Source organism: Phacochoerus africanus, chromosome 15 (assembly GCF_016906955.1).
Source record: "Phacochoerus africanus isolate WHEZ1 chromosome 15, ROS_Pafr_v1, whole genome shotgun sequence".
Classification (NCBI taxonomy): Eukaryota; Metazoa; Chordata; class Mammalia; order Artiodactyla; family Suidae; genus Phacochoerus; species Phacochoerus africanus.
The window spans coordinates 55,528,287-55,638,464 of NC_062558.1; the positions used below are offsets into that span (position 1 = coordinate 55,528,287).

At 42.6% G+C, this 110,178-nt stretch overlaps 2 protein-coding genes across 4 annotated transcripts; one reads left to right on the plus strand and one right to left on the minus strand.

The window, feature by feature from the left end:
- Positions 1 to 4,773: 4,773 nt before the first annotated feature.
- On the plus strand, positions 4,774 to 52,689 carry HEATR1 (HEAT repeat containing 1). The gene is made up of 45 exons (XM_047762306.1): positions 4,774 to 4,894; positions 5,114 to 5,288; positions 5,821 to 6,037; positions 6,783 to 6,924; positions 8,279 to 8,380; positions 9,070 to 9,210; positions 10,132 to 10,343; positions 10,500 to 10,633; positions 12,163 to 12,265; positions 13,176 to 13,286; positions 13,685 to 13,802; positions 15,632 to 15,739; positions 18,322 to 18,417; positions 18,859 to 18,947; positions 19,732 to 19,943; positions 20,266 to 20,387; positions 20,952 to 21,143; positions 23,210 to 23,393; positions 23,526 to 23,662; positions 24,413 to 24,605; positions 29,757 to 29,926; positions 30,337 to 30,495; positions 31,776 to 32,018; positions 32,270 to 32,401; positions 33,492 to 33,595; positions 33,764 to 33,907; positions 34,513 to 34,631; positions 34,724 to 34,845; positions 36,319 to 36,447; positions 38,456 to 38,686; positions 39,409 to 39,535; positions 40,797 to 40,957; positions 43,635 to 43,681; positions 43,790 to 43,913; positions 44,525 to 44,665; positions 45,157 to 45,446; positions 46,315 to 46,465; positions 47,265 to 47,423; positions 47,836 to 47,970; positions 48,096 to 48,200; positions 48,286 to 48,454; positions 49,126 to 49,280; positions 49,729 to 49,887; positions 51,398 to 51,506; positions 52,399 to 52,689. Exons 2-45 carry the CDS (start codon positions 5,147 to 5,149, stop codon positions 52,485 to 52,487), a joined length of 6,429 nt encoding a protein of 2,142 aa, XP_047618262.1. The 5' UTR covers positions 4,774 to 4,894; positions 5,114 to 5,146; the 3' UTR covers positions 52,488 to 52,689.
- A 1,491-nt stretch (positions 52,690 to 54,180) lies between these two features.
- LGALS8 (galectin 8) lies at positions 54,181 to 74,995 on the minus strand. 3 transcript variants are annotated; one of them, XM_047762307.1, is made up of 11 exons: positions 74,762 to 74,995; positions 72,258 to 72,407; positions 64,069 to 64,157; positions 62,886 to 63,096; positions 61,219 to 61,338; positions 60,565 to 60,621; positions 59,801 to 59,827; positions 59,563 to 59,679; positions 58,977 to 59,065; positions 58,099 to 58,264; positions 54,181 to 55,412 (listed from the first exon to the last, which is right to left on the minus strand). In XM_047762307.1, the coding sequence occupies exons 2-11, from the start codon at positions 72,300 to 72,302 to the stop codon at positions 55,263 to 55,265; spliced, it is 1,071 nt and encodes a 356-aa protein (XP_047618263.1). In that variant the 5' UTR covers positions 72,303 to 72,407; positions 74,762 to 74,995; the 3' UTR covers positions 54,181 to 55,262. The 3 variants fall into 3 exon arrangements, with proteins under 3 accessions (XP_047618263.1, XP_047618264.1, XP_047618265.1); XM_047762308.1 differs by lacking the exon at positions 74,762 to 74,995 and adding an exon at positions 74,097 to 74,332; XM_047762309.1 differs by lacking the exon at positions 59,563 to 59,679 and having other exon boundaries at positions 74,762 to 74,907.
- Positions 74,996 to 110,178: the final 35,183 nt, after the last annotated feature.

The following is a 110,178-nucleotide window of genomic DNA, read 5'->3' on the forward strand; positions in this document are numbered from 1 at the left end:
TCATTAAAAAATTTTTAAGTATAGTTGATTTAAAATGTTGTGCCAATTTCTGCTGTACATCAAAGTGACGCTTTTTTATATTATCTTCCATCATGGTCTATCTCAAGAGACTGGACATAGTTCCCTGTGCTGTACAGTAGGACCTCATTGCTTATTCATTCTAAATGTAATAGTTTGCACCTACTAACCCATTTTTGATCAGTTTTGCCAATAGAATACAATCTGTGGAAATCTGAACTCAACAACATAACTGGTAATATTGCTGAAATGAAGGCAAAATTTTATGGGCTAACTACATAGGAAATGTATTAGCTCTATACATCCTTGTTACTCATCCAAAATCATCAGCTTGGAGTTCCCATTGTGGCTCAGTGGAAACGAGTCTGACTAGCATCCATGAGGACACAGGTTTGATCCCTGGCCTCACTCAGTGCGTTAAGGATCTGGCATTGCCGTGAGCTGTGGTGTAGGTTGCAGACTCGGCTCGGATCCCGAATTGCTGTGGCTGTGGTGTAGGCCGGCAGCTACAGCTCCATTTCAACCCCTAGCCTGGAAGCCTCCATATGCTGTGGATGTGGCCCTAAAAAAGATTAAAAAAGGAGTTCCCGTCGTGGCGCAGTGGTTAACAAATCCGACTAGGAACCATGAGGTTGCGGGTTCGATTCCTGGCCTTGCTCAGTGGGTTAAGGATCTGGTGTTGCCGTGAGCTGTGGTGTAAGTTGCAGACGCGGCTCGGATCCTGCGTTGCTGTGGCTCTGGTGTAGGCTGGCAGCTACAGCTCCGATTAGACCCCAAGCCTGGGAACCTCCATATGCCAAGGGAGCGGCTCAAGAAATGGCAAGAAGACAAAAAAAAAAAAAAAAGATTAAAAAAAGTTTAAAAGAAAAAAAAAATCATCAGCCAATCAACATTGTACTCAGACAGGGGCAATAGTAATCAAATGTTGTCATCTTTTGTATTTTACTATCTCTCAGCCATATGAAAACATTTTTATTTCGTAATTATAATTGTTTACTTGTCAAAGTTGGGGTTTATAACATAGTCTAGGTAACAATGTGTTAGGTTGATTTATAACTTTTAAGTATTTAGATTGACAGGTGAGTCTCCATCTGTACTCTCATCCAGGCTTCAACAACTTAGAGGCAGGCTCCCTTCCATCCTATGTGAAGCCAATATTCTAATGAGGGGCTGCATAAGTAAGTAAATAAACAAATCAGATTGTTTCAGGGAGTTGTAAGTGCTGTGAAGAAAATACAAGCTTGGTATCACTGATGGGCAGAAAGAACCCTGTTGTGATTGGAGCAGTGTAAACATCAAGATCAATCTAATCTGGGTTATCTCCTCTTTATCAAAACTCATCATTCAGGAGTTCCCACTATAGCTCAGTGGATTAAAGATCTGGTATTGCCATACCTGTGGCTCTGATTTGATCCCTGGCCCATATGCAGCAAGTGCGGCCAAAAAAGAAAAAAGAAAAAAAAAAGACTCATCATTCAGGTCTTAGCTTAAATGTTGCCTCCTTAGAGAAACTTCTCCAACCACTCAAACTAACGATGGCCTCCCTCTGTTACCCCTAACACATGGCTTTGTATTATTGTCATCAGAACCCTTATGACATTAGCTGATGGTTTTCTGATTTATCTATTTATCTATCTGTTACTGTCTCTTCCTGGTGGAATTTAAGTTCCATAAGAGCAGAGAATTTACATGTCTTGTCTACCACCACCATATGCCTAGCCTGGTCTAAAGTACACAGGGACTGAATCAAAGTCTTCTCAATCTGGACTGAAAGGGAGTGGGGTGAGGGAGGGCAAACGTTCTTTTAAAAAGAACTAATTCATGGAGTTCCCTTGTGGCTTAGTAGGTTAAGGACCTGACGTTATCACTGCTGTGGTGAAGGTTCAGTCCCTGCTCTTCGAACTTCTGCATGCCATGGGCACAGCCAAAAACAAAAACAAACAAAACAACAACAACAACAAAAAACCCAACTCATTCATTCAGGTCACTCTTACAAATGGGGTAGAGTCCTTGCCATGAACAAACGTTGAAATAAGAGGCAGAATTCATTACTCTGCCATATGATACTCCCGCATCAGAAGAAAGTATAGTTAAAATAACATCTCTGAAAATAGTATTTACCCTTACATCAAGAAATATGTTATCACTATGGCTAAAATTTTGGATTTAAAGAATGAAAAATGGTAAAAGGCATGAAAAGGATTGCAGGGTTACAATGAACTATAAAGGATATTTTAAATTCAAATAACAACTGAGAAAGAAAGCTTGCTCTGGTCTTCTGCTAAATAATCAAATTGGGAGACAGGGTTATGATCACAAAAACTGAGGAGGTGATAATCAGAAAACAATCACAAATATATCCAAAGGATTCTCTTAAAATGGAGAAAAAGATCTACTTCAAGGGGAGTTCCTGTTGTGGCTCAGTGGAAACGAATCTGACTAGTATCTGTGAGGATGTGTTTTTGATCCCTGGCTTAGCCTAGTGGGTTGGGGATCTGGTGTTGCCGTGAGTTGTGGTGTAGATTACAGACGCAGCTTGGATCCCCGGTTGTTGTGGCATAGGCGTGCAGCTATAGCTCGGATTTGACCCCTAGCCTGGTAACTTCCATACGCCGTGAGTGCAGCCCAAAAGATATACTTTAAGATCACAACGTATTTCTTCAAACCAAAGCTTTTTTAAAAAACATTATTACACTTACAAATATCTGACTTGTTCTTCATACTTTCCTAATTTACTTCCAAAGTAAAATTCAGGAGTGTTCTTGTGACATAGTGAATTAAGGATCTGGTGTTGTCACTGCAGCTGCCCCGGTTGTTGCTGTGGCACAGGTTCAGTCCTTGGCCTAGGAATTTCCTCATGCCCGAGTGTGGCCAAAAACAAAACAAAACAAAGTAAAATTAAGCACGATATCACATACCCTTGGAACTGATATAAAGATAATTGAACCAAATACCATGGCACTTTTCTGTTTATTTTTACTTTGATAAAGTTTTTAAAAATATGAGGATTTGGGAGTTCCTGTTGTGGTGCAGTGGTAACGAACCCGACTAGAATCCATGAGGACTCGGGTTGCAACCCTGGCCCCACTCAGTGGGTTAAGAATCTAGCATTGCTCTGAGCTGTGGTGCAGGTTCTCAGACAGGCTAGGATCTGGTATTGCTGTTGGCACTGGCCAGCAGCTGAAGCTCCAATTCACCCTCTAGCCTGGGGACTTCCACGTGCCACAGGTGCAGCCTTAAAAATAAATAAATAAATAAATAAATAAATAAATAAATAAATAAATGCAGTTTTTTAAAAAATGAGGATTTTTTTAATGAGAAAAAACCAAATATGCCTTGTGGATAAAACAGACCTGCCTGATATTTATTTCTCACTACTTTCATTTCTCCCAAAGCTGACTGCTTTTATAAAGAACGAAAAAAATTCATTTGAGACATCTATTTGTAAGGATGAAAGAGGTACCACCGGAACTTAAAAACTCATGTTATTCTATGCAAGGCAGTCAACACCACATGTTGAAGATCATTAACAATCTGTAGAAATAACCAAAACGATTTTGTTCTTTGTTACAGCAAAGCAACAACAAAAGATAGTGTTTGTAAAAGGAAGAGATCTTCAGAAGTACAGAAGGGAGGCCCCCAGATTGCAACTATGTTTCCAACCATCGCCAAGTGAAGACGACTGACATCTTGTCATGGAAAAGCTCCACCTTCTAACAGAAAGGAAACCATCCAAAAAAAGATGGGTAGGACATCCAGTCTCAATCCTGCCTCTCTGCACCTTCTCAGAGAAGCCAGGGAGGCAGCACAGAGCGCTCTCTCCACAGACTGCAGTGTATCCATAGGGGACACTCTTTGGCAACATCGGCCTACAGTGACACCAAGACCAATGGTTGGTTACCTTGAGCAAGGAGTGGAGTGGGCATCACAGCAAAGGTGCAAAGCGATGGAAACTTCCTATGTCTGGAATGGGGAGAGGGAGAGAGAGATGCCTACTTACTCTTTTGTTATAAACTCATCAAATAGCTAAAGTTTGAGATTTAGTTCGTAAATGATATCCAGGGTCAGTGAAAACCAAAACAAAAAACAACAGAGCGTGGTCTTCAGGAATGCCAACTGGAGGGATGGGATGGCCCCAAGCTTCAGAACGGTTGTGCCCAGCATTTACAGGGCAGCTCGCACTGAGACCAGCTCCTATCAAGGAATTCTCAGCCTGTTTCCACCTTATTAGAGAAGGTAACAAACTGAGAAATGAGAATTCGGTGTAGCTCAAATGTAAGGATGAAAGATGTACACCGGCACTTAAAAAACTCGTGTTATTCTACACAAGGCAATCAACGCCACATGTTGGAGATCTGTAGAAATAACCGAAAAGATGTTTTTCTTTGTTAAAGCAAAGCCACAACAAAAGATATTGCTTGTAAAAGGAAGGGGCTCGCACGGATCTGTGAATTCGGTCTGTGAGTTCACAGCCCACAGTTTTAACCACTGCGCGATGCTGCTGGTCCTTAAAGCTGGATAAATATGTATTGAATGAATAATTCCTGCTATAGACCTTAAGGCTCACAAAAGCCCACCCAGAAACGGTAACTTCCAGCTACCAGCAGAGAATCGACCGCTACCCCACGGTAGGGTCGGGATTCCGAGCCCGAAGTCTGGCGCGGCGGGGGGGCGGAGTTTCGCCGCCGGGAGGTGGAGTCGACTTTTCTCAATTTGGCAAGCTTGTACCTCTTCTCTTGCCGTAGTGCCCGAAACCGGAAGCTCGCCTAAGGCGTGCTTTACATTTCCGGGCGAAAGCTGGATTTTTTTGGTACCATGTGGGAGCACTTGTGAAGATTCGCTTGGCTTCTAAATCCTACCCGAAGTTGAGCTCCAGGTGAGCAAGAGCTGTGGGTCTGGGCGGCATCTCGGGTTTTCGAGTCTCCGCGGATTCGGGGCTGAGACACGGGTGGCGCGGCCGCCGAGGTTGTACTTAAGCTGTTAACGCTGTTGCTGTCGTGTCCGCGACCGCGCTGCGTGCGGAGGAAAGTTGCTATTTGCGGTTAAGCCACCTTAAGATTTTGTGGACGCTTCTCACGGTGGTTATGTTTCTTAGCCTGCGTTTTTTAGAAGTCCTCTGGCGTGAAAGATGACGTCCTTAGCCCAGCAGCTCCAGAGACTAGCTCTCCCTCAAAGTGATCCCAGTCTCTTATCCAGAGATGAAGTTGCCTCTTTGTTGTTTGACCCCAAGGAAGCGGCCACCATCGACAGGGACACGGCCTTTGCCATTGGTGAGCTACCCTTTAAATTAAAAAAACTCTGGGAAGCGTGCGTCCTGGGTGTTGCTGTATTTTCTTGTTTTCTGACCTGCCCTCTTCCTTAGCGACTTCTAACTTGCTAACTTGACTTAATTTTATTAAAGGAAAGAAAATAACAGTCACTTGTTAAGATGTCTTAAGTGTGTCTATAGGCAGCGGTACTTGAATTCCACAGATAAGGAGTAGAGAGGAAGAACAGCTAAAAGGGGCTGGAGACAGTGGCTGGGAGTTAGGGGAGGTGTCTTCCCCGGATTAGTCAGGTTATAATATTGAAATTGTATTGAGGTAAAAAAGAAGGCCCCCTGCCAGGGGTACTTTCTATTTTCCTGATTCATGAGGATGGAACTTATTTTCTTTGTTGGAAACTGGAAACCTGTGTTTGGGACTGTATTACAGATTACATGTGCTAAAAGAATTCACATTTTTAGGGATAAGTAAAACAGTAAAAGAAGAGTAAGACGAGTTTGCTTGCAAAGGTTTGTTAATTTAACTGGCCTTTTCCTAGGATGCACTGGCCTGGAAGAGCTGCTTGGAATTGATCCTTCCTTTGAACAGTTTGAAGCACCGTTGTTCAGCCAGCTAGCAAAAACCTTGGAGCGCAGCGTTCAGACCAAAACAGTGAACAAACAGCTGGATGAAAACATTTCATTATTTCTTATTCACTTGTCCCCTTACTTCCTGCTGAAGCCAGCACAGAAGTGTCTGGAGTGGTTGATTCACAGGTAGCAAATGGAATTACAAAAGTAATTATGGGCTGCTAACATTGATCTCTTTTAAAAATCAAGTAGCGAGAACATTTATCAATTTAAAGTTGAAAAATTAGGTGTATCAGGAGGTTAACATGATTTGTATTGGGTGAGATAAGCATGCCCTTCTATTATTGAACTCATTTTTACCAATAGTGAAAAGTAGAACTATTAAAGGTCTTGGGTATGTAGTCTAACCTCATTAGTTCTAAGGAGTTCATGTCAGTTTGCCGTTCTAAATTGTCACTGCATATTTGGAGCAAAGGTTATTAGTAAAACTTTTCTCGCCAACATAACAACAACAACAACAAAAATGGTTTGGAAAGAGGATAATGGTATTATCTAAAATACCCCAACTTAAGAAAAATAGTAGTGGCTAATGTGTATTGAACATTTATACACCAGGCCTTCTGGTAAACACTTTGCATGTATTATCTTGGTGCTCACATCATTCAGTAGGGAGATGCTTCTGTTAGCCTGCCACAACAGGAATTCCTGATATTTTAAAATGCTACTACATAAGAATAGTATTGTTAGTACAGGGAGTATAGTACTCCCTGTTGAGTACTTTAATGCTTATTAAGTGCTCTATACAGTGCTTATGGTTATTTGGTTATTTTAAATGGGTTTAGTTCATTTCATTGATACACAGTTTGAACATGTAAGGAAAGACATGCTTTTAAGTTTTGTGTCACCTCTACCTGTTTGCTTTTTTCCCCAGGTTCCATATCCATCTTTATAATCAAGATAGCCTCATCGCTTGCGTTCTGCCATACCACGAGACAAGAATATTTGTGCGAGTTATACAGCTTCTAAAAATTAATAATTCAAAGCACAAATGGTTCTGGTTGTTGCCAGTTAAGGTATGATTGTTGAATGACACATATCTATAATCATTGCAATCCTTAATTAAAGATATAATTTGGAAAAAATCAAGTCATTAGTGCTCCTGAGAGTAGTCTAATATTATCTCCGTCATTTTTATTATCTTGGATTCTCACAAAACTCTGTTTTGACAGATGAGGACAGGCTCAGAGCATTAAGTTACTTGCCAAAGTAACTTAATGGATTTGAGTCCAGATCTGACCCTGAAGCTTGTCTTTCCACTGTGCCATGCTGTGTGGCATTTTAAATTTTGAAACTGGAAAGCTTCAAAAAGTTAGAGGTGAAGAAAAACAAAAAAATATTTACAAAAATTAAAAGAGTAGGGACAACTTGAAGGACTTCAGGAAATTATTCAAGTTGTACAGAAGATGTTGGGTATTAATTTACAGATGAATAGTAGAATGTTTGCCTTATGGGAAGGCTCTGGCTGGGATCAGATTGTATGAGTTTATAGTAAAACAACTGACTTGCATTGTCACTTTGTTTCCATCAATAGTAGAAGAAAGTAAATGTATGTTATTGGCAGGAATTTAACTGAAGGTTGAGTGCAGTGATCTGGGCTCAAGGGAAAACAAATGGGGATGAAACAGACTGGGACTTTGGAAGGAGTTAACTTTATGGGTGATGACAGTGAGGTCCATGATCAGAATTAGTTAAAAAAAAAAAAAGGCATGGGAATTTTTAATAAGAGTTTGAATGTAAAGCATTTGAACTAAAGAAAAGAGAAGGCCAACCTAAAATAAAGTATCTTAAAATAAATCTATTCGGTATTCACTCTGCTGATAATATCAAAATCATTTTTTCCCTGGTCTACACACAGATCCTGCTGTTCTTTAGACACAATTGTTTCAAGTACCCAAACCCACTTATCTATTAAAGTTCACATCAAATGACCCTTTTATTGATTTATTCCATGTTTATTGAGCACTTAACACATGCCATGTGCAGTGCTAGGCAGTAGGAAGAGTAGTATGAGTTGACTGGCTTCCTAGTCTATTTGTTTCTAGTGTTACTGTAAAGCAGTGACAAAACCATATCACACTGGCTCAAAAACCCAGTCTAATGGGTAGCGTTACTAAGAATATGGAGAATCCAGATTCAGATAACTATGCATAAAATGCAGCACATGATAAGTAAGCATTTTTCATCAGGTGCCACCACACTTATTGTTGGCCCTTCTCTTTTGAATTTCCACCTTATAACTATGAAGAGAGGCTGTATTTTGTATTTATGAACTAGCAGCATGAAGCTTTTTTTTGGTCATTACTTTAAAAAATAATCATGAGTTGATGAATGTCCTTAGTAATGGTTGGTTCTTTCCATCTATAATAGCAATCTGGAGTGCCCTTAGCTAAAGGAACTTTGGTTACCCACTGCTACAAAGATCTTGGATTCATGGATTTCATCTGTAGCCTGGTGACAAAATCTGTGAAGGTGAGTATGTGGTTTCATGAATGTATAATTTCATTGGAAGGTTGTTTCCTCTGAATAAAGAAAATACATGAAGGCCCTCTCTAATAACAGTGGGAATTTGAAGAAGTTCTTTTTATTAAATGATCTGCTGTTTTGGAGCATAAGCCATTTGGTCAGACTTTCTTCATCGGACCTGTTCTTTCTACAAAAATAAATTATTCTATTCTTTACCAAATTCTGATTACAGTAACTGTTTAAAATGAGACAATCTAAAAATGTTAGGAATATTGTTCATTCTTGTCATATTTAAATAAACCATTAAATTTGTTTATTTAATATTGCATATGACAGAAGTAAAATATCAGCCTGAAGCAGTTGAGGAGAACTGTAAATATTTTTATACTTTCATTTAATTGGCCTTCACTCTTCTCCCCCCAACCCCAGTCTCACCTGCGGCATATGGAAGTTCCCAGGCTAGGGATCGAATCAGATCAGAGGTGCATCTTCTGGCCTGCATTACAGGGATCCGAGCCAAGTCTGTGACCTATGCTGCAGCTTGTAGCAGTGCCGGATCTTAATCCACTGAACAGGACCAGGGATTGAACTTGCATCCTCACAGACACTCTGTCAGGTTCTTAACCCACTGAGCCACAATGGGAACTCCTGGCCTTTCACTCTTAAATGTATTCTGGTTATGATCTTTTTTCCAGGTTTTTGCTGAGCATCCTGGGAGTTCAGCTCAGTTGAGGGTGCTCTTAACTTTCTACGCTTCCACCATCGTGTCTGCCCTGGTGGCTGCTGAGAACATATCCGACAACATAGTCGCCAAGCTGTTTCCATACATTCAAAAGGTCAGCCTTACTCATGTGTATTTTGTACTTAGGAATATTTTGTAACCTAAGGGGACTTTTGTGCTTTCAAAAATTTCAGTTGGATATAAATGTTCTTACATTGACGGTTTATTTCAGGTGGTTGATGAAATTTAATTTTTAAGTGTATGACTTCTTTTGTCTGAAAAACTTAGCAGAATGGGATCTTAGGGCTCCTTAAGAATGAACGTTGGTTATTTGGCCCTGCCACCTTCTCCCAGATCTGTTTTCTTAGCAGTCATGTTACCTCAGTGGGAAGAGAACTGATTAGAAAATCTCTTCAAGGCAGAGGCTCTCTTATCATTCTTTCTTTCTTTTTTTGACTGCACCTGCAGCATTTGGAAGTTCCCAGGCCAGGGATAGAATCTGAACCAGAGCTGCAGCAGCGCCAGATCCTTAACCTGCTACGCTGTGGGAGCTCCCTCTCATCATTCTCTGTGCATTGACTTCTGCTTCTCTGTGTTTCTTCTCACCAAGCATCTCATGGCCTCCCACCTTCTTAGATTCCGCATGGCCATGGCGGGACTGCTTTCACTTCCCACCACTGTCCCAAAATTATTGTCTTTAGTCAGACATTGTTTCTGATTGAAGTCTCCCTCACACAGGTGGATGTTTGCAAATAAAAGAAGACTCCTTGGCTCCTGTTAGGATGTGTAGTTGGGAGACCTTCTGAGATCCCTTCTGTCATCTAAGAGACTTGTCTATTTCCATGTCCCCTCAGGAAAAGGAGTCAACAGCTTGATTTTTCACTTCCAAGGAGTGTTGACTCTCGGTGTGCATTAGGTTGTATTAACCTCTAATTTATGCCATTTCCAATTTGTCAAAGTAAAGTAGCATTTTTAAGTGGAATAAAGTAACATAGCTTATATGATTTTTTTTCCTCATATTTTAAAAAATATTTAGGGATTGAAATCATCTCTACCAGATTACAGAGCTGCAACGTACATGATAATATGTCAGATTTCTGTGAAAGTGACCATGGAAGATACCTTCGTTAATTCACTGGCTTCGCAGATCATCAAAACGTTGACCAGAATTCCCTCTTTGATTAAGGATGGATTGGGCTGCTTGATAGTGCTCCTGCAGCGACAGAAGCCAGAGAGCTTGGGGAAAAAGTATGTACGATTGAGTTGAGAAATGATCATGTTTAGAGGCAAATGAAATTATTTTGAATCATTTTTTTACTTAAGATAAATCTTACACTATTTGTGAAAATTGCCACTCATTGTCTAGCTTGTGAAATCAACATCTATGTCTTTGCTTCTTCAAAGGCCATTTCCTCACTTGTGTAAGGTTCCTGATCTTATTACACTGCTTCAGGGGATTTCTGAAATCTACGACATCAGTCCTCTTCTACGTTACATGCTTCCCCATCTGGTTGTCTCCATCATTAGTCATGTTACAGGTATATGGTTTTGCATTTTGTGTCCAGAAACTTGCTTTCTCAGACTTGATTCTCTTAAAATAGGAACGATATCCTTGTTAATATCTTTTAGATATTTAGAATTTCTGCTGTCCACTTGTTTTTGTACAATTTATCTATTTTTATAATGTGAGAAACATTTCAGGTGGGTAGCAGGTTGATTGAAGGGAGATCTTTGTTAATTGAATGACATATTATTATTATTACTATCATTATTATTTACTTTGTGTTCTTACATAGTCTCTACATGAAAAAAATTATGGAATTATTTTAAAATAATTAATGTTGGAGTTCCCATCGTGGCTCAGTGGTTAACAAACCTGAGGAGGATCCATAAGGACACGGGTTCGATCCCTGGCCTTGCTCAGGGGGTTAAGGATCTGGCGTTTCCGTGAGCTGTGGTGTAGGTTGCAGATGCAGCTCGGATCTTGAGTTGCTATGGTTGTGGCGTAGGCCAGCAGCTGCAGCTCCAATGAGACTCAGACTGGGAACCTCCATATGCCGTGGGTGCAGCCCTAAAAAAAAAAAAATAATAATAATAATAATAAAATAATTAATGTTACCAAGTAAAACTTTCCTTTGTGATTCTTTATAATAAATACCCAATTGTCGGTAAGTTTTTCTCCCTTGAGTCATTGAAAATATAAGATCAAGAATATCTCATACGTAAAAATCCAAATTTAAAAAAAGCCAAAAAGTTAATTAGAAAGTGGTTGTTTGCATTATGATTTTTACCCTTCAGTAAATACAAAAAGACAAGAAATATTTGGTCCTATTGCTTTTGGACTAAGAAAGATGTTTCTAGGAGTTTCCTGGTGGCTCAGCATGTTAAGGATCCAGTGTTGTCACTGCTATGACATGGGTTTGAGCCCTGGACTGAGAACTTAGGTATACCATGGGTGCAGCCAAAAAAAAAAAAAAAAACTGTTGTCTCTGAAGTTTAGCCAGTCTATTGGAAAATAAGGTTTGCTTAATTCAATCTCAGTTTAAACATGAGTTTCAGAAACATAACTAGCAGGAATGAAAGTACTTTTTCTTGTCTGATGGTGGTGAGTAATGAAGCTGGGGCTAACATCCCATTCATATATTTACGGGAAATCTAGAATAGAAAACGACAGCTCTTGGTTCAGGAAGGAAGCATTGAGATGAAAGTTTAGTCCATTATCAGAGATAGTTTATTGAGATGTAGGTTCAGGTCCCAACTTCACCACTTGTAATATAAGCTGAGGAAAGACTATATTCTTTTGGGCTTTCGCTTCATTGAGAGTGTTGATAGTCCTTCTCCAAAATACAGAGAATTTTGGGTAAAGGATAAATGAGGGTAATGTATTAAAAAATGGTTTGGAAAGATAGTTACTAAATAGTAAAGTACACTTGAAAATAGGTAAAAAGCTGGCTGTTGATACATGTTTTAAAGTTCTTGTAGAAGAGATTTTCTGTTATTAAACTATGTAGTAACTTAAGCATCCAAAGAAAGTTTTCCCCAGTTTTAATTTGTTGTCTCTGCTAAGGAGAAGAAACTGAAGAGATAGATGGTCAAATCTACCGGCAACTCTTGGAAGCCATACTTACAAATATATCCCTCAAGAACAACTTAGACCATTTGTTGGCGGGGTAAGCTGTTACTTCTGACACGCTTTTGATTTGTATTTATTTCTGTGGCTTAGTTTACTTTGCAGGGTTGGTTAACAGTTTTCCCATATCCCTTTATAATGTATTTTCTGCTTTGTCCGTGTCACTTTTTTCAGTTTTAACTTCTTGGTCAAATAGTTGTGGCAACAGAAATAGAAATTTTTCTCGTTTGTCTTTAGTGCTTACATGTGATCATGGAAAGTTAATGGTGAAGCTGAATTTGGGTTATACTACATGTAATTTGTGGTGGTTGAGAATTTCCTATTAATAAATGGACCGAAATGCCTCACACCAAACATCACAGTTGGTAATCAGTAGGTGTCAGTTAGGAACTTACGTTGAGGGCTGGCATGAGGTAAAGATAGTTTAGTCTCCCATTTTCCTTTTTTTGCTTGAAGGACAACTTGATACGGTGAAAGGAATATGGTGGTTGCAGTGAGTCATAGGTTTGAATCCTGCTCTCTCATCTTCAGGACAGTTAGAGTAGTAAGTTCTGAAGGTCTACCTGGACCTGGTTTTGCTGTGGTGCGTCATTGAGCAGGTACCTACCTGCTGGAGTGTGTCACTTGTGCCTTGTGCTCCCGCATTTGGCTTGTGTATTAAATGAGCTTAAACACGTGAAACCCTAGTGAGAGCTTGGCTCCATAACCTGTCTGGGGCTGAAAACCCTGCTCTGCTTTTTATGGTGCATTAGGGTCACTGAGTCTCAGGTCTTGTTGCTGTTCTCATTTGACCTCAAGTGAATTACAAGATTTCATCGCCCAAGTTTTTGTATCTGTAAAATTTCTACCTTGTAAGGGTCTAAGAGAGGTTATTATTTCTAAAGTACCTAGATAATGGGTATTCAGTAAATAGTAACTTGCGTGTGCTGATTTTTTTGTTTGTTTTGCAGCCTTCTTTTTGAAGAGTATATTTCATATAGTTCGCAGGAAGAGATCGATTCTAATAAAATATCTTTGCTTAATGAACAGTTTCTTCCATTTATCAGGCTTTTAGAAAGCAGGTAAGTTGTGTGTGTTTGTGCCCTTCTTAATGTGTACCTCTTGTCTTATAAAGAGATGATTCACAAATTGCAGTGTAATACAGTGATTGAATTGCAAAGAGACTGTTCTTCCCTTTAGGAAGGACAGTTACAGCGTTTAAATGTATTTGACATATAAAAGGAAATAGGGGTTTTGTGGGGCTAGGGAGAGTATAGGTTTTTGATATAGACTTTTTGTTGTTGAAATTGTCCTAGTGACAAACTTGATCAATATCATTTGGTTTTATACCTTCCATTTGTCACAATTTGAAATCTCAACCTCAGTAATTTAAAAAATTTTTGTCTTTTATACATGTATGATATGTGTGGTTGAAAAATTTATTAAGAATAATGAACTATGTAATTCTGTTTCATCCAAGATACCCCAAAACATTAGATGCTGTGTTAGAGGAACACCTAAAGGAAATTACAGACCTAAAAAAACAGGAGCTTTTCCACCAATTTATCTCTCTTTCTACAAGTGGGGGAAAGTATCAGGTAACTTGAATGTGATGCTTTTTTCAGAAAAATTGTTGTTTGGAAATTTTTATGTGTGATGTTCCTAGGCAACCACCAGAAGGCGGCCTAACAGTGTCCTAGTGTACATAGCTTCCTCCTTTATCTGCACTTTCCAGTGAGGCGCCCACAGCCACAGGTGGCTATTTAAGGCATTGATTAGAAAAGGGGAGTGGATTTTTGTTTCATGATTATGTTAGAACTTCAGAAGTTTTCTGGTGATTCACCTTAAGTCTTTATTACTGGAAGTTAGCCATATAAGTAGTTTTTAATACTTACCTTTGAAAATAAACATCATGAAAAGAAATATGGTTGTTTTGGCTTTTCTCTTCCATTTAACTAGACTTTCGTCTTTAATGGTATTTCATTTCCAAATCATAGGTTGATAGACTTCCTTTGTCTGATTACATAAGTAAACTATGTTGTCACTAATTCGACTGTTGTATCATTTTTTTCATTTTTTAGGGCTGCAAGTGTGGCACATGGAAGTTCCCAGGCTAGGGGTCGAATCATAGCTGCAGCTGCTGGCCTACACCGTAGCCATGCTGGGTACTTAACCCACTGAGCGAGGCCAGGGATCAAACTCGCATCCTCATGGATACTAGTTGGATTTGTTACCACTGAGCCACAGTGGGAACTCCCTGTCCTATCATTTAGATAAATTGCATTGTTTCAGTGATCAATTTTTTGGGTTTTTTTTTTTTTTTTCCTGGGCCACACCCGTGGCATATGGAGGTTCCAGGCTAGGGGTCCAATGGGAGCTGTAGCCACTGGCCTATGCCACAGACACAGCCACAGCCACACCAGATCTGAGCCTCATTTGCCACGTATACCACAGCTCACGGCAATGCTAGATCCTTAACCCACTGAGTGAGGCCAGGGATCAAACTGCGTCCTCATGGATACTAGTCAGATTCCTTTCTGCTGAGCCATGATGGAAACTCCCAGTGATCAATTTTTTTAAAAGAATTTTTATTGTAGTTGATTTACAGTGTTCTGTCAATTTCTGCTATAGAGCAAAGTGACCCAGTTATATACATATACATTCTTTTTTTCACATTATCCTCCATCAAGTTCCATCACAAGTAGATATAGTTCCCTGTGCTATACAGCAGGATCTCATTGCTTACCTACTCCAAATGCAATAGTTTGCATCCAGTTTTTTTATTTGTATTTCCATTAGGTGTGAATATAGTGATTTTTCTTAGGTGCTTTTCACCTTGGAATCAGATATACATAAAGAATACAAATTTACTTCATAGATTTACTTGCTTATTTATTTTTGTCTTTTTAGGGCTGTGCCTGCGACGTATGGAGGTTCCCAGGCTAGGGGTCGGAGCTGCAGCTGCTGGCCTACGCCACAGCCACAGCAATGCCAGATCCGAGCCGTGTCTGCAACCTACACCACAGCTCATGGCAACACCGGATCCTCAACCCACTGAGTGAGGCCAGGGATCGAACCCGCAACCTTATGGTTCCTAGTCAGATTCGTTTCTGCTTCACCACAACGGGAACTCATTACTTCACTAATTTAAATCTGCATGTAGACAAAACTATACATTAAATCACATTAAAAATACAATTTTTTTAATCTGTTGTAACTCATACTACAGTTACAATTTTTTTATTTGTTTTTTATCTGAGGCAAAGATTTTCCTTTACTTTGATTTACTTTTTTGCTTCTAATACTAGATAGTTGTTATTAAATATGTTGAAAAACTAGTGGTGATTTTCTCTGGTTTTTCTTCTTGACCATAAGCTGCTCAGATTTAGTGGTGATAACATTTGTTTATTGTAATGAATCCCTGTAGTTTTTAGCAGATTCTGATACTTCCTTGATGCTCAGTCTGAATCATCCACTTGCTCCTGTAAGACTTCTGGCTGTTAATCATCTAAGAAATATCATGGAAACATCAAAGGTTCGTGTCAAATAGCTTTCATTAGTGATGTTTTTATCCTTAAGATGAACAGTGTTAATTCTAGAAAAAAAAACCTTGAAGTTACTACCTAGAATCAGTATTGTTTAATTACAGAGATAAGCCTAATAACACATATGAGAGTACATTGGGCAAAGACTTGGGACCATATGTCAGAAGCTTTATATACCCTAATAAGAACTGTTTATGCAGATGTTTACTTTAGAGTTAGTTGAGAATTTTTCAAGCTGGAGTTTATAGGTTAACATACAGAGGTTCACCTGAGAGTTTTTTAGTTTTGCAATTTGAATTTGATAATCTCAAGTTTAACATGAGTGTACTTGGGGACATCTCAATGATAACTTTTGGAACCTGGTTCATGGTTTCAGTACCTGCCAGACAGATCTGTGTTTAAAATTTTGGTTCCTCCAACTAGTAAGTATAGAAGCTGACTTAATTTGTAAATAAAGCCTTTGTACCCAAAATGGTATTTTACAGATTTTGCAGTCATTCAAATAGAGCAGCATTTTCTGAACTTTAATGTTTTGCTATGTTAGCTTACCACTGATACTATTTTCTTAAAATTTTTCTTTAGCTGCTTTTAAATGGGCTCATTATTATTTGTCTAGCCCTTCTTAAGTCTGAATTGTGGTTGACTGACAATTAATTATATGAGTTTCAAGTATATACATAGTATTTCAGTGTTTTCAGGTATACTTCATACACAGTTATTACATAATGTTGATTCTGTCTCCTGTGCTGTACACTGTATCCTTGTAACTTAATTAATTTATATATAGTAGTTTATACTTCTTAATCCCCTTCACTTATTTTACATAGACTTTAAATCATGAGTTTGAAATGCTAATTGTATGTACATTTTACTGTAGTTACTACAATTAAAATAGGAATATTCATCTGTATAATATCTAGAATCATCTCATGTACTATTACCATTTGCATATTTGGACAATTTCTGGAGTAGAGAAAAGTGGTAGCCGAGTTCAGTTCTCCGTAGCATGTAGTATGAGCACACTGAATGCTGAAACTTGTGTCATGACAGTTAAAACCTAGATTTTAGTTTTTTTAATATTTGTTTTTTTAAATATTTAAAAAATATTTTTGTTTTATTCTTTTGTAGTTTTAAAGAGTTACTTAGTTTTTAAAATGTTTGGTGTACTCAAAATATTGCTTTATTTGATTCATTTCTGATCTGGTATGAATCCTGTCTCTGAAAAATTGCTAATAGGTTTGTCTTGATTTCTTTGATAATTAAACTCAGTGAATACTGTTTTTTGTTGTAATGAGAAGATTTCAGTGTGTAGAATTAAAAAGGGGTCCCTGGAATGTCCTAATAGTCTTGAAGCCATTCTCATCGTTCCTTCTTTTAATCATGTCCTTCCCCTGCCTCCTTCCTTCTCTGAATTTGCTAAGTTTTTTTAGTGAAGGACAATGATATGTTCAGTTTACAGGCTAAGCATTGTAATGCAATTGTCTTTCTTTGTATGCTTAGATTTCCTTTTCCCTTCTCCATCAAGGATAGGACATAAGGGTTTCTAGAATTCATATTCTATAATTTCAGATTGGGCTACTCTCATTGGCTTTTGAGGAAAATTTTGGCGTTTGATACATGAACCTTTGACTTCAGATTTGTAAATTCTCGGGATTTTACTTTTTGTCTCCCGACCTTCTGACCTATATATGTGTTTTTGTAGCATTTACTACCCCCCAGCCCCACCACCACCTGCAGGTAGAGATACATTCAATTTGGTTAGCAGTCTTTATTTTTCTTTTATTGTGCAGATTTTATGCTTTATATTCTTTTGTTACTTAAAAATAGGAACTGTTTTTGGCAGACTGTGTACTGTCATCATTGCATATCATCAACCTTGTTAAAAACCTGGAAAATTAATAGCTAACTTTTAACAGTGCTTTCTGTGTCTAAGGCACTGTTTTAAGCACTGGCATGTACTATTTAATCTTTAATAACCTTTTGAGATAGGTACTATTGTTAGCCTTATTTTATAGATGAGAATAGTGAGGTTGGAAAAGTTAAGTAACTTGTTCCAGGTCGCACTGCTAAAGTGGTAGAGCTCAGATTTAAACCTAGATGTTCTGGTCCTTTTTAGTCTGTGCACTCCCAGTATCTAGGTTCTCATTTTAACAAGATAAATTCCTTACTGCAAAAAAATTTGGATTATACATGTTTTATTATATTTTCATTGGAAACTGGGAAAAGTTTGTATTGAATAATTGTTCATCTAAAAAGGCCCTATAGGAGTTGTCTTGTGGCTCAACAGTTTAAAGATCTTGAGCTGTCACTGCTGTGGCTCGAGTTCAGTCCCTGGCCCGGGAAGTTCCACATACTGTAGCTATGGCCACCCGCCCCACCCCCAAAAGACCCTTTAGAGATTACCTAGTTTAATGCAAGTGCCTTATTTTTGAGTTTGCTTCCAGGGCAGCGGAGCCCATGTTACTTTACTGGAATTATGGAATACTCTTTGCAAAACCATGCTTCCTTTCTAAAGTAAAGTCTCAAGTGGTTTTAGCAACAACTAATTAATATTTTTTTTTCTATTGCTCAGGAGAATATTGATGAGTCTTTCATAAAAGAAGCTATTTTAACCCGATTAGGTGATGATAGTTTAGATGTTGTTTTGTCAGCTCTACATGCTTTTGAGGTGAGTAAGTTTGTTGTTCATTGAAATACATGTTTTCTTTGTAAATAATTTTCTTACCCTCCTCACATGAGTCTCTGCTCTAGGTGGGAATATATTAGAAATGATTCTTTCATTGGAAATTTGTTCTCTTGAGAGCACAGACTTCAGTCTAGTTGGGAAAGCTTATGGGAATAATTAGCTTGCACAATTTTATTTATTTGGAAGTGCCTTTAAAAATGAAAAGTGCTTTGTGAATTTTTGTTAACAGTAAATACCTAGAGATTATGGGAAATTGGCTTACGAATGCCACTCTTGAGAAATTGCTCTTATAAAACTTTTAAAGTATGCTAGGATTCTTGGGAGGTAAATTCTTTATAATTCACAATTTTTTGATGTTTGTTTAGCAAGCACCATATTTGAAGTAAGTTAAAAATTTACTTACGGGTTATTTTTTCTCTCTAGATTTTCAAACAGCACTTTAGTTCAGAAGTGACAGTTTCAAATCTTCTGAATCTCTTTCGAAGAGCAGAACTTTCAAATAATAGGGAATGGTATGTATTTATTTCTCCTTATACAAATAAGTTGATGAAATTCTTACATCAAGGTCACTTTTATTTGGGTTTATATGGATTCATTATACTCTTCTCTGTTTGAAATTTTTCTCAATACAGTGGAAAAAGTATATAATGTGTGATGTAATACTGAGATCGGGAGGTAGGATGGGAAAGAGCTTTGATTTTTTACTTTGTACAATTCTCTATGTTTAATCATTTTTTATAAGGATAATATATTACTTTAAAAACAAGTACAAATCTATTAATTAAAAAATAAGCTCAGAGGCACACGATACCTTCTGTAGTATTTGATGAGTTTTGTTACTTCATTTTTGGCACCTCAACTTTTTGTGTGGAAAAATGACCAAGCTCCTTAGAGGATAAGAGCTTGTCTTACAGGTTTTTAATATCCTGTTTAATTCTTAGCACATAGTATGTGTTCAGATAATATTTTTTGAACTTATGAGTGAATGTCTGATTTCTAGTGGAATTGAGACATATAGTGTGATATATGTTTTATATTATAGTTGTTAGCCTAATGCCATCTCAAAAAAAAAAAAAAGATTTGACAGACTTAAATTTTGTGCCAACTTTAAAATTTTGTGCCAACTAACTCAGTCATTAGCATGGATTTTAAGTGATGTCTTGGTGTTTCTGAATAATGTGTTTGACAAAGAGACCAGGATAATGTCAGTTGAGCTGGAAAAATGCAATGATGATTTTTCGCTCAACTGAAATCTCTGACGTGTCTTTCAACCAGGTATGCTTACGTATCTTTTAGGTTCAAGGTACTTGAGGTAGCAACAGACGTATTAATTAAAGAAGAGATATTGAGTGAAAATGACCAGTTGTCAAGTCAGGTGGTGGTGCATCTGCTGCCATTTATGGTCATTGACAATGATGATATGGAATCCGCTGAGATGAAAATGGCTGTATATTTATCAAAATCAGGAATTTGCTCTCTACACCCTATATTAAGAGGCTGGAAAGAAGGTAAGAAATTTAGTTGGTTTTTAGGAAAGGTGAACAGGTGACACTAGAATAAAATATCTGCAATTAAAAATTGTCTGTTATTTGAAATTGCTGTTGCATACCAGGAAAATTTATTTAAAATTTTTGCTAAGATGAAAAATATGTGATGAAAAGGAAGCTGACCCACTGGTGAATTCAGAATTCCATGAAAGGAAAAATAAGTAAACCTTGTAGGAAAATTGTAAAACTTTTGCCTGAATTCCTTACTCTGCATTATCTTAGGTAAGTGTTGGTGACATAAAGGGCCTTTTGATGTTTAAGTCATTTTTTTTTTTTTAAACAGCTCTTGAAAATGTGATTAAAAGCACCAAGCCAGGAGAACTCATTGGTGTAGCAAATCAGAAGATGATTGAGCTGCTGGCTGGCAATATAAATTCAGGGGGTCCCTCCTCAATGTTAAAGATGGTGGGTACGATGTTGAGATCCACTGTCTGGGATCTCACTTTTATTGGCTTCTCAGTGTTTGCTTTACCAGATTCTTTCCTTTTAGAAAAATAACTTTTCTATTCTTAAATACTTTGTTTTAAAAATGAATAGTGTTATTTAGATGGCAGATTGTTTGAAATCCTTAACATTTTCTATAATTTATTTCTTTATGGTTGTATATTGGACCAGTAGGAATATAATGTATATTTTTTAACCTTTTTTCCTCTCATAAAATATTAAAATCGTATTTTTTGTTAAAAATGACAAATAAAATCTAAGAGGGGAAAATTTTCTTTTGCCTTAGCCTTTTAAAGGCTTGAAAACATTTATCCATTTGGCAAGTGCAGTTACGTTCGTTATAATTTCTCAAATTATTTATTTTTATAATTTCTCAGAAATCAGTGCTTACTCCCTTTTTAAGGCTCTATTTATCATATCTCACTCTAAACATGAAACACATGATACCGAGATAAGCAGAGTTAGTGAAAATTGTTTTTATGCAAACCAAGAGCTACCAGTAATGGAGCATGTTTATTTTTCAAGGTGGATGATTTGATAAGCGTTGCAGAAAAGGAGTCCTTTAGCCTGAAGCAGAAACTGACTTTTCACATAATCGTGGCTGTGCTTGTCTCTTGCTGTTCATCTTTAAAAGAGACTCACTTTCCGTTTGCGACAAGAGTCTTCAGTTTGTTGCAGAAAAAAATAAAGAAGCTTGAAAGTGTCATTACTACACTGGTAAGGAGTGCAGAGTCTCTGAGAAGTGAATGTTGATCTGGCCTGTTCCTCACAGTGGAACCGAAAATCAGAGGCTGAGATGCCAAGTCTCTGGTTACCAGGGGTAAAATGCCAGGCAGGCATGGGTAGGAGTAGATGGGGATCAGGTGCTCTCTTCCTTCTGCAGGAAAGTTCACTGAATTGTGGAATTTCGGGTTTGTGAGTTTTGTGAATGATGGTTGACTCTCCCCTGTATCATCTTTATCAGGTCATTATCCAAGCTATACTTAAATTAGTCTAAACTACTCTAGTGATGGGGAATTCACTAGCTGTTAGTGCTTGAATAAAATATTGTTTCATTCTGTTGTTTAGTAGAGTAGGTCTTTTAAAAATTATTTTAATAGTACATTAGATTTGGACTTTGCTGGCCTGCTATTGTCTTTAAGAGTCTTGCCAGGGAACACGTTTCAGTTGTTGATATTTTTACCTAATATCACGTAATATCTATAACTTTGAGGTTATAGATGGTTTCTTTTATTATCTGCTATTTAATATTGTCTGTCTCTCTTTTTTTTTTTTGGTCTTTTTAGGGCCGCACCCGCAGCATTTGGAGGTTCCCAGGCAAGGGGTCTAAGCAGAGCTGTAGCCACTGGCCTACACCATAGCCATAGCAATGCTAGATCCGAGCTGCATCTGTGACCTACACCACAGCTCACAGCAATGCTGGATCCTTAACTCACTGATCAAGGCCAGGGATTGAACCCACAACCTCGTGGTTTCTAGTCAGATTCGTTTCCACTGTGCCACGATGGGAATTCCTTTTTTGTCTTTTTTTTGGAGGGGGGCTTCATTTTTATTTTGTTCTCCAAACTTCAGAGGGTTCCTTGACATAGGAGTTGCTCAGCAAATCACATCTTTTTCACATCCAGTTGTACACTCTGGATTCTATAAGTTCTGGATTTAGCCATAAATGGTAACACCTAAATTTATGTAAAATTTATGAGTGAATCTTCATGTTTAAAAAGTAGCCCTAATGGGCCCTTCTTAACTTATATTTCTTTGTGTCTCTTTGAAAGTATGATGACCTGAACTATATTTGTTCTCAGTGTTAAAGTGTGGACAAATTGAGTGTTTTATAAATATGTATAGATAACAGGTGGCTTTATATTTGATCCCATTCTATGAGTCAGGAGCATCTTTCCTGCTCTAAATAGCACACTGAGCTGGTGAAATCCCGCTCCAGAGACATGACCTTAAAAATCCAGCCTTGGGTTATTTTATTCTGCCCTCACCTGTACAGAATCTTGTTTGCTGTTTTCCCACACCATTTCTAATGCTTCCTTTGGGCATTTGTAGTGTAACTTCTAAGCACTGTAACAATTTTGCTTCTTGCTTAGAATCATCTGCAAGATTGGGGCTTTTACCTTCTTCAGATCAGTAGAAGAGTGAAATGAGAAAAGTCCCTTTAAAGGATCCCTTGTAGATACAACTCATCATTTTTCTGTTAGAAACATGCCTAGTTATTCCTGCCTTTTATTTAATAAAAGATAGTTTCTGTGAATAACATTTGTTTTTTGGTATAGTGTTTTATGAAAACATAGATAAAATGAAGCCATGGTTAATTTGTGTATTTTCTTGTGAATAGTGATGGTTAGACCTCTTTAAAAAATATATCACCAAAACTATTAATCCTCAGGAGTTCCCATTGTGGCACAGCAGAAACGAATCCAACTAGTATTTGTGAGGATATGGGTTCTATCCCTGGCCTCACTTAGTGGGTCGGGGCTCCAGCATTGCCGTGAGTTTTGCTGTAGGTCACAGACATGGCTCAGATCCCTTGTTGCTGTGGCTGTGGTGTGGGCCAGCAGCTGTAGCTCCAGTTCTACCCCTAGCCTGGGAACTTTCATATGCTGAGGGTGCGACTCTAAAAGGCAAAAAACAAAACCCCAAATCTTAATCCTCTCCCCACTCAGATACACGTATATTTTGCATATTACCCAGATGTTTATCTCTTACTGTCCACCTCTATAACCCATGTTCAGAACCTCTTTAAATTTGTGCTATTTTTGCTTCCTTTAACATTTCAGGATATCCCCTCGGAATGGCATTTTGAGCTGATGATGGACAGAGGGACACCATTGGAGCTGTGGACACATTACATAGAACAGCTAAAAACTGTCCAGAGGCTTGCCGTGGAGGACTCAGTTTTACTCGTGTTTGCACTGAAAAACTTTATTCACGCACTTAAGGCTCCTAAATCTTTTCCTAAAGGTAGGACCAGCTGGGAATCTTCTGCAGGTGATACTGTGGAAAACTGAATGATTGACCCCTGCCTGTTCTCTGACTGGGAGCTCCTAGCAGTGTGTTTACGCAGGTGTGTGCCCTGTATCCCCCGCCCCGTAGGTGACAGGTGGTGGAATCCTGAGCAGCTGCAGCAAGACAGCCGAGACTACCTGCGCTTGCTCCTTGGGCTCTTTGAGCTGATCCTCAGCGGTGCTGAAGCTGTACATTTTCGGGTTCTGATGAAGCTTTTTATAAAGGTACCAGGCTCATGTTTTTCAGGCCCACTCTTCCCTTTAAGAAGATACAGGTTATTTTAGTTAATGACATTTTTTCATGAAAATGAAAGAGTTTTTTAAACAGTCAAGAGTGTGTGATAATGAACATGGGGCCTGTAAGGCAATACTGAGTCCTGATACCCACCCATCAGTCACAGAGATTGACATTGCCTCCTGCCCACTTACTGAGCAGGTGGTAGGCCTGTTCACATGTTTAATAATCAGAATGGCCCAGTCTGATTGGCTGATGAGAAACTGAGGTTCAGAGAGGTGATTTAGGATAATCAAGGATCACTCAATGAGGAGATTTTGTCACCGCACCATGACTACCATGTTGCCAGGCCCAGCGGTCAGTTCTTTGCCCCTTCAACAACATTTGACACCATTGACGTTGCTCACTCCATCTCTAAAATACTTGGTGAGGCTTCCCCAACATCACTCTTGTCTTGGTTTTCTGCTTGGTGACCTCATCCTCCCCAATTGTTGTTAAGTGTGGTTGAGTGCAACATTGCAGTGAGTCCCCTGATTACCACTGATGATCCGTCCTCTGAACTCTTGTACATCCTTTCCTGTTAATTAAAATACCAAGCAGAGAATAATTTTAAGTGACTAGACAATGCAAAACATTGCAGTATGTTATTTGTATGTTATGCTAGTGGAAAGAGGATTTGGAACCAACCTATTTGAATAAAATTAAACTTTACTGTCTTTTTTTTTTTTTTTTTAATTTAGGTACATCTAGAAGATGTTTTCCATTTATTCAAGTTCTTTTCTGTTTTGTGGACCTATGGGTCCAGCCTTTCAAATCCACTTAACTTCAGTGTGACAACAGTGCTGCAGACCCAAGCTCTTTATGTGGGCTGTGCAATGCTCTCTTCGCAGAAGGCTCAGTGTAAACACCAGCTGGCATCCACATCTTCTCCAGGTACCCAAGTAGCGTTGTCCCTTCTATCATGATCGGCTGGTAATGCTTTCTCTATGTGTAGTGGATGAAGGTTGTACTTTGGAGAATTTCTTTTTGTAGTTTTTATTAGTATGTAGTGTACACTCTCTCTGTCTTTGTGTGTGTATTTCTGTATATATAGATTGTTTCTGGTTATTTCTGAGCATTACTTTTAAGTTCTAAATTCAATTGTAAAATCTCACCAAAACAAATAATAAAAATGGCAGGTGAGAAGTTCCCATTGTGGCCCAGCTGGATAAGAACCCGACATAGTCTCTGTAAGGATGTGGGTTCCATCTCTAGCCTTAATTAAGGAACTGGCATTGCCACAAACTGTGGCCTAGGTCACCCATGCAGCTTGGATCTGGCATTGCTGGGATTGCAGTGAAGGCCTCAGCTGCAGCTCCAATTTGACCCCTAGCCCGGGAACTTCCATATGCTGCAGGTGCTGCTGTGAAAAGGAAAAAATACAAAAATTTAAAAATTAAAATGGCAGCAGATCCTTAACCCACTAAGCCAGGCTAGGGATCAAACCCAGATTGGTTGTCAGGCTCTTAAGCTTCTGAGCCACAATGGGAATTCCTCAATTATTTGTTTTTTGAATAATAACAAGGCTCTCTTGGGAAGCCAGACCATCATAAAACAATTCAGTATTCAACTGATGAATTATAAAAGTCAGTCTCCATTCAAGCAACCCTCCTGGATTTATCTCTTTTATCAAATGTAAAGTCATTTTCAGGTTGGGTACTCACTAATGAAACATCCAAAAATAAAATTTATGGTTTTTTTTTTAAGTGAAATTGTAAGTTTTGGAAAAGATGAAAAATTTCATGAAGTCAGTGAATGTGATAATGAAAAATAGATTGATTTACAAAGCTGTTGACAAATGAGAGGTTCTGGCAGACTTAGACTCTATAGTGATTCAAAATGAAAAAGCTGATGAGAATGATCATTTAAGTATCAGAGGAATAAGAGTGGCCCATGGGAAATTTGAAGATGCTTTTAAGTGTTTTATTCTAAAATCACTCCTTATAAATGTTCTGTGAAAATAAAGTGAATGATCATACTTTTTTCTCAAAACAATTTCTCAATGTTTATCTTGTAGTAGTTCCTTAAAAGAGCGTGTAATTACAGTTGTTACCAAAATTTTGTTTTATATGAGATAGATATACAATTTCAAGTTTTACTTATGAAATAAAATCCCATGAATTTTCCACTACTTACTGTAAATTGCAGTCCCTGTTTCAGGTGGATTTACTTTTTTTTTTTTTTTTTGTCTTTTTGCTATTTCTTGGGCCGCTCCCACGGCATATGGAGGTTCCCAGGCTAGGGGTCTAATCAGAGCTGTAGCTGCCGGCCTACGCCAGAGCTACAGCAACACGGGATCCGAGCCGTGTCTGCAACCTACACCACAGCTCACAGCAACGCCGGATCGTTAACCCACTGAGCAAGTGCAGGGACCGAACCCTCGACCTCATGGTTCCTAGTCGGATTCGTTAACCACTGTGCCACGACGGGAACTCCTGGATTTACTTTTAAAAGAAAGTTTTTAAGTTTTTTGTTTTTTTGATGAGAACTTCCTGGGCATTCTTTAAACTTTTTCAATAGATACATTGTAAGCATCTTTATATTAATAAATATAGAATTTTATCTTTTCTTAAATGTCTGCAGAGTGAAATATTGTATGGAGATAGATACCATAATTTTTTTTTTTTTTTGTCTTTTTAGGGCTGCACCTACAGCAGATGGAAATTCCCAGGCTAGGGTTCTAATTGAAGCTACAGCTACCAGCCTACGCTGAAGCCACAGCAACACCAGATCTGAGCCACGTCTGAGACCTATACCACAGGTCACTGCAACGCCAGATCCCTAGCCACTGAGCGAGGCCAGGGATCAAACTCACACCCTCATGGGTACTAGTTGGGTTCGTTAACCACTGAGCCACAACGGGAACTCTGAGATACCAAAATTTTTTAACGTTGTGTGTAGTCTACTGCTAAACTTGAGGTTGTTTTCAAAAGAGTCATAACTAGTTTGATTTTCTAATTCAGCATGACATATCTAACCTTTGGCATCAAAGGCAGTGGCTTCTGAGGAAGATATGTCTCTTTGTCTGCAAATAGCAGGGCCAAAGGACCTATCTTTTCTTCTGGTTTGCACAAGACAGGTTCCCTTCCTACCCCTGCTGCCTTGCCTTCTGTCATTTCCCCCTCTTCTTAAAGTACTTCTGCATTTATGCTGCCTGGACATGTCACAGTACCCTCTGAAAACAGAGATGTGCTCTGTTCTACCTGGAAGCTCAAGGACTATATGCTAGGGTCCCCAGGGCTTCAAGTAGAGGGCCACTTGTTTGTCAGTCTTGTCCCAGGAGCTTTCCACTGCAAGTCTCTAGTGAGCCTCTAGCCATACCTCCTGAGGAGCCTAGGGAGTGTTGGCTGGTATTAGTTTTCATGTGTTTAGAAAACTATCATGCTATTCAAAAGAAAAGGGCTTTGCAATATTATAACATAATATATGAGTTTTTGTTAGTGGCTGGGAAATCTAGCCGCCATTTATTACTTTCTCTGCAAATACGTATTTCAGCTCAGGCTTGCATGTAGCAGATCTTAGCTAAATGAATAAGCATTTACCATTTGTAAGCTGGATGCTGCTCTTGGTTTGTTATCACTGCTGTTGGTTTGTTATCACTGTAGTAAGTTTATTGACATGTTTAAAAGCAAAACCTGCCATTGTGGCTCAGCAGGTTAACAACCCAACTACCCAACGAGTATCCATGAGGATGTGGGTTCGATCTCTGGCCACTCTCAGTGGGTTAAGGATCCAGCATCGCCACAAGCTGCAGCCTAGGTCACAGATGCAACTCAGATCTGGCGTTGCAGTGGCTGTGGCATAGGCCAGCAGCTGCAGCTCCCATTCAGCCCCTAGCCTGGGAACTTCCATATGCTGTGGGTGTGGCCCTAAAAAGACCAAAAAAAAAAAAGCAAAACGCAAGTATTTTTTTTTTTTCAACTTTTATGTAGAATCAGCTATTTTACATAATAAAAGTAGTTGCAAGGATAAAGTCACATAGAGTTTTTTAAATGGAGGGACATTCCTAAAAGCTGATTGCCGAAATAATGTAGTTTTGACTTACCTTGGGTTCTAATACCTTACTTGAACATGGTAACCATAGTAGTTAGATTTTGAATTTTTTTTGAATTTGGACTTTTCTGGAAGCTCTGCCCCACTAGGAATTTTTTTAGCAAATAGGTATCTTAGCCTGAAGCTGCCCTTTAGGCGAATTCAACTTTTCCTGTGCATTTTTTGCTGTATTTTATAAATGAATGTTTTGGAGACTAGGAAGGATTTCTAGCTTTCATATGACCTTCTTGGAAAGGTATGAAAACTTGTCATACTCTTTCTTAGCATTCCAGAAGTGATAAATGTGTTGAATGGATCATTGCTAGCAAGGTAAAAAAAAATCAGCCAAATTTACCTCGGTAAATACATGGAATAAAGCTTAAATAACTAATTACCATAAAAGGAATTTGGATGTCTCTTTATCCTGTCTTTTCAAAAAACCCTGAGTCAGTTGATTTCACAGGTACCAGGTCCTTGAAGATGGTTATTTCAATGTTGAAGAACTGGGCAGGGCATAGAACAAAGGAGAGCTTTGGATAGTTATACAGACATCCAAAATAAAATATCTGCTTCATTGTTTTACAAAATAAGTATTTCCGTAGGTGGAGTTACTTCCAACAACACAACATTGATTCAAAATAAGGAATTCTATTATATAACTGTTCATATCATTGTTAAAGAAGAAAACCCATATAATTATGTCCAAAGATCTGAGAAGGCATGATAACTCAGTAATTATTCCTAATCAAGTGACAGCAAAGTAGGGGTAACATGAAAATACTTCTCAAATCAAAAGCTAGGATTTGTGCGCATGATTGGGGAAAGAAAAGCACTCTGTTAAATTTATCACTTTTATTGAGCATGCTTATAGAAGTACTAGTTGGCAGAAATAGGTAAGATTCAAATTCTTACCTATGCAATGTAAGAATGATAAAGCTGACATCCCAGATCTGTGAGGTTCTTAAGGGGATTATTAAACAGGACGTCTGGCTAGGCATTTGGAAACATTTGGCTCCAGCCTCATTCTTTAGACAAAAATTTCACCTGAACTTAAGATTTCGTATTAAAAATACTTAGCTCTAATGTTGGAAGAAAACATGGAGTACATATGCTCTCTCTCTAAGTATAGCAGTGTAGATACTTTTTAAATTGATTTAAAGTGGAGAAGGCCTTTCTAAGCAGCGTATAAAACTGGAAGAAAAATTCTTATATAATGCTATAAAATTTCCACATCAAAAAGAAAGTGGAGTTCCCATTGTGGCTCAGTGGTAGCGAACCTGGCTGGTATCCATGAAGACATGGGTTTGATCCCTGGCCTTGCTCAGTGGGCTAAGGATCTGGCATTGCTGTGAGCTGTGGTGTAGGTCACAGATGTGGCTTGGATCCCATGTTGCTGTGGCTGTGGCATAGGCCAGCGGCTACAGCTCTGATTTGATCCCTACCTGGAAGCCTCCTTATGCCATGGGTGCAGCCCTAAAAAGACCAAAAAAGAACAAAAGAAAGTGAAAACAAATAGCAGTTGAGGGCAGAATATCTGCAAAGCATGATGCGCAAATGGGTTATTTCCTCTGCACCCTCATGCAAGGATGTATGTGCAGGGTGTTTGTTGCAGCAGCTTTAATGCCAAAAGACTAGCAACAATCCGAACTTTTACCTGTAAGGTGCTGGTTTTAGAAAATATAAGGAAAATACAATGAAGTATTTGTGTACAGTTTTAAAAGAATAAGTGCTTCTTAATATGGGAAACACTTGTGATATACATTGAAATGATACAGCAATTGGTGAGCAAGGTATGTATTCCATGGCCTCATTTGTGTTTTTCCAAAAGAATACACCAGTGTATGTCTAACACTTCTCTAGAATAGTAAACAAAGAATTGAACAGTGGTCTTTGGAGAGGGAACTCGAATTGGGAGGAAAACTTTTCATCATGTACCCTTTGGTGCTATTTAAACATTTTGTATTATTTCCATTTTTTAAATTGTTACTCACACATTTTTCCCATTGATTTTAGTGGTGACTTCTCTGCTCATTAATCTGGGAAGCCCCATAAAAGAAGTACGGCGGGCTGCCATTCACTGTCTCCAGGCCCTCAGCGGAGTGGCTTCCCAGTTCCATCTGGTGATAGATCACTTGGTTCCTAAAGCAGAGGAGATCACTTCAGATGCCACCTATGTGGTGCAGGTAAACCCTTCAGCAGAGAAGGCTGTGCATGTGCCTGCGTGGTCGCTCCAACAGTTCTCTCCTTTCTTGACATTCTGCTTTGTAGGGATTTTGATGGACTAAGGCATTGAATTTAGAACTTTTTTTATGTCCATATGTGCACATCTTTCTCCCCCCATTTAAAAAAGATCGCAACACCATGTTTCATTTCTGCAGTCTTTTCACTGGCTGAAAGGCCAGTGTGTACCTGTGGTAGGTAGTAAGCTACCTGATGGGTGGTGATGGCCTCTTCTCTTAGGATTTTCAAGGGTTTCAAGGAGAAATGAAGACTTGTGAGCAATATCATATCGTTTGGGAAAGAATCTTCCATAAGTACTATGTGTAACCTTTTTTTTTTTTTTTTTAATCTGGTTTTCTTTTTTGTGTCCTAGGATTTAGCTACTTTATTTGAGGAACTGCAGAGAGAAAAGAAACTGAAATCTCATCAGAAGTTGTCTGAAACTTTGAAAAACCTACTTTATTGTGTATATAGTTGCCCATCTTATATTGCAAAAGATTTGATGAAAGTACTTCGGGACGTCAGCAGTGAGGTATGTGCTGTTTAAGCGGACTGGACATTCTGGGTGCTGTTACTACGGATTGTTGTAACCGCTCAGTGTGAGCCAGACCTTGTGAGAGTGACGGAGTGACGTGTGTACACCCAGAGGTGAACATCTTAACTAACGTGGGAGGGGGAAGAGTTGAGATGGGGAAGAGTTGAGGATTCAAAAAGCAAATATTAGTGAGTTTTTTGTCATTTTAAAATTGTTTGCTCCCCCATCTAACCATTGTCTTGATTTTAAATGAATTTAAACATCACCCGGGGAAAAACACTGATGATGCCCTGCTGAAAAATGTTGATTTGTGTTTATTCGTCCAGTGAAAATCCTCCAGAAAATAATATGTTTGGACACAAAAGTCTGTGTACATTCCAAAATCATTTACTCATTTTTAAAATGTATGTGGCTATACATTTGGGGGGGCACAGGGAGCCAAAGATTTCATTATGTTGTCAAGGAGTCATGATACAAGAGGAAGAGGTTGTGAATCCCTTGTTTGTGCGTGCTGATAAGCAGAGAAAAACACCTCATCCTCGTGTTTGCAGTGGACTTGACCATTCTTGTATGGAGTGCAACTTGGAGAAGTGAAAGAGGGATGAAATAGAGTAGAAGCCATTTAATTATATTGTCCTGGTGGGAGTGCACAGATGGCCTTTATCAGCTCTGTGTCATCCCAGGTACAGTTTAAACTGGGAATCGACAATTCTGCTCTGTAAAGGAAAAAGTAGTAAATATTTTAAGTTCTGTGCAGCCAATTCAGCTCTGCCATTCTCTTGAGAAAGCAGCCTCAGACCATATGTAAACAAGTAAGTGTGCCTGTGTGTCAGTAAACCAAATTTACAAAAACAGATGGTCCCTGGGATTTAGCCTGCAGGCTGCATTTTGCTGGCTCCTGGTTTAATTATTAAAGACTTCACATACATAATTTGAATTCACATAAATTATACCCAGTTGGAAACAAACCAAATCTTGAGTTTAGTTTGTACTTTTGTTTTCAGAAAGTCTTGGGATGCTCACAGATTATTTCTCCTGTCATTCACTAAAGGATTTAGAGCTTTTGCCAGCTACCAGGCAGAACTGTCAGAGAGACCTGAGTGCCTTAGTTGGATTAATAGCTGTCCTTGTCTGATGTCTAAGAGATCATTATAATTGGGTTTTTTTTTCTTCCTAAGCTGCCAGACTTGCACCGTATCTTTGGATGTCTCGGTACAGCAAGCAAAAACTTGTATCAGTATGAATAACTATTTACTGATAAATTTTCCAAACTTTAGATGGTGCTTTCTCAGCTGCTGCCTATGATGGAACAACTATTAGAAAAGATCCAGAAGGAGCCCATAGCTGTCCTGAAAGATGAGGTCATTGCTCTGCATCTCACTCTGGGAAAATATAATGAACATTCAGCTTCCCTTTTACACAAGGATCCAAAGAGTCTAGATGTGTTTATAAAAGCCGTGCACACAACGAAGGAACTTTACACAGGAATGCCAACCACTCAGATTACAGCTCTCGAAAAGGTCAGTGATTTCTTTCAGAAGCTAAAGCATCTTCAAGCTTTTGGAAATCTGTAATGTTTTACTTGGAGAAGATAAAGTGGACTGGCCATGTTTTAAAGGACTATGATATATTTGACCCGTTTTGTAAACTGAATGACACGTGTGAGTCCTTTAAACTGGCACAATGGGAGAGCAGTCTCACACTAAGAATAAGATCATTTTTGGATTTCAAGTTTGTTCATTGATCTCAAATGCCTTTTTCCTGCCTCTAGATTACGAAGCCATTCTTTGCAGCTATATCAGATGAAAAGGTTCAGCAGAAGCTTTTGTGCATGTTGTTTGATTTACTGGTGAACTGTAAAAATTCATGCTGTGCTCAGACTGTCAGCAGTGTTTTTAAAGGGGTAAGTTGCAGGCTTTGTCGCTTGTTTATTTATTTATTTATTTGCTTTTTAGGGCCACACTCCAAGCATATGGAAGGTTTTAGGCTAGAGGTCAAAACAGAGCTGCAGCTGCCGGCCTACACCACAGCCACAGCAATGCGGGATCCAAGCTGAGTCTGCGACCTACACCACAGCTCACGACAGTGCCGGATCCCTGACCCACTGAGTGAGGCCAGGGATCCAATCCACATCTTCATGGATTCTAGTTGGATTTGTTTCCGCTGCTGCACAACAGGAACTCCCTTTGCCACTTGTTTATTAATGTTTCTTCTTGCCCATGTAACACCATATTTAAGCATCCTCCATGTTATAATTCCTCTAGGAAGTCACACATTCCCATTAGGCAGACTCATGGAAAAATAGGTCAGAGTTATGTGTCTTCACTATTTTTCCTGTACGAAGTAGTTGTAGTTTTGAATAGATCCCTGTGTGTTAGTTTGGACCTTTCTCATACTGGGGAGGATCTACCTCTTATGCAAGGAACAGGAATGGATGGTGACTTGATGTCCAGCTGGGTAGCAGACTATTCTACTTAATCTACACAATCGATTAATGACACACAGAATAGAATTGAGAAATGCTCATTGTTTTATGTGTATTGAAACCTACCTGTAGTTCAGAATAACCACTTAGTTACTCTGTGTTTTGCTTTGTTGTACTTCTTAGGAAAACACCTTCACAGAAATAGATGATAGTATAGTAAAGTTCCACTTGTCCAGATTCTGAAGCTCTCACAATGTTACATAATATACCTGGATTTCTAAATCAAGTGGAACAAACTAAGTCACAGAGCAGTGTGTATAATGTGCTCCTGTGTGTGTGTGTATGTGTGTAATCTTCATAGAGCTGTTGGTTTATGGAACATTTCCCAAAGAAAACATAAGAAATTATCAGTGGGATTTGCCTTTGGGCTTGGGTTGGGCTCTAGAGTCTTAAGGAAACGTAAAAGTGGGCAGAAATGTTTTCATTATATCTCTTTAGTCAGCGTTGACTGCTCTATAATTTTATCCCATGGAACTCTGTCTTCACCCATTCTTCCTTTGTGTTTCAGATTTCTGTTAACGCTGAGCAAATCAGAATAGAACTGGAGCCACCAGATAAAACCAAGTCCTTAGGCACGATTCAGCAAACACGAAGGCAGAAAATGCAGCAGAAGTAAGAGCCTCCTGTGTGGTGAAAACATTGTTGTCCTTTGGGTTTGAATGTGGTGGAGCTCTTGTGATTTTTTGATACCGTCACGTTGGCATAATCAGGTATACAGCAGTCTTTACTTAGCATTGGTAGTGTTTGCTTTTCTAACTTTTTGTCTGGTCTGTTTTTCAGAAAATCACAAGATCTAGAATCTGTTCAGGAAGTTGGAGTTTCTTACTGGCAAAGAGTAACCCTTATCCTAGAATTACTGCAGCACAAAAAGAAACTCAAAAGTCCTCAGATATTGATACCAACTCTTTTTAACCTGCTGTCAAGGTAATGACACTTGCCCTTGATCTGTAAGATTGTAGTTCTTGCCCATCTTATTTAACATTCTCTTTTCACATTCTCTCCTTGCTTATTAGCTGGTCTGTAAAATAAAGCAAATTGAATACTGTAGTTGAAAAATGTAAAGAATGGTTATAGAAGCCCATTGCCAAGGGCCCAAAACTACACTTCATCCTGATTTCATAGAACTGAAACATTCTCCCCTTATAGTCTGCTTTCCTTCTTCTCTTTCAATACCGTGTCCTGGGCCATCATTCCTTGTACTTAAGGCATTATATTTTGTGCATTATTAGATAGGAATAGTTTTATGCATTGAATTGTGGATGTGTGCTCTCATCTGAAAAGAAAGTAATTCTCTAGGTTGTCCTTTTAGAAGATGCAAAAGAGGTTGATGGAAAGGGTAATAGAAAGGATAAGTAATTCAACATTACCATCTACCTACATTAGAAGAATCAGAGTTAGAAATCTTGCGTTGTGTTTGTAGAGTGGATGCTTAGTATTTTACTGAGTGTCCTAGACAGTGGTCTTTAATGCAACACTGAGATCGTACAACTCTTTCACTTCTCATCATTTCTCTTCTGGGGATCCCAAAGGTGTTTAGAGCCTTTGCCACCGGAGCAGGGAAGTATGGAATACACCAAACAGTTAATTCTTAGTTGTTTGCTTAACATCTGCCAGAAGCTCTCTCCAGATGGCAGCAAGATACCAAAAGGTACGCGCTTTGCTGGAAGTGAAGGGGCAGGCTTATCTACTTTGAGCATGAAGGCACCTACCACTAGGGATTCTTCATTTCTCACCCTGCAGATATTCTTGATGAGGAGAAGTTTAACGTGGAGCTGATAGTCCAGTGCATCCGAGTTTCCGAGATGCCTCAGACCCATCACCATGCCCTTTTACTTTTGGGTACTGTTGCTGGAATATTTCCTGTGAGTGGTCATGTTTTAATTCTTCCATGGAAATGCATAGGCGTACACTTAGTTGAATTCAGTTGAATCCAATTGATTTTTAGATCTTACAGGCCTGGTGGCCCTCTCAGCCTGTGAACTGGTTGATTTTAAGCTTTGGTGCCCCTTTTTGTAAAGTGGAGAATAATAGTAACCTTCTTTATAGGATTGTTGGGGGAAGGTGATGCCTGGTGCAGTGTAACAATCCAGTAAGTGGCACAGTATTAGTGTCATTTGAAAAAAAATCCTTTGATCCTCAGATAATCCTCACACAGCTTTCAACCAGTGACTTAAGAACATTAATTTCATTATCAGCTACCTCAGTTGAAGAAATTGTGTTCCTTATAGAAACACATCATTTAAAGATGTTGAAAGAGAGTGAAATGATTTTCACATAGGGGATTTAGGTCAGCGGTTCTTCAGCCTTAATCTACTAAAATCGCATGTAGGTTTACTGTGTGTGGGATTTGTTTTTCTCCTTGGAATGGAGTCAGTAGCTCTCAAAGGGGTTGATAATCCAGAAATAATTCAGGGTCATTGATATTTTTCTTTTGTTTTTATTGAAATAGAGATCGTAGGCCATGAAATCCACCCATGTAGAGTATACACTCAGTGGTTTGAGTATATTTCCAGTTGTACACACATCATCACCATCTTGTGCTTCCAGAACATTTTCATCAACCCCAGGAAGGCGCCCTGAATCCATTAGCCTTCCCTCCTCATTCCCTTTACCACCAGCCTCCCGGTAACCATGAGTCTGCTTTCTCTAATCTGGACATTGCCCATAAGTGGAATCATGTAATAATGTGGCTTTTTCTGTGTCTCACTTTTTGCATTTTGCGTAGTGTTTTCAAGGGTTATCAGTTTTGAAGCTTGAATCAATATTCCATTTTTGGCTGAATAATGTACCATTGAATATACATACCACATTTATTTACCTGTTCATTAATTGATGGACATTTCAGTTGTCTCCATTTTTTTGGCTGTCATCAGTTATGCTGCTGTGAACCTTTGTATCTGAGGTTTTGTGTGAACATTTTTTTCAGTATTTTCAACAGGAGTGAAATTGATGGGTCGTATGTTACCTTTAACTTTCTGAGATGCTGTCAGACTATTTTCAAAGTGTCTGCACTGTTTTGTACCCGCCCAGCGGTGTCTGAGGGTTCTCATTTCTCCACTCCCTCACCGTTGTTACTACCTGTCTTTTTTATTATAGTCATTCGTAGTGGGTATGAAGTCCTGTCTTCTGACTTGGATTTTGCATTTCCCTAATAACTGGTGTTGATCATCTTTTCATGTGCTTGTTGACCATTTGTTTATTTTTGGAGAAAGGTCATTGCAAATCCTTTGCCCATTTTTAATTTGAGTTATTTCTTTTTATTGCTGAATGATACTGAATCACTAATAGGTGATGTGCTTAAAATGGAAAATATTGAAAAATGTGTTTTCTTTCAGGATAAAGTTCTACACAATATCATGTCTATTTTTACATTTATGGGAGCCAATGTGATGCGTCTAGATGACACCTACAGTTTTCAGGTTATTAGCAAGACAGTGAAAATGGTTATTCCAGCACTTATTCAGGTAATCTGTCTTTCTACCATCATTGGTGTTTGTTTGTTCATTTGTTTTTTTTAGGGCTGCGCCCACGGTATATGCATGGAAGTTCCCAGGCTAGAGGTCGAATTGGAGCTGCAACCGCTGGCCTACACCACAGCCACAGCAACGTGGGATCTGAGGCATGTCTACAACCTTCACCGTAGCTCGTGGCAATGCCGGATCATTTTTTTAATTTTTAAGATTTTGCAGGATTTCCTGCTGTGGCGCAACAGGATCAGCGGCATTTCTGTGGAGGCAGGATGCAGGTTTGATCCCCGCCTGGCACAGTGGGTTAAAGATAAGCATTGCCACAGCTGCAGTATAAGTTGTAATTGTGGCTCAGATCTGATCCCTGACCTTGGAGCTCCATGTGCCGAGGAGCAGCCAAAAAAGGAAAAAAAAAAAAAAAAGACTTCACGTAGCATGAAATTCCGGTAATGGTAAATAAGTGACATTAAAATCCTTTCTGAAATGCTCAGCTACTTGTGCCTTTTAAATTTTAAGGTGGTGAAGCTACAAACTAATCTTGGAAATAATGTCTTTTCCAAAATTTTATGAATATACCCAGCGGTTCTGCCCCGTACCACAAGGGTATATGCATACAAGTGCCTTAACGTTCCTCTGAGAAACTGAGGACATTGAGGCAGTTTGTTAAGACCCTCACGTAGGTCAACAAAGATAGAAGTTTTAGAGCTATGACTGCAATGGTGTTGTTAAGTAGTTCAGCCAACGTTTACCAAGCGTTCTCCAAGCTCAGTACGCAAAGAGATGAGTGAGACATGTCTCTGTCAGACTTGTCTCAAGAACAGAGCGAAGAATTTGCACTAAAGAGTAGCCTTGGAGATGAACAAGTGTGGTTATCCACTTGGTTTTTTGCTTACCTCCACTGTTGTTATTGTCTTTTCTTGCATTATTGACCATTTCACAGGCGGTCAGTTGACCACACCCAGCACCTTCTCCTTTAAATCTTGATGTAAGGAGAGTTCCCGATGTGGCGCAGCAGAAATGAATCCAACTAGGAACCATGAGGTTGTGGGTTCGGTCCCTGGCCTCACTCAGTGGGTTAAGGATCTGGCATTGCTGTGAGCTGTGGTATGGGTCGCAGACGCAGCTTGGATCACGCGTTGCTGTGGCTCTGGCGTAGGCCAGCAGCTATAGCTCCGATTAGACCCCTAGCCTGGGAAACTCCATATGCTGCAGGAGTGGCCCTAGAAAAGGCAAAAAAAAAAAAATCTTGGGTAAGGTTGGTGTTCTCTGTGCCCAATAAGTTAGCCAGTACAGGACATGCATACAAAAAGGAGATAAGGATATGCATTAACATGAGAGATGCCGAAGAGCAGAAATAGGGATCGTCCATGTGAGCCCAGATGTCCACCGAGTTTCCTAACAAGTGGATGTTGAACTGGTGTAGAGAGGATAGGATCTGCTCCCTGGAGCGGCAGGCGGTCGCCCCTGGCCGTGTGCACAGTGCGTGTGAGGGATGCCAAGGCTGAGGCCGAGGCAGGAGCAAGTAGGGAGGGCCTTGTTTGTGCAAGTGTTTATTTCTTCCTTCTTTCTTTCCCTCAGCAACTATCTTTTGAGCACCAATACCAGAGTAAAATGGTTTGGACTTTATTCTAAACGCAGCAGGGAGCTGTTATACCCTTCTCAAGGCAGAGCCCAAATCCTGCTTGACTTTTGTGGGACGGCCCAGGAGCACACTTGCTCTCAGTGCGCAACCATAGCACCTGTCGTTTAGTGCCTCTTGTTGTCTTTTCACATGTGCGTTGACTTGTAGAGGTGACTTGTCTCCTTTGGGGCAGGGCTCGTGTCCTCCACGTTGCATCCCCTCAGGCCCCGTGGTGCCCAGGCCGTAAGCCACAGTCGTGGAGCACTCACTGATGGGTCTTTGACAGCTTTGGGGGGCCCATCTCAAGGCTTTTCATGTCTCCTTAATGCTTGTCCTTGGAGGGTTATTAGCATCTGCTCACTGGTCCTGCTTGCTATCCTGCAGTCGGACAGAGGTGACTCTGTAGAAGTCACGAGAAACGTGGAGGACGTCGTGGTCAAAATCATTCACGTGTTTGTGGATGCGCTGCCGCATGTTCCCGAGCACAGGCGCCTGCCCATCCTTGCTCAGCTCGTGGACACACTGGGTGCAGAACGCTTCCTCTGGGTTCTCCTCGTCCTGCTCTTTGAACAGTACGTCACTAAGACAGTGCTGGCAGCTGCCTATGGAGAAAAGGTCAGAACATAGCGCAAGGCAACACGAAAGAAAACGGGTGATGATTTACAAGGGTTTTGCGTTAGTTTCCACTTCAGATGTGGGGCTTTGTGTGCATGAGCTGACAGCACCTGCTCAGAACTTCTTTTAAGGACATTTTTGGCATTCTGTGCAGCTGCTTTCAGAGCCGGAGCCCCTCTGAATACCCTCTGAAACAACAGGACTTCACCTGAGGGTGACCTGACTTTTCTTAGACACGAGGCTGTAGTCCGGCTGGGTGGGTCTGTTTTAAGCCCAGCAGAGTACGGCTGGGCAGTAATGAAACTGTGTCACATTCAAGGGGAAGAGAGGAGGGTCGATGTCATTGAAGTCAGGGAGATGCAGGTGACTCTTTTGAAGAGGGTAGAAATTACAGGTCCAGGGCTGCCTTTAAATGGCTTCTTAGAAATGGGACATAGGAACAGATCTAGAACCTACTCAAAGTAAAGCTGTATATGTTCAGTTCTATTGGGATCACACATCATAATGCGTTTGTTCCTAGAGTTATACCTTATAACCCTCATAAATTGATTTTTTTATGTAAGGAGCTCAGTAACTGATTCCTCTGGCCATACACACGACAACGAAAAATGATATGGAGTGACTCTGTGCTAAGAAGTATTTTTAAAATGTTTCCTTTATTTATACTTAGAAGTAACAAACATTTGAGAGGTATAGTTCATTACCTATTTCTCTTTACATAGGATGCCATTTTAGAGGCAGACACTGAATTTTGGATTTCAGTCTGTTGTGAATTCAGTGTCCAGCATCAGATACAAAGCTTGATGAATATCCTCGAGTACTTACTAAAGCTGCCGGAGGAGAAAGAAGGTCGGTATAAATCACGTGTTAGGGAAGTATCACGTAATCTGGAAGCTTCAGAGAAGCAGAAGATGCAGCTCACCCTCAGGACCATAGCATGTCTTGAGGATTTTTTTGTTTTTTAGAGTAAGTTAGTAATTTTTAATTTGAGTATATGGTTGTTACTTCTTCAAACCTTTATGGAAAATAGTAGGATTTCTGCTTGCCGTTTCACAAGTGCTGGTATGTTGGCTGTGGAGTGCCCCAGGTGTCTGGGGTGAAATATGGCAAAATGACAGCAAGTTAGTGGGACTTGACGAGCTATATCTAAGTTTCTCATGTAAATGCGTGTGAAGGAGTTCCCTGGTGGCTCAGCAGGTTAAGGATCCAGTATTGTCACTGCTGTGGTACAGGTTTGATCCCTGGCCTGAGAACTTCCACATGTCCCAGGCATGGCCCCCCCACAAAAGTGTGTCAAGACATTTATAAGGGAAAAAAAGGTACTACAGAAGTGGTAACTAAATACTAAAGTTTTACCATGTGAGTTCTTGAAAATTCAGTGATTATAGCACCAGTGGGGCTGGCTTAAGAAAGGCTGGACATTTTGAATGTTCTTATTTCTCTGTCCTTAGGAGCAGAGCAGCGAGGTACATTAGGAAGAAGTCTCTGAAGACTGCAGGGCCTGTTTTCTGGGGGGCCAGCCAATTGCCCTGTTGTCCCTTCATGGCCCAGGTTTGGGAGGATGTGCTTCGGACCAAGTCTTCATTTTGAGCCCCTCTCTAGGATGTTTTTTTCATGGGCCCCTAGCCAAGGGACCCCCAGCCCCTTTTATATCAGATACATTTGCATCTGGCATTCTCCAGTTTGGGGACCCACATCTTCAAATTTTAGAATTCTGTGTTGAAGGCGAGGGATGACCCTCCTTTGTGCTGTTGGAGCCACCAGAGTAAATGCCTCTGCAGCTTCAGAAACGGGGTGTGCAGCCAACTTAGACTCCTTCTCCCTCTTCCACTTGTTTGTCCTTAGTTACCTTGTTTTTTCTAGGTTTTAGTCTTACATACTGTATTCTCAGAGCTGTTACGCACTTTCTTGGTAATTATAACTTTTAGAAGAGGAAGAACTGGGTATAACAAATTATATGTATGTGTGTAACAATGTGTATTGTATATTATGTGTAACAGGTTAACACATTTCTCTCTAGAAATTGCATCCATTTACCATGTTCATTATATCTGTATCTCTGTGCTAAAGAAGATGAGTGAGGTCACTTGTTTTGTTGCTCTTTTTTCAGAAACCACTGCCAAAACAGTATCTAATAAGAGTGAATCACAAGAAGAAGTGCTTCAGGTCTTTAACATAGAGGCTCACACTAGCAAGCAGCTGCGGCATTTTAAATATTTGTCAGTGTCCTTCATGTCTCAGCTCCTGGCTTCCAATAATTTTATCAGAAAGGTGAATTCTTTAAATGTATTTATGATATGATTTTGCTTTTTCTGAAGCAGTTGGTATGTAGCTCATGACAACATGAGGCATGCCTCTAATAGAGAGCAGATAGTACAATTGACCTTAGAGTGAAGAGCTGTAGGGCATGATCTACTGAGACTATGTATGGAAACTCCATGGCTCAGTAGTTCCACTCTCCAGTGTATACACATGCAGAAGTGTATGAATGCATGTGCTACAGACGTGTACGGGAATGTTCACAGCAGCCCAGGACTGGTGACAACCCAAGTGTCCATCAGCAATGGAGTGGACAAAGCGTCTGCTGTCATAAATGGACGTCAGTGAGCCCCAGTGACAGCTGTCTGATGACCCATCAGCGTGACACAGAGGCAAAGAGGGCAAATACCAAAAAATGTCTCCTGCAGGCCCAGTTCTCTTTGGCTCTAGAAGTAATGGTAGTGTCTCTCTTTGGGAAGGAGAAACAGGGTAGTAGAGGGGGTCAAGCAGGCAGGGATTCTGAGGTGCTGATAAGAGGCTGTTCTGTACCCAGATGGAGCAGCTGGAACACATACAGTCTGTGTACCTTTGTGTTTGTGGGTTAAACTTGAAACAAGGAGATAAACAGGAAGAAGGATCACGCTCACAACCAGGAATACAAGAAGGGCCTGGCATTCGAGTATCTGTTATTTACCTGCCTTAATGCATGAACAGATCCAGAAGGGAAACATCATTGAAACATTTAGAGAAATGGGTCGGTGAAGCCAGTACTTGCTTGTGACCTAAGAAAAGTAGTCCTCAACTTTGTGAGACGAATGGACCTCCTCAGCCGGATGCGGACCCCTGTCAGGAGCCTGTAGTTGCCGGTACACTTGGGGATGAGACATTAGCCGGCTGCCTGTTCAAGTCTGAAACAAGTATAAACATCAGAAAAAGGATAATTGACAAACTGGTAGAACTAGTGGTTAGCTCAGCAAGCGCTCTTGATAGTGATCAGCACTGTCATTGCTGTTTCAAGCAAGCTCGCCAAGAACAGCAGTGGTGCGGGGGCTCGCAGGTGGGTCAGTGGGGGGCACACGTGCTGGACACGCCCGCCCCTGGGAAGGGCGCTGTGTGGCAGGAGGCATCCGAGGGCAGTGGGGAGAGAAAACCATCCACACTAGAGCAGGCTCCATTTGTTTTCCAAGTAGGAGGACTGGTCTCACATATACACAAGACAATTTTAGGTAGATTAAAAACCTCAGTGTGGAAAGGAGTACTTAGCACCTGAGAAGATCGAGTTGGCACACCATTGCAACCAGCGGGTGGAGAAGAATTTAAGAACTTCAGCAGAAGCCTCCATCAACAAAATGAAGAGAAAGCCGCAGACTAAGAGAAGGTTATTCATAAGTCAAAAAGTATCAGTTTCCATTAGAACAACTGGCAAAAAAATATGAATTCACTAAAGAGGACTCACACATGGCCAGTGCGGTAAGACAGCCTCCCTAGCAAAGAGGAAATGCAGGTTAAATGGGATGCTGCTGTGATACTCATCAAACTGGCAAACATTTTAAAGTTGTTAATACCAAGAAGTCCCAAGGCTGTGGGGACAGGTTATTTTTGTACAGTGACAGGTAGCATGAGTCAGTATGGCTGCTTTAGAAGTCCCTTGGCAGTGTCCAGTCAAGTTGAAATGCTTGTCTCCTGTGATCTGGCAGTTCCCTTTCTCTACAAAATGTGCCTAGATGCCCAAGGAGATATATTCTTTTTTAGCAGTATTACTATAAAGAAAAAAATGGCCATGAACTATCTACCCAGAGAGGTGGATGAGTAAATACATTGTGGTATATAGAGAAGAACACTGTGTAGTTAAATAAACTGGAACAACGTGAGTCACAACAGATCTCAGAAATCTAATTGGGAAAGCATGTTGCTGGCTGTTAGGTACTCTTTCTCTTATGTTTTAATGCGGTATAATTGATTTATAATGTTGTGTTAAATTCTGTTGATTCAATTATACGTGTATATTATACATTCTTTTTCATATTCTTTTCCAAGACAGTTTCTCTCGGGATATTAAATCTAGGTCCCTGTATTCTATAGTGGGACCTTGTTGTTTATCCATTCTGTATATACTGGTGTGCATCTGATGTACTCTTCCATAACATTTAACATCAGATGGAAGTTTGTGGGGCATGGCCGGGGAGGAGATGGGACGAGGGAGCAGTACAGAGGGGACCACAGCTGTACACTTAATGTTTAACATCTTCAGATCACTCTTGGCCTAAGGAAAGGTTAGCATTTCGTAAAATTAGTAGGTTAATGAGTGTTAACATTGGCTGTATTTTTCTGAATCTTTGTAGTACTTTACAGATATTATGACTATAGAATGTGACCAAAACAAATGAAAAGACTCATTAAATTAAGGGAAATGGAGTTACTCAGGTATGGTGGGAATGATCTGAACCTAACTAAATTGTAAAATCAGAAAACTCTGGTGGGGAGTTCCCTAGTGGCAGTGAGTTAAGGATCTGGCATTGTCACTGCTGTGGCGAGTTTCATCCCTGACCTGGAACTTCCACGTGCCAGGAGTGCAATCTGAAAAAAAGGGAGGGAGGAAAGAAAGACTGAGGAATTTGAGTTGAATAGTCAAATGTTATTTTATCATCAGCTTCTACACTGTTCTAATGATGCCTTCTTTAAAAATTAGGTTGTTGAAAGTGGCGGTCCTCAGGTTTTGACAGGCCTTGAACAGAGGTATGTTACTTTTTTTAAAAAAAATTTTCATTTGGAAATAACTTCAGACTCTTCATCCAAAAGCTGGAATTCTACACAAAATTCTCATAGGAGTCCCCTGTGTTTTAGGTTGCTGGAAACAGTTCTTGGCTACATCCATGCCGTAGCCCGGTCCATGGAGAAAAATGCTGACAAGCTAACTGGGAAGTTCTGGCGTGCACTCCTCAGTAAAGCTTATGACTTGCTGGATAAGGTGGGCTTTGTGTTTTATTACTGTTCTGTGTCACTGCGGAGCTATTTAACAAAGTTATACTTGAAGAGTAAACTTAGCTGTCATTTCTCTGAATAGAACGCAGCTCAGATTTTTCTTGGAAAAGAATCTCTTGATCACTAGAGATGGTTTTATCTGAAAAACAGTTGTTTCCCTACCAATCCTGAGAACATGTGCCTCGATAAATACGGTACCTTAAACATTCAGTCATGTACTGCTGTGTAAATAACGTGTGCCTCATTCAACTGGAATACCAGACAGATGCTGGGTAGGTGGAGTGTGTATGGTGGTCCTTGGTAAAATCACTGGCCAAGACATTAGGATCACTGTCGAAAATCCAGCTAAATTACTTAGCTGCGTGGCATCAAGCAGTTCACTTCCTGTTAGCATCCTTTGTTGTTGTTGTTTTGTTTTTAATAAGTGTGGTTAGTAATGCCCATCTGAAAGGTTAGTGTAAGAATTAAATAAGAAAGGGTGTGTGAAAAATGCCTCGCACTCAGAAGGTGTGCGGTGAATAGAAGTCGGTCTTGAGTGACCTTCCTTTTTTTTCTTTTTGCTTTTCCTTTTTTGTTAAATGTGAAAATGCTGTGTAGGTCAATGCCCTGCTGCCCACAGAAACATTCATCCCCGTGATTAGAGGGCTGCTGGAGAACCCACTGCCATCCGTGCGCCGCAAAGCTTTAGATCTTTTGAACAACAAGCTGCAGCAGAAAACTTCCTGGAAGAAGAAAATCGTAAGTGAAGACTGTCCAGCGGCCCCGTTTACCGTCTTCACTTTAACAAAGAGTTGTATTGAATGCCTTCAATTTAAACTCCAGTGGTACAATTGAAATAGTGTATTATCTGAATATAATGCTGATTGTGTATTTAAAATGCAGTGTTAATTCTGATAGGAGCATGTTATATGTGTTACAAGAGTTCTTAGAATGGAATTGCATCCAAAGGGAATTCTTGCTTAATACGGACTATGTGTGGCCTAAACTGCGGCACGATTCTAATCCTCTTTTACTCCAAATGGGTAGGGGCGCTTTATGTTAAGTCCAGAATTGGTTTCAAGCACATGCGTTCACCTACTGGTAAGTAAAGCAGGTGGAGAAACAGTCATTTGTGTACAGTCGTGCAGCTTAGGGGGTCCTCGTCTGATCTCAAGCAGGAAAAATGGAGAAAAGGACTAGCCTTTTGTCTGCAGCTTTAATTATTTGGGAATTTTGGCTGTCGTTTTCAGGTTTACCACTTCCTCGAACTGGTCCCAGTCCTTGTGGCCATGGTGAAGCATAAAAGAAAGACGTTAGAAGAGCACGCCATAAACAGACAGACAGCTTTGTACACCTTAAAACTGCTATGCAAGAATTTTGGTGCAGAAAATCCAGAGCCTTTTATCCCGGTGCTGACCACCGCAGTGAGGTTGATTGTTGCAGGAACAAAGGAGGAGAAGAATGTCTTGGGAAGCGCCCTACTGTGCGTGGCTGAGGTGGTCTCCACCCTGCAAGCACTGGCCATCCCCCAGCTGCCCAGGTATGCCGGGGCACCTGGTCCGGGAACACCACACGCGGTTTCTGGTGCCAGTGGAGAAGGAAAACCTTAGTGACTTTCTTTTCTCTCAGTAGATGTTTCATAAAAGTAGGTTTGTTAAAGATGTGATCTTCCAGCTGGAAAACGCGACATTCTCATTTACCTTTACGATGTGTGTTGTCCCCCAGTTTTTGCTCCCCTTCGACCAGTGTTCTAGGAAGCAGTAGATGATGACCCTGTTTTCGGGAGCCCATCCAGTCCGGCCAAATCTGCCTTGTGCTGGCCGCGTCCAGAAGTCAGACACTCCCAGCTCTCTCCTTGGTCCTGACGTTTGCTGGCTGTGCAGCTTGGGTGGGTTACGCAGCCTGTTAAAGCTTTGCCGTCTACTTCACAGGATTCCAAGGGGCAGGACTTTTTGCCTGACACAGCAAGTGTTGCATTGAAAGACATTATTATTTTCAAAGGCAACTTGTCGTGTCAGTACTGTTGGCACTGGGAGAGTTTTTGCCTCCGTCACAGAAAATGTGTAGCCGTTTTGTAGGCCGAGATATCGGATGTAATGGGCACAGTTTTTGTACTTTTTTTTTTCCTTTTTTTTCATGGCTGCACCCTTGGCTTATGGAAGTTCCCAGGATAGGGATCAAATTGGACCTGCATCTGCGACCTACAGCACAGCTCATGGCAACGCGAGATCCTTAACCCACCGAGTGAGACCAGGGATTAAATCCACATCCTCACAGAGATGACATTGAGTCCTTGACCCTCTGGCCTCAGTGGGAACTCCTGTTTGCATTTTTTCTTAATGACTTCTGCTCTGTTCTCCATCCTCTGAGTTTAAAGCTCCTCTGAAATGCTTGTCTCGTCTTTCTAGCCTGATGCCATCATTGCTGACGACCATGAAAAGCACCCGCGAGCTGGTCTCTGGTGAGGTCTACCTGCTCAGTGCCCTGGCGGCCCTGCAGAAGGTTGTTGAGACCCTGCCGCACTTCATCAGCCCCTACCTGGAAGGAGTCCTGTCACAGGTGAGCTGGTGACCACGACATGCCATTAGGGGTGGTGGAGGTAGGGGAAAGATTACAGGTTTAATCATTTATTTGCTCTCAAAGTTTTTATTTGGGCAGGAAATTGGTATTTCGGAAAAGCTGTGCTTGTTTTTGTAACTGTGTGCCTCTCCCTTCCACTCCCATTGTCCTGCCCGCTCATTAATATGGGCGTCACTTTGTCACTTTTTTGATTTTGCAGAATGTATTTTATTGCTTTTTCCTCCCTGTGAGCTCTTTGGATTTGGGTTAGTGGAGCTGCCTTTCATGGCTTCATGTAGAAACCACTGGGCCCTCTTTATTTTTAACATGAAGGTTTCTTAACTCTGGGCATCTTGCAGAGCAAAAGGCCTGTGTTGTGGTTCAGCGGTTCCTTGCAGCAGCTTGTAGCATGGATGCCTCAACCAATTTGCAGGCTCTCCAGCCAGGCCTTGAAAGTGGGCTTCTTACAGGAAAGGACCTCTGTGTCTGAGGAGCTTTCCAGGTTCTTCAGCAAAGAACTGACTCTCCTCGTGGTCCCTGAGCTCCTGTCCTCTAAGAACATCATTCTGAGGGCTTTGTGTCCCGCCTTCCTAACTCCCTTGTGGAAAGAAGCATCTGTCCATTTGTATCTGTAGACGTCTGGGTTAACTCTCTAAGAGGAACCTTTGTGAGGCTGAAGTGCACTGAGCTTTCCCAGTCACTGGCATTTGGACCGACTGCTCTGTCATCACCACGGCTTTCTGTGAGGATGTAGACAGGATTTGTGGTGGCCTTGACCGTTGTTTTTATATCCCTACAGGTGATTCAGCTGGAGAAAATCACTAGTGAGATAGGTCCTGCCTCCCAGGCTAATGTTCGTCTCACGTCTCTTAAAAAGACGCTAGCAACCACCCTCTCACCCCGAGTCTTACTGCCAGCCATCACCAAGACGTATAAGCAGATTGAGAAGAACTGGAAGGTTAGATTGTACTGGTTATTAGACTTTGGGGAAGGGAGATACAGTACTGAAATTTTAAATTTCCACTTAAAGAAGAATACGGTGAGAGTTTGTGTTGTGGCTCACCGGGAACCTGACTAGTGTCCATGAGGATGAGGGTTCGATCCCTGGCCTGGCTCAGTAGGTCAGGGATCTGGCATTGCCATGAGCTGTGGTGCAGATCACAGATGTGGCTCTGATCCCACGTTGAGCTGTGGCTGTGGCGTAGGCTGGCAGCTGTAGCTCCACTTTGACCCCTAGCCTGGGACTGTCCATATGCCGCAGGTGCGGCTCCAAAAAGCAAAAAAAGAAAAAAGAAAATGGTGTTCCATTGTACATACATTAATGAGCTCTAGGAATGTTAAAAACTGGCACATCTCTTGACTATTGTCAGAATCACATGGGCCCGTTTATGAGCGTCCTTCGAGAGCACGTTGGGGTGATGAAGAAGGAGGAGCTCGCCTCCCACCAGCCCCAGCTCACCGCCTTCTTCCTGGAGGCCCTGGACTTCCGTACCCAGCACGCGGAGGTAGGCCTGTCCTCACTCCCCAGTCCTAACGTTATCTATCACCTGTGTAACCTGCTGTGCTGGCCCGGGTTATTTAGAGCTAGCTGTCAGTGCTCTAGCTAATAAGCTAGCTCTTCTGTTTGTAGAGTGATCTGGAGGAAGTTGGAAGAACGGAAGATTATATCATCGACTGTCTCGTGGCCATGGTTGTAAAACTTTCTGAGGTCACATTCAGACCCCTGTTCTTCAAGGTAAGCTTTCTTCCTCCAAGTGGGCTTTATACTTACATGAGTTACAAGATGTGTAGACAGAGCTAATATGATTTTATCTTTCTAGCTGTTTGATTGGGCCACAACAGAGGATGCCCCGAAGGACAGGCTGTTGACATTTTACCACTTGGCAGATTGCATTGCTGAAAAGCTGAAAGGGCTTTTTACTCTGTTCGCTGGCCACTTGGTGAAGCCTTTTGCTGACACCTTGAACCAGGTGAACATCTCTAAAACAGGTAGGTGGCTGACCACATACGCTTGCCCTCCGTACCTTACCCAAGATAGAGTCAGTCTAGGGAGGGTCAATTTTTTACTTCATGGATGTCAGATGCCGAAGTGTTTAGTATTTTTTTTGTCCTTTTGTCTTTTTGTCTTTTAGGACCCACCGGTGGCAAATGGAGGTTCCCAGGCTAGGGGTTGAGTCGGAGCTGTAGCCGCCGGCCTACACCACAGCTCACAGCAACGCCAGATCCTTAACCCACTGAGCGAGGCCAAGGATCAGACCCATGTCATCATGGATGCTCGTCAGGTTTGTTAACCACTGAGCCACGACAGGAACTCCTGTTTAGCACATTATTAACTGACTCCAGGCATTCTTATGTTACTGGAAAGAAACTTTAAAATTAAGACTGGTTTATCCTTTAATGCTTATAAGCAGTCCACTTGCCACACTAATAATCTTAACTGAGAATCCAACTCATTCTCTTAACTGAGAATAACTCTGAAAGAAGGCACCTCCCAGGAGACTGTCCATTTTGTGTTGTACTTTCATCCCAATCGTGATTTCTAAGTCATTTTAGAAAAACTCCTGATTATAGTTCTTTTAATAGTGATTTGAACTTAAACATTGGAGATTAAATTGTGAGATTCAATTTTGTTTTGTTTCCATTTTTACTCTCCCCTACAGATGAAGCGTTTTTTGATTCTGAAAATGACCCTGAAAAGTGCTGCTTACTGCTGCAGTTTATTCTGAACTGTTTATATAAAATCTTCCTTTTTGACACCCAGCATTTTCTGAGTAAAGAGAGAGCAGAAGCCTTGATGATGCCCCTGGTGGATCAGGTAACTGAGGGTCCCACCTTCTGGCGGAAGAGGAGACGCCAGCAGTGCTGTGTGCCTGCAGGGTGTATGTCTCCAGACCTGAAGCTGGCTGGGGTTTTTCTTCCTTTCTGTGAAATTTTTATTTCAAAATTGATTTCTCATTCTTTATGGATATAACTTATCTTTGTAGTGGATTTATTCTTAAAAACTGGGCTCATTGAGAATGTCAGGGTTCAGCTGCCGTGGACCACCTCCTCCCTGCAGAGGGAGGGGGGTGATTCTTGAAGCTGGAAGATTCCGTTTGAATTCACAGAAGGTGGGAGATTTTCTCTGGGGAGAGTAGTAGAATAATCAGTACCTGATTTCTGAGCCCCTCCCATCAGGAAGTAGAGTCATATACTATGTGCCTGGAGTATTTTTTCAAACAGCAGTGTGACCCATTGCTCAGTCTTTGCCTCACTGTTAATAGCTGGAAAACAGGCTTGGAGGAGAAGAGAAGTTCCAGGAACGGGTGACCCAGCACCTGATCCCGTGCCTTGCACAGTTCTCAGTGGCAGTGGCTGATGACTCGCTTTGGAAACCGCTCAACTACCAGATTCTGCTGAAGACGAGAGACTCCTCACCCAAGGTCAGGGCCCACTGCTCACTTTCTGCCAGCACCAGGGGGTCGGGCTGTCAGCTGGGAAATCTGGTCTTCATTTAGGGGCCGTTTATAAACAGTGGCAGCCCCCCCCAGCCCCCTGGTGTGTTAGACATGAGTACTACTTTATAGAAATACTGAGGAGACATGAATCCCTCATGTTCCTGAAGCACATTTAAATGTTGGTGTGCCGCCAGAGACAAAAGCTTTCAGTCTGTCCAGAGTACAGTCCTTCCAGTTACCCCTGTTGTGACTTTAGGCTTTGGACTCCTAGGAAAACTAACACACACTGAGTGGGAGCAGCCAACGTCCATTAACAAGGGGAAGCGGGGGTTCCTGTCGTGGTGCAGCAGAAACGAATAGGAACCATGAGGTTGTAGGTTCGATCCCTGGCCTTGCTCAGTGGGTTAAGGATCCAGTGTTGCCAGGAGCTGTGGTGTAGGTCGCAGATGTGGCTCGGATCTGGTGTTGCTGTGGCTCTGTGTGTAGGCTGGCAGCTGTAGCTTTGATTAGACCCCCTAGCCTGGGAACCTCCATATGCCATGGGTGCAGCCCTAAAAAGCAAAAAAAAAAAAAAAAGGTGGGGGGAAGATGAGTGGAAGTTAAAACTCCAAACCTGAGTGTCAGTTTCAGTGAATCACCATTTCTCAAGCTAATTATCACATTAGAACACCAGTGGATAAAATAGACCAAAGCAGAATTTTATTAATAAATTTATTAGTTGAAATTCATATTTATTTACTAGGAAATGAGAACAATGAGCCTGTTTTGATGAACCCCCAGATTTTAAATTTGCAGGTTCTTACAAAATCGCAGCTTTAAATTTTTTTGCTTCAACAACGTCAAGAAAATCCTGATTGAACATAGGCAGTAAGAGACTCTGCTATATCCAAATATTCTTTAAATTACCCTAAACCAGAAAGAGGACTAGCATTAACTTTTGTTTCGAAGTGAATGACAGTACGGAACAGTTGCCTGCATTCTCTGTCACAGACAAGTCGTGTGACCAACATCCCAGTTTTTTTTAAATTCCTGAACTAGGACATTATGAGACGGCAAATGTTTTTAGTTAGTGCTGAAGTGAGAGTGTGGCAGAGCCGGCGCCTGGCCCTTCATGCAAGCACACTGGGGACCGAAGTCGGGGTTCTGAGGGCAGGAGATCTGCCTGCGGTGCTGGGGACATGCTCCCGCCAGGTCAGCGTTGTGGCCAGTTGGGCTGTCTGGGGCTCCAGTGCAGTCACATTTGATAACATATTTGGGTTTGTATGTGGCATTTTAAGGAAAATGTTATTAAAAGACATTCACATTAAAAGCTTGCAGTACTGGATCACAGTAAGAAACCTGTGTCTTTAAGATTAAAGTTGAATGGACAGGAAATGAAATACACAAATGTGAAATAACTTTAAAATGCAGAGCTTATCTCAAGGTCATAAAATACTAAATATAGCAGTACTAGGTTTTTTGTTAATCAGTTCTTTACCTTTTTTTATCCCTTCAGGTTCGATTTGCTGCTCTGATTACAGTGTTAGCACTGGCTGAAAAACTGAGAGAGAATTACATCGTCTTGTTACCAGAATCCATTCCTTTCTTAGCTGAATTGATGGAAGGTAATTCCTAAACTATTAATTAAAGCAGAATCCTGTGGCAGTGGGCTGAGTGAGTGTGCACATTTGTATGGGATGTGACTGGCTCCAGCCCTCTGCCCCCAGGCTGTGTTCCCGTTTGGAGTTGGGTGTGGGGAGGGTTAGAAATCAATTGCCTCTGCATTTGAGATTTGTTTACAGTGTAATCGACACTGTCATCACTTTTGTGGGGGTTTTTTTCTGACAGTGCCGCCAATATTCTTTTTCTTGAACCTCCTACATCTCTGAGTATTTTGGTCCCCATATGGAGGGTTACTGTGTCTGACCCTCGGTGCCCCTAAGGACACAGTCGGTAGCTCCCTGGTCATGAGCAGCATTTCCTCTGCTCTGGCTCTGTGGTGATCAGTCATCCACACAAGGCAGTTGCCACTATCCGTGTTTCGTAAAGGAAGAAAGTGGAGGCTTTAAAGGGACTAAGTAATCTGATAAAATGTGACGGGAAAGCTGGCATTTAGGTCCAGGTCTGTGCACTTCTGGTGCACATGGCACCACACGGCCCAAAAACAACAGGGCCACATGTTCGAGGGCCGGTGGCGGCGGGTAGACACTGTGCTCGTGTGAGCAGGTCACCGCTGACCCCAGAGCAGTGGGAGAGGGGCCGTGGGAAGCAGGCATTTGGAATGTCCACTTGTACACCCTCTTCTGGGGTCTGCCTCGGCTTCCCAAGTTTGAGCCTGTGAGGAGGGGATGGAGGCAGAAAGGAGGAACACAGAGGGATTTCCAGGAGGGCTTCTGCCTCAGCAGGTGCTTTGCTTTCCTCCTGACTGAGCAGCAGCCGGGGATGCAGGACAGGAGGAGCTGGGCTGAGGTCCCTGAGGCAGGAAGACTGACTCCCTTGCATCTGCTTCTTTCTTAGATGAGTGTGAAGAGGTGGAGCATCAGTGCCAGAAGACTATCCAGCAGCTGGAGGCTGTGCTGGGGGAGCCGCTCCAGGGCTACTTCTAAAACCTCACACTCTGTTGAGAGTTCAGGTTTATTTTTCCTTTTATTGCTGGGTGTTTTTAGGACCATGTTACTTTTGGTGCCTTAACACCTACTTGGACTTCTTCACAAAATCCCCACCTGGTTTATGCAGCCATGTGAGCCTCTCCTGCCGGTTGTATAGAATTACAAAAAGAGTAAACAATACATGGTATTTTTATACAGACTGCTGTGTTTGCCTTAACATTGACTACAGTCTTTTCTGACTGATGTTATTAATGTTATACCAATTGAGTTCAACACCCAAAGCTAACCCTCATTTAGCCTGTAAAGCCTCAACTCTCCTGGTAAAGGGATACTTTCTGGACATGGTGTCCAAGTCAGAGGTTTCACTCGGAGCAGCTCCAATGCCCGGTAAATGACAGTTACTCAGCAGGGATGCTTTCGACTGGAAAGCGGTTTGGATCCTCACTTTTCATTGTGGGCAGGTGACACTTCAGCCTTGATTTTTGTGTTGCGCCCACGGAGGGAAGAAGTTCTGGAAGGCATTACTGTGACTGTGATTGTCTCTCTCTCCTTCCTCCTTCAGTCCTTTAGGGGTGGAGGCAATAATAGGCTCTTGCTGAGACAACCACACCTGACTGATCCCACAAGTATAAAGGCCCAGACACACTAGGTGGTGAGAAGGATCCCTTCCAGGGTTAGAAATGTCCACATTTCTATCAGTAGTTAACTAAGAATTACTTGTATGAGAAAGAAAGTAAATAACAGGCTTTTTGTCAAAGCTTTGAAGTTCTATAATCTCTATGCCGTGCGCTGGTGAAGTTGGAAAGTGAGGGCTCAAATAAAATTAAACAAATCTGCCTTTATTTGTTTAAGGCATTTTATTTATTTTAAAATTTGAGGCATTTTAAGGACTGTCCCAGAGGTGCCCAATTTGAAAGCCCTTGATCTTATTTAATGTAGAAGTTTAAAGCAGAATTGTGAGAGAAGCAAAAGCTTGATGAGCAGTTTGGAGACAGAGCTTGTTAGGAATGCATATTTCTGAGTAATGTCTCAATAGGATTCACTAATAAAATGCAAATAACTTCTTTTCAAAAATAATCTTAAAAGATTTTGTATTTATCCTATCAAAAAATTGGTCTGACTTCTTAGTATCATCCATGTAAAATGAAAATGAAATTATGTTTAAGACTCAGAGGAAACAAGGTAAGTGGGGCTTTTGTTTTTTTCCTAAGATGGTCTACAGTTTCCACAGTCTGCTGGGCCCTCTGATGATCTTCTCTGAAGATGAAAAATAACCGTGGGGAATTCTAGACCCTTCTTGCCTTTTACAACCCTCCCAACATCCCCTCCTCTACCAATGGGGATGGTGGTTTGAGTTTTGTTTTGTTTTTGTTGTTTTTTTTAGTTTGGCAAGACTCAGCATAATAAATTAACATGAAAAGAATTGTTTTCTACACTGAGTACTGTTTAAAAGTAAGATTGGTAACAATATTTTTTGCAATATGGGGATACAAATAAACCTAGCCCAAAACTTAGGAAAATATTCCCAAATCCTGGCAGAATTCAGCCTAGCACACTTTAATACGATAAAATGATCTGACTGAGCTTCTGAAATTTCCTGTAACAAGATCTGACCTGTAAGAATTCTACAAAGAACTTCTGCCAACTCACTTCAAAGAATAATAGAAAAAAATCACAGAAATGCGACAACTTAACTTGCTGTTACAGGTTTGATTTTAATCACTTAAAACAGTGTTTTGATCTCAGTCCCTGAGGACGATGGACTCGTCTTTAGAAGAGCAGAGGCAGTGCTGGGTCGCATGCAGTCGACAGCAGCAGGCGTTTACGCTGCTTCTGCTTTGCTGGTCTCAGCTGGTATATTTTACCTTCTAATAGGGCCCGTTTTATAAAGTCATTAAATCTAATCTTGACATTGTTTTGTTACCCGCAAACATTCTACAAATTAAATTCATCCTGCATCTACCGTACTTTTTGTAGTGTATGTGCCGAACTTTGATTCAACCAACATTCTAAAGCAACCATTTACTGGTACAGAAACCAGTGGCCTCGAGATTGACATCAACACCACTGTGGTTCATCTCCACACAGTTTGGTTTGGTTTTGCTTTGTTTTTTTGCCTTAATTTTTGTTAATTATTTGGTAATACTTACAGCTAGTAGAGCTAGATATTTATTATGCTAATGAAAATCGCCAGATTTAAGTCACTGTCAATCCTTTGAGTTATGGGATCTCCTGGAACCCTGGGTTGAGAGCCAGCAGTGGAAGAGAAGTTGTGTCACCTATAAATTAGTGTCCTTTGAAGTCCCTGGTGAGATGGTGTAGTACCTGAAATAAAATGGTGGAGCAGTGGCAAAGCACAGAAGGTTCTGAGCTCAACGGAACAAAACAGAGAGGTTTCATGCACCGCTGTCTGTCCCCAGCTGGTGAAAGATTAGTGCTCAATGCAGGGTGGCTGCTGTGTCACAGGAGGCACTTAGTAAATACTTGAATGTGAAGTGGGTTTAAAGAGAGGCCAGGGGGTGGCGGGGGCGGGGGGAGCAGAAAGGCCTGTTATAATAATGACTGTAAGCTGTTGCTTCCCATTTCCTCATTCTGCACTAGACAGAGCCACACTGCATGGTGAGGACTGAGGATACCGGGAGGACTCGGTTATGATTTTGCAAGCTTGTTCTAACAATATACAGAAGCCGTGTGGTGGTAGTGAGATGCACTGTAACAAGGCCAGTGTTACGAAGTCATTCTGTATTTCAGTTTTAGCAGCAGTCGTGCCAGCTACCAGTTTCTTACTTCCAGTAAGTGGATGTCGCCATCGATCTCCAGCGTGTCAATATTACTGAGCTCTCTGAATCTGTGTTTGTACTCCAGGCTATGTACACCATTTATTGCAACCTTGAACTCTCTAACATCACAATAAATTATCATCTGCAAGGAAAGCATAATACACACATTAGTGTTTGCCCTGGGTTTCAAGGTTTTTGTTTCCTGCACACAAATAGAGGGGTAGACCATTTGCTTGACTCGCAGCCTAATCCTGCAAACTTCCCTGCCGAGAGCTCTCAGACCCTAACCTGACCCAAAGTGTATCTGGTTAATTCCTGCCTTGTCCCACTCAGGGAAGTGACTCTTATAGGCATGGAACCTCACACTGTCCCCAGGGCCTGCTGGCCTTTCTGCACCCTCTCCTGCCCCCTGCTCCTGGGAAAGTAGAGAGTTGCCCCCCCTCAGCGACATTTGGGAACTCCATAGATGAGAAAGTGGCCAGCATCGTGATTCTCATTCACAGGGGAGCTCGTTCCCACTGAAAGGCTGAGAACCAGGGGACCTGGGTACAGACTTTGTGGCCTCAAACTCTAGGGCCTCGGGCACTCAGACAATACGAAGTTTCCAAACTTGCAGGCATCTGCCAGGGACTGCACCACGGCCTCCCACCCGGCTCAGCACATCTTGTCTCTTTCTCAAAAGCTCTTCAAAGCCCAGCGCTGTAAAAATCCATGCGCGGCTAGCCTGCTAGCCTGCTGGCCAAGGTTCATCACTGATGTCAGTTCACAGAAGAAACCGCTTCCTCTTCCATCACTCGTACACCTAAACCTCAAACTTCCAGTCTGGCCACCAAGGCTGCCACGTGTTTCCACCCTCAGTGGAAAGGCCAGTGGGTGGGCGTGACTGCTCCCCGCCTCCACTGTGGCTTCCACGGAGTGGGGTCGGGGGAGCACTGCCTCCTCCAACCTGGCCCCCTCCCCAGAGGCCAGGCTGAGGCACAAAATCTGAATCTGTGAAGTAGCAAAGCGAGCGTCTCTTCTCTTTTGACAGGACTAGTGGGGCTGGCCGCTGGGGAGGGCTCAGGAAGAGGGGGACATTCCATGGATAACAGTGACAGCTGACACAAGTTAAAGGCTCTAGGGCTACATGGAGAACTGGGAGAGAATCCATCACGGGGTGATAGGCCCACCACAGCTGTGGGAATCATCCCAGCTTCAGCCAGCTGTGGAGGGACCTTTGGTGATGGACACTGGACATAGCCTCATGCTCTGAAGGGAAGACAAGCTGGCATTAGGTGGACGCAGTGGCAAAGAGTCAGTTATCCACACTCAGCAGAGCAAGTGCGGAGCCAGCGCCTGACAAACAGAAACATGAAGGCGCCGGCCTGGTAGACTGAGAGACCCCTGACCGAAGGGGACGAGGAACTATAGTCCCTCACCACCATCTGCACAGCTCATGCCAACATGAACATGATAAAAAGCTCACAGGTGAAATTACAAAACTGAAAGATTTTAAATGATTACAGCTAGAACTAATAAGTGGCTGAAATGCCAAGGAACAGACGATACTATAAAATCAAAGTAAAAAGATCTGAGAATCTCAATGAAAGCCTATTAAAAAGGCAGGAGTTTGAAGCTACTTGGAAAAATAATACATCACTACAAAAAAATGACAATGATCCAGCGTGAGTATAATTACTGTTGTTGAAATAGGAAACTAACAAAAGGGAAAGATGATTCTAGAATTTATTCCTGTCCTCTTTTAATACAGTAATTCCAAACTTGGGGCTCAGGTCAAAAAACAAGTTACTGGTTTTTTTTGTCACCGACCACAAGGATCAACTTCCTTCTGGGGCATCCACTCCTCTGCCTCCCGTGACCGCAGGTCACCCTCCACACCCTGACCCCTGCTCCGTCAGTGGGCCACTGTGCTGCCTGCCCTCCCCACCTCCAGTGACCTGTCTCAGAAATCTCCTCACTCAACTCTGCCATCAACCTTCCACATCCTCCTGAATCCAAACTCACAGCTTCCAAGGCACAGAGCCGTCTGTCACTGCACGGACCAGGGCTGCACCGCAGTGGAACTCAGGAGTAAATGCCAGCAACACATCGCCATCTGCCATTCCACCCTGCTGTTCATGCTTTGAACAGCTGAGTCCTTGAGAACTCAAATGGTCCGGAGCATGTGACAGTTTTAAAATGTAAAGCATGACCTACCTCAACCACCCTAAATGACCATGGGAGACAGGGAGTCACCTAAGCTCCTGAGGGCACCTGGCCAACCACCCAGCAGCCACGCATCAAGGAGACTGCTCACAGCCCAGAAATGCCCTCCTTGGGGAAATGCTGTGTTATCATAATATTCACAGATGCGGAGGCTCAGAACTACATGCCTTCAAGTTCCAGTGGTCTAAATGTATCTTTCTTTGAATGTATACAAACAGGACCACCTGGACAAAAGTACTGCCTCCTAAGCTGTGTGTCACCGAAATGGGAGGTGGCAGGCAGTGTGGACAGCCTGCGGTTCCTGCGTCCTCATGTTCACTTAGGATTAAACATGTTACTCCAGTCCTGAGACACAGTCCCTGTGAAAATTCTTAGTAACTAATATGGGGGCTACACAAAAATGTTATGAGAACAAATAATTCCCATGTAAATAAATGTGGCTCTCTACTGGCTCAGCCATTTAATGCCGATGAAAGAGGGCATTCAAAATACCATCTCCAAATGAACAAAAACCACCCGCAGTCTCCACATACTAAGTTGGACCTGATTTAAAGGGCTCACCTACCCTACCCCTGCCCTGACGATTCATTTTCCTGTCCCATTTTCAAAGAAGAACAGCTTACCTCAAAGTACATCCCGGGACTAAATGGGAAACAGGTAATATTTCTCTCTTCTTCTCCCCAGGACTCCTGAAGAAAAGAATTTCTTACAAATGCTTTAACATTCAAGCGTGGGTTCAGGTGAAGAGCAATATCCTTGGATTTTCCTGATAGCAGGTCAACATTAAAGCTTTTTGAGAGAATTAAAAAAAATCAATTAGCCAAGTAGAAGGGAGGAGTGGGGTTTCTGCATTCTTAATCAGAATGAAACTGACTACACAAGACATGCGCACAAGGATCCAGGAATGCTGAGGAAGGCGACACGTAGGAGTCTGAGTCAGCATACCACTGACATATTATTTGCAAACTAAAAACATGCAAAACTTTAAATCCATGTTTAAGGCTAGAGATCTGGGTGAGAAGACCTTGAAAGGGTTAAGAAGTGAACCAAAGGCTAGGGTCTGCCACAGGAGCGGGGTCCTTTCAAGCAGGCACCCCTAGCATTTACATTCGTTCTTCAAAGGCTACTTGCTAGGAAATAGCTCTCATTTCAAGCTTTCAGAAGCTTGAACCTCTCTGGAAAAAGTTGCAGAAGCAGAAACGTTTAAGTTCATTACAAGAGGAGCCCTGATAAAGTTCTCTGCTCTCACAGGCTGCCCTACAATCCTACAAGGCGCTGGATGGGCCTCATGGATGAAAATATCACCCTCCTGTCTGGCCATGGAAGTCCAGGTTCTGCCGTCACCTTGTCGTAAACAGCCTTGCTCTGGCTTCAGCACTCTCACTTTTCAAATGAGGATGCCTGGCACCAGCCCTCCCCACACTCGCCACCCTGGGCCGGTGCACAGCAGTAAGAGACATGGCCAGCATCTGCACTAAGAAGGTCACCTCGTGATACTGACCCCTTGGCATTTGTATTTACTTCTCCTTTTATGACGATAGTCCGGCCAGGGCCCATTGGGGAGTTCAACCTTGCGACGAATGGCAGAGTCTGCAAAGAGACCACAGTCAGCACTCGGAAGCCCACAGAAAGAGGTCTTGGGGGAAAACTGTCCAAAGACAGGGAACTGTTTAAAGGCCATGATCCTTGTAAACCCCATGAAGGGACAGACTCAGGCTGCACTGGTTCTGATGAGTCCCCAGAGGTCACCACTGTGCCTGGCTCAGAGCACTCAGTGTTTCAGACAATAAAAATGAACAATGCGGGTGAGACCTGACATCCTTTGTCTGGGTGAAATTCCCTCTGAGGAATTCACCTCAGCGTGGGGTCCGAAGCCCCAAGGTGAAGCGGCTGAAGTGGAGGAGTTACAGAAACACACTAAAGGCTCAGGACGGGATGCCTGGTTGACTGAGATCCATCCAGGACACCAGTACAGATGCAAAGTGGCTGCTTTGGGCCTGCACCGAGGGTACACGTTACACATACCAGCTAACTAAAACTTAATTTGTAATACAGAATCAGATTAAGAAAACTTTGGCTCTTCAAACCTTTGACAAACAGTTGGTAGGTAGTATTTTGGTGCCAGTGTGATTGGCCGTCGAACCTTTGCTGTTGGTGTAGACAGTTCTGGGCACGATTTTAGAAATGTCTCCTCTATTACTAGGCTGTAGGGAAACAGTTCTGCAATAAGGTAGGGAATGAATGACGCTGTCTTCCAAGGCTTAAACTATTCATTTCCTGGGCAATTTTTACAAGTGTTCCACATGTTATAGCAAAAATACTTACAAACTGTGACACGTCAAACTTTTGTACCTATTGGAAGAGAAAGACAAAATGAAAATGTCTGACGGGAAAGAAAGACATTTTATAACACGAGCAGTCTGATCCTACTAGCTGTCCTGCTCAGGGCCTGGGAAGACAGCGGCTGCTCTGCCCCGGGGTCCACAGGCAGGAGGCCAGTGTTTTGGAAGGGCGCTCCAGAGCTGTCAAGGGCCACCCGGGCTGGGAAGTCTCTGACCGCTGCACCTGTCTCAATCCTCTCCCCTCCACCAGAAGCTCATCATGTCTTAGCTGCAAACACATTTCGCGTTGTTCTTTCCCAGGAGCTCCCCAAAGCCTGAGATTACATATTTATTCTTCCTATGAATGTGCTGAGATCAGTAAGACCTTTCTCCACAAGTGACAACAGAAACTGTCTGAACTGCACTTGTTTCCACAGAAGATGCATGTGAAAGTTCATCTGCTGAGACACACTGTTCACTATTTATAAACACCTCCTGACGGCACTGTTCAGCAGTTGAGAGAGTTCTCTGTACACAGACTGGTGGGTAGTGGTCAGATCCACTGACAGGCTAAAGAGCAAAACCTGCAGCACTGAAAGCATGCGCCTCAGTTTTAAAATGATTACTTCCAGCTTAGTAATTATTAAAAAACATACATTTTCATGTTAAAAACATAATTAAAGAAAAAACTTAGCCTGCCTGCCACCCGATTTACATGAAAATTTAAAATACATCTTTAAACTGGTAATTAAGAGAGTTAATATTTACATTTTCTTGGCTTATCTCTGTCAGTTCTGGAGTAGATGCTTGGGTACTTTTTAAATCCTAAAGAAAAGTTAACATCCATCAGAATCCTAAGTATAACCTGCTTGACATAAACATACCAAAAAAATTATAAATGGCACTGAACATGAAAACTTATGATCTAAAAATACACTTAACTTTAGCATCTTTCTATCAAACTGGCAAACATTAAAGGGCAGAGGAATGAATGTCAAGAAGAATGTGAGCAAATGGGCCCAGACCTTGAGACTGTAATTTGTTTCACTGTTTTTGGAGGACAAGTTAGCAATTTTGATCATAGCTTAAAATGCAAATACCCTGTGGACTCCGACATTCCACTTCTAGGAAACTCTCAGAGAAGCACTGCCCTGTGCTCCTGCGTCAAGGACATACGCCCCTCTTCAGCTCTACAGAGTTGTTTCTTTTGTTGTTACCACTGTGGGGTTTTGTTAGAGCCATACTAGATCTGAGATCCTACAGACAAAGCCCTGGTTGATAAGTGGCATCGTACTAGTCTGGAAGATTTACTTCCCGCAAACTAATACGCCAGCATCCCAAAAGATGTCTGTTAAAGCTGTTTCCTACCATTGCATCAGAAAACATCCCCAAAGAAGCCCCGCACTTCGGGTGGGCACTCACCGAGCTGAAGCTGAAACCCAGGGAGTGGATGATCACTTTGCCATAGATGCCCAGCGTATTTATCTTCTCTGGACTGATCCTGTGGCTGTAGAGCAGGGTATGTTTTCCATTAACAGCCACCTGCACAGACAGAGGACAGCACCCCCGCCCCATATAACAGTTAATGTTATTAATTTACCCAAGTTTCAATCTGGTGACCTGATTTCCTTTGAGACCCCTTCCCACAGGTCTCCTCGTGAGCCATCTGACCAAATTGGGCTGGGAGCACCCACACCTCTCAGTGCTGTGCTTCCCCTGACTGAATGCCTGGCCCCTTTCCAGACAGATGGCGCCTGTGTGTGTGCAGCACATCTGCATGCATGTGTGCCAGGTGTGCACCGGAGACACCCTGGGGCTCGTGAGCCCCAGCAGAGACCTGCCCCACGGGTCCACCCCCCGCCCCATCCTGAGACCGCACTCTAGAGGCCACCCTGCATGAGGCAGATGCTCCATAAATACCTGCTGAATTTTCCTGAATGAATGAACATGGGCAATAACCCAACTCTCTGATTCCTACTTGGAAGCAGGAAAGAGTGCTTCTCAAAGGGCTGCTCTTATGCTTTTGGAGACTCCAGCCCAAGGCTCAGAGGGCACCCTCCCCCTCACCCCCCGCCCCATGTACAGGACTGCTGGGCGAGCAGGGGGCGGGCTGGGGTGGGTATAGACTTTAGGGAACATGCAGAGTACAACAGGCCTCTGACCTCCAGGAGCTTAAAACCCCAGTGGCAGGCACAGTAAAAGGAAAAAACCCAAGCACAAGAGCACAGGAACAAATTCTAAGAAGAATGCTACAGTGAATTCCCTGGTGGCTCAGTAGGTTAAGGATCCAGCGTTGTCACTGCTGTGGCTCTGATTACAGCTATGGCACAGATTCAATCCCTGGCCCAGGAACTTCCACAGGCCACAGGCTCAGCAGAAAAACAAACAAAAAGGATGATACACACAAAGTACTCAAAAGACCAGAGAAGGGAGAGAAGAAGGAACAGGAGAGATGCAAGATTTGGGGGAAGGCTGGGGCTCTGTGGGCTCTGAAGGATGGGGGGTGGGGGGTCTGCACACAGTGGGAGATCTCCATCTGACCCGTCAAGTCAACTCTCTCCTCTGGGAGGCCCCTCAGGCCCTCGAGGACCAGATCCCACTGACACAGGGGTAACACACTTGAGACGGCCAGCCATGGTAATGAGAACACGCAGGATTTCTAAGGTGGCCTCCGGGTCTGGAATCTCCTGATCCTACAGGATGGACTGGCAGAAGTAGGACGGAACCTCACAAACTCCCCACCCCAACTCTACACCAGGATCCCACCTGTCCATCAGTTCCAGATACCCCGTGTCCCGGTGGCTAGTGTTCGCCACTTCATCATGAACACAATGCTGCACCAGGTCAGAAGGAAGCTCCTCCCCTCGAGGAGAAACACCATCCAATGCATCTGGGCCCACATTCCGCCCACTGGCCACCCAGTTGCTCCACCTCACAGGCAGGGGCCTGCTAACCCCTACTTCACCAAGAAACTGTAACACCAAACTCCTCTGCATTCAGGAGACACAAGGTGAGTTCACTCATGGGAACAGTGCTCCCTGCACTTACTCTCGTGACAGAGGATTCAACCTCTGCTCTCCAGGACCCACCTGGAATTTGTCTTTCAGCACCATAATAACAATCTCAAAAGATTTCTCTTTCTTGAAAGGCATGTCATAGACGATCTCTTCCCATCCCCACTTTTCATTTTTCAGGGTATTGCAAACAATGCAGTTGGCCCTTTTGAAGCGTGGATTGAAATGAAAGGCCACGTCCGCTCGTGGTTTCACACTGTTGCCACACTGTAAGTCCACCTGGAACCTGCGTAGGGAGAGAACCCTGTGAGTCCCTGTGAGAGAGCCCAGGCTGAGGGATACCCAACTCACGCACGTGGCTGAACCCCAACCTGGCTGAACCCCCACCCAATTCTTCCTCTCCCTCCTGCTCAGCAATAGCCTGAGCTGCAGCTGGGCCCTGCCGTCCAGAGTCAGCGCCTCCATCTCTGGCCGCCCCACAGGCAGGCTGGCCCACGGGCTCCAAGCTCCTCCAGGGGGTGCAAGTGAAGCATTTCTGGAAAATCACTGGCCTCAAGAGTCAGCTGGCCTCTGCCTTTCCACCCTCCTCCTTCCCTGCAAACACCACGTGTACCAGCCAGCTACCCAAAACACAGGTGTGAGGACCAGGGTCCCAGCTTCCAAGAGGCCTGACAAAGAGGCCTCACCCTGGACGGCAGAGTGAGCATGACGCGGCCCCTCCTCCTCTGACGCTATGGGGCAGCCTGTAGCGTCTGGGCTGTGTCCTCTAGACTTCACGTTCACAGCTTATTTAAACTTCATGTTCACAGCTATTTGGGCAGCGGCCACACAGAGCTGCGCTCAACTTTGATAGAGTCTAGTCCAGAGTTTGTATCCAAAGCAAACCTTAGATAAAACCACCCGAGAGAGATCTTAAGAGATGCTATGGGAATGCTGTGCTATAACTAGACTTTGTCCCAGTCATCTGACCGCAAGTCCTCCATCAACTCTTTATCTAATTTTTTATACTAAAATCAGACTTAATGACATTTTAGAAATCCACCTAACCTTTATTTCAGTTATTCATTGCAATTTCCTTGGCCAGGGCTGCTGATAAAAGCAAAATCAGGCCTCCAAGTATTCAAATGGTCTCTCCCGTGTTGTCTGTTGTTATTCCACAGTCACAAAGAGACAGTTTACTCTCTCTCTAACACAGTGACTTTACCTGTTTGAGTCACTAGTTTACTCGAATTGTTCTCATGTAACAAGGTGACTTTACCTGTCTGAGTCACTGGGAACATGCCCACGTAGTACAATCAAAGTTCCAGGCTCCAACTGCTCAGAAATGGTCCCAACATAGGGGATTATCTAGGAAAAATAATTTTAACAAATGTTCATTTACAAAATCAAAGACTACATTATTATTTACTTATTTTGTCTTCTTAGGGCCATACCTGCAGCACATGGAGGTTCTCAGGCTAGGGGTTGAATCAGAGCTACAGCTGCTGGCCTATACCACAGCCACAGCAATGCGGGATCCAAGCTGTATCTGTGACTTACACCACAGCCCACAGCAAGGCCAGATCCATAACCCACTGAGTGAGGGCAAGGATTCAACCTGAGTCCTCATGGTTTCTAGTTGGGTTCATTTCTTTTCCTTTTTTTTTTTTTTTGCCTTTTTGCCATTTCTTGAGTCGCTCCTGCGGCATATGGAGGTTCCCAGGCTAGGAGTCGAATCCGAGCTGTAGCCACCAGCCTACGCCAGAGCCACAGCAACGCAGGATCCGAGCCGCGTCTGTGACCCACACCACAGCTCACGGCAACGCCAGATCCTTAACCCACTGAGCAAGGGCAGGGATCGAACCTGCAACCTTATGGTTCCTAGTCGGATTCGTTAACCACTGTGCCACGACGGGAACTCCAGTTGGGTTCATTTCTGCTGAGCCACGACAGGAACTCCCAAAAGACTTCATTCTTATAGGCTGCATATAAATCTGCTCAGACCCCAGCGCTTTCCAAGTCCTCCTCACCACTGAAACAGCTACACAGGAAAGGCCAGGAGACTCGGAGCATCTGCAAACCACTCCAACTTCTCTACAGAAAGATACTTGATATTTTTCATAGTACTTTTTATCTGGCTGTGGGGTTCGTGAAATAAAACTTCTCCCTAATAGGAAAACTCTGATAGCAGAAAAGACAACTTGTTGCAATGTCAGGCCCCATCACTCCCGTTTTCCTAAAGTTCCACTGAAGATCCCAACAGCAGGGTCCAGACCATCAGGGCCCCGGGGCCAGCACTGAGGAGATGACAACACCTCTGCCTGCAGAGGGCACTCCAAATCAAGCCCCACCTGGGCACCCAACACAGGTGTCTCTCAGACTTTTTTTTTCTTTTTTTTGCATTGGCAGCACAGCTGTTTCTCAGACTGGAACGACTTATAATTAATGTAAAATAATAAAACACAGTGGAGACAATACGAGAAGCTTAAGCCCTAGTTAGGTTTGGACTTACCTGCCCAAACATCCTAGCTGATTCGTATTGCTTTGCCTTTTTTATGATCACTTATTAAATGTCCGCTCTACAAGGGCAGTGTTAGGTAGCCTGAAGCTGGAAAGGATGAGAGTCGTGTACGTCTGTCCAGGAGGAGCTTATGGTACAGATGGGAAGAAGTCAGATGCCCACGAGAAGGTAATTAGAGTGGAAACACAACATTCTGGCTCTTCAAATCGGAAACTCCTTCCATAGGCGAAAATCCTCTACCTCATGAACATCACTAGACCACATCTAAACTGCAACGAGGGCCCATGACGAAACTGTCCAGCGGTAGCCCCGGCTCAGACTGTAAGATAAAACTAGCGATGGGAAACAGCCAGAACCAGGCAGTATTCGTTTGGACCACAGGGCAGCAGCTACAGCCAGGTCAGAGGCAGCAGCGGTCATGGTGGGTCAACCAATGCAAAAGTACCATGTTCGCCCAGCGGTGGCAGTGGATGTCTCTTAGGAGCACAGCCCTGCAGCACGATTGTGGCTGATGTCTTTGACTACGGAGTTGACAAGCCTGGTTCTTCAGTCCTGCCTGTTGACATCATTTAATAAATTCCTTTTCTGGAGTTCCCTGGTGGATTAAGGATCTGGCGCTGTCGCTGCTGTGGCATAGGTTCCATCCCTGGTACCCAGGAACTTCCCCATGCCACAGCCATGGCCAAATAAATAAAAAATTCCTTTTCTGTTTAAATTAGGGATTGGCTCCTGTGTTTATAAACCCTACTTCAATATCTAAAAAAAAGGGGGGGGGGAGTCAAATAAATGCTTCAGAAAAATGTATAAAGAATTCTAACTGAGGCCACCAAAGAAAGTTTATGAAGAAGGTATGAATTGGGCTGGGAAGAATATAGTTAGGAGGGGAGGAGTGGGAAGCTTAGTTCAGGTAGAAATGTCAATTTACAAAAGCAGAGAGGCAGGGAAACACAAGATGCATCTGTGAGACAGTAAACAGTAAGGGAGCAGTTAGACAGTTAGGGTCAGATTTTAGAATGAGAGAATGAAAGTGGAGTTTGAGCACGACGATCCTGGGGGGTGAGGCAGGGGATTATCTGGGAGACTGGCTGTTTGCAGTAAGCCTGGCATAAGGAGATAAGGATACAGTCCAGGCTGGAGGGCAGCAGACACTGAGGGGCAGGGGTTAGAGGAGATAAACACAAGAGATATTTCAAAGGAAACTGTCTGCAAAGGGCCACCACCTAAAACGGTAAAGCTGGAAACAAATTTCAGAAAAAAATGATTAGTTTTGAACACTTTCAGTGCAGAGAGTTGGCAACCCATCTAAGAGGAAATACACTGAAAGTAGTAGGAGATTCAGGACGAACATTAAGTGAATGGCCAAGACTCATACTTAAATGTCAGAGGAGAGATGACTATGAAATCAAAGTCAATAAACTGAGAAGAAACGTTAGGAGCAGAGCCTCAATGGCTGTTAGGTCAGGGGCGCATGTGCAGAAAGAGTTAACAAAGCAGACCTGGCCGCTGCCTTTGAAAGGGCTCCTTCCAAGGCTGGCCCTTGGCTGCTGTCTAGGAACTTGGATTCCAAGCAAGCACCCACCACCCTTAGACGTGTGGGTCACCTGCCTAAACTTTGTGCAAACAAGATGATTTCTGCTAAACACCTGCTTTCCTGTTGGGAGTCTGGAGTTTTGGTACGTGCCAGACAGATGCTATCTACAGGACCAGCCCTCAGGTAAAGGCCCTGGGCAGAGTCTCTAAGGAGAGTCCCTGTAGCTAACATGTCTCGCATACTGTCACTGCCAGTTGCTGGGAGATTTAAGTACATTTTGCATGACTCCACTGGGAGAATACCCTGGAAATCCTGCACTGGCTTCCCCTGGATTTGGCCCCCTGTGCCTTTTTCCTTTGTGATTTTACTCTACATCCTTTACTGTGATGTATCATGGCCATGGGTATGACTCTGTGCTGGTGATGCATCAAAACAGAGGGTGTTTGGGAGACCTCAATGCAGCAGGTGAGAAGAGAAAGAAGGGTCCATCAGAGCAGGGCAGTCATATCAGGGAAGTCAGTTTCAATAAGGGGAGGACTGCCAATGGCTTTAACATGGAAAAATAAGGAAGACCCCAGTCCTGGCCCAAAAGAAGATAAAAGAAGGCTATCATACCCTCTGACCCAGTAATTCCACTTTTATAGATGCAACCTATAAAATACTAGCACGTATGCACAAAGATGCAAATGCAAGGATGGGCACCACAGCACCAGATACCATGATGAAAGGAAACAGCCCTTTAACAGGGGACTGGTTAAGTTACAGCACATCCATACAATGGACGAATCATACAGCCATAACTGTGAGGACACTCTAAACATGCTCATCTCTCCAAAATGTGTTAAAAGAAAAAAAAAAAAGCAGGGTAGGGCAGTTTATACAGTCTGATGCATGCATCTAAAGAAACAGGATATGTACAAGGTGAAACACAGCAGACACACACTCTTGGATTCACATATATTCTCAGGAAGGACATAAAAAAAATCTGGTAGAATCTGACTGACCTTAGGTCAACTGAGCACCAAGGTAGAAGAAAAATTACGTTTTAATGCAACCCTTAAAAACTGCCTGAATTCTTTCAAATGATTTACACATATTTTGTTTGTATTTTTAAAATACAAAAGGAAAAGCCACTGAGTTTTTGAAAACAGATTATCTTCAAATAGTTGGGGCTTGACGGCATGGAAGTGAGGCAAGAGAAAGGTGGGCTCCAGGATAGACAACTGCAACTAGCCTTTGTTTACACTTCCTAAAGCAGGAGATGGGGGGGGGGGGCCTCTGGGATAAAATACACAACCAGCTACCTACTGATACTCAAGATAGAAATAACAACAAGCACAAGGCAAATAACTGGTATTTGTCTTCCGTGAACTTCTTAAACAACGGTAATAACAGGATCAAAAGAGGAGCTAAGCCCTACTTGGACAAAAGACCAAGAGGTCATGTTCTCTCCATCCTCAGGGTCAAGGAGACCCCAATTACACATGCACAGAGACACCTCTCTGGGTCAGAAAGAGAGGGCCTGCCAGGCCATGATTAGTTTGGGTAACCTTCCCACCACGCTTTGCTTTGGAAAAGCAAACACATCAGGGTGGGCCCTGGGTCCAATCAGGTGTGAAAGATAAAACAAGATAACTGGCCAAAGGAAGACAAGGACCTGGAAAAACTGTCCCATATAAGTGGTTTAAATCACCTCTCTGGCACTTCTCATTCAGGGGGGACACCCGCACACTCACTCCTTTGGGTGCATATTACTGCTTTGCTTCTACCTTAGAAAAACAGACTACTTCTCTGTGTGCTTCTCCCACATGTTGTATTGTGCTTCTATCAAGAGACTTTATACTTGTTTTTACATCTTTGCCTCCTTGAAACATTCTTGCTTTCAACAGAGGGCAAGGATCAGGGAAATTTTGCCTTTAGCCTCTAGCTGGTCTAATGGCTAGGATTCCTGGTTTTCTTCCAGGCTGCCCAGGTTCAATTCCTGAACAGAAAATTAAGATCTCAGCTCAAACCACCACTATCTCTATCTCTATCTCTCCAAAATCAGGACAGTGAGAGAAATGGAAAACCACAATAGAGAAGCTGGTTAGGGAAGGAAGATGGGAGTTTTGTTTTAACTCACAATGGAAGAGCTGGCAGGGCATATGAGAGAGCTGGAGATTCACTCTGGGTGAAAGGGCAGAACTGTAGATAAACTGCATCACATTTAAAAGGTGATCAGTAAAGACATCAAAAAAACAGAGAACCACTGAAGATGAGATTGGTAAAGACAAGAAAGAAATTGACAGTAATTGACAGAACACTGTAAATCAACTATAATAAATTTTTTTAGGAAGAATAAGAAACTCAGAGTCCCCGTCGTGGTACAGTGGAAACGAATCCGACTAGGAATCATTAGGTTGTGGGTTCAATCCCTGGCCTCGCTCAGTGGGTTAAGGGTCCGGTGTTGCCGTGAGCTGTGGTATAGGTCGCAGACACGGCTCCGATCCTTCATTGCTGTGGCTGTAGTGTAGGCTGGAAGCTGTAGCTCCGATTTGTCCCCTAGCCTGGGAACCTCCATATGCCACAAGGGTGTCCCTAAAAAAGCAAAAGAGAAAAGAAACTGGAAAAAAAAAGAAAAGAAATTAAGAGAGTGAAAGATCAGAGGAAATCAGGACAGCAGAAATCAAGTCTCTCAGGAAGGAGATCAACAAAGGAAGAGCAAGGGAACAAAGGCAGGAAGGAACCTCAGAGGCTAAAAAAGAAAGCTTTTTATTGTTTTGTTTTAAGATTAAACTGCAAGGTAGAAAGGGAAGTACTTAGGACACTAAGGAGAAAGGATAAATGTGGAGGTAAGATGCCTAAGGAAACTGGAATGATGAGCTTTTCAGCACCAGGTGGGATTAATGTTAAGTGGTTTATTAACTTGGAGTGACAACCAATCTGTTTAATTTCTAAGTAACTTTTCAACTAGCTAACACCTAACCATATCTTAAGAACTCTATAAACAACAATAATAAAATATTTAAGTAGAAGGAGTTTCTGCTGCTGCTCAGCAGGTTAGGAACCTGACTGGTATTCATGAGGATGTGGGTTCCCTCCCTGACCTCCTCGGTTGAGGATCCCAAGTGGCCACAAGCTGCAGCATAGGGTACAGATGCAGCTCAGATCCCAAGTGACTGTGGCTGTGGTGTAGGCCAGCAGCTGCAGCTTCAATTTGACCCCTGGTCTGGGAGCTTCCATATGCTGCAGGTGAGGCCCTAAAAAGCAAAAACTAAAAATTGTAAGTAGATACTGAGTTGCCAAACAAGAGGTTTCACTGAAAGTATTTCTGGTATGGTGAAAATTATTGACTAACTTTAAATGGAAAGAGAAGTGAACCTGACTTTTTTAAGTCTTGGAATTCTATCAGCTGAACTAGTCAATGAAATATACTAAAAATGAAAAAAATTACACAGGCCAGTTATACACTCTACTTTATATTTTTTAAGAATTCATATGGACAGAATCTGTCTACCACCAATGTGGACCAAAACTTCACAAACATTAAGAAATTAAAATAAAAAGGTAGCACTTCTGTCTTCATAAGGCTTAGTAAAACTATAGCAGAAACTCAACACTTCCTTGTTGTTAGAACTGATCACTAAGAAAATAGCCACAACGCAAAAAAAAAATTGACGCTGGAAATGTGGTATCATGACCTGTCCCCAGCGCAGCAGAGGCCACTGGGAGCCCTGAGTGCAGCTGCTGGTCTAAAGCAGCACTACCCCTCAGTTCCCCTTTCTCGGGAAACGAAGCGCTGGCTTATTTCTGTTTCAAGTCTGTAGCTGAAGGTGCTAACCCCGGAAATTACCAGTTCATCATTACACAGGGATATGCAGGTATTTAATCTATAAAATTATTTTCTAATAACATTCAAATAAGGCATCTCTGTGATGAAGACCAGAACTGAAAGTATAACCTGACCATCCATTCCTCCTGGCTTGAGCCAAGATTACATTTCAGTAACCCTTGACAGGCAGCATTTAGGAAGAGGAGAAAGAGAAAAACAAAAACAAAAACAAAACAGCTTTGGAGGAGTTCCCACTGTGGCTCAGTGGTAATGAACCCAACTAGTATCCATGAGGATATAGGTTCCATCCACGGCCTCACTCAGTGGGTTAAGCATCCGGCGTTGCCATGAGCTGTGGTGTAGGTCACAGACATGGCTTGGATCTTGCGTGGCTGTGGCTGTGGAGTAGGCCGGCAGCTGCAGCTCCAATTCAACTCCTAGTCTGGGAACTTCCATGTGCTCAGGGTGCAGCCCTAAAAAGACAAAAACAAAACAAAACAAAACAAAAAAACAACTTTGGAGAAAGTCAGTCTACAATATGGAGTTTTTAACCTTGGATGCACAACATCATTTTAAATGTCCTGCTGACTTCAAATCCAGCAAGTTTTCCTTTTTAAACCTACTATGACTAAAGGCTATTTTTTCTAAAACAGACATCACTTTATATGGCGGTTGTACCTCATTCTTACACAATGGCATTAACCCCTAGGGAAAAAAAAAAGGGCTGCAGCTACAAAGCAAACAACAGAAACCTGGACCCACTTACTTACACTAATAGGACTGGTTTAAGGCCTTACTTGAAGGATTCTTACCAAGAATCTCCTAGAGGGTTACCAAAAAAAAGCAATTCCATCTCAGACTTAAGTTCAGCTTCAGATACATGGAAATGAAACATCTCTAAAGATTCTCACACTACATGAAACTAAAACAAGTTTGTTACTTCCCAGGAAATACACTGAAATTTCCAGCAATTACATTCAGAGTGCCTGGAACAAGACTGTTAATTTTTTTCATTCTCCACCTCACTAGTTTTTGACATTCTCTGCTCAGGTACCACGAGGTATTTGAGGGGCAGGGAGAAAAGCTGAGATGCTAACTTCTCACAAACAGGTCTAATTTTAAAAGAAAAATTAAAACTTGTAGAGTAAGAAATCCATTTTCCTTTGAAAATTATGTCTTGGGATGTTCTGAACCTTCCCACCACCACCACAGCCAAGTTCCCTCCATCTGTATGCCCATGCTCTCCATTCATAACATATGACCCTCGAACAACACAGGTTTGAACTGTGGGGGTTTGAATCCACTCACGCTTGGATTTTTTTTTTTTTTTTTTTCCCAGTAAACACGCACTATCTGATGCGCAGTTGGCTGACTCCCCAGATGCAGAAAGGCATGTTCTGGGGCAATCTGACTTGAGTATCCAGGGGCTCCAAGGGCTCTATCTGTTGGACAGTGCCCACCAGAGTCCCCATCACATGGCAGATACACCACTTACATTTACTGAATTTTACTCTTACCCTCCCCACCCCAGCAATGGATAATTACTATCCAAATGGATTTGCTCTCAACCCTGACACAGGCAAAAAGTTTATAGAAATCAGTTACCGGGTTGTAGATGACATTTTGCAGATTATTTAAGGACAACGTCATTCTTTTCCACCTTTTTGTTGACCGGGGTCTCTCTTCTGTGTATGGCCTAAGATTTTAAACAGGTTTCATTTAAAGAATTTCCAGATTGAAACTGAGGCACTTGCCCTGTGTAAAATCAAAATAAGAGGGAAAGAAAAATAAGTGTGCATTATTTTTCTTCACAACTTTTTAAAATATATAAATTATTTTACTGATATTTACCAAATAACCAGATGGTATTACAATCAAAGATCTGACTGAAATTCTTATCCCATGTATTTTACTAAATAATTTTGCATTATAATTCCAGGAAATATTGATTTTAAAAGTACATCAGTAGAAAATTTCTAACTTATTAAAAATACTTATTATTGAGAGTTCCCACTGTGGCTCAGCGGGTTAAGAACATGACTAGTATCCAAGAGGATGTAGGTTCTATCCCTGCCTCGATGAGTGGGTTAAGATCGCAGCGTAGGTCGCATATGTGGCTGTGGCATAGGCTGGCAGCTACAACTCTGGTTCAGCTCTTAGCCTGGGAACTTCCATATACTGCAGGTACAGCCCTAAAAAAGAAAAAAACAAACAAAAAAACTTATTAAGAATACTAGAAGTTCCCTGGTGGTACAGTGGGTTAAGGACCTGGCGGTCACTGCTGTGACACGAGTTTAATCCCTGGTCCAAGAACTTCTGCATGCCACAGGTACAGACCAAAACAAACAAACAAACAAACAAAAAAATCTAAAACAAAATAATAGCAAATACTCCTATACAACTATCAGAGAGGTTCATTTAACTTTTCTTACCTGTAAAATAAGAATAATAATAGTATTCACCTCATAGGTTTGTTCTGAGGGTTTACATTACTTAATAAAACATTGGAACAGTACATGCTAAGTTTTATCTACTGTTATTTAGAAGGGGTTGCTTTACCTCCTCCAAATTAAACAAGTCAAAATAAAAAAAATTCGATGCCTCAAATATTAATGAGATAGTTTTCCCTGTAGCAAAAAAAAAAGTATCCATCAGTACTACATTTAAACCACGGAAGACTCGATGACTAAGCAGAACTAAGAGAGAAACGAAACTAAAGCTTCCAACATTTTCCTTCCACCAATTCTGTCATCAAAGTTCAATACACACTGACCAAATCTATTACTTTGCCTCTGTTAAGAAAAAACTGAATCTCCAACACTGGATGTAACATAAGCTGAGTGGTTAAGCCATGTTACACAGCAAGAGAGATTTTACAGGTGTAATTAAAGGCTACCAACCAGCTGATGTCGATAGGGATTGTCCTGGATTATCCGGTGGACCCAATGTAATTACACAAGCCAGAGAAAGAAAGAAAGAAGCCAGAGAAGTGTGATAGAAGAGGAAATCAGAGATGTGAAGCACGAAAAGAATTTAACACACTACTGCTGGCATCTGAGATGGCGTGTAGGTGGGCAGACTAGGAAACTGTAACGAAATGAACTCTGGAGACAAACTCAAGTATCCTGGAAGTGGATTCTTCCCCAGAAAATACAGCCCAAACCAGATAACACCTGAATTTCAGCTTGTGACCCCCTAATCAGAGTACTTGGCCTGGTCTAAGATCTGTAAGAAAAATAAATGGGTGTAGCCAAACATCAAGAGCTATGCCCTAAAAATATACATTTTCTATTTGTTAAATAAACTTCAATAAAGCTAAGAAAGGAAGAAGGTAGGGAGGGAGGGGAAGAGGAAGGAAAAAGGGAGGGAGGCAAAGAGGAAGAGAAAGAAGCAAACGCTGCACCCCTCTTGGTTTATATATGTAACTCCCACCTATTAACTTACACGTTGGTCAAAACCTCCAAACTGTTGTTTGTGCTCCGCCAAACTCAGGAAACATCAACAAGAGCAAAAGAAAAGGATACAGAGATGCCATGGCCACAAGCCTAATTTACGTCGTGAACAGGGAGCGACCCAATTTAAACCATAGGCTCAGGTAAAACCGATCATTCCTTGAAATAAACACAGGCACAGGACCTGTGGTAATCAACCAGAAGCCATCCCGATGCTGCACGGGTGATCAAAACAATTCGGAGGACTTGCGTCTCCTAACGTCCAATGACTCGGCATCTCCAAAGAGCGTGACCAGAGTCCGCCAAGGGCCACGGAGGTCTGACACTAAGTCTAAAGGACCCCGATCATATAAAGTCCCAGGAAGGATACGCGCGCGGGGAGGTGGCCCGGCCCCTGCCGGGAGGTCGCAGATGAGAAGGTGGCCCCGGGGCTGTCGGACGCCCGGGGGTCCCGCAGGAACGGCCGCAAACCCCAACCACCGCTCACCCCCGGGCGTCGCGCCGGCCGACTTCCCGCACCCAGCCCGCCGCTGCCGCGGTGAGAACCAGAGACGGGGCTGCGCGGAGCCGGTCCCACCCGTCCAACTCTGAATGGGGACAGCGCAGCCCAAGTAATCCCCCCGCAGTCGCGCGCAGCAGCCCACTCCCCCGACTCACCCCGGGGCTAGCGTAGTAGGCGTCGCGGGCGCTCGGCGCGGGAGGCTGTTCGTCCGTCGCCGCCTGTCGTCCGCGTTCCCGCCGGGCGCGCGCACAGCTACGGGAAGCAGGAGGGTCAAGCCGCCTTTTCCCGGTTCGCGTGCGGCCGTCCTCGACGGCCCTGCCTCCGCGTCGGGGGCGCGTTCGCGGATCTGCTGGGTGCTGGGGCTTCCTGCTGCCCGCCTCCGCCCGGCCGGCTTCCTACACGGTCTCTGGGGAGTCAGGCCGCGACCGGCTTGCTATGGGACGAGTAGTCTGGAGGGGACGCAGTGTGTGCTTCAGATTCCCGGGCGGAGCTGGCCGTCTCTGCCGCACCTTTGGGGCTCGGGGGCCGGGGACGGGGAAGAGGAGGAGACCTTCTGCTCCCCTCCGGCGTGTCCGAAAGTCTCGGAGGGAAGGCGCTCAGGGCGGGTGCGGACCCGGCAGTGGCCGAGGAGGGTCTTCGTGGCCAGGGCCACCGCCTCTGTCCTGCCCCGATCGACGGGGGTCAGGGCCAGGTGTTCGAGGTTTGCTTCCTTGTTTGCCTTGGATCAGAGTCCAGACAGTCCGTGCTCGGCCTGGAAAGAGCCTGGCGTGGAGCTCTGCCTTCTTGGCCACACCTTGGGTCAGTGAGGAAATGCGATCCCACTCTGCCTGGTCTAACTTGGACTTCAGCCCCTGGAGCTCACCCGCCAATTTTGTGCGGTGTTGTTTTCTAAGTTAGGTATTTCCCTGGGGAACGTGTAGAGCACAACTGTGAGCACATTAGGTGTTCAGAAGTAACCGACTTTTCAGTCAAGAGCCCATATCGATTGCCAGTTTGACCTACTGGCTACAAGAAACATCAGCGAGAAATACAAATAGAGTTATGTAAGCTACCTTAGGCAGCTAGTACACTTTGGTTTCGCTTAGAGACCGCAAAGTTCTCATCTTCTTACTTGTCTCTCCTTGATTTTTATCCAGGTTTCCTTTGAAAGACATGTTTTGGTGTCCCTGCTCTGGGTTTCTCCTCCATAACTCTGGGTTTTATTGTTTTTTAAATTGAGGCATTCAGGAGTTCCTGTCCAGGCGCAGCGGAAACGAATCCGACTAGGAACCATGAGATGCAGGTTGGATCCTTGGCCTCTCTCAGTGCGTTAAGGATCCAGCATTGCTGTGAGCTGTGGTGTAGAACCCAGACGTGGCTGGGATCTGGCGTGGCTGTGGCTCTGGCATAGGCTGGCAGCAACAGCTCCGATTAGACCCCCAGCCTGGGAACCTCCATATGCCTCAGGTGCAGCCTTAAAAAGACAAAAAAAAAAAAAAAAAGGATTCATTACACATCATATACTATCCAACTCATTCTGGTCCACTGTTACATGTCTCTCCTTTTCATTTTCCAAGTTCACTTCACTCTTCAGGATCCAATTTCTGTAGCTGTCTTTAACCCTTGACATGTGCTAGCTGGGATGTATACTTACCTTTCTGTGCATTGTTGTTTTTGTCTATCCAACTCCATTTTAAATTGAAAAGAGGGGGAGTTCCTGTTGTGGCTCAGGGGGCTACAAACCAGATAAGCATCCATGAGGACGAGGTTCGATCCCACATTGCCGTGGCTGTGGCACAGGCCAGCAGCTGTAGTTCTGATTCAACCCGTAGCCTGGGAACTTCCATATGCCTTGGGTGCAGCCCTTAAAAAAAATCAAATACATATACAGAAAAGAGGGACTTGTCATATAGTCCCCAATGCCTAGTTTATTGCTTTGCATGAAGTAGACACTCTATGAATACTAGGTTTGAAATGATAGGTTATTGGTAAAGTGAGGAGCAACTGAATGTCTTCACAGCTTTGCCTGGATTTATTACCTCTCCTTTACAAAGTAAGTTGAAATAAATATGTACCCACATGCCATTTGTTTGGTAAATAAAGTTTTGGTATAAATGGGACTGTGTAAAAGGGCCAGAAATCCAGTGTTGGTGCAGGAATTCTGGATGAAAAGTCCACAAATCTGGATCATTTGTTCTTAGAAAAAACCCCGTCATTGGTCCCTGTTTTGTTCTGTGAGCTCAGTTTGTTTTAAAGTCATTCAAAATCAAATATGCCCTCAGCCCCCACCATGACAAGGCACAGTGATAAGGAATACAAGTACACAAAGGGCTTTATGGTGTCTGCCTTAGAGGCCCCTGCAAGATGCAGAGACACACAAAGGTATGGAAGTCCCATGACTCTTCTTGGATTATTGCAATAGCCTTTTAATTGATCCCTCTGCTTTGGCCCTTGCTGCCTGTAATCTATTCTCAACACAACAGCCAGAGAGATCATGACAAAATATAATCCAAAGATTATATAATGTTACTTCTCCCCTAAAACCTTCCACTAGCTTCTGCTCACTCTTTGAGTGAAGATCCAAGTCCTGACACTTCATGATCTGCCCCCTCCCTTACCCTACACCCTCCAATGTCATCTCCTCCTCCCTTATTCTGTGCCAATCGCACGAGCTTTGTGCAGTTCTTAAAACAGAGCAGGACCCTGCGGGGCCTTCCCTGAACAGAACCACCCCCATGTTCTCCACCTGCCTCTTGTCTGTAGAAAAACTTTAGTCAAAGAATAAATTGAATCAGAGAAATGAGAAAATGCAGAAGCAAAGGAAAGCAGTCAAGCAAAATGAAATAATAGTAGTTTAGCCATTAAGCAAAGTCAAGGCCCTTTCGTTCCTCCTCAAGGGGTATATAGATCATATTCTGAGCCATGTCCTCTGAGCTGTCGTGTAGAAACTGAAACCCCCACCTGGCAGAAGACCAGACTACATGATGACCAGACAGTAGTAGCCATGACACAAGCTGCCACAATTCTGAGAGCTGGCCTCAAGGAAATAGGAACAAACCTACCCTGGAACTAAAGAAGATCTGTACTTAAAACAATCAAGATGATGCTGTCACAACGAGGTCAACTCAGGACGAATTTCTAGATGACTGTCATATCTGACTGTGCTGTTCTGCACGTAGCCCCCTCCCTCCGCCTATATACGCCTGGAACTCCCCTTTAGAAGGTCTTGCTCCCAGCGGGCAATGGGGGCAGTCAGCCTTTGAACATGAGTCCGCCCTCCCAACCCACCCCTGTTTGCCAGCCTCTGAAATAAAGCAGTTTCCTTTCCACCAACTTTGCCCCTCAAGAATTGGCTTTGGAGCTGTGAGCAGCTGGACCCGAGTTCAGTAACATGCTTACAGCAAGCTCGTCACACTCCCCCCTCCCCTCAGAACATCTGCACTTAATGTCTCCTTTACCCCCTTAAAGTCTACCTAATGTCACTTCTCAGTGAGACCCTTCCTGACCACGGGTGTTTAAAATGGCAAACTCCCTCCCGAAACACACACCCAACTCCTATCACTCTTGCTTTATGTTTCTCTAGCACTCACCATATCTAATATGCTATATAATTTTATTTTACTTCACCCACTAGACTACAAGCTCCATGAGGACAGGAAGTTTTGACTGTTCTCACTTCAGTGACCCTGACATTCCAGTGGGGGATACCGATAGTGACACATTTCAGAGACAACTAAGAGAGGGTGATGTAACTGGGAACACTTAGTGGCTATTTTAGTGGCATGCCTTGGAAAACCTCCCCCAAAAAGGTGAGGTTTAAGTTGCTGGTGAATGAAAGAAAGGAGGCAGCCACAGGAAGATCTTGGGGGTTGGGGGGTAGTATTCTTGGCTGGAGGAATAGTTAATGTAAAGCCTCCAAGGTCTTGAGAATACATTTAGTGTGCTCAGGACCAGAGAGGCCGCCAGCACAGCTAAGCTGAGTAAATGAGGGGGAAGTGAAATGAAGTTGTGGAGTTTGATGAGGTTACCTGGGGAAGCAGAAAGATGGAGAAAGTGACCTTGAACAGCACCCTATGGAGATAAGAGAAAAAAAACGATACAAGAGGCTAAGAAAGGGGAGCCATGGAGACCTCCTGAAAATGTATTATAGCAGCCAAAGAAAGGGAGTATTTTAAGAAGGGAGACCCAATTGCACCAGATGCAATTGAGAGGTCAGGGAAGACAGAAGTGACCGGTGGATTTAGCAACAGGGAGGTCATTGGTCACAGACTCTGAAGTGGGTTGAGAAATGTGGGAGGTGCAGAAGGGGGTGGAAACAATGACTATAAATCTTTCAAGAAGTTTTGCTGTGAAAAGGAACAAAGAAATATTGCGGAAGCTAAGGAAGCGGTAGCCTAAAGAGAAGATTTTGCTTTTCTGGTTTTTTTTTTTTTTTGTCTTTTGTTGTTGTTGTTGTTGTTGCTATTTCTTGGGCCGCTCCCGCGGCATATGGAGGTTCCCAGGCTAGGGGTTGAATCAGAGATGTAGCCACCGGCCTACGCCAGAGCCACAGCAACGCGGGATCTGAGCCGCGTCTGCAACCTACACCACAGCTCACGGCAACGCCGGATCCTTAACCCACTGAGCAAGGGCAGGGACGGAACCCGCAACCTCATGGTTCCTAGTCGGATTCGTTAACCACTGCGCCACGACGGGAACTCCCTTTTCTGGTTTTTATTTTTGTTTGTTTTTAAAAAGAGAAGATACTACGGGAACTCCCTTTTCTGGTTTTTATTTTTGTTTTTTAAAAGAGAAGATACTACTAGACTTTAATCAAGCAGGCCACCATAAAAAAATACATTTACCTTGTGACTTGTTGCAGACATACTTAAAATCATGGAAACAAAAATTTCACAAAATGACACTCTTGTTCTGTGTGAAGCATTCTCATTTTCCATTTTAAAAAAATGCTGCTTATAACTCACTAAAATAGGAGTTCCCGTCATGGCTCAGAGGTTAACGAATCCAACTAGGAACCATGAGATTGCAGGTTCCATTCCTGGCCTCGCTCAGTGGGTTAAGGATCCGGCGTTGCCGTGAGCTGTGGTGTAGGTCGCAGACGCGGCTTGGATCCCGTGTTGCTGTGGCTCTGGCGTAGGCTGGTGGCTACAGCTCGGATTCGACCCCTAGCCTGGGAACCTCCATATGCCGCGGATGCGGCCCTAGAAAAGACACACACACACAAAAAGTTATAACTCACTAAAATATTCACAAGACCAGATGTTATAAATTGTAGGCAATTGCCTTGGACTTCCAAAGATGAAGGGATTGTTTCTGGGTGGAGCAATTTCTTTTTCATCTTTCTTAATTATCCTTTTTGCTTGCCCGAGAAGCCACATTCATCAAGTACAAATTTAGAAACAGTGTGATATAAAAATATTAAAATACGAATACATATTACCCCAATGTTTTAAAAACTAGTTTAAAAATCACATGCTTTTAGACTTATGAATTGAAATCATATATGCTCTTGCTACTGCGCAACATTAATTGACTAAACAAATACCTGCCATGTTTTGTCAATGATGAATACTATGTTGTTTCTAGCTAGCAAACACTTCTGGTAGTGATTTTGCTTCTTATTATGTTGCTGTGTTCTTTTATTATAATAACTTTTTTTTTTTTAATGGGGACCCTTCAAACATTCAGTAAATGATGGTGCCAGTGCTGGGAAAATATGCCCCCAAATCAAGAATATGAGTTAGATGTGATAAAACACTGCAAAGAGCTTTAAATTGTGACTTTGATTTTTTTTCTTTTACTATGAAATTAGGAGCCAGACCTCTAGAGTCTTTAACAATAATAATGATAAACATAAGCAATGTTAAAGTTCGCTACAATAGTTACAGATTTATGAACTCTGAGAACACACACCCTGGTTTCCTTTTCGTCTCATGAGAACATTAGTCTTGAATTAGCAGGTTCGAAATTACGCAATCTTTAGAAGTGCACTCTTTACAAACCTGAGCACTCATGCTTTGTACACATATGTCTATTTCCCAGGGAGACAGATGTTCATGGTTGGTGTCATCGCCCTCTCTGACTATCCCCCCCCCCTCCCCACCCCGACTCTAAATGGACTCATTTCCTGCTTGAATCCTCTTGCTTTGAACTTGTCTCTCCCTCCCCCAATCCAGTCGTAGCCATGAGGATGCAGGCTCTTTTCCACCCTCCAGACCCGGTGTTCAGATTGATCAGGCTTACCTCCTATGTTCTACAAGGTCATGTCCCAAATCTGGTCTTTTCAGGTGTGGAAACAGGCTTCTAGAACTATGGCTTTGTCATAAAATAAAAGAATCTTGGAGATGGGAGAGATCTTCAGAGGAGTGTAAATTTAATTTATCCCAGTGGCTCAAAGAAGGAGATGCTGTTCCATTTTAAAAATATTTTTTCTGAATGGATGGGCAGACGCTGGTATGTTAACTGGAAAATGATGTCTTGTTATTTGACATGAGAATACATCTGAAACTACTTAAAAGTCAAAACAAAATAGAATACTTCAAAAGTTTATATACATATAATTTATACACACATATTTACATATGTGTGTATAAATTGGGCAACACGTTAGGCACTAGTAATATGATGGGTAACAAATATAGCTTTCCTGGAGCTTAAATCTAGTGGGAGTTAGACATTCAGTAATTACACTTACTTTTTTTTTTTTATGACCACACTGGTGACATATGAAAGTTCCTGGGCCAGGGATTAAATCCAAGCCGCAGCTGCAACCTACACCTACATCGTTGGATCCTTTAACCCACTGCACTGGGCTGGGGATGGAACCCATACCTCCACAGCCACCCAAGTCACTGCAGTCAGTTTCTTAACCCTCTGCACCATAGTGGGAACTCCCATATAGATTTTTTTTAAGTGCAAAAGAGTGATGTTAGTAACTGTTACTGTTCATTGTGATCTTTGTTCCTGCAAAGTTTGCTGAAATTCATAAAACAATTAAAAGGCCTCCCTCTCTCAATTTTTAACCAGCCCTTCTTGCATAGAACCCGTCTTCTACCAGCTTGTATTTACACAGCTCCTTATAAAATAAAGTGACACGTGAAACCTCAAGGGAAGAATTTCTGTGGCAGGTTGCAGCAAGTAAGAAATCCAGGTGGGTTTTCCAAAGAGAAAAATGTTATTGAGTCCAAATACTTAAAAACAAAACTTTTTATTTTGGAAATTTCAAAGCTCACACCTAAGTAAAGAGACAGTGTGGAGTTCCCATGATGGCTCAGCAGTAATGAACCCGACTAGTATCCATGAGGACTCAGATTCAATCCCTGGCCTCGCTCAGTGGGTTAAGGATCTGGGGTTGCCATGAGCTGTGGTGTAGATCGCAGACTCGGCTTGGATTCCAAGTTGCTGCACTTGTGGTGTAGGCTGGCAGCTGAAGTTCTGATTAAACCCCTAGCCTGGGAACTTCCATATGCCATGTGTGTGGCCCTAAAAAAAGACACACACACACACACACACACACACACACACACACACACACACACACACACACACAGAGTGTGCTGTCTTCCCATCCACTCACAGTTCAGCTCTAGCATGAACATGTCACCATGGCCTTTCTTGTTTCATCTACTCATCCACACTCTTCCTACCCATGGCCCATTTTGAAGAAAACCTCGGACTTCATTTAACCTGTAAGACTTCAAAATTGGTTGTCAGACTCTAAGGTTAGCAACACCCAGGTTCACTTTTTTTGGCCAGAAGACTTCACAGGTGGTATGTATTTCCCATTGAAAGTCAGCAGGAGAAACTGGTTTTTTTTTGTTTTTGGTGTTTTTTTAGTACCAATAATCCCACCTCAGATAAAACTCATTGCCTGTGATACTGCAGCTGAGCAATACTGGTTGTTTTTCTTTGGGTGATATCAAGATTGGTCAGTGGTTTCAGGTGTTCTTAGACCGAGCCATCCATTACCAAGCTCCCATGAGTTTTTGATCAGATGGTTTTAGCAGCTAGCTACTCATGGTCATGGCCTAGATCCATTATTTTATTAGAAATTGAAAAGTGGTGAAATATCAATCCCATCATTCCTCCTACATTCACAAGTTGGAATCCTTCTATAAGGAAATACTCTTTCCTATTTGGTGACCCCAAGGTGAATTTTATGCCAGAAAGACAGCGTAGGTGCTTGATTTCTTCACTTAGGAGTTTTCTTAATAAGTTGGTTTCCTGGCCTCCTCAAAAGGTAATCAATGAGTTGGTTTTTTAAATGTCATTATGAATTCATGAACATTAATATATTTAATGTGGGTTTTTCTGATACTTAAATTATCCCATCTTTAGCCAAAAGAGACCCCTTTGAGTTGGTGTATGTCAAACATAGCATACTAATCTTAGTTTCCTTGTGTTCTGGTATGACAAAGTGTCCCAAACTATCATTTTAATTTCCTGCCAAACTTGAGCTTAGCAATTTCTCCAAGAAACTTTTAGTGGGAAATGGTATATGGAGACTACTACAATTATGACGAGGGGTCTCATGGCAACTGGGTTGATTTCTAGACTTCCTCAGTGGATAAGTCTAGGAAAAATGTTTTTACTTTTTTAATGTTCAGTTTATACTGATTTCCCTCAATTTAAGATTACAGCATTTGTTTTTTTGGCCTCCTCTACATCATGCAGAAGTTCCTGGGCCAGGGATTGAACCCATGCCACAGCGGTAACCAGAGCCACAGTTTTGATAATGCCAGATCCTTAATCCACTGATCCATGAGGGAACTCCAAGATTGTAATGTTTTCATTTAGCTTTTTGATTTTATAGCTATACTTCTTATGAAAATCTTAGGAGTTCCCATAGTAGCTCAGCAGTTAACAAACCAACAAGCATCCATGAGAATGCTGGTTCGTTCCCTGGTCTCGCTCAGTGGGTTAAGGATCTGGCATTGCTGTGAGCTGTGGTGTGGGCCACAAATGTGGCTCGGATCCTGCATTGCTGTAGCTGTGGTGTAGGCCAGCAGCTACAGCTCCAATTGGACCCCTAGCCTGGGAACCTCCATGTGCCAGGGGTACAGCCCTAAAAAGACAAAAAGACAAAAAAAAAGAAAGAAAATCTTAGTTTCTAACAAAGCTAACATAAACACTTATTTGCTTTATCCTATTATATATGCTAGTTCCAGGATAAAGAGATAAATATTATCATAACAAGATGATTACAAAACCAAACCAAGGTTTATTTGCACTCTTTTTCTGTCCTTAGACCATATCTCATAAGATATATATAATCAAATTTTTGTATTTTAAAGTAATTTGACAATATTACCCAAAGTGATCTATAGATTCGCTGCAATCACTATCAAAATCCTAGTAGTACTTTTGCAGAAAAAGGAAATAAATCAAAACATTCATAGGCATATCAAAGGAGCCTGAATAACCAAAACAATCTTGAAGAACAAAAGGAGGTCTCACGCTTCCTGATTTCAAAACATGGAGTTCCCTCCATGGGTTCAGTAGGTTAAGGATCCAGTGTTGTCACTGCAGTAGCTTGGGTCGCTGCTGTGGTATGGGTTCAGTCCCCGGCCAGGGAATTTCCACATATTGTAGGCAAGGCCAAAAAAATTTTATATATATATATATATATGTATATATATATATATGTATATGTATATATATATGCAAAATTATATATATTTCAAAGTTAATAAGCAAAATACTGTAGTAAAGACAATCACATGCATCAACATAAAATAGAGAACCTTGAAAGGAACACTCAAGCATGTGTTCAAACAATCTTCAACAAGGGAGCCAAGACCACACAATAGGGGCAAAAACAGTCTTTTCGATAAAAGATACTGGGAAAATTGGATATCCACATGCAAAAGAGTAAATTTGGACCCTTACCTTACAGCATATACAAAAATGAACCCAAAATAGATTGAAGAACTGAATATAACACCCAAACCAATAAAATTCCTAGAAGAAAACATAGGCAGAAAACTTCATGACACTGGCAATGATTTCTTAAATATAACACCAAAAACACAGATAATATATTAAAAAATAGATAAATAGGACTACATCCAAACCTAAAAATTCTGTGCATAAAGGACCAACAGAGTGAAAAGGCAACATATGGATTGGGAGAAAATTTTATAAATCATATGTCTGATAAGGGGTTAGTATCCAGCATATATAAAGAATCCCTACAACTCAATAACAACAAAAAATAAATAGCCCAATTCAAAAATGTGCATAGGACTTTAACAGACATTTCTCCAAGGATGATATATAAATGACCAATAAGCATGCAAAAATATGCTCAACATCACTGCTAATTAGAGAAATGCAAGTCAAAACCACAATGAGATACCACCTCAAACTTACTAGGATGGCTATAATCAATAACAGTAAATGTTGGCAAAGATGTGGAAAATCAGAATTCTTTTCAACTGTTGGGAATACAGAGTTTTGCAGCTGGAATGGAATCCAGTATGAAGTGCCTCAAAAACTTAAAAATAGAATTACCATGTGATCCGGCAATCCTACCTCTGGTTATATATCCGGAAGAATTAAAAGCAGGATCTCAAGGAGATATTTGCATACACATGTTCACAGCAGCATTATTTGCAATAGCCAAGAGGTGGAAGCAAACCAAACATCCACTGAGGAATGGTAAACCAAAGGAACTACACAATTTAAAAAAAATAATAATTTGAAATAATGTATCTCTGTGAGTAAGCACCATCTCAATACATAATTAGATTCATTGGTTTCTCTTCCTCTCAATTCCTGGGGCTTACTTTTCATTTACTTCATTTTGGTTTAAAATTTTGTGAAATATTTACATGGTTTAAGAGTCAAATTTATAAAAAAGATACATTCAAGGGAATTCTAACTTCCACCCCTGTCCTCTCCATCCTATTCCCTCCCTCTTTCCACAGGTAACATATGTAGGTGATTATCTCTATCTGTTCATATTCTCACCTTAGCAAAATGTAGCACACCATGCGCCATTTTGTACTTTGTTCTCTCTACTTCACACATAGCTTGACTTCACAACACTATACAGAGATAGTCCTCATTATTTTTATAGCTGCATAGTACTCCACTGGGTCAAGATACTATAGTTTACTTAACTTGTGGTCCTTTAGATTATTTCTCACCTATCATAAATAATGACTCGGTACATAACTTTGTGTACATGTCCTCTTGTACATTTGCATATCTATCCCATTTGCTTTGGGATAGATTCCTAGGAGTAGCGCTTTTATGTCAAAGATTAAATGCTATGTAATTTTGCTAGATGAGTGCAAGCACTTTTTGAGAATTTATTCAAATCCTCTGCCCCTATTCTACTACAGAAGAAGGTCCAGGCTACTCTAATGGGAAAGAGGTGTTGGAGGTGAGGCCTGAGAGGCCCTAGTGGGAAAGGAGAGAAACTCAGATGAAAGAGGAACCCAAACCAAAGGAGTAAGCAGGATCAGGAACCACATGGAAAAGGTCAAGAACCCAGGAAGGAAATACAGGGGATTTCAAATAGGGCCCAGGAAGAGAAATGGAAGCTTCAATCTAGAAACAGAAATGTGGGAATAATGAATGCAAATAGGTTTGGAGCAAATCAAGAAGCATCCAAGGTACCCAGAATAGCAGCTGCTCTTCTACATTCTTTTCTTGACTGGCTGGAGCAAAATGCAAAGTCACAGAGTCACTGCATATATTTATACTATGCATAAAGGCATTTAGCTGAAGGAAGACATGGTAACTGAAACCCAATTTGTACTTTACTCACCAAACCCACAAAGTGCTCCATCTTCGGGTGCAAAGGAATAGAAGTGGGTTATAGATCACCTTTTTTTAATTTACATGAAGGTGCCATATGATCTAACCATGGCCTTGCTCGAGTTAGCTAGCCTTAAGGGCAGTGTGAATGGTCAACAATCACACAAAATCTCTTTCCACTTTAGTAGTTATATTAATTTTTCTCTATAATTTAACTATAATAATTTTAAATTGCAAGGAACTTTAGGAAATTGAGGTTAAATTTAATAGTCTTTCACATTTGATCCATAAGTAGAGTTGCTATTTTAATAAAGCGGTTTATCTTAATAAAGAAAATGGATTGTTTTAATAAAAATGGTTTCCAGGTTAAACTGCCAATTGGTTAAACCTTAGTATTATGTGAGGTGAGGCATGTTGGTACTTTTGTTTATTTGGAGATGGGAGAAGCAGGAAAAAGTGAACCATGAAGTACCTGGTGATGCTATAGAGCTTTGTGTTTAAAATCTCAAGCTTTGGAATTGAGATAGGGAACTTCATCCTGGCTTGACCATGTATTAGTTTAGGTAGGTGGCCTTTGAACAGTTCTATTCACATAACCTCTAATGGAATTTTGAAAAATTAGGTAACCTTCCCTTTAACACTGTACTGGAAGTCCTTGATAATTCAGTAAGGCAAGAAAAGGAAACCAAAAGGTTGCAGAATACAAGGTTAATGTATAAAAGTTATTGCTTTCCTATATACCAACAATGAACAAGTGTAATGTGAAATTTAAGATGCAGTGTCATTTATATTAGCACCCTCCAGAAGTGAAATACTTAAGTATAAAACTAACAAAATAGGAGTTCCTATGGTGGCTCAGCAGTTAACAAACCCGACTAGCATCCATGAGGACATGGGTTCAATCCCTGGGCTCACTCAGTGGGTTAAGGATCTGGCGTTGCCATGAGCTGTGGTGTAGGTCGCAGATGCATCTTGGATCTTGCATTGCTGTGGCTATGGCATAGACCGATAGCTATAGCTCCGATTCAACCCCTAGCCTGGGAACCTCCATATGCTGCAAGTGTGGCCCTAAAAAGACAAAAAGACAAAAAGAAAAAAAAAACTAACAAAATATATATGAGGAAAACTACAAAACTCTAATGAATGAAATCAAAGAACTAAATAAATGGAGAGATAGTCCATGTTCATGGATAGGAAGACTCAATATTATCAAGATGTCAGTCCTTCCCTACTTGATCTATAGAATCAACAAAATTCTAATAAAAATTCCAGCAAGCTATTTTATGGATATCAACAAACTGATTGTAAAGTTTTTATGGAGATGAAAAAGACTCAGAATAGCCAACACAATACTGAACGAGAGAACGAAATTGAAGGACTAACATTACCCAACTTGAAAACTTACTATAGAGCTACATTAATCAATAATACTATGGTATTGGTAAAAGAATAGACAAATAGGTCAATAGAACAGAATAGAGAGCCAGAAGCGGAGCCACATAAATACAGTCAACTGGTCTTTGAGAAAGGAGCAAAGGGAATCAAATGGAGCAAAGACAGTCTTTTCAGCAAATGGTGCTGGAACAACTAGACATCTACATGCCAAAAAAAAAAAAAAAAAAAAGAATCTAGGAGTTTCCCTTGTGGCTCAATGGATTATGACTTGATTAGTATCCATGAGGATACAGGTTCGATCCCTTACCTTGCTTAATGGGTTAGGAATCTGGCATTGCTGTGAGCTGTGGTATAAGTCACAAGCATGGCTCAGATCCCATGTTGCTGTGGCTATGGTGTAGGCCAGCAGCTCCAGCTCTGATTCAACCCCTAGCCTGGGAATTTCCATATGCCAAGGCCTTAAAAACCAAAAAAAAAAAAAAGGAATCTAGATATAGACCTTACATTCCTCACAAAAATTAGCTCAAAATGGATCTTAGACCTAAATGTTAAATGCAAAACTATAAAACTTCTAAAATATAAAATAGGAGAAAACCTAGATGACCTTGGGTATGGGGATGGATTTTAAGGTTCAGTATCAAAGACACAATTCATATAATAAGTAATTGATAACCTGGGCTTCAATAAAATTAAAGACTCCTGCTAGTAATAGAAAATGTCAAGAGAATGAGAAGACAAGCTCCAAACTGGGAGATGTTGGCGAAGGACACCTCTGATACAGGACTGCTATCCAAAACTATGTCAAGAACTCTTAACGCAACAGCAACAACAAACACCATCCAATTTAAAAATGGGTCAAAGACCTCAACAGACACCAAGATATAAAAAGAACTATTAAAACTCAGTAACAAGAACGTGAACAACCTGATTTTAAAATGGCAAAAGACTGGAGCAGATACTTCATGGAAGAAGACATACAGATGGCAAACAAGCATATGAGAAGATGGGCTATCATATGTCATCAGGAAAATGCAAATTAAAACAACCATAGCAGTTCCCGTTTTGGCCCAGCGGTAATGAACCTGACTAGTATCCATGAGGATGCAGGTTCGATCCCTGGCCCCACTCAGAGGGTTAAGGATCCAACGTTGCTGTGAGCTGTGATGTAGGTCACAGATTTCGAGTGGCTGTGGCTGTGGCTGTGGCTGTGGCTGGCAGCTGTACTCCAATTCAACCCCTAGCCTGGGAACTTTCATATGCCACAGGTATAGCCCTAAAAAGCAATAACAAAAACAACAGCAATAAAATAACACTACACGTCTATTAGAATGGCCAAAATCTGGAACACTGACAACACCAAATGCTGGTGAGGATATGGAGCAACAGGAACCCTCACACTTTGCTGGTGGGGATACAAAATGGTGCAGCCTCTTTGGAAGACGGTTGGGCAGTTTCTTACAAAACTAAGTATACTCTTACCATATGATCCAGCCATTGCATTCCTTGATATTTACCCAAAGGAGCTGAAAACTTAATTCTGCACAAAAAGCTACACAAAGATGTTTATAGCAATATAACATAACTATTTATAATTGACCAAAACTTGGAAGCAACCAAGATGTCTTTCAGCTTAAAGAAACTGTGTTGCAACAGATATTCGGCACTAAAAAGAAATGTACCACCAATCCATGTTCCCCCTGACCTCTCCCTCACCTTGCTCTCTTTGACCTAAAGTGCCTACCTTTATTAGCCTTTCCTTGGTTTCCTTTAACTCTCGCTATTGGCTCCTTTATTAAATTGCCCTGATGGAACTTACCATTTGTTTCCCAATAAAGATACTGACTGAAACAACTAGAGATTCTAAATTCTAGCTATCAAAGATAACCTTCGGCTTCTTAATACAACAGTTGCCTGTTTTCTTGTCTGTCTGCATTCCTGGATTTGGCCCCTTGTAATCGGGGAAACTGTCATTAAATTCTCAGAACTTAGCCAATGTCATGATCATAATAAACACTCAGTAAATGTTTCTTGCCTGAACTAATGTGATTTCTCCTATTTGTGTCTATTTAACATTCAAACTTGAAACAGAAGTCACTGGAAAGAGGTAAAAGAAGCTAGACCAAATCTGTCACTCCAGAAAAACAGCCCTTTTTAAATCGTTTGTTTCAGAGACAGACACTTAAAGGAAGAACCAATCCTTGCCATTTATTTGTCTTTGTCAAAGGAAAATGAGTGAAACAATTGTATTTAATTTGCCCTGTTGCCCACGTGGGCCATCACAATGCTCAGGTTGAATGTTTACTTAGGGCTAAGATCCACCATTTCTCCAGGGAGCCCAATAAAGACATGCTATTGTCTTGACAAAGGAAAAAGAGGAAAAAAATAGTGAACAGAAGACTTCCTTAAGAAAAATATTTGCTAGTTAGTATCTTCATGAATAAGTACACTTAGATCAAACTTACTGTATTTCATTGAATTGAAAGTAAAGCTGTTATAGTTTCTATATCTGTAAAATCTGACTCTTGGTGAACTCCAGCATCTCTTCCAGTGCTAAATTTCTATTTTCGCATAATTTTATGCATACCACATCCTTACTATGATGGCCAGTTTTTACTAGACTGCCAGATTTTCACCAGCTCTTTTTGGACTCACACATTATTTTCATGATGCTGTAACTAATAGCAATGCGTCAAAAGCAGAAAAATATTTTCAATTGATTTTAGTTTATCACAAGTTTGCTTCTCTTAGGATCAGCCTAATTTCTGCAGATCTTATTTTCTATGTGTGTCTAATTTTTTCCTGAGTTGTAAATACAAACTCTAAACATATTGAACCAACTATATGTTGTGAGATTTCAAGACCCCTTCAAAGAGATTGAACTCAAAGCCTCTGGCTAAGACAAGAATTATTAGACCCTTATCCTCACTCCACCTGTCTTATTATAATGCTCCCTCCCCACCTTGAACAACCTGACCTACTCCTTCCTGCCCCTACTACAAAAGGTATGTGGCCCACTCCTCACCCTATCCCTATGGGGGCCTTATATGCCCCCCACCAACCAGCAAGTGTATCCTAAGACCCCTCTTTCCCCAACAAATCAGCAGGTCAGCAGGTGTATCATAAGACCTCTACTCTCTTCCTGGGCTATGGAAACAGACATGACCTCACACTCTGGGTCAGCTCTCCCTGACCATTAGAAAGCTGTCCTACGTGCTAGCAGTGTCTCATCTCAATAAACTCTTCTTTCTTTTCATCTTGCTATGAATCTGGAAAATTCTTTTTCTGACTCATGTGCATGAACCACGACATACTTCAATAACACTTTGTAAAAAAAAAAAATCTACACAAGAAGTTTCACTTTAGCTCCAATTCATTGGAGCTCTGACAAATTTGATGAAACACAGAGAATGCGTACATGATAGTGAAAAGCTCAGAAAAAAATTAACTTTTAAGTTGTGCAAGTGCTTTCTGCTAGCAGAAAGGAAACTTAAATCTGCACGATTAGGCAAGAAATCACCCTGGTTTGACAACCACAAACACTCAGGAACCCTGTGCCTCTCATGGGATTTGCAGATCATCACTCTTGAATCTGTTGAACAAATTCATTGGAAAACTATTGATATAGACATAGAAAACTGTTCATTTCCCGAGTTAGATTGTGATCCTGCTTTGGGAAATTTTTTGTGGGCCCCTTGAGAGTGAGGCTTTTAGAAAAACTGGTCATGAAAAAAATTACCCAAGTAATTTCATGAGCTAGAACTTGAGAACACCAGCTCTCCTCACTTCTTTTTTTTAAATCTATCATTTAATATCTAATCAACATTGCTAACACACCCATCTTGTAGGCACTGGGGACTACAAAACTCTATACTAAGACTATAAACCAAGAGCTATAACCATCACTCAGAATCCAAGCCACCGAAGTTGTGAATATCGTCAAAATTCTACCTGCCATAGGTTTGGTCCTGAGAGCTGTTCCCCAAGGTAGGGAGACTAGACCCTGACATGGCACCTCCAGGGAGAAGAGGCCCTGGATACAGGTGGCTGAGAAGTTGCCCTGTTTCAAGGAACAGAGGCTATTTGTGTAGGACCCCACAGGAGTTTGTGGAACAAACTGATCCTGAGCACACTGAGTGGTTAGTGCATTAGTTTTACCACAGGCTACTCTTAAAGGTCAGACTATTCAAGATATGGTCTCTTGCATATGAAAGAGAAGCTGTTAAGAGAGTCAGTGCAATTCCCCTTGGGAATTCTTTACGGATAAACCTTGAAGATTTGGGGAACAGAACTGTCTGACCACCAAAGTTTAGGCATTGAAAGCTGGATTCATTTAGAAACTGAATGCTTTGGAAAAGGTGAAAGCAATGAACTTTAAAATCTAATACAATCCCAAATGCCCAGATGCCTTCTCTCTGTAAATTTTCACCATCCTCATGACAAGTGGTAGGAAAAAGAAAATGCAGTGATCTTTATCATACAACCTCTAACAGTGGGGCAGGCAGACTGCCTGACTGCCAGGATTGACCCCTGCAGGTGAGACTGAGAAAATGGGTACATCAAGGCATGCAGCTGGCACATTTAAAGAAGACACTGTAGCGGGTCTCTGGCTCTGGGCCCAGGCAGCAGTGTTCTTCTGTGTTATTTTAGTGCAGTGAGCACTAGGTTTAACTGTTTGGGAGTTTTCCTCCATTAACTGCATACCACATAGGCCAAAAGAACTTGAGCTCCTTAGCAACCTCCCCAGACCCCACCCCATAAACTCACATTCTTCTTTCTAGAATGCTACCCTTTGGTGAAGTAATATGTCACTTTATTTATTTATTTTTTATTTATTTTATTTATTTATTTTTTGGTCTTTTTGCTATTTCTTTGGGCCGCTCCCGTGGCATATGGAGGTTCCCAGGCTAGGGGTCGAATCGGAGCTGTGGCCACCGGCCTATGCCAGAGCCACAGCAACACGGGATCCGAGCCGCATCTGCAACCTACACCACAGCTCACGGCAACGCCGGATCGTTAACCCACTGAGCAAGGGCAGGGACCGAACCCGCAACCTCATGGTTCCTAGTCGGATTCGTTAACCACTGCGCCACGACGGGAACTCCTAATATGTCACTTTAAAAGACAGAAGATTATGGGCAGATGACTTAAATAGACATTTCTCCAAAGAAGACATACAGATGGCTCACAGGCACATGATGCTCAATATCGCTAATTAGCAGAGAAAAGCAAACCAAACCTACAATGAAGTTCCACCTCACACTGGGCAGAATGGCCATCATTAGTAAGTCTACAAAGAGCAAATGCTGGAGAGGGTGTGCAGAAAAGGAAACCCTCCTACACTGTTGGTGGGAATGTAAATTGGTGCAGCCCCACTATGGAGAACAGTGTGGAACTTCTTTAAAAAGGTAAAAACAGAATTACCATATAGTCCAGCAATCCCAAAACTATAACTAGAAAAGACACATGAACTCTAATGTTCATAGCAGCCTTATTTACAAGACATGGAAGCAACCTAAATGTCCATTGACAGAAGAATGGTTTAAAATGTGGTACATATATATATACAATGGAATACTACTCAGCCATAAAAAGCATGAAACAATCCCATGTGCAGCAACATGAATGGACCTGGATATTATCTTACCAAGTGACGTAAGCCAGGGTAAAACAAATATCATATCACTTATATGTGAAATATTAAAAAATGATACAAATGAACTTATTTACAAAACATAAGCAGACCCACAGACATAGAAAACAGCCTTGTGGTTACCAAGGGGAGAAGGGGCTGGGGAAGGATAAATTAGGAGGTTGGGATTAACACATACTATATATAAAACACTACTACATATAAAACACATAAACAACAAGGACCTACTGTATAGCACAGAGAACTATATTCAATATCTTGTAATAACCTCGGTAAAGCTACAATGCCATGCTGTGATGAAGTAATATGATGCTTTAAGAGACAGAAGATTATTCCCAGATAATACTTCAAATCTACCAGCATTCTAACTGCCTTTGGGGATGCATTTCTTTAAGGTTAAGACACATTGTTTGAGAGCTTAGCCCTTTAGAGATGATTTATATTTGTTAATGTTTAGGTTAAAAATTGTGATTTTGGATTTTTCAGGATTCCTAGTAGACCATCTCTGCTAGAATACAAGCTGCACAGCTCATAAAATAATCTATTTTTTCCCAAGCCAGTGCAGTATGTTTCCAATTTCTACACATTTATCCATTCTTTTTGTTAAACAAGATGACAAGATTATATAGTAAATGTATGTGCATAGAAAATAATTATTTACCCAGTCCTAAAATAGAGGACTATGGCACATGGGCCTTATCGACTAGGGAGGAATAATTAATTATCTACCACAACAGATGCCTAGTCTAGCCAGTCTGCTGGGGGTGGGGATACCATGTCCAAATATTTAAGGTTATTTCTGGCTCTTTAGCTTAGAATTGTTGGCTCTGCCAGCTGAGCACCCTGCCAGGAAATACATCAAGCCTAGCAAAACAACCAGCTCCATTCGACGCGCTCAGTGCAGATGTGCTCATGACCTGGAAAAGGCACTGATTCCTCTCTCACTTCCATCCATCTCTGCCAGCTTTGAAATGTAATGTTTTTATTTCATTAAAGGAATATTCAGTGCCTGGCCTGAGGATCTTTGTTTTTTTTAATTAATATGCATCCTTTTTTTTTTTTTTCTTTTTAGGGCACATTGAAGTTCCCAGGCTAGGGGTTGAACTGGTGCTGCAGCTGCCGGCCTACACTACAGCCACAGCAATGCGGGACTCGAGCCACATCTGCAACCTATGCTGTGCCTTGCGGCAACACCGGATCCTTAACCCAGTGAGCGAGGCCAGGGATTGAACTCGCATTCTCATGGATACTAGTCAGATTCTTAACCTGCTGAGCCATAATGGGAACCCCAATGTGCACCTTTTCTTTAAAAAATGTTATTATGGTTGATTTACAGTGTTGTGTCGATTTCTGCTGTCAATGTGCATCTTGATTTTGTGTGGTTCTTGCCTGCTCTTCCCTTTGAGCAGCAGGAGCCTGTAGCATCTCTGCTCAACGAGGAGACACTTGCCTAGGGCATTGGTTGGTTGCCACTGACACAAAGACAATGAATTGAAATTGTACATGGAGGCACAACGCTTGTTCTGCCTTTAGATGTTTTTGATCCTGGCTAAGTCTCTTGTTTCATTCGTCAAAAGTCCAAGGGCTACTTTTCATTATAAGTGAGTTTTTGTAGTTCTTGCTTTATTTTTAATGAAATTATTTTTACTGTGCATTTTTTTGGCCACACCCATGGCACGTGGAAGTTTCCAGGCCGGGGATCAAACCCTCGCCACAGCAGTGACAATGCCAGATCCTTAACCTGTTGTGCCACTAGCGAACTCCATATTGTGCATTTTAAATACAAAATCTGTATGTCTCATTATAGAAACAACGTATAAATAAAAGCACACTATAAAGCTCCCACATACCCAAGGCCACCACAAAGAATGAACTGTCTTCATATGCAATAAAAATACTGTGCTTTTTCTGCAACATCTTTTTTGGTTTTGCCCCAGGCTAGGGATCGAAACTGTGCTACAACAGTGACCCAAGCCATAGCAGTGACAATGCTGGATCCCCAACCCACTGAGCCACCAGGAAACTCCCCACATCATTTTTTATGTGTAGAATTCTACGAATCCAATTTTGCAGTTTTAAAAAAAAATCATTATTTTTTCTAATAACCTAGGTCTTATAAATATTTAATGTGAACTTTTAAATGCAAGTAATGTAAGACTAATCTGATTTTATGGAGTTCCTGTCGTGGCGCAGTGGTTAACAAATCCGACTAGGAACCATGAGGTTGCGGGTTTGACCCCTGGTCTTGCTCGGTGGGTTGACGATCCGGCGTTGCCATGAGCTGTGATGTAGGTCACAGATGCGGCTTGGATCTGGCATTGCTGTGGCTGTGGTGTAGGCCAGCAGCTGTAGCTCTGATTAGATCCCTAGCCTGGGAACTCCATATGCCGTGGGAGCAGCCCTAGAAAAGGCAAAAAGACAAAAAAAAAAAAGACTAATCTGATTTTAGAAAAATCAGGTAATCAGTCCTCTACAAAATTATTACTCCCCTGGTTGGTAGAAGTGTGTGTACAAAAAATGTGTTTTGTCCTTTGAAATTTCTATGTTTCAACCAATATTTTGTAAATGCATTGAAAATGCAGTTTATATAACTTTTTTTTGTTTGTTTTAGAAGCAACTCCTCTCTTCAAAACAACTGCATGAGATCAAGTAGCTGTTTAAAAACTTTCAATGTCAGTGGCCAGGCAAGAAACATTTCAGACCATATCAATGGGCAATACTAACTCCTGAAGGCCCTCTTCACTCCAAAATTTTGTGCTTGGCCTTTTTGCTGTTCTTGCTCCAGGCTTTTGCTGTGTGTTGGGGCAGTGCAGGGGCCTGAGTAAGAAGCTGGCCCTTAAGAAGCTGGGGAAGCCCCAAAGAAAACCATTCCTTTAACCTGACGATTCTGCTATAATTAGTATGGCTAAAGAGATGTCAGAAATAAGGATGAAGGTGTGCTAACAGATGTTTATCTGAAAATTCAGTGCCTTCTTTCTGATAGCCAGGGTCCACTGTTTAACCTCCTTTTTCTTCCTTAAAGCCCCAAAGGCGGACTCACCCTGTTTTTCTTTGCTTTCCTAAACCTTCGGCCTCCTAGATTGCTCACAATGCCCTTGGGCACCGTGGAATGCTCCAGCGCTGCCCCAGGCTGTCGTTTCCGGTCACCCACAGCCCAACACCTGTCTCTTCCTCCCTCTCTCTGACCCTCTCTCCCTCCCTTCCCTCTCTTCCCTCCTTCCTAGATTTTCCTGAACTCACTCTAGGGAAATAGACAAGGCTTTCAGGAAATAACAAGAGGGGTGCAACTGCAGACATTCTGAGAATCATATGACTGTCTCATGGTAGTCATTTCCAAACGTGTGTTTATGCACTTCCTATCTTTTAGTTGTTTTGAAAGCACAGCAGAGGGTTCAGCACAGAGTCTCTGGGACCACACTCATGGGTGAGAATCCTGCATGACCTTAGGCAGGCAACCTAATCATTCTGTGCCTCCATTTTCTTCTCTATAAAATGGAGATAAGAAGAGTGCTTTGGGAGTTCCCCTTGTGACTCAGTGGGTTACAAACCCAACTAGCAACCATGGGGATTTTGGATTCAATCCTTGGCTTTGCTCAGTGGATTGAGGATCGTGTGTTACTGTGGCTGTGGGTGTAGGCTGGCAGCTGTGACTCCAATTTGACCCCTAGCCTGAGAACTTCCATATGTCCCAGGTGCAGCCATGAAAAGGAAAAAAAAAAGGAGAAGAAGAAGAGCACTTAGCTTTCAGGGCTGTGAGGACTATGGAACATACACAAACATGGAGGAAATGATATATAAGTTCATTTGCCATCATTACTTTATTTATTTATTTAGTCTCTTTTTTTTTTTTTTCCCTCCAGCTACACCCACTGCATATGGAAATTCCCAGGCCAGGGGTTGAATCGGAGCTGCAGCTGCCATCCTACCCCACAGCTACAGAAATTCGGGATCTGAGCCAAATCTTCAAACTACAACACTGGATCCTTAACCCACTGAGCAAGGCCAGGGATCAAACCCGAGTCCTCAAGGATACTAGTTCCGATCATTATCATTGAGCCACAGTGGGAACTCCCTCACCATCATTACTTTTAAAATTCTGGAAATCCCATATCCCTTTTGGTTTGTGTATGATTTTTGCTCCCAAGGAATCAGGTAGAACAATAGACATGAATTATTTAAGAGCCCAAGTACTTAGGTCTCAGACACACCACAGAATATCTCCCCTGATAACAAGAGAAAAGAAGAATAGGTTCCACCTTGACTTAACATTTATCATGTTTTATCCAAGTCTTTCCTCACAAAATAGCCTAAGGGAACACCCATGGGGCAGCCAGAAATGGGCACATGTTTTCTGACTCATACTGCACAATTCAGGGAGATGCTCTCCCAGCCAGTCATGGAGATTTAGGTGCAGACACTAGATAACCCTGAGAAAAAGGAAGTTTGACACTTTTAATACTCTCGGCATTTAACCTCTCTTGATGTTCAGAAGAAGTGTTTCTTCCTCCTTGTGCCAGTCATTCCATTGTATGATATGGAGAATGAAAAAGAAATTTCCCATGAGTTTGCCTTAAAATTAGTTTAGTATCGAGAGTCCCCTGGTGGTGCAGTAGGTTAAGGATCTAGCCTTGTCACTGCAGCGGCTCGTGTCTCTGCCGTGGCTTGGGTTAGATCCCTGGCCAGGGAACTTCTGCATGCCTTGGCGGGGCCAACATGGAAACAACTTAAATGTCCATCGACAGAGGAGTGGATCAAGAAGATGTGGTACATATACACAATGGAATATTACTCAGCCATTAAAAGGAATGAAATAACAGCATTTTTAGCAACATGGATGGACCTAGATATTATCATGCTAAGTGAAGTCAGCCATACAATGAGACACCAACATCAAATGCTTCCACTGACGTGTGGAATCTGAAAAAAGGACAGACTGAACTTCTTTGCAGAACAGATGCTGACTCACAGACTTTGAAAAACTTATGGTCTCCGAAGGAGACAGTTTGGGGGGTGGGGGGATATGCTTGGGTTGTGGGATGGAAAGCCTGTGAAATTGGATTGTTATGATCATTATACAACTACAGATGTGATAAATTCATTTGAGTAATAAAAAATAAAATAAAATAAATAAAAAACAAAACAATTAATTACTTATCTAACAATTAGATTAGCAGTGCACACCCAAAAGCACTGCACAGCTTCAGAAGTGTTTCCTGACTTGGGCAGAGCTAAGAAGAGGGCTTTTACTCCACATGCAAAGTCCTCTTTTTCTGATTCAAGTGTCTTTATTGTAGACATTTGGGGGTAGAGCTTGGGTGATTCTCCACATGATGCTCTGCACTAAGGCCTCGATAATTTTTTTTTAAATGTATTAAAGGGTTGATTTTTCCTAAAAGTACTCTGGCTTTAGGCAAACATGCTGACATGCTTGGGTGGTTAATTTTATGTGTCCTCTTGAGTGGGCCACCAGGTGCTCAGACATTTGGTCCAACACGGTTCTGGTTGTGTCTGCAAGATTGTTTTTGGATGAGATTAACATTTGAATTGAGGAGTTTCCACTGTGGCTCAGCAGGTTAAGAATCTGACACAGTATCCATGAGGATATGGGTTCAATCCCTGTCCTTGCTCAGTGGAGGTAAGAATACAGAATTGTTGTGAGCTGTAGCACAGGTTGCAGATGCAGCTCAGATCCTGCAGTGCCAATTTAACCCTTAGCCTGGGAGCTTCCATACACTGCAGGTGTGGCAGTAAGAATTAAAAAAAAAAAAAATTTGAATTGGTAGACTCTGTAAGCAGTGGGCACTCCCTAACATGGGTGGGTGTCATCCAGTCAGTTAAAGGCCTGAGAAAAACAGAACTCTTGTGGACTGGCAGCCTTAAGCTGGGATGTTGGTCTTGTCCTGCTTGAATGGAAACACTGGGTCTTGAGCCTGCTGACTTTCAGAGCTCAACTCAGCACCACTGGCTGTTCTGGGTTCCCAGCTTGCAGACCTTGGGATGTAATCATTTAATCATATGAGCCAATTTACTCCTAATAAATCTCTTCCTACATGTGTATGAATATATCCCATTGCTTCTGTTTCTCCAAAGAACCTTAATATACATGCATTTTGGAAACTGCCTCTTTGTTAGCTGTGATGGGAAAAGAGTGCTGCTTGATCCAGCACCCAGAGGGAAGAGTTGGACCTGGGATAGTGTGTGCCCTGGACCCTGGGCGTCCTGCTCAGAAAGCACATTTGACTAGTTTCTCAAGGCCTGGGACAGGGCTTGCATGATCACGTTATTTTTTTTTTTTGCTTTTTAGGGCTGCACCCGTGGAATATGGAGGTTCCCAGGCTAGGGGTCTAATCGGAGCTATAGCTGCCGGCCTACACCACAGCCACAGCAACGCCAGATCTGAGTCGCATCTGTGACCTACACCACAGCTCATGGCAATGCCAGATCCCCAACCCATTGAGCAAGGCCAGGTATTGAACCCACATCATCATGGTTCCCAGTTGGATTCGTTTCTACTGTGCCATGAAGGGAACTCCTCGCCTTGTTTTGAAGAAATTTTCAGACACTTTCTAGTGAATACCATGCCCCCCATTTGAAAACTTTCTAATTACACAGTTAAGTGTTAACTTGGAGCAAAACATAATCTGTATAGTTATTCTGCTTGTTAAGAGCCAAGTTGTCTTTGCCCAAAACAGGTAAGACAATGTCCACATTTTTTTTCTTTCTTTTCCTTTTTTTTTTTTTTTTGGCCATATCCATGGCATGTGGAAGCTCCCAGACCCACACCACTGCAGTCACCAGAGCCACTGCAGTGACAGTGCTAGATCCTTAATCCACAGAGCCACCAGGGAACTCCCACTATGTGTTTTCATGAACGGTTCGTACAAGAAGCTTTTGTTTTCATGAATGGAAGTGAAAACAGATCCACCAAGGACCAGAACATGGCTTCTAGCTACCAAGAGTGTGTCTGACCTGGATTGAGTGTCTAAAACTGATTTTAGATTGAGGTTTTTTTTTTTCATTTTTTTTTTGTCTTTTGCTGTTGTTGTTGTTGTTGCTATTTCTTGGGCAACCTCCCACGGCATATGGAGGTTCCCAGGCTAGGGGTTGAATCGGAGCTGTAGCCACCGGCCTACGCCAGAGCCACAGCAACGCGGGATCCGAGCTGCGTCTGCAACCTACAGCACAGCTCACAGCAACGCTGGATCGTTAACCCACTGAGCAAGGGCAGGGACCGGACCCGAAACCTCATGGTTCCTAGTCGGATTCGTTAACCACTGGGCCACGACGGGAACTCCCTAGATTGAGTTTTAAATTGAGTTTTTAAATATGATTAGGCTGTCCTTGACAATGAGGCTTCATCACTGTGGCTGGAATAAAATCATGATATACATATTCAGGACAAAGGTTTAGCACATCCCTAGAAAGAGTGAAAGCAGTCGCCTTTACTTATTGGGACAGTTACTTTGGTTGGTTGGGGGTGGGAAGGTGGGGGAGGGTAGGGGAAGCCAATTGAGGAATTTGAGTAGAGCAGTACTGTGACGTGACTGTGACTTGGGCTCCCTCCAGCAGATGTGTGAGGCATGATCTGAGAAGCAGGTGGTGAGGCCTTAAGGGAAACTGGGGGCAGGAGACCAGGTATGATACTGGCAAGAGGCCAGGCAAGAGGAGTTGAAGCTATGGCTGGGTTGGGTAGTAGAGACTGAGGCAGGGTCAATAAGACTGGTGTCTGACAGCATGTAGTCATGAAGGAGAGCAATGCCAAACTTGAATTCCCCATTTCTTACTGGGCTAAGTGAGCACTCTTCACTGAGACAGGTAATGTAGAGGGAAGAGCAGACACCAGGTAGGAGAGGATGCCTGCCATTTTGGAGGGATTCTATTTGAAGGCCCTGAGACCTCCATGGACCACGGCATTGAGATATAAGAGGCATAAGGGGCAAACAGGGCTAAAAAATAAAATGATGGGTTACCAGCATAGAGGTGGGAATTGAAGCCAGAAAGATGGAGCATGACATGAAAAGAGCAGGGAAGGAAAATGCAATGATGAGGGCCACCAATATGCAATGAGACAGGGTGGTGGGGGGAGAGGAAGTTCAAAGGGGATGAGAAGGAAAAAAACAAAACAGAGAAGTAGAAAAGAATACGGAGAAAGAGGTAGAAAACCAGGAGAGAATGGAGTCTCAGCAGCCAAGGGAGGGCTGCGTTTTCATGTTAAATGTAACAGAAAGATGGGTCTTCCTGGGCCCTCACCTGCAGTCACGTGCCCTATGTGCCCTTGGAGTCCTCTCCAACCGAAAATGCTTCCCCAGGAGCCCTTAGGGGGCATCGCCCCTGTGTTTCTCTCCCTTGGGATTCTCAGGCTTTCCTGGAGAGGGCATGTCTTCCCTGAGCATGGTGGACCCTCTTCCATCTACAAAGCCCTGGATCTGCAGTATCTAGGGGTCAAGGGCACCGCATCTCCCCACTCTGCCCTTTGTGGGTCGTTTCTGCCACTAGCCCCCCTGACAGTCAGGGTACCAAAGCTTCAGGGAGATTTGTGATTGAGTGATGGAGCATGGTTCTCTCTCCTGTGAGTTTCTGTTTGCTGGAGGTGGGTTCTTTGCTGGCGGGATCTCAAAGTGTGGAGCATCCATTGGGAGGAGAGTCAAGAAACATCCACTAAGATGTGCTTAAGATGCCCGCTTCCTTCCAATGAGTCTATGTTGGTTCCTCAAAAGGTTCTTTTGCCTGGTTCCTTTGTCAGGATGTGCTCACTCCTGGAGGCCCCTGCAAAGTCCCCTGTAGCCCCAGATCCACCTGGAAATTGCCATAGCTTGTGTTCATTCTCAGCAATTCCTCAGATCCCATGCAACCATCCTCTGCTGGGTCTGTCATGTCATTTTGTCAACGGATGTGAAGCTCACCACTGGACACTGGCGGCCATGCCCACAGCAAGGTGAGCTCTTCTCTACAGAAGGACACGGGTTGGTGTGGATAAGCAGGCGGCTGCGGCAAGTAGAAGGTTACCCTTCACCTAAGCCAGACCCTTTCACTGGAGTCAGACTTCAGCGAGTCCCAGAATCCAAGAGGAAATAAGAGTTCCAGGAAGAGGCGGTGACTCTTCCAAGAGGTGAGGCTGTGAAGGAGAGAAGAGAGGAGGTGGATGGGAGCTGTAGACAACCGTGAAGTTTAACTCCAGGGCTTTTGATCTGGAAGAGATTTGCATGGAAGGAAAAAAAATCATCATAATTTATATTTTGCTTTCAGTTTATGCTCCCTTCTGTTTTCCTGGTCCAGTTGGTTCTCTCACGTTGTTAATTACTGAGCCCACATCAAACATGTGATGCTTTTCTGTAACTTGGACAAATCCCACAGCTACGGCCCTGATTGTTTCGGCCTCTTTGGCGGTTTTGTCCTGTGCTGTCCCGGGGGCGGGAGGGGCTGAGGGCCGGCAGGGTGACGCGAGTGGACGGAGGGTCCCACTCATGGTCTTGCTGAGGAACAGGAGCTGCAGGTCTCCAGGGGAGAGCAGGGCGCCAGAGTGCTTGTGTCCTCATGGCTGTCACCAAGGAGATGGGGGACAGGCTGGAGTCACAGAACCTTCTTCTCTGGCTGCAAGACCAGCCTCTTGCCCACTTTGCCCTCTGTCTTCACCCCACTCCCTTTAGCTGCAGACGCCTGCCTCTAAGCTGGGAGCTGCTGCTTCTGCCTCACTTCCCCTGTGGAGACCACACTGACTTAAAAAAAAAAAACAAAAAAACTTTTTTCCCAATTGGGGTACAACTCACATACCATAAAACTCACCATGTTAAGCATTTTCAATTGTACAATTCACTGGCTGTTATAATGTCCTGTAAGAGTCACTATCATCTAAATCTAGAACATTTTTGCTTTGATCGTTTAAGCCCAGAAAATGAATGCAAGGGGAGGAACCTCATGAAAATAAAAGCTCCCAGAATCCCAGAGGCATTCACAGTTTTGTAAGTAAAACCCCTCATTTCGTATTTTCTGTTTAGAAAACTTTTGCTCCTTGAGGCCCATGATATGGTGTAAAAAAAAAAAAAGGTTTGCTTTATTTACAGTCTTTGTTAATTTACTAGTTTCATTTCATCCTTTTTTTTTCTTTTGTCTTTTTAGGGCCACTCCCACAGCATATGGAGGGTCCCAGGCTAGGGGTTGAATCGGAGCTGTAGCCACCGGCCTACGCCAGAGCCACAGCAACGCGGGATCCGAGCCACGTCTGCAAACTACAGCACAGCTCATGGCTCCATTTCATTCTTGCAGCATATTTCGAATCACTTCCAGGCCCGTTAGAGATGAGGGCAGAGAGTGAACAGTGAACAAGGCCCCTGGGTTTGCAGGCCTGCCGGGCCGATGCTGGTCATCAAGGTACCACACTGGTGCTGCGTGCTGGGGGGTAAATAATAGAAAGGCAACCAAGACTGGGAGTCAGGTGCCCTTTCCCTGAGAAGGGGGCGTTAAAGGTGAGACCTGGGGGCTAGGGAAGGCTGGCGTGTCCAGGTCTGAGCTTGCCTAGGGTGTGGATGGGGTCAGAGGAGGCAGCCTGTGGTGCAGCCCTGGGCAGGAAGGAAGGATGGCCCTGGACCTCGAAGTCCAATGTGGCTGAGGCCCAGAAGTGTCATCGGGAGAGGAGCCAAGTCACACAGGACCTCGGAGGCCACGCTGGCAATTCGGGACTTTATCTTCCAGGGGCACCCATCGAAGGGTGAATGCGAAGGGGATGGCAGCTTCCTCAGCTGGAAGGAGACCACCTGGGAGGCAGTGGCAGGTGGGCAGGAGGGCCTACCTGCCTCAGGATGGCCATGAGCATGGAGAGGAGAGAAGAGATTTAAGAGAGATTTGGGAGGTGGGAGAGAGAGGGATGGGGATAGGGGTCTTGAGGATGACGTCACTGCAAGGTGGATGGTAAGACTGGATGGAGTGCTGGTGACAAACAAGTTTGGAAGGAAGAGACCTGGGTTCCCTTTGGGACGGGTTGGGTTTGAGGTGCCTGTGACACATGTGTGTGGAGACATCAAGCTGGAGGCTGGGGGGTCTGGCAGTGCAGGAGACCAGCCTGGGCTGGAAAGAGAAAGTTAGGAGAGGCAGAGAGTAACCATGAAATCGCTCTTCACATCCAAGTATCACAGCATCCGAAGCACTTCGCCAGAATGCTCATTTACCTGGCCTTCCTCCTACCTGGGGGCGCCCACCTTGCTCTGCCTGCTCCTGGACGTGGGTGGCATGCACTCCATGAACATCTCTCTTCGTCCAAGGACCCTCCCTCACTTAAGGCTCCATGGGGAAAGGAAGGTGTTGATTATCTGTGCACCCCCAGGACGCATTTTAGAAAGTCACTAGGTTTCTGATTGATGGCTAAGAGAACACACAAATCCATGATTGTGTTGGAATCGGCATAAAAGCACGGATTAGAGATAGTGCTTGACATCAATTTAATTTCGTAGCACCCATTATTATAGTTAAAATAATCTGTTTATAAAGAGAAATATAAGATCATACAGGAGATCAAAAGGAAGGCAGCTTAAAAAGTACAGCCCCAAAATACATAAACTCAGAGTATCACAAAAATTCAGTAGTTTAAAAGCACTGCTTTCATCAGCTGAAGAACTGTTCTCCCTAGAGCTTGCAGGGCATGCTTCAAAGGAAGACGGTCACTGGCGGTCACATCATACGGAAGGGCATGGCTCAGCTCAGGAAGTCATAAGAAGCTCCCCTCCGTAGTTCCAAAAGGGCTGGTCAGCTCAATCATTTCATTTCCAGTTGCACAGTTGACTCCTTTGATCTCTTCCACTCTACTGTGGAGTCAGTTTCCAGGAGCCAACCTCAGCTAAACATGCCCCCAGGGAGAAAGAGAACAGGCACCCACCCTCCGCAGGGTGGGGGTTTTGGGGCAGGTGAGCAGCCCCAGTTGTGGTGCCCCCTGCCTTGAGGCACCAGCAGGCCTGGCGTTTGGCTCAGCATCACGGCCACCACCCTTTAAACCCAAAGGAAGCAAGACTTGTCCTCATCCATGTATAACCAAGTGCTCACAGGCTTCAGAAGGTGGAGTCTGAATCCTCAGGTACGACATCATAGAACAAACAGGGAGACTGTTTCTCGGTCACTTGCTCAGGTGCACGCAGTTTCAGTGACAAGGCAGAAAACAGTTTCAAGTGATTAGGCTCGAAGCGTCATTAAACATGAAAGGTTGGGAGTTCCTGCTGTGGCACGGTGGGTTAGGAATCAGACTGCAGCGGCTCAGGTCACTGTGGAGGCACAGGTTCAATCCCCAGCCCGAGGCAGTGGGTTAAGGGTCCAGCTTTGCTGAAGCTGTGGTGTTAAGTCACAGCTGCTGCTTAGATTCGATTCCTGGCCCTGGAACTTTCGTTTGCCGTGTGAATGGTCACATGGACAAAAAGGAGAGGAAAGTTCTAGAACAGGGAGGGCAGAGATGGGTAAATGTTCTAAGGAGGAAAGTCCCGGCCCAAAACTAAATGAAACATATTCATTCATCTGAAAAGGGGAAAGGAACTCTGCCAGACCTCAGTCCCGAGGACCGTATTTCCTACAATACATCATAGAGCAAGAGGAAAGGCTGGGTTCCCGGTTGAGATCTGTTATAACCACGGGAGCTGGACCCCTTTGCCTTTTTACACAGAAGCCACTGTTCTCATGATGTTAAAGACGGAGCATCATTAACTTGGAAGCAAAAGAGACCAACTATCCAGAGATGGCCAGCGTAAAATCTCCATGAAGGAAAAGTCCTACTGCGTGCTTAGGAAGAAGCCCCAGAGGAAGGAACTGTTATTACAGTTGATTGCTCCACATTTCATCTGAGTGATGGGTGACAGAACGATGGGTGCCTTCGGTACCTTCGGGGGACTGGAACCCTCATGTCAATGATGCCACCTCATTCCACTTGTATTCATCAATATGTGGAATAACCGCACTCTTCCTCTTTTAGAGCTGCTACTTCTAAGGGTTCTAATGTACAACCAGTAATTAATAGAAGGTTGGTTCTAGGCTGGAACAAGTCGGAAGGGATGTGTGTAGATCTTAACCTCCAGTAGAGGGCAGTACCACATAAAAATTACTACGGAAAAAAACAGGTTCATCATCCTTTGTCTATTACTATGCTTTTTCTTTCTTTTCTTTCTCTTTCTTTCTGTCTCTTTTCTTTCTCTCTTTCTCTTTCTTTCTTTCTTTCTTTCCTTCCTTCTTTCTTTCTTTCTTTCTCTTTCTTCCTCTTTCCTTCCTTCCTTTCCTTTCTCTTTCCTTCCTCCCTTATTTCTCCTTTCTTCCCTTTTTTCCCCTTCTCCTTCCTTCCCTCCTTCCCTGCTTCCTTCTTTCCCTGATCCTTTCTTCCTCGCTTCCTTCCTTCCCTCCCTCCCTCCTCCGCCACACCTGTGGCACGCAGAAATTCCCAGGCTAGGGATCCAACCCAAGCCACAGCAATGACTCAAACCACAGCAGTGACAATGCCAGATCTTTAACTTGCTGCGCCACCAGGGAACTCCACTATACATTTTCTATGTTATTGAATAATTATGACTTCGTGTCACAAAACGGAAGACTCGTTCATACAAGCTATCTTGAATATCGATGGGCAATCCTGGCAAACAATTTAAGCCCTAACCATTTAAAATCTTATCATTTTTAGATAATGTGTGCTTTATTTGCATCTCCTTTCCATGTGTCTCCTTCCTCTGTGTGTACATGTCCTGGGGCTGTGTGGGGTCCAGTACAGCTCTGCTCTCCATTCCCTTGTGTGCAGCAGTCACTGCCACCAAATAAAATGCTTCTTACATAGGGTTTCATCACATAACATTGCAGATGGGAGTTTTGTTTAAAAGACTATACCTTGGAAATTAGCTAAAGAGATTTCATCCAGAATTCTAATAGCAAAAGGACCTGGTCATAAGCAATTTAGCTTATAATGTGGGCAACTGAACATCAATCCCTACAGACAGTAATAGTGAGCAAAGCTCTCAAGTATTAATAATCTTAAATTTTAACAATTATTTGATTAGTCATAAAATAATCTCTCTCCTTTACCACTTTTGCTTTTGTAAAGTATCAGTATATTTATGCTACTACAGCATTTATTCGCTAAAAATTAGCTTTAAAGAAAGTTATTTGAGGTTATTACACAATTGAATTATGGCTCTATTTCAGTTGAGATTTCCTTTTGCTATTTCTGTATAGCACAGATAAAAGTCGTCCCCCATTTGGTCAAAGTCTAGAATCCAAATGAACTTTAATTAAAAAAAAAATTTTGGTTAAATTTCTCTCTGCTAACATCGTACTCTTAATAATTAAAACTTTTCATAAGGTAAATGCCCCAAAATACAGATGTCTAAATGTGCAAATAATGGTAGAATGAAATGAAAATAACACATTTATACCAACTCTCTTGTTCTTAAAAAAAAAAAAAAAGAATCTGGAGTTCCTGTCGTGGCACAGCAGAAACGAATTCGACTAGGAACCATGAGGTTGCGGGTTCGATCCCTGGCCTTGCTCAGTGGGTTAAGGATCTGGCATTGTCATGAGCTGTGGTGTAGGTCACAGACGCGGCTCAGATCTGATCTTGCTGTGACTGTGGCTGTGGCCAGCAGCTGTAGCTCAGATTGGACCCCTAGCCTAGGAACCTCCATATGCCGTGGGCACGTCCTAAAAAGCAAACAAACAAACAAAATCGCTTCTACCCTGGCATTTTCCCCATAAAATTATAATAGGAACTCAGGCTTTCATAGCTAGTGATGGAAACTATCAGCCATCAGGACTTTGGCACCAATGCTGCCAAATACAAAGATGAATGGGTGGTGCTCTGTGGTCTCATGGTTTTCCTATCACTCCTGGATACAAAGATACGAGAGTGTTCTTAGCTCTGCCCAGATCTGATCTAGCTGAACCCTGTTTTAACATTTTGGCCCAACCCAAAGGTAAGTTTGGCTGACATTTATGAACAATAGCTATGTTCAAGAGACCTATGAGGATACAACCTGTCCAAAGTCAATTATGAGCCTGAAAACCTTCAGTCTGGAATTTTGGAAACATGTCCCTCAAAAGCAGTGCCGGTAGGGGCTGGTGTTCCCAAGTCAGCCCACAAAAAGCTGTGAATTCAGGAATCTGTGAAGTACAGAACTGAGAGTTCTACAGAACCATGTGCACCAGTCTTTCCATGGGAAGATTCCATCCCATTTTCTGGATTGTCACCCTGGGATTTCAGCAACTGATTTAGTTTCTATTTGCAGCTATGGCTCTGCTGGAGGGAGTTACAAGCCCATCTCCCTCAGCTGTGTTCTGACCACGGAGAGTGGCCCAGGGCATCCATCCGGGGGCCCTGAGAGACCAGGGACTGGTCAAGCGGGGGGGGGGGGGGGCAGGGCAGGGTGGGGGGCTGGCTGTTTTCCACCCCCTCCTTCCAGGCTGCCCTCTGTCAGGTGGAGGTGGAGGAAGTCTGTGGACACGGCGGGAAACCTGCCCATCCCCCCCTCCAGGGTATGATGCTGGGGGTGGGACTGAAGGTACCACCTGAACAGGTCAAGGTCAGATGCCAGTGGAGGAAGCGGTTCTCCTTCCCATCCTCCACCCTCTCCCCTCCCCTGCTGCCTCTCAAGTGGTCACGGGCCCCACAGGCTGGTGTTGAGCTGAGGGTACAAGTCTGCCCCAGTGGAAATGAGCTGCAAAGGCAAGGAGCCCAGGGAGTCCTCAGCAGCCAGGGGAGAGAGAGGACTCCTTGATGGCACCTGACCTGGCAGCAGTGAGCAGGTCACTGGCTGTCAGGCTGGGACCCACTCCATCTATCCCCAGGTGGTGTCTGTGACTGCCCCCGCCCATCACCAACTGCTGGGGGTGTCAGGATACAAGGAGCCATGACCCCTGCCCCCAGCGCTGGGAGTCTGGTACCACAAAACACTAAAAAATCACACCCTTTCAGTTCCATCTCCCTAAATGTCAATAGTGAGTGTCACTGGCTCATCTATACCTTCCCACAATAAATCTTGGGCTGATACAAGGGACCACGTCACACACAGCTTGATGAGAACACAGTGCATAAAATCAAACTCCTAGAAGATAGCTCCCCACCCCACACCCGGCCCCTTACAAGGTCTGTATGGAACCTGGAACTTGGCTGACAGTCAATACGGAACAATCACCTCTTTGGACATCACGCTGCCCAAGAATCTTTTTTTTTTTTTTTTTTTAAATCTCTACATTTCATCACTGGCTGTTACTCCGAGGGCATCTTTCAATAAACCTGAAATTTATCTGCTAAATCTGACAAGAGAAGATGAGCTAGATCTGACTAACGTTGAATCAGAAGTGAGTAAGTCTCTACGGTAATTTTGTGAGGTTAGAGTTTACATTTGACGGTGAGGTGAGGCTGGCGCTATACCAGCAACCTCCCAAAAACTGCTGTAGCAGTTAGTGGGAAGCGATGCCGGCAGTTTAGAAAATAACTTTCTTTTAAGTTAATCCTAATCACTCTTGTACTCCAAGCAATGTTATGCATCATTTTTGCTTCTTTTAGTCAAGAATTTATACAGAATACTCCCAAGTTGGACAGAGTGCCTTAATTTTTTACACCCAAAGCCAAAACCAAACGGCACCTTTACAAAATTCTGAAGTAAACCAAGGCTTCTCTCTTTTTGACCCCCAAAACAACCCATCTCCCCTACAGCAAACTCTCCCATCTCCCACGCTCTCCACAGTCAACCATCAAACAAGAACACTGGTTGTTCTTTGGACCCAATTTCTCATTTAGTTTAAAATCCAAATTTTGATTTTTAATGCATAGCT

Excerpts from the sequence above, each read along its gene's own strand:
- HEATR1 (XM_047762306.1), top strand. The coding sequence starts at position 5,147 with ATGACGTCCTTAGCCCAGCAGCTCCAGAGACTAGCTCTCCCTCAAAGT. Across the intron at positions 46,466-47,264 it reads TGGAAGGAGTCCTGTCACAG|GTGATTCAGCTGGAGAAAAT; the intron begins GTGAGCTGGTGA and ends ATATCCCTACAG. Across the intron at positions 49,888-51,397 it reads CGAGAGACTCCTCACCCAAG|GTTCGATTTGCTGCTCTGAT; the intron begins GTCAGGGCCCAC and ends TTATCCCTTCAG.
- LGALS8 (XM_047762307.1), bottom strand. The coding sequence starts at position 72,302 with ATGACGTTGTCCTTAAATAATCTGCAAAATGTCATCTACAACCCG. Across the intron at positions 58,265-58,976 it reads GTAAATACAAATGCCAAGGG|CTTTAATGTTGACCTGCTAT; the intron begins GTCAGTATCACG and ends TCTCTCAAAAAG. Across the intron at positions 55,413-58,098 it reads GTCCCGGGATGTACTTTGAG|ATGATAATTTATTGTGATGT; the intron begins GTAAGCTGTTCT and ends CTTTCCTTGCAG.